The following is a 121,949-nucleotide window of genomic DNA, read 5'->3' as shown; positions in this document are numbered from 1 at the left end:
AGAAAGAAAACCACTGGGAATTTCTGTCACAGGTACTTTTTGGTATTCCTGTCTTATTGCTCCACACTGTATCTAAAACTTTTCTGTTTCATGACAGTTCTGTGAAGGCTGATCTGTTTATGCCGAATTATTCCAGTAAAAATATTTTGACCTGTTTGCACAGGAGACCTTTAAGTCACTTCTGCAGGGGCCATCCCAGACCATTTCCTGGGTGACATTCCCATTACACTCAGTCTCCAACTTTCCTGTCCAATAGAGCCTAAAAATCCTAAAACACACCTTTTTCTTTTCTTTTTTTTTGAGTAAAAATAAAAAGTTAACCAAAATTTTGGGAGGCTTGCATCAGTGTCATGCTGATGGTATTTGAAGATAAAGACTGTCCTGGAAATGCAGGGCTAAATACTTGGACTCATGGAGTGTAGGGGGAGAACATGTTTTATGAATTGTGGTTTGTAGCAGAGGCTGAAGGTTTACTATTCTCAAACTTAAACAAAAGGCTCAAAAATTTGGGAGGATCTTCCTCCCAACCCTGTGTAGGTCCACCCTTTTGTGGAATGTAGATTTGGGGTTGAGGGAGAAGCACAGGCTTCTTAAAATATGCATAAATCAAGTTGACCAGCAGTTTTTAATTTCTAGGGTAATCTACTTAGTTCTTCTGACTTTAGATTGTCTCTTTGCAGACTGTACATTTTCTTGCAGGCAAAACTGACCATTTGTAATAACTTTAATTTTTTACAGATTGTAATTTGTAATGTGTTGAATTGTTTTTCTCATGATCCAAAAGCTGTGCGTGTTGAGCATGAGCTTGCTTTGGTGATAGTGGTTTTTGGTAGTATTGTGATTGTGATCTCGGCTTGCTGATTTTTCTTCCTAAAGTCTCACCAACTCCTCAAATCAGTGTTTTAACCCCACTTGTATTCATGCGGCAAAGAAGCAAGTCTGTGGGAAGAAAAAGTACAGAAAGTATTTTCTTGTTCATACCAACATCTGCAGCACAATCATCCTAACTAACTGTAAACTAAAACAGCTGCTTGTGTCGTCTTCTATTCACGTCCATATTTATGCAAACCAAAGCAGCCTTTGTACCTCTGGAACTTTTATTTTCATGTTTTAAGCCTAAAATAATTTAAAACATATTTTCATACACATATACCACTTGGTGACAGTGTGCTGTAGTGGTTAGCACTGCTGTTTAATAGCAGGCCTGGGGCATTTACTGTGAAATCCGTATGTTCTCCATCTGCCTATGTGGGTTTCCTCCAGGTGCTTGTGTTTCCTCCCACAGGCCAAAGCCATGCATGTTAGGTTTATTGGTAATTCTAAATTGACTGTAGGCTTCGAATTGATAGTTTGTGGTTGTCTCTATCTTTATGTGATGGACTGCAGTTGCCAACCACTTACCCATTCAGTTTGACTTAGTATGGATGTGTGTTTCAGAAAATTGATGGCTGGGTATATATAGCCTTAAGATATTGTTAATGTGGTCTAATATGTAGTGACACAAATGGCTTCAGGAAGTTTTCTATAGCAAGTCCTCTATTTTTGACCAATTTTAAAGGAGCACTTACACTATGCATTACATTAATGTCAAATGACTATTGATAAACATGGATAACCTGGCGTCCCTTTAGATTTTAGTTTATTAAGTTCTCATTGATTTGTGCTACTTTCTCATATCTTATATATGATGCTGTGTGAATGTCAAAACACTTAGTTTAAGATTTTAACTAGACCTTGAGATCCATTGAATGACTTCCATCTTTTATATACAGTCTATGATATCTCAGTGTCTTTATGCCTCACATGAGCAAAACACGGAGTTGTATTCAACCAGCAGCCCATCACAATCTTCAATGAAAAACAAGACCAGCCCCCCCACCCCCCCAAAAAGGCAAAAGACTGCATTGACACCACACTGCCATTTAATTAGATCCCTGTGCAGTGTTTTATAGGTAAGCCATGCATTAGTGCATATCAGACACCTTGAAGGTTGCAGGATAATTATTTTTTTATGTTAGTAAAATGTTTTTTTGTAATCACTCTTAACCATTTTTTGCTTTAGTTATTGAGTTATAGTGCCCTTTTCTTACGTGGCATAAATCACTGTGGCACATATTCACCCCGCTTTATGCTGTGATAACCTCCAGCTTCATAATTACCAGACAAACTCAAGAGTAATGATTCGATCGTCTAACATTTGACAAGAAAGAGAATATGTGCATTTACCAAAATGTTGATCTGCTTCCAAAATATTTCTAATAAACATCAAAGCCTAATACTACAAATACAAAAATCTTCATGGTGAGATTCAAACCGCAGAGCCAGATTTGTTGAAAATCAGTTTTGTTGACCTGAGTCAAGATGCACGAGTGATTGCCAATGAATATCAGTGTCTGTTTGAAGCACATCCAAAGCCACACAGACCACCAACAACAGACAGAGTCATAAATTTACAACAGATAGCCCTGCAGTCCAGGCCAACTAACTAGGAAGCCTGCCGTAACCAAGCATCCTCTCAATTTATCTCTGTTGGTGTTTTCAGAGGATGACTGTTGCTTGTGTTTATGAAGATGGATAGAACAGGCAACATCTAAAGCACCTCCTTCCTCCCTCCTTCCCTCCTCTTCTCTTCTCCTCTGCACAGCGATGGGAGACACCATCTGGTGGTGAAACGTATCAGTGCGACTACAGTCCCCTCAAAAGCCTTCATGTCACATCCACAGGACAGAGAGCAACAACTAACTCGCTGCGGTTACAGCAGAAAATGTGGCAGCTGAACAAATGCACTTTGTGTAGCAGAGAACAGGGAAGATGCAATGCTATTTTTAAGGATTTAAAGGATAAAAATCTGCCCTGTGACCTGAAGGACTCACACCTGCAGTGCTTTGCTCAGTGATCCACTTGAGAGATCAGTGCAGGAATTACTGCAGCTGAACGATGGTTCGGTGTGTGTGCGCGCTGGTGTGTGTGTGGGGTGCAAACACAAAATAACACCAGAGACATGACAAAGTGCGTTCTGCATGGAGCCGACCACTGTTGCCACGGTGACAGTGTGACTCAGAGCAGTTTGATTTAGGTGCCCTGTTTTGTGTGTGTGTGTGTGTGTGTGTATAAGCATTTTCCTGCATATACAGTATGTAAATGTTTTCATATACGGTTGCAGTTTGTGTGCTTTGTGAAAGACGGGGGGGGAAAAAAACTGACAAAATTTCCTCTGTGCTGAGAGTAATTTCCACCTCTCTCATGTCTCCTTGGTCACAGTTAGAGTCTTTGTTAGCAGATTGGCTCTGCCTGAGTCTTATTAATGATGCCAACACTTAGGTAATGTGCCTTTTTGATGAGAATAGGCCACTTAATCTCACTATTTAGACTCCATCTCTCACACACACACGCCTCCCTCTCAATCCTCCTAATAAGCCTCCTCTTGTCTCCTGTAATTTGGCAGATGAGTCTATTATATGATACAGTCATATTTTATTAATGGACCCCCATAGTGAACACATACACCCCTTAGTGGATGAGATTATGTGGCGCACGGGGAGCGGTGTCTCAGTTTTAAAAAATGATTTCAACTCCTCTGCTAGTTTTCATCTGCGTCGCCCGTCTGCTGCGTTGTTAGTGTTGGGCTGGAAGGCAGAACCACAGGCATTTCTGCTGAAGCTGGCACTGTTCCTCCACACTTCATTACACTTCCATCAGCCCCGTGATAGCACGGAACAGCGCAAGCTTCAAAAGGCCGAAAACAGCAAAATAAAAGACAACATTCAATTATTAACTTTAACATTTCTGGGATTTAAAAAAAAGAGAAAGAAGATTTTTGTTCCATGTCTCTGTCTCTCGTTGTCTCTCCCACTTCTGCAGAGCTGTGCAGATAATTCATACCATATGTTTCAACAGTGCCAGGCAATTCGAGCAACAGTGGTGAAGCACGCTCATCCAAGACAAATTTTCTCCAATGCTATATTGCTTCAATGATATATTGTCTTACAAATTTGGGAGTGCATCAACTTTTCCTCTGTGTGACTAAGTTCATTTAGAGTCTATGGCCACACAGAAGGCCTCTGTGTAAGTGTGCTTTGCACCAATTTGTAGTGTCATCAACCAAAGTCATGAGAAAATATTTTCTTGATATTCTTGATATATCAAATTAAACATTTCTAGAATTCAGAATTTGTTTCAAATGCTATCAAATGTTGGTGATATTTTTAGTAGTTTATTATATACAGTTGCTAAAAAGCCAATACAGAAAGAAGTGAATCTGAGAGCATTTGCATTACAGCATGCATGCACGCAATCTGCACTCTGAACGGTTTATTCCTTCTTTCTCATTTTTTTGGGGTGGTTGTCTAGTCCTGTTGGAAGTTATGAATAGATTAAGGTCTTTATCAGGCACTCATTCCCTTCTTCTGAGATAAAGACAGGCCTGCAGTGGCTTGTCTTCTGCAAACAATGACAAGGATAAGCCATCTGATTGCTAAATTCCCAGGAAACGGTAAACCACATCTCAGCAACAATATCTGTTTGTATGTTTGTGCGTGTAATGTTATCTGACTAAACCGTCACTTTTGTGAATGCAGCCGTGCAGATTTGCATTTGGTGTCAGGAGTTACATGCTGAGAACAGGCATATGATTAAAGTCACTGGACTGGAACTGAGTGGCTGCTCATTAAATGCATGGGACAATGTTTGGTTACGTACCGACATATAGAAACATTTTCAGGCAGTCATTAGATAAAAACACCTGTGCAGACGCTTCAGTCTGTCAACACAAGAGTCTGTGACAGAGAAGGATAGTTGAAAACAAGAGCTCTACTCATTTTGATTTCTAGGCGAGATTTGGATATTATGTCCCCCTAACATTTGGATTTATAGTTCACAGGGTATCAGTATGACCACCGTGGGAATCCCCATTACTGTTGAGCTACTGACACACTAACTCATACAAATTCAGACTTGCACATACCAATATTATCCGCATTATAAGTTATCACAGAGTGGATTATATTACACTAATGCTAGTGGAGAACGTCAGAAACCTGGTTACTCATATGTTAATCCTCCTAGCAGTGTTAGCAACTGAACTGCAGATCAAAAAGCTTTAAATAACTCCAGGATATTTCAGAACCAGTTCCCCTCAGACACTTTTCCTTCAGTCTGTCTGCATTAGCAGGTTATTGTAGTGTAACAATGTGTGGTATGCACAGGATGTCAGCGGCAGACTTTCAAATGTCAGATTTATTAATCCCTAAGGAAATTACGTCTGTATGTATGATTAATGACAAAATACTTTCTCTCCCGTTTAATGCCCCTCCAGCTGGCGATGCCCTAGGTTGGCTGTCTAGTTAGCCTATAACAAAAAGTAGCCGCACAGGGCAACATTAATGTGCAAGCAATCACGCAACATGAAAGAAATCATCCAATGCATCCAATGTTTATGGCTATTTCTGCTCTTTTTCAGAGATTCTGGTTTTTAAGAAATGCATAGACTTTCCATAAACGGATGCACATGCACAGGATGATAGCATATGAATCAATGAAGGTAAAATACATTTCATAAATAAAATGAAAACATTTAACTCAGACAATCCGGAGCACACACTTCCTGGATAGGCTGTTGTTATGTTTAAACCACAAGGGCATGTGTCAGATAATTAGACTGAAAATAATCTTAAAGGAAGAGCATGGTTTAAAGCTCCAGACAAAAACCCACTAAACACTGAAGAACTGCCCAGACTTCTGCTCACCCCGCAGTCCAGAATGAATGGGCGCTTTAGTGGGTGGCTCTGAGTCAGAGGATAGAGTGATTTGTTTACCAATAAGAAGGTCGTGGTTCAATCCTCGGTTTCTCTAGTCTGCATGTAGAAGTGTCCTTGGGCGAAATAATGAACCCCAAGTTTCCCCCAATGCAATCATCTTAGTGTGAGTGCATGAAATGCTTCAAGACATAGAATAAACCACACTATGAATATATGTTTGGATTGGTGAATGTGGCTAGTGGTTAAAAAAAAAGCCCTCTGAGTGTTCAGTTAGAGTAGAAAACATCTGTATAAGTACCAGCTCACTTACCATTCAGACCCCAAATCAAAATTTCATGGTCCAAACATGTTTTTGAGACAAACGATGTTTTGATTTCAGGCATGAGGCCGTCACCTGATAGCAGTCACCTCTGACCACCACAACCAGCTGCTTCTTATACACATGTGTAGGTTTCATCTGTGGTTATCTAATGTTTCAAACATCCAGTTATCATCTGCAAACTGAAGCTATCGAGGGAATGTGTATAAATCATTAACCAAAAAATAAGCAGAATGTTGGTTTTCCTGTAAGAAAATCTCAAATGAAACTAAATATCAAATCAAAAAGCAGGTGTATATATTTATTGTATAGCTCCACTCACTCTCTTTCACTGATGACTCTCTGATGAAAGCGCTCTGCTGCAGTCCCAGCTGAATTGCAGCAAATTCTGCGACTGTGTTATTAATTAGGAAGTTGAACGACTCCTCTAGCCTGGCTCTGACGCAGTTCATTGAAAGCTAGTGGTAACAGCCACCTGTCAGTCAAAGCTGCAGATGACCTGATTAAGCACAAGTTTAAGTCTAAACTACATTTAAACAGTTGTTTTAATGGGGAAAATTAGCAGCAGAGACCCAGACCTGTTTTTTTTGGTTTTTTTTGCTGTAAACTTAACAGTGGAGTCTCACCTGTGGAGCCAGCCTCAAGTGGCCCCTCAAGGAAGTGCAGTTTCTGACAGTTTTGCACTACCTTGTTATTTTTCACCTTGGAAATTATCATGTGGGAATGAATTGTACAACTTTTGTTCCTCAATCCTGCAAAACTAGTTCTCACTGACTTTTTGGAGGATGGAAAGGAGGTCAAGGGGTTGGAAATATATGAGTGACACTGCTATAGAAAACAGTAGGTCCAGACTGACCTTTACTGCCCCAATCTGTGTAACCAGAGGTGTTTTTCCTCCCTCTTTGCCTGTTGCAGTTCCAGCCCTCCCGGGCACATTACATAACTACACTATTATTTTTCCATCCCCTGCCTCACTCTGTCTGACTGACATAGCGGGGGGAATACAGATCCAAACAAGGCAATGATAATGACTCGCTCCTTTCTTTTGATCACACTATTTGTCACATGTTCTACTTTCTGCTATACCAAACTTTCCTTGTCTTGGTCTCATCTCTCTCATCTGTCCCACCACAAGTTGGTATGCCTTTGCACCCAATGTGGTAACGTTGCTTTCCATTAGTTCATTTCCCTTGCTTTGAGAATGCACTTGCATGCTGTGTGTACGTGTGTGTATGGACTGTCTTTGTGCATGCATGCACACATGTGCGTGTGTCTCCAGAGTCTCAGAAAAGTATTATTGTAAACATATCATTTGATGGGGAGAGTGGTTCAGGTTGTTGGCCGGCTGCCCTGCTTTCATTTGGAACAGAGCTGCCAACATCTGGACTGTGTCAACACTCACTGACAGTGTTTGTGCATACGCAAGTGTGTGTGTGCGTCTGCGTGTGTACTGGGGTCCCTGCATCAGCCCCAGAGCTGTCAGGCATTGGATGGGGAACAGATTTGCTGAGATTAATCAAAGGTGTAGCATTAATAAAAGGAACCCTCTGTCTCCATGCGGCCATTTTAAGAGCCTGGGAGAGTAGCCTTACATCCTCCAGGATGAGCAGCAGACACAGGCAGCCTGTGCTTTTATCCCAAACAGGTAAAATATAAGATATAACTGTGAACACTCCGGAGGTGAATGCAATCTTCTGTTTATTTGTGGTTATTCTTTGGTGCTCCCTCTAGACAGTATGCTGTATTTCCTCCAGCCCCCCCCCCCCCCCCCCCCCCGCCCCACACACACACACAAAAATTCATCTGCAACACAAGTGTCATGTATTATTTGTTATTTATATGGCAAAAACATGCACAACCTCCTCCAATGATTTATTTAAATATAGGTCAGGATGTGCAGCCGATGCACACAGACTCATTTCTCCTCTCTGAACACTTGTGTTCATTGTGTTCATGCATGTGCTTCTATATGTGTCCCCTGAATATGTGTGCATATAGAGTGTGAGAAAAGCTGCTAATCTTCTCCACAGCTGAGGCGAAAATCTCTGTCCAGCCTTCAGTCTGGGCTGCTGGCTCTGGCTAGCCATCTGATCTGTCCTCACTGGGCTGAAGATATTTGGGTGAAGCGAGCACTGATGTTATTCCTGAGCTCTGGTTAGAGCTGGGCTGGGATGTATTTGGGTTGGCTGGCTGAGGGATGAAGCCTGTTTGCCTACCGGGGCCGAAGACTCTGCAGGGGGCCCTGCCTAATCTGCTGCACCATCCGACAGCTTAATTAGTGTTTCACTGCTGCACTCACTTACAGTCTGCACACACACATTTCCTCCTTTTCCACACGCACACACACACACACACTAGGGCATAGCTCATTAGTCTAATAAAGAGCCATTAGAAGGTTAAATGTGGGTCTCATTAAAGATTAGTCATTTACTACCATGCATAATAAGACTCTCTTGTGTGATTGTGTGATTCTGATAACTGCTCGTATTGCTGTGAAAGTGAAGACCACAGTCAATGTTAATTTACCATGCCATAGCCTGGGATTTGGCTCGTCTCCTGCTGAGAGTATAAACACCATGAGAAATGGATCCAGTCACTTCCAGTCAGTGTCTGAGGGCTTAAATGTCATTACATGATGGTGTCTTTATGTTGCGGCTATGCTCTACACACTGTAAATTGTTTGAGATGATTTTGACGAGCAGTGATCCAAGGAGCTTAAAGAGGAAGAAGCTTGAGAAGGATAAGCTGTATGAAGAGGGGTCTAGATTAGCTTGAATGGATTTGGAAGCCCTTGTGGTAGCTCGCACTAAAGGCTGTATTGAAATGTCAGAGATAATAATTTTAGTTCTCTTGTTCCTGAACATCCAAGTCCTAATACCGCTGCCATCTGTTTGAGAGCAGAGAAGAGGACATCCATCAGCGCAAGAGAGCGAGAAAAAGAAATGTAGAGAAAGCCGCACGGATTCATAGTTGCTCTTTCCAGCCCTCATCAAGCTTATCTGATCCAAATGGCGCTTTTGTCTTAACTCGGACTCTAATAACATTATAGTCTTGGTCACGGCCACATAAAAAACAGATGAGCATGAGGCATAAAGGGGAAAAATCAGTTTTCAAGAAGGAATTAAAATATTGGAGCTGCCAATGTTTAGACTTAGTGGATAAAGCCCCCAGGCAACTGGGGATGGAGGGGGAGAGAGCAAGAAGCTGTGAGAATGTCAAACAGCAGACGGCTTTACTGACTCAAGACTTGGATTAGCCATCCGAAGCCTTGTTTTAGGAGTTACAGTATCAGTGAACAGCCCGTGACTAACCTTCAGTGTAAGACAAAGTGTTAGCTGCATATCAATTAGAGAGATTTTCTTTGTAGACTCTAGAACTGAAAATGAGCTGTTAAACTGGCAGACAGATTTACTTTTCCACCTTTTATTTCTTCTTCTTTGCCTTCCAAGTAAGAAAAAAAAAGAAAGACATGTTCACACTTGTATGCTCCCTGTGACACTGACTTTGAAAATGCTTATGTCACACAGCAAAAGTAGAGAAGACGCGACTGTCGGCTGCTCCCGTATTCACAAGAGGTCACCACAGCGGTGGCAGTTTTTACACTGGATCCCCTTCGTGATGTGGCCCCAATGAGATTTGTGTCTCTTCCCAGGACTGAACCAGGGATCCTCTGCTTTTAAGGCAAATTTTGCTGTATTTGCTTTTATTTGTAGTTTCATTCGTTGATATACATTGCAAAGCTTTTCTATATGTCTTAACAATCAGCTCATGGATCACACCTGTCCAGTCCATCCCTTCAAAAAGGGAAAGTAAGGGACAAACAGCAGAGGGAACAGATGGGCAGGGTTGCAACCAAGGAAGGAAGGAAGGAAGGAAGGCAGGAAGGAACTAAAAAAATGATCCCAGGGCTCACAAGTCATGGAACCGCATCCTCTGGAATGAGCTACTGGCACAACAGAGAGGCTGGATCCAGGGTAGCTTGCACCTTGCAGCAACGAGAGCAACAACCAGTGATCAAAGTTTCTGCTGAGACTGTTGTAGCTGTTTATTTAGTTTTTGCCTGCCAGTTGTAGTTTAGCGCCTTTTAATTGAATACTTTTGATCCTACTGTATATTTTATTTGGAATAACTAGTTTATTTGGAATACTTGGTAACCATCCCCCTTTCTTGCTGTTCTTTACCCAATCAAAAAGGGACTGTCGCTTCTTTTTTACACCTACAAATAAAAAAAACCCAAAACCACAAACAAAGAAAAAAAAACCTGTCCTTTAACTGGAAATGCCAAAGTGTCATCCTGAGAGCAATAAGGGGGAGCTGTTCAAGGCTGTGATGTTCTGAGTAATACAGTATTCAGCGATTTAATATTAGTTTCATTTTGGCAACCCATCTGTCTGCGTGCATGACGAGCTAATTTAACACTGTCATAACTGTTTGGAAACAAGCCCACACAAAAGCAGGCTGATTTTTCCGTGTTTCTGTTTTTTTAAAATACAAATTGAAATGTCTGTCACCTCTTAATTAATCTTAATCGATTATTTGCAGCATTTTGGAGCAGTGCCATTGTTAACACGAATCTTCTTCGACTGTTCGCCATGTTTGTTTTCTTTATGTGAGTGTGATGTGTGGGGATAAATTATTTTGACTGACACGATTCACTTGCAGGCAAACTTGCTACTTTACTGTCTCTCAAACAGATGTCACATCACGCCTCCTGCAGTCAGATCGTCGCGAGCGTATATCACATCTGCCCATATGTGCTTACATCGACTGTCAGAGAGTCTTTGTCGCCGGGAGTTTGACGTCTCCAGCTGAGTTTCAACAACTCACAAGAGACTCATTACAACAGCATATAAAAAAGTTTTAATCATCAGCTAACTGTTTTCTGTCTCTATTAAACACAGACTATGTTCCTATTACTGAAGTGAGCTACTGGCCTAATATCATTCCCTTCATAATGCAGACGCTGGTTATCTGCACCTTAGGGGGAGATGAATTGCCTGGAAAGTCTCTGCTGCAAAGATACATCTCTAACAGAATTATTTTGGCCCCTCAATCCTGCAGGCGGTATGACTGCATTTTATTTATGTTGCACACCTTCAGCACTGAGCACAGGAAGGAATCTGCTCGTTACTGAGAGGAACAGGTCATTATTGCAATCTCACAAAGGATTTTTCACATTGAGCAACCGAGCATGTCACAGTTCCTAACATATATTGTCACAAACTACCGAGATCTAATGTTTATGGTGCACAACTCCCTCGAAAAGTGTGTGAATGTGTGTGTGTGTCTGTGTGTGTCTGAATAATATGAAAAGTTGGTTTGGCCAGGCGCCATGCAGCTGGAAGCCATCATAGAACCAATTACTTTCTGTCTTTTGCTCTCCTTTGCTCGGCCTCTTTCTCTTCTTTCCTTGCTTTGTCGTCCTCTTGATCTCTTCCTTCTGCTCCCATTTTCTCCGTCTGTCTGATTTTAATTCTTCTGCATAGTCTTAACTCTCATCCTCCTCGCCCCGACAGATTTAACCTCTCCAGCACCACCAAAGCATACTTCCACTCATGCTTTTGTTTTTCTTTTAATCCTTTCTTGCATGAAGACTACTTCACCTTCCTCACTGTTAGCTTAAATGCACTTTCCTTAGGTGTGATTCTCCTCCTGAAATGCGAAATGTTTGTGAGTCGCATGCTCCGCCAACACGGCAGACAAATTTACAGTAACATGTCGGAGCTGCAGCTCATGCCATGACGAAGGGCGTCAAGAGTGTAAACACTGATTACAGATTGTGGACTAAATGAATCGGAGGTGGGGGAGGGGGGCAGTGAAGGATGGAGGAAGTGAGAGACTTAACAGTGTAAACAAATGAGGAGTGTAATGAGGATAAAGTACCGCTGTGAACAAGCGAGCCTTTGTTTTCCCTTATACCTGCGGCTGTCACTCGCTCTCCGGCTGTTGAACACACACACACACACACACACACACACACACACACACACACACACACACACACACACACACACACACGAACAAATGGCTGGATCATGTCTGGGTTTCTGGGAACTGCAGTTTATTGAATGTTAAAGAAAGCGAACAGCATCCAGAATAATGTTTGTTTTGTTTTTGTTTAAATGGAAACACCAAAGTACTGGTCAGAGATTTTTGGAACAACAGATGAATTCATCCAGTCATCCAAAAGTCCTTTATAATTCATGTTGCACGGCTGTAGATACAGATATTTTGTGGCAGAATGCAGATTTAGTTTACTTTAACATGCTATTTTGTGTTTATTATTCACTTGACCAGTCTGAGCGCCCATAGCCTTTATTTTGTCTTGAATTTAATTGTTCTGCAGTGTTAAACAATATGCACACACTTACAGTACAACCTTGCACAAGCTTTCTCATAACTCCAGTGTGCACACAGCTTTGGGTTTAAAGTACACAAAATATCTGCATAAGTGTTTTTCAGACTTTTCTGGAGTGAAAACCCATTTCTATCAGAAGACAGAGTTATTGAGGTGTCCACCCACCCCCAAATTAAGTGTCTACAAATGCTCTCATAGCTTGTGCACTGTGCGGTGATACAACACTGAAGTTGTGTTCTTGACAAAGAAGGGCTGGAGGTTTTTTATACGAAGTGTTGTCAAGTTTATTGTGCTAACTGCTTCATTCATTGCTTGTTTGCGGTCAGGTATAATACTTTTAGCCTCAAGGCTTGTCTACAGGGAGTGCAGAATTATTAGGCAAATGAGTATTTTGTCCACATCATCCTCTTCATGCATGTTGTCTTACTCCAAGCTGTATAGGCTCGAAAGCCTACTACCAATTAAGCATATTAGGTGATGTGCATTTCTGTAATGAGAAGGGGTGTGGTCTAATGACATCAACACCCTATATCAGGTGTGCATAATTATTAGGCAACTTCCTTTCCTTTGGCAAAATGGGTCAGAAGAAGGACTTGACAGGCTCAGAAAAGTCAAAAATAGTGAGATATCTTGCAGAGGGATGCAGCAGTCTCAAAATTGCAAAGCTTCTGAAGCGTGATCATCGAACAATCAAGCGTTTCATTCAAAATAGTCAACAGGGTCGCAAGAAGCGTGTGGAAAAACCAAGGTGCAAAATAACTGCCCATGAACTGAGAAAAGTCAAGCGTGCAGCTGCCAAGATGCCACTTGCCACCAGTTTGACCATATTTCAGAGCTGCAACATCACTGGAGTGCCCAAAAGCACAAGGTGTGCAATACTCAGAGACATGGCCAAGGTAAGAAAGGCTGAAAGACGACCACCACTGAACAAGACACACAAGCTGAAACGTCAAGACTGGGCCAAGAAATATCTCAAGACTGATTTTTCTAAGGTTTTATGGACTGATGAAATGAGAGTGAGTCTTGATGGGCCAGATGGATGGGCCCGTGGCTGGATTGGTAAAGGGCAGAGAGCTCCAGTCCGACTCAGACGCCAGCAAGGTGGAGGTGGAGTACTGGTTTGGGCTGATATCATCAAAGATGAGCTTGTGGGGCCTTTTCGGGTTGAGGATGGAGTCAAGCTCAACTCCCAGTCCTACTGCCAGTTTCTGGAAGACACCTTCTTCAAGCAGTGGTACAGGAAGAAGTCTGCATCCTTCAAGAAAAACATGATTTTCATGCAGGACAATGCTCCATCACACGCGTCCAAGTACTCCACAGCGTGGCTGGCAAGAAAGGGTATAAAAGAAGAAAAACTAATGACATGGCCACCTTGTTCACCTGATCTGGACCCCATTGAGAACCTGTGGTCCATCATCAAATGTGAGATCTACAAGGAGGGAAAACAGTACACCTCTCTGAACAGTGTCTGGGAGGCTGTGGTTGCTGCTGCACGCAACGTTGATGGTGAACAGATCAAAACACTGACAGAATCCATGGATGGCAGGCTTTTGAGTGTCCTTGCAAAGAAAGGTGGCTATATTGGTCGCTGATTTGTTTTTGTTTTGTTTTTGAATGTCAGAAATGTATATTTGTGAATGTGGAGATGTTATATTGGTTTCACTGGTAAAAATAAATAATTGAAATGGGTATATATTTGTTTTTTGTTAAGTTGCCTAATAATTATGCACAGTAATAGTCACCTGCACACACAGATATCCCCCTAAAATAGCTAAAACTAAAAACAAACTAAAAACTACTTCCAAAAACATTCAGCTTTGATATTAATGAGTTTTTTGGGTTCATTGAGAACATGGTTGTTGTTCAATAATAAAATTATTCCTCAAAAATACAACTTGCCTAATAGGGGTGCAACGATATTCGTATCGATATTGAACCGTTCGATACAGTGCTTTCGGTTCGGTACGCATATGTATCGAACAATACAACATTTGTAATTTATTTTATCAACTTTCCTTCTGACGATGCTGTCTGTGTTGAGTGCTCAGTGAATCTGCGTTCGACTACTCCGCCTAGGCTGCACTGTCGAGCGCAGATCCACTGAGCGCTCAACACAGACAGCATAGTCAGAAGGAAGAGCGCAGGGCAAGCTAGCAAGACAGAAGTTAAGCTCTCCTTGCAACATGGACCTCCCCCACCCTCATTCAGATCTGGCGTTTGGAATTATTTTGGTTTTCATGTGACGTATGACCCTGAAGGTAAGCGCGTCATGGACTAAAGTAAAACAGTATGTTGGATGTGCCATGCAATGCTCAATTACATGGGTGGGAACTAGTGTGTTAGCGCAGTTAGCTCGTTAACGTGTTGGCCGTCTAGCCCCATGCACGGGGCGATCGGCGGTAGCTCGTTAACGGAGATTTGCCGTGTTGTGGCGTTAAGGTCATTTCAACGAGATTAACCTGAAAGCACTAGTGGGAACACAACGAATATGACTGCACATTTACGCCGACATCATCCTAGTGCAAAGACAAAAACAACAAGCATGCTACTAACTTTAGCCGAGTCATTTAGACAGCTGTTAGCACATGATTCTCCTTATGCTGCTGAGAATATAGCCCAGAAGAAGCGGATAGTATAGCTTTTATTTTGGAAAGAGACATTTCTCTGTAATAAACTCTCTTTTCCAAAGATGAGTGATTCCTCAATCAGATACAGGGCTCGCAATATCGCTAGCCCGACGTCCTGGGGCTAGCGATTTTTTCAGTCGGGCTACCAAAATCTATCTCTGCCCTGCCCATCTGGCTATTGTAGGAAGGAAAAATATATGTCAATGCTTTTGCATTCTTTCAGAAATGTAGCTGGGTAATTATGTCATTGGCATCGGTGAGCCACTGTCAATATGTGACATATTGAAATCGCGTTTGAATTTGCGCTTGTTTTTTTTGCTTTCACTTTGCAATCGTGCGAACTGTGTATAGAGAGCGACAGCACTGATCTGTGAGTGATGATAATTTGCGCACCAATTCCTCTGACATCGTCTTATTAATCGTTAGCTTACTATGCAAACATGACAAGTGAAATCTCCCGCAGCAAGCTTAAACATATGAGAGGTTGATCGCACAGAGAATCGCTGAGCGTTATGTGTGTGTGTGTATAAAAGCAGCACGATATATATTTCAGTTCTGCTGAGCCAAATAAGACAGGTCAGGGTGAAGAAGTGACAGCCAAAGAAAAGCTTACCACAAAACGGAAAAGTTATGACAAATCAGACTATAAGGCAAAAAGAAAGTGCAGCTTTATGGTTTCATGGACAAAATAATTTCTGTGGCTGCGATATGATGAGCTAAATAACCAGGGCTGCACATAAGTGGTCCGCAGGTGTGCATTCGCTGTCAAAATAAAAAACACGCACAAGGGTTAGGGTTAAATTTAAAAACTGTACTTTTGAGTTAAAATATATATTTATAATTTTAATAAATGACAAATTAAAAATGCATGAACATTTTTTTGTATCGAAAAAATATCGAACCGTGACACCAAAGTATCGAACCGAACCGAACCGTGAATTTTGTGTATCGTTGCACCCCTATTGCCTAATAATTCTGCACTCCCTGTATGCTTCTCAGACAATATCTGTGGTCACATCAAATTGTAGAGAAACACACCACACAGCAGTATCAGTGGTATCTGATCTGCTCTACCTTTCCCACATAGATAATAAACAAGCCTTGAATGATTTCTGCAGGACTCATATTTGACCAGACATTTTTCACAGTGTATGTTATGTTTTGCAAGATCCTCAATAACCTGAAGAGCAAAAATGTTTTTCTCTCTTAATCTATTTCCACATATTCTTTTTTTTTTTTGTATTTTACTGTCAGCATTTTAGGATTGTGAGGAGTCATTTTGGTCATTAACCATAAAACTATAAATCAAGTAATTTATGCCATCATTTTAAAAAAACTATTTTCTGCAATTAATTGCAAATTAACTTGCTTTAACACCCTTTCCTTGACCTTCTGGCTTTGTCTCAGACTCTCATGTTAACTCTCAACATCAAGCCACGGATCATTAGGACTATAATATAACAGCTTTCTTCAAGTAAGAACTCATTCCCTTGCAATTCCTCAAACTATTGAGTTAATCAATAAATACAACAGTCATGCACCTAAGGCTTACTGTCACATGATGGCGCTGAAGGTGTGTTACAGGTGTGTAGGGGAGCAGGTCTCTGATACTGGAGGGTTTTAGTGACAACAGCTCTAAAATTAAGATAGAGACTCTACACTCTATGAGAAGTTATAGCATGTTGTGTATATGTTAATAATGCACGCAATTAAAATGAGAAATATCTGTGCTGCAAGAGAAATCCAGTAACAATGCAGTTTTTAAAAACTGCAGTTTTTAAAAACAGTCCATGCACGAGGTATCAGAGCTGATTTTTGTGCAACATGACTTTATAAAAGAAAGGACGACTTACCTGCAACCAGTGGTGGTGATGACTTTTACAGAAATGCAGGTAGAGATAATAACTACTATAGCTGAATAAATATTTACTATATTACCAAAGAATAATTATTATTAGCTAAACATGACAAAGTAGGTGTTCTCCTAATGTCTTATTGCTTCTTTTTCTAAAGGAATGGTTTGAAAACATTTCTCCACTCACTACACATATAACTGAATTATGAAAAGTTAAAATAATTATAATCCAGAAAAATGTTCCCCATTAGTGTTAAATAGATTAATATTACTGCTGCATAACTTTAGGGTTGAGCTCATTTATTTAAATATAAATTTACTATATAATTTAATACTATAATTGAGATTTTGTTAAATGTCCAGCATTATATTCTATAAATCATATGCCTGTGCTGTCCAGTGAGGAACATATATCTAGTAAAAAATAGTTGTTTGTAAGTTTAGAAAGACAGACCTACATTTGATTTTTTAAGGTATATTAAAATGTGTTTATTTAAAAAAAAAACTGCTGGTTAAACTTATTACATTCAGACATTCTCACAGATGCTAATTTGAAACTGTTGGCTAAGCCTACACCTGCTCAACTTGCCTGTTTTATTAGATGGGACACGGTCAGAGCTGCTGTCCCCACGCTGTCATGGTTATAATTATCCTGGTTGATGGCCAAGCACGTTAGCAAAAGGAAAACTCATCTGTTATAATGTTAAATCACTGAAGCTTGTTTAGTTGCTAATGATAGCAGAGTTTCCATATTAGGCGCAGATTGTAACTGATCTCAGAGCAGCAAAAGCTGAGCCAGTGGCAGCTTGCCTCACCCTCCGGTTTTCCCTGGCTGTGTCCCAATTCAGGGTCTGCACGCTTGAAGTACGCATTTTAAGTGCGATTACGTCACCGCCAAGCGACGACGGCTGATTGAAAATGTGACGTCATTCAGGGGTAAAACCGCAAAGGATTCTGGGAACTCGTGTCAAGAGGTACTAGCGCACGCAGGCTTTTAATTGAAATCAGTTACACAGCGATAAAAAGAAACACAAAAATGGCAAGATGCTGTTGTATTATTAACTGCAATAGCCGGTCGCATGACAGCCACGGGAAGCCGACTGGTAAAGAGATCGGTTGTTATCGGATTACGTCGTTGAAGAGAAATTGTTCGAGCCGTGTTTCCGAAGTAACAAAGAGCCACGGATGGCCTGGATTGCAGCCATTCAAAGACCAAATATAACGTCCCAGACAGTGTTGCCAACTTAGCGACTTTGTCGCTATATTTAGCGAGTTTTCAGACCCCTTAGCGTCTAAAAAAAAAAGACGTGAAAGCGCTACTCTCAACAAGCAGCGGGTGCTGTAACGCGGTCAGTTCTTCTTTTACTCTTATGCTGTTTTGTGGATCACAAGGTTTAAAACTACTTATAAACACACACACACAAAGTAACTTCACCAGAGTGCCTATTTCGGGTCATTTTTGCCGGTCCAAGCCCGGGTAAAGAAGTAGGGTTGGAATTGTGACATTAAAAAAAAACAATAATTGCTGAAAGAAATTTAATTTGTATTTCTAAATAAACTCTAAATGCATTTAGGACGTTTTTTACTCACTTTATGTCTCTTCCACGATGTTATTTCTCTCTCCAACAACATAGATTACAATTAGATTAGCATGACCAATTATGCAAATAAGGCGATGACGTCATTTAGCGACTTCTAGCGACTTTTAGGACAACCAATAGCGATTTTCCTTACTGACGAGTTGGCAACACTGGTCCCAGAACACTCCAGCTCACATGTTAGTCTGCTCCAAGCATTTCCACAAAGGTCAGTGTTTTGTAGTAGTTAATACGTCATTTTTATAACATAATTGGTGATATAGGTTACAAGCAAGTCGCGCGCTGAACAGAAATTGTTGTGCTATGCTCCTTTGTTTATTGTGCATAAATAGTGAATTGTCCTGACAGAATATTGTGTTGCGCTTCTGTTATTACCATGGTACATTGACAAAAACATATACTTTTATTCACAGGACAAAACAGTTTTTTTGTATCACTAATTGCACAGTAGGATTACAGCATACAATATTATTGTCACTGCTACATTTCTGTAACGCGTACCAGTAATTATTTCCACTACTAATTAATTACCGTTGAGCTCAAAGGTCCTATTAATAAACGGTTAACTAATGTGTATTTATGAAGACGATTTGTGAGGTAAACTTACCTTTGTTCGTACGATGGTCTTTCGTTCTACACGGTGCATTTCAAGGTCCTGTACCCAACCGTCGATAAACTGTACCTGGGCTTGTTGCAGTGACCTGAAGTTACTAAACTTCATGAGTGTGTGCACTCACTCCAAGAACCGTATGATTATAAATATGAGCGTGGTGAAAGTTGGGCAGCACGCTAACGTATTTTGTCCACTCTGTGTGCTCGTAAGGGTCTAACCCTTTCACTCCTTTGATTTTTTCCTCGTATCTTTTCTTTGCCTTTTCATCAAGTCTGTCTTTGTACGGACCGGCATTGTTCTCCTTCGTTTTGTACATAGCTTTTTGGGGGGCAAAGAAAAAGCAAAAAGGGATTGGAACCGGAGAATGAACGTTTTGCGGTGCTGCAAATGCTTGCATTTGATGCGGTACTTGGATTGTTTTGCCACGAGTTCCCGGCATGCAATGCGCGAAAGTCACGTAGTCTGTCAATCTCTATTTGAAGTGTACTCCAAATGCGTTGTCGATTTCCCAAAATATCAAGCGTGGTCCAGTGCAAGCTTCGTGGTCCCATATATCCCACAATTCATAGCACGGCGGTCAGTGTGGATAATTTTGCCTCAAAATATGGCAGAAGGGAGCGGCTGAAGAGTGAACTATCAAAAGTAAGTACTGAATATGATATCACTTATTTATGTGCGAATGTTTAATAACGAAGAGCATTAAAACATTGCTGTTGGCCACATGTCGGCAAAGTTGTGTGACATTAGTGATGTTTGTACTTTCAGCGTTAAATTGGTTGTAAAGCCTTATACACACACACACACACACACACACACATATATATATCATAATAATCTGACAATACTATAATATTGGCCATATTATATTTACACTACCACAGTGAGATGATTTTAGTCTCATGAACAACATTAACTAATTGTTATTTACTAACTAATCTTGAAATGACTGTTCAGCACAGAAATGAAGCCCAACAATCATGTTTTACAGTCCCGTGGTCTCAGCCTCAGATACTCAACTAATCACAAAAATGAATGACCAACAAAACATTTTTCTCCTTCATTTCTGTCACACAAAGCTGTATGTAACGTTTCTCGCGGTTAATATCGTGGTTGCTTGGCAACCTGAACAGCGCGACGAAGGCTAGACCGTCCCATTTCACAAGCCTCTCACTTCCGCACTTTTCGTACTTATAGTACGCACCGTACGTAGTACGCGTAGTGTGCGTACTTCAAGCGTGCAGTCTCTTAATTGGGACACAGCCCCTGTTTCCTGTCAAAGATCTGTTTATCCATGATGCACAGGCAAACCACCAGAAACAAGATGCTGCTCAGTTTGCCTAGCTCCAATAATTGTTAACACGAGATGGACACAAGACCTCAGAGACAAAGACAACAACACTTTGCTATAAGATTGAAATAAGCACAGACGTCAGCAACAATATCCAAAAGCGGTTTAAAGATGGCAGTAATGTCAAGGACGGATGCACATATTCATTGACAGGTGAGGAGCTGTAAGACAGTGCTGTCTGAGATGAAAGGAGAGGGTTCACTTTACTTTAGTATGTTTTAATTGACGTGTATAAAACGTACCAAAGCACTGCTTGCCTTGCTTGTCCTCATGAAACGTCAATACAAAGAAGTAAGTAATAAATTGAATATAAATAATATTTTTACAGTCTGGTAATTGAGTATTTGACATCCTGAGGATGAAACTGATAACTGTATTGGTTTCACCTTGATAAAAACAGTCAGTATGAAACACAGGATTTTAAATGTTTTTTGTTTTTTTTTAAAAAAATCTGGCTTCACAATATGTCTTTTTTCCCCCCTGACTCTCCTGAGGAGGCAAAGGAGCTTAAATATTTGACCATTTTTGTCCTGTTGTGTCTTTTTAGCACAGCACAAATATGTCAGGAATGCAGAAAGTGCTGGGAAGTTGTTGTCATGAATAGGGATGGCACGATACCACTTTTTTATGTCCGATACCGATACCGATATCATAAATTTGGATATCTGCCGATACCGATATAAATCCGATATATCTATTTTTTAAACTGTTTTTGTATAAGTTCAAAGTCAAATTTAAAAAGACAAAACACTAAAGCTATTCTCTTATACTTGCATGCAAGAAAAAGACTGCACCCAAAATATTGCTCACTTCAACAATGCATATCTCTTTATTTAAACTTTAGCACTGTTTAGCTGTCACCACTATCAAAATATCCATCCTGAAAGTGCGCAACATAATGCAGAACCTTAAATGTCGAAGTATTTAAAGTAACATTCATCAAAATAAAAGTGCAACATTATGCAGAACTTTAAATCTTGAAGTATTTAAAGTAAAATTCAAGTAAATAAAAGTGCAACTTTATACAAATTTCAAAACCCCTTTGGTACTGAAAAAAGGTGCAATTTTAGCAGAGCAAACAACATTCTTGTAATAATGCAGTTGTAACTTTTTTTTTCACTTTAACATGAGAGGTAGGTTCTTCTTCAGAAAGATCAACATTTCAACCTTCTCAGCTGTCAGCCTGCTTCTCCTTTCATTAATGATAATGGAGGCTGTACTGAAGAGTCTCTCACTCTCAATACTTGTGGTAGGTGCACAGAGAAATTTAGCTGCTGTAGAAACCAGAGTGGGAAATCTAAGTTTGTTGGCTTGCCAGTACAGCAGTGGATTATCTGAGCGTTGAATGGTTGGCTCCCTAAGGTAAGTTTGCACTTCAATACGTGCACTTGTCGTGGCTAACTGCGGAACAGGATCTTGAGTGTTTTCCTTCAGGATTTCATCAAAAACACTTTCAAGTCTGCTTTGGCTGGAAGATTCCACCCGTGGAGTCTTCTTTGCTGGCTCCAAGACTGCTGATGTCCCCTCTGCTGGCTCTGAGGAGTTTAATGTAGTTCTCAAAAACTCCATCTTCCTCACCTCTGCCATCAAAGCATCCTTAGCTTGTTTTGAGGTTTCTACACTCGTGAAGTACCTGAAATGAAAAAAGTCCAAACTTGAATATTAAACAATCATTAAATTTATCATTAGTAGCATTCAGCAGTGTGATTAAACTATCATTCCTCATTCTTGCTATTTATTCCATGCCCATTATAAAGACCTCAACATACTTTGCTGTACTACTCTGAATCAGACAATACATGTTATAATGCGCAATGGTGGTGTCCTGACTGAATGACAAGTCTATCACAACTAATCTAGAATGTCCTCACCATTTTCTGACACACTCTCTCTAATGCACTATCACTTACACACACACACACACACACAAAACAAGTTGATCTGTTAAAATAACATGAGTGAAGCCTTACATACCTGTCTTTATATCTTGGATCCAGCAGTGTTGCAACTGTGTATAGTGGCTCGGATTCCATGTCTCTGAAGCGTCTGTTAACTGCTTCGAGAAGAGTGCCTTTCATTTTCTTTATTCCATCGTCGGCCTCGTTTTCTCGGGAGAGCACGCGCTTAAGGACGCAGACAATAGGGATGACATCAGATGCAGATGAGGATGATGCGCTTACCTCCTTTGTTAACTCCTCAAAGGGAGCTAGAGCTGTCAGGACCTTTTCCAGTAACCCCCACTGCTGTGCACTAAGTGTGGCAGGCAGATCATACTCTGCAGAATATGCACACAAGGCTCGCTTCTGTTCTGTGAGGGTCTTGATCATATAATATGTGCTATTCCATCTTGTTCGCACATCTTGTATCAGACGTTTGGGTGACATGTTCAGCTCCATTTGAATGTCCTCCAAACGCGAATATGCCTGTGGTGAGTGTTTGAAGTGACCCACTATTTTTCTGCCCACTGTCACAGCATCACATACACCACGTTGTGCAAGCAGTCCCTCATTCACCACAAGTTGCAAAGTGTGCGCGAAGCATCCCAAACTTGCAACACCTAGCCGGTCCATTGCCTTTTTTATATTGCTGGCATTGTCTCGCAAAACAACGTGGACTTTATTCTTCGGAATTTTCCACGCATTTAACATTTCCTCTATAGCTGCAGCGATGGACTCTCCTGTGTGTGAACCACGAAACTCTTTGGCCTGCAACACTGCTTTTTGCATTGTAAAACTCGAGTCTATCCAGTGTACAGTCAAGCTTAGCAGGGACAACGGACAAACGTCCGAGCTCCAGATATCAGTCGTCATGCTTAATGTGGGAATTATTTCCAAACTTTCGGAGATGAACTTGCGCACCTGTTTGTACTTGCCTGGGATAGCTTCCTCCGAGATGAAATGCCGGTTTGGCAGCATGTAGCGAGGCTCTAAATGCTCAATTAAGCGTCGAAAACCATCATTTTCCACAACGGAAAGGGGCTGGTCATCAAGCACAACAAATTCAACTATTTTCTCCGTTATCAGCTTTGCTCTATTGCTTTCCGGAGGGAATTTCTCACGTCTCTGAATATTTTCCAAAAGCGTTTGTTGATATGGTACACTTTTCTGCTTAGCTTTGGAGGCCAGGCTAAATTCCGCGTACTCGTTTGCGTGGTGTTTCTGTAAGTGTTTAATCATGTTTGTGGTGTTAAAATTCCCCACACTGCTACCACCCCGCGAAACACTTGCATCGCATAAGTTGCATTCGGCAGTCTTGCTTTTTTCGTCTTTTAGTTTGAAATAAATCCACACTGCTGACATGATGGCTCTGAGCTCTCCCACACGATAACCGCTCGATCACGTGACGCATACTGCTCTGACGTGCTAAGGTCATGACCTGGGTTATACCATGTTAGCGAGTTTTTGAGGTGCTTTTGTGATATTCACTGGATCGGATAAAAAATTTTAAATTTCTCTCCGATATCCGATCCAGTAATTTACGTCAATATCGGACCGATACCGATACTGAATATCGGATCGGTCCATCTCTAGTCATGAACACATACACACACATTTGCACATTTTTCAAGTGAGTGGTGCACCATAAGAATTAGAGGTGTCTTTCACTTTAGAGCACATTGTACAGACTTGCAATTATTCGTAGCAAAACTGTTTTCTTGGCTAGTTCGACTTGGAGAGAACTCATGCAGACATGGAGAGAACATGTAAAAACCCAGGACCTTCATGCTGTGAAGCAACAATGCTAACTACTGCAGCTGTCAGCATTGTTTCTGTTCATTGAAGTTTCTGGACATTCATTCGTCTTCTCTTAAAGTCCCACCACAGCATTTCAATCAGGTCACCCCTCCATCACTGTGTTTGACAGCTGGTATGAGGTGTTTGTGCTGATATGCTGTTTGGTTTTGCATACTGTGCCTCTCGGCATTATGGGCAAACGTTTTCACTCCAAATCTATATTGTACCAGAATTCTTGTGGTTTCCTCAGATGCTATTTTGCAAACCTAAGCCCTGCTGTCATCTTCCTTTTTAGAAAGAAGATGTCTTGTTTTTTTTAAATTGTACAGTCCTGAACTTTTAACATTTAAGATAAAAATCAGGGCCCATAGAGTCGAAAATGTGACTCCTGGATTTATTAAAATTTCTCTGAGCATTGTGCGATCTGACCTTGGGGTGAATTTGCTGTTCATTCTTGGGAAGATTATGGCAGAGTGAGCCAGAGGAGCAAAGTGCCAAAACGGTTTTTATAGATGTGCTCGCACTTGCTGTTGATCAGTTAATCAAGTTTGATTAGCAGCTCATGGCTGCTACTTACCCACTTAATTCTTATGGAAACAGCCAGGCTTTTTCAAATGATTGTGGATAACACCAAATAACAGTTAAAGTTAGGATGGGTGTGTGTAAGCGAGTGAGTGAGTGAGTGAATGGCCTGTGTGTGTGTGTGTGTGTGTGTGTGTGTGTGTGTGTGTGTGTGTGTGTGTGTGTGTGTGTGTGTGTGGGTGTGTTTGTCTGCGTGTATGAGAGAGTGTGTATGGCTGTTGGACGTGGTCATAGAGGGAGGGGTTCACCCTCCCCGCTGCTGCCCCCCCTGGGATGCAGGTGCTTGTTGGTTCCAGGGCGCATGGCTGTCGTGGTCATTGACCTGCTCCCTTGGTGGTCCAGGGTGGCTTGGATCTCTTCCATGTCAGGGGGGGGGTGGCTCTGCAGGGTACTGGGCTGCCTGACACCCCGGGACCCTGATCTCGAATTGCACTGGTATGGCCGGCCTCTAGTGGAGATTGCTACCCATGGCCGCTGGTCTTCTGGGAGTCCCACCCTTTGGTTGTGGCCGCACCATCTGGGGATTCCTTCCTTCTCCTGCTGGGATGGGCGCACAGATGACACCAAGATATGTGGCCGAAGGTCTTCGGTAGTCTTGGGTGCTGCGGATGACCCGGTTCTCCTGGATCCATGTCTGTCTGCATCTGCAGCTTCACAGCTTTTTTTTCAAATACATTTCATGACAAAGACACAAGCACACTCACACTCTACTCTCTCTCTGTCTCTCTCACTCACTCACACAGTAACTTTGTTGATTTATGTACATCTGCATTTTCAAATTGTTGTGTTCCAGGTGTTGTTTATTTTTCTTACAGGTACGGCAGATGGTGATATATTGTGCATTTCTATTTGTACTCCGTCCTTTTATTACATCTTCTCCTACCCCCTCCTTTCTTTTCTCCTTGCCTGTCTTGCCTTGGACATTGTCATACTGTATACTACATATAATGTAATAACTGAAACAACACAAAGAGAAATGAAGAAATACACAGATAAAAGAAACACCTGAACAAGAGAAGCCTATAGAGAATTAATAGAGCTGATCTTGGAAAAGCAAAATGTTTGGCACAACAGTGCATTCAGATCATAATTGTGATTGCAGAAGCTGCCAGACAGCACAGGATTTAAAAACAAAATTACAAAATAAATAGAAATAACCTTTAAGTTTGAAGTTGCATCACTTTATACAAGATGACAGAACCAATAGAGGCCTGCAATAATATTTTATAAAGTATGAATATGGCTGTTTATGTTAGTCCTCTGTGTAGTCATAATTTAAAAACTGCCATACCTCTCACCATGAAATAACACTTACATACCTTTTAAAGGGAATTCTTCTCAATTCTTCTCAGCCATCAAGAGTCTGTTTTGTCGCTACAACTCTACTATTTGGCTTAATTTCCTTCCAAAGCATTGCAAATAAAAGGGACAGTGTGTTAGCAAAAGACTGAGGCCCTGTTCATGCTTACTACTAAAATGCATTTTCAGTGATCTGATCAGGAGCGAACAGCTCTCACTAAACAAAAGAAAAACAAATCGAACAAGCATAACACAAAGAATGTCTCCCTGTGCTGAAGGGGCCACTCATGAAAAGGGGGCGAAATAGTAACAAGTAACACTCTCATGCACACACAAACACACACAGATGGAGATGTGGCCGGGCGTCGGGCCAGACGCTCCGAGAGAAGGAAACTCACATTCTTGTGATGAGGAGTCATCAAGTATCAGGTTCCATAGACTCTGGCTGAGGCTGGAGCCCCCTCACCACCTCAGTGCACACACACACACACACACACACACACACACACACACACACACACACACACACACACACACACAGAGCGGGACAGAGATAAGTCAAAGAAAATAATAAGAAGAGATAAACACGCGCAAACACAGCCCACACCATTGTGTGTAGATAAAAATGCGCAAAAATCATGAACTGCTGCTTCTTGTAACCTTTTAAGACCTGTCTGTAGAGACATTAGGATTAAATGGTAGATTTTGTTATAATAGAGAAATGTTTATTTTTCTCTTTGAGTGTTTATACAATAAAAAAAACCCCAAAAAAACAAAGTTAAACAGGTTGAATGAATGCAGAGGAATGTGCCGGGTTGTTGCAATGTGAAGCATCCAGGTCAAATAATCATAATGGAAGGAGGAGGTAGAGTAATGAAGGACTGATGTGTAATTCAACTTGGTTCCACTAGATGTCAATGTCACTCTGTCTTTTGCTTTAATCAGTCACCAGGTTGAATTCTTTAAGTGTGTAGTGTGAGTGTTTCTCATTAAATGAGTCCTTTTATAAAAGATTTTGTACACAGTTAGGTAAAAAGTAAAAGATTTGGGGGATAGTTTGGTACTGTGCATGGATTTGGATGATGTCTAACATGTGCTATTTAGTTGTATTTTAATCTCAGAAACAGCTAATTTTGACACTTTTTTTTTTAAATAATTCAAGTATTTATTAGATTTTGCATTTTATAACAGCAAATACAAAGATGCAGCAACCAAAAGTAAGAAGCAAACAAACAAAAAACACAAAACAAAACAAACAAACAAAACTTCCCTAATGTATAATCCATTGTTCGACAATGTAGAATCCCATGTACCTTCATCCATTGTACGCCCTAGATCCCTTTCCCATGCTTTTTTCAGGCTCTTATTTATATTATTTTTAATTCATGGGCAAATATCATACCATTTCGCAGCTGTGCACAGCTCATTGCTCATTGGGTTCAATTCAATTCCAAGATATTTCATTTCCTTGTCCACCCACTTAAAGTTAAAGCCCGATATTAAGTTATGACTGCAAGCCCGGGAAACTGGCATCGCCTCTGATTTATGCTAATTAATTTTGTACCCCGAAAACATTGAGTGTGTATTAATCACCTCTAATAGTTTTGTGATAGAATTAGTTGGGTCTTGGTTTAATACCAGCACATCATCTGCATAAAGGAATAATTTGTGTTCTCTGTCTCCCCCAAATACACCTTTAATCTCTGCATTTTCTCTGATTTGAATAGCTAATGGCTCTAAAATATTATAAATAGCAATGGGCTTAAATTGCATCCTTGGCGTGTTGATCTGGAAATACTAAAAAAAGGAGAAAGTACCCCATTTGTAAATACAGCTGCTTCTGGACCAGAGTACATGGTTCTAATTCATCTGCAAAAGTTGTCACCTATTCCAAACTTTTCCGGGGCTGTGAACAGAAAGTTCCACTCCACCCTATCAAAAGCTTTCTGTGCATCTAAAGATATAGCCAATACAGGATTTGTGTTATTCAGCCACAGCAGGAGTAGTAATCTCCTCATATTATCAGAAGCAGATCTATTCTTGATAAACCCTACTTGATCTTGATGAATAATTTGTGGTATTACAACCTCCAACCTTGTTGCTAAAACTTTGGATAGAATTTTGCAATCCACATTGATTAAACTTATCGGTCTGTAATTACCTGGATCAGTTAAATCCTTGTTGCCTTTTGGAATTAGTGATATTACTGCCTGATTAAAACTTGCAGGGAGTCGTCCAAATTCAAAGGCTTCATGTAATACTTCAGTTAGAAAAGGACATAGCAAATCTATAAATTTATGGTAAAATTCTGCTGGGAATCCATCTATTCCTGGTGACTTCCCAGCTTTCATTGCACGAATAGCTTCTTTTATTTCTACCTCAGTTAGGGGAGTTTCCAATTTGTTCCTACCCTCTTGTGAGATTTTTGGTATTTTCATTTTATCAAAGTATGTACTCAGCAGATCCATACTTACTTTGTTATCGGACGTGTATAAATCTTGATAAAATATTTTAAAAATTGTGTTGATCTCTGAAGAGGATGTAACTAATTTATCATCCTTTTTAACTGCCGTAATAACATTCTGATTGTCCATTTGCTTAAGTTGTCTGGCTAATAGCCTGCCTGTCTTCTCACCATTCTCATAGAAATTAGTTTTAAGACGAAAGAGGGCATACTCTGCTTTTTTGTTATAAATTTCATGAAGATCATATTTAAGCTGACAAATCTCTTTAAATTTATTATCATCAAATTTTCCTGCTAATTGTTTTTCCAATTTACTTATATTTTAAGTTTTTATCTTTTCCTTATTTTTTCCATTTTTCTTAGAACTATAGCCTATGCACTTTCCACGAATAAATGCCTTCAAAGCATCCCATACAATGGCCAGCCTGTCCGTAGATCCAACATTCACCTCTAAAAAATATCTTATATCCTCTTTTAGGGTTGATACAAATTTTTCGTCCTGGAGTTTAGTCTCCACCTACCCGTTCTGTTCTTTTCAACATTTAGATTTATGTGCAATTCTACTGGTGCGTGATCTGTTAAAGCAATCACACCTATGTCACAGTTTACTACTAAATGGACACATGATTTAGAAATCAAAAAATAATCTATTCGGGAATATGTCTTATGCGAATGAGAGTAAAAGGTGTATTCTCTTTGCATAGGGTGAAACAGCCTCCAAATATCTACCACACTGAGATCTTCTTTTAAAGCATCTATCGCTGTCCCAGTTCTAGTACTTGAAGTTGCATTAATGGCACTTCTATCAATATATTCGTCCATCACATTATTAAAGTCTCCACCTAATAAGATCTGGCCCTTCATGTTCCCTAGCATCTTGTTAACCTCATCCATAAAATTAGGTTCATCCCTGTTTGGGGCATAAATATTGCACAGAACAACCTGAACTCCATTAATGAGAGCCTGCAGAGCTAACACTCGCCCATCTTCATCCCGGCTTTCCTTCAATAATACAAAGTTTAGTCTTTTATTAATAAGTATCATGACACCACGACTCTTGCTTGATATTGAGTTATGAAATACTTTCCCAACCCAATCCCTTTTTCATTTCAATGCTTCATTTTCATTCGCAAAATGCGTCTCCTGGATGTATGCAATATCAGCATTGTCACGTACTGGTGACAAAGGAGAACGGTTGAGTTTCATCTCATAAAACTGATACCGCTTCACTTTTAGAGTGAAGTCGAAGGCCGTATCAGTAAACCACTCTGAAGTCAAGCGTGCAAGTGACGGTCCAGCAAAATCTTTGAAAATGGGGAATAAACAAGTAAAATTAACACCTGATGAGGAATGGTTAGAAAACAACAAACCGGAGCAGGTAAAATAAGTGCAAATAGGTGGAGAAATCCTTGAAAAGCTAAAAACTGAAGTGGGAAGGGAAATGCAATCCCTCAGCTGTTACCCAGCTGAGAGCTGCCCTGATCAACAACAGCCTGTGCTACAGATCATTAATTTAACCAGTTGTTAACAGTAATCTGCATTAAGCTTACAGTTACTCAAATTCAGTACAATGACATATGAGATGAAGTAAAGTAGGCAAATATTTAAACTATCCATCCATCCATCCATCCATCCATCTTCATCCTCTTTATCCGAGGCCGGGTCGCGGGGGCAGCAGCCTAAGCAAAGAGGCCCAGACCTCCCTCTCCCCAGCCACCTCCTCCAGCTTATCCGGGGGAACACCAAGGTGTTCCCAGGCCAGCCAAGAGATATAATCTCTCCAGCGTGTCCTGGGTCTGCCCCGGGGCCTCCTCCCAGTGGGACATGCCTGGAACACCTCACCCAGGAGGCGCCCAGGGGGCATCCTTGTCAGATGCCCGAACCACCTCAGCTGGCTCCTTTCGATGTGGAGCAGCAGCGGCTCTACTCTGAGCCCCTCCCGGATGGGCGAACTTCTCACCCTATCTCTAAGGGAGAGGCCAACCACCCTTCGGAGGAAGCTCATTCCTGCCGCTTGTATCCGCGATCTCGTTCTTTCGGTCACTACCCACAGCTCGTGGCCATAGGTGAGGGTAGGGACGTAGATCGACCGGTAAATTGAGAGCTTCGCTTTTACACTCAGCTCCCTCTTCACCACGACGGACCGGTACAGTGTCCGCATTACTGCAGCTGCAGCCCCAATCCGTCTGTCGATCTCCGGCTCCCTTCTCCCATCACTCGCGAACAAGACCCCGAGATACTTGAACTCCTCCACTTGGAGTATCCTCGAAAGGATAAAGAGCTGGTCCAGTGTTCCGCGACCAGGACGAAAACCGCATTGTTCCTCCTGTATCCGAGGTTCGACTAGCGGACGAACTCTCCTTTCCAGCACCCTGGCATAGACTTTCCCAGGGAGGCTGAGGAGTGTGATCCCCCTGTAGTTGGAACACACCCTCCGGTCTCCCCTCTTAAAGATGGGGACCACCACCCCGGTCTGCCAGTCCACGGGTACTGCCCCTGATCTCCACGCAACATTGCAGAGGCGTGTCAACCAGGACAGCCTTACATTGTCCAGAGCCTTCAGGAACTCGGGGCGGACCTCATCAACACCAGGGGCTCTGCCACCAAGGAGTTGTTTAACTGCCTCAGTGACCTCGCCCCCGGAAATTGGCGGGTCATTCCCCTCATCCCCAGACTCTTCTTCCTCCTCGGAAGACGTGTCAGTGGGGTTAAGGAGGTCCTCGAAGTATTCCTTCCACCGCATGACAATTTTCTCAGTCGACGTCAGCAGCGCTCCGCCAGCACTATACACAGTGCAGGTAGAGCACCGCTTTCCCCTCCTGAGACGCCTGACGGTTTGCCAGAATCTCTTCGAGGCAGTCTGAAAGTCTTATTCCATGGCCTCTCCGAACTCCTCCCACACCCGAGTTTTTGCTTCAGCCACTGCCCGAGCCGCATTCCGCTTGGCCTGTCGATACCTGTCGGCTGCCTCCGGACTCCCACAGGCTAACCAAGCCCAATAGGACTCCTTCTTCAGCCTGGTGGCTCCCTTCACCTCTGGTGTCCAGGCACCAACCACCTTGCGGCCGCAGCTCAGTGCAGCAGCTTCAGCAATGGAGACGCTGAACATGGTCCATTCAGACTCAATGTCCCCAGTCTCCCTCGGAATGCTGTTGAAGCTCTGCCGGAGGTGTGCGTTGAAGATCTCGCGGACTGGGGCCTCTGCTAGACGTTCTCAGCACACCCTCACTACGCGTTTAGGTGCACCAGGTCTGTCCAGCGTCCTTCCCTGCCACCTGATCCAACTCACCACCAGGTGGTGATCAGTTGACAGCTCAGCCCCTCTCTTTACCCGAGTGTCCAGAACATATGGTCGCAGGTCTGGTGATACGATTACAAAATCGATCATCGACCTACGGCCTAGAGCATCCTGGTGCCACGTGCACTTATGGACACTCTTATGTTCAAACAAGGTGTTCGTTATGGCCAAACTGTGATTAGCACAGAAGTCCAATAACAAAGCACCGCTCAGGTTCAGATCAGGGAAGCCGTTCCTCCCAATCACGCCCCTCCAGGTCTCGCTGTCGTTACCCATGTGAGCATTGAAGTCTCCCAGCAGGACAACAGAGTCTCCAGGTGGAGCACCTTCCAGCACCCCCCCAGGGACTCTAAGAAGGCTGGGTACTCCAAATTGCCACTCGGCGCATAAGCGCAGATGACAGTCAGGACTCGTTCCCCGACCCTAAGGCGCAGGGAACAAACCCTCTCATCCACCGGGAAAAACCCCAACGTACCGGCAGCAAGCCGAGGGGATATTAGAATACCCACCCCAGCCCGCCGCCTCTCACCAGGGGCAACTCCAGACTGAGACAGAGTCCAGCCCCTCTCCAGGAGACTGGTTCCAGAGCCCAAGCCATGCGTAGAGGTGAGCCCGACTATATCTAGCCGGTACCTCTCAACCTCGCGCACTAACTCAGGCTCCTTCCCCACCAGAGAGGTGACATTCCATGTCCCAATTGCCAGTCTTGGCAGCCGGGGGTCAGTCCGCCAGGGCCTCCGCTCCTGGCCGCCACCCGGCACACAATGCACCCGACCCCTATGGCGCCTCCTGCGGGTGGTGGGCCTGCGGGAGGATGGGCCTATGTCTCCTCTTCGGGCTGTGCCCGGCCGGGCCCCATGGACTAAGGCCCGGCCACCAGACGCTCGCCCTCGGGCACCCTCCCCGGGCCTGGCTCCAGGGCGGGGCCCCGGTAACCCTGTCCCGGGCAGGGTAAACTGGTCCCTCGATTTTCTTTTCATATTTAAACTAATGAAGTGCATAGAGGCACTTGACCTGTTTGAAAGACTGTTATCCTAATATGAGCCATTGTTGAGATATAGAGCACACCTACAAAACAACTAATATGCTGAACCCTGTATAAAACGGCTAAAACTACATGATGGAGAAGCTGAATTGAATATGAAAGTGCAAGTCTTTGCCACTGTGGGCAAAGCACGCAACCACTGTGTGAGGTTGCGTTGCGGTCTCTTCTGAGCTGATGAGCAAGCTACACATTATCAGATCGAGAGCTGGCTGAGAACTCATAAAAGAGAGGGAAAAAAAACCCCATGATAACTATGATAACTGGAGTGTGCAGCATTTCTGTGAGCAGTTTTCCTGTATCTTGACTCATATGTGTGGAGTGTTCACAGCATCAGCATCATGTTCTTGCTTATTTGTTTCGTTGGGTTGAAAAATAATTAAATAAACTTGTGATCATACTTATGGATCACCATGGCACATATCATCAGCCATGTGATTTATTTATGCAGATGAAAAAGTGAGTGTGAATGTGCCTGACGTCGCAGTGTGTGTGTGCGCTGTGTAAAAGTAATGGTCTCCAATTGTGAGAGCGGTGATTCTGCAGGTCACCATGCAAAAAAAAAAAAAAAGAAAGAAAGAAAAAAAAGGAGGAAAAAAAAGAGGAAAAAAATTTACATTGTGGATGAAAAATAATAGGAAAAAGGTTTTGTGTTTATCAGCCAAGAACAACTACAATCTCATTTTCTGCTTTTAAGAAAGAAAGAGAGAGATGTGTGTGGTTAAGCAGTGATAATAATAATGAAAATGTCTTAGTTTGTCATTTTCAGGTGAAAAGCAGACCTGAATCAATTTTCCACATGCAGCGGTCGGAAGAAAGTTATAGTTTAACATCAATGAAAACGTTCAGTCCGAGTTTCTGGCTGAATTATTTACAGCACCATGTGTCCCTCAACCTCACAAGCGAGCTCTCACTCCTCCCTGAAGACAAGGAATGCAGTTCCAAAGAGCAATAACATGGCGGATAAAGAGACAGCAGCAAAGTACTGAGCAAAGAGTCCCAGCAAGCAGCAGCAGTGTGGACAAACAGCATCAGAGAAGAAGAGCAAACCCATCATCCTGACTGATTGGATGAATGGCACTGTGTTTCCAACAAGCTGCAAATTCACTGTACATGTGAAAAGAACTGTTGAGGAGAACTGAGGAGACTGTTTGGAGTTTGACATTTGCCACTTTTGGAGTAAAATGGCAAGAAGAGACAGTGGAACACAGGACAAAGCTGAAGGAGAACTGCCTGCTATTGGACTGTTGAAGTGGGAGAGGACAACAGAGTGAGAGTAAGTAGAACACAGAGGAGTGTTGTTATTAAATGTGGGAAATCAAAATTTGGGTTAGCAAACCTGGGAAAAACAAAACTGACTGATTAAGTGGGAAATTGTGAAGGAGTCTGAAACACTGCAAAAAGAAACATACAAAATCACACACACAAGCAGAACATGCATTAATCCTACTAATACAAACACAAGAGAGCTCATGAAGATTAGACAGCATCTTAAGCATGTGAGTCTGTTTATCATCTTGTCCAAGTCACTTAGTGTGATGAAAAGTGATGCAAAGACCAGTGGACTCATAGCACATTAGTTAAGAAATGATCAAATAATAGCAGAGAATTGTGTAGGAAAGGCAGCTTTAAGAACATGCCCTGCTGGACATGCAGCTCCACAGACATCCATTAAACTGTGACAAAGTGTGTATGTAGGTCGCCGGTTCGATCCCTGGGCTCTCTGTCCTGGTCGTTGTGTCCTTGGGCAAGACACTTTACCCTACTTGCCTACTGGTGTTGGCCAGAGGGGCCGATGGCGCGATATGGCAGCCTCGCTTCTGTCAGTCTGCCCCAGGGCAGCTGTGGCTACAACTGTAGCTGCCTCCACCAGTGTATGAATGTGAGAGTGAATGAATAGTGGCATTGTAAAGCGCTTTGGGTGCCTTGAAAAGCGCTATATAAATCCAATCCATTATTATTATTATTATTATACATCTGCGCAGCACTAACATTTGCATTTTCTTTTCTACAGCATTACAGTTCTTCATGTGATTTTATGATGTGATTTATAACAGGAAAATTGGTTAATGTTTTTTCTACTACAGGATTACTGGGTTTATGTGTGAAGAAAACTGTGTTTACAGGTTATGAGTTGGTGATGCTGTTTCACTGTGTTGTTGGGAGAATGTGAAGGTTACTTTGACGATGTGAATAACATGTGAGACATTCCCTGTGTTGAAACTAGTGTCACTTCTTTCCACAGTTATGGATGGTTAACTTTATGGCCTTTTTATAGCACCTCTGGAACCTGTCAATATGTTCCTGATCACCAGGATTGTCCATGTGTGTTGCTAATGTTTGTTTTTTCTAAGAATGCATGTAGAGGATTCAGCAGAAGTGGACAAGTGACATGAGAAAAACAAATAAGAGATGCAGTGTTTATGGAATAGTTTAATATGGAGCTCATTAGCTGGCCACTATTGAGCTCCTAGTGATTGATGAGTTGAGTGACTTTTCTTAAGGGGAGTCACCGATTACATTAATGTTGACTGAGTACATGGGATGATCCATGTCTGAGGCAAATTATGGAAATAATTGTAGTTTACTGATTTGAGAAAACCTGCACATGACACTTGTCTTGCTGGTGCTGAATACTTTATTACTCTTATGATACATTTGTTTATAAGCATGAAGTTCACTTCCAAATCTTGTTTTCCAGGCCATGATGGTGTGTATGCAGGCTCCTGGCGGAGCCAGTTTTTAAGAAAACTTAATATGCAAAACACACTAACATCTCTTATTGCAGGATTGTAGGTCCGGGGTGGTGCTGCTCCGGAGGAGGAGACTCCCTGATGTTGCCTGGGACGTGATCTAGCTAACCTTTTTCTTTCAGACAGGAATCTGGTTTTGATGAGTTGACTCATGGGAGTGTCCATGCATCAAGAGGAGGGGTCCAGAATTACATGAATTACATGAAACTATGTTTTCTAAACTATGTTTTTATGGTTGTTGCAGTGATTTGTGTGATTAACAGTTCATTAACGGGTATTAAACCTATACGAGTGGTGCATCCATGTTTTGATAAGGCTTTGATGGCCTATAAGTGAAGTTCACTGAACTAAAGAATATGGTTTCATGATTGTTGACATGCTTTCCAAATAGAAGTTTTTCCTCCTAGCAAGAAAATACAGGTGCAGCAGTCAGAATATTGCTGAAAGGAATCTCCTGAGAAATCTTCAGAGGCCCAATGAGAAGCGAGAATCATTCCAGGCATAGCTGACAGCCCAGGCAGTGGTTGAGGATCAAAGGTCAAGCTGTTTGGGGCTCATCGTGAGATCAGATTTCGGAGTCACAGCAAGGACCATGAAGCTGCGTTAGAATGAGAGCTGTGCCAGGGAGCTTTCCAGAGGCCAACAGAGGAAATTGTGGACGACAGACGGGCACCTGGAGGATGAGGGGAGCGTGCCAAGCTCCATCGACAGCGCAGGGGGAGCTCGAGGACGAACAAAAAGCAGCACCATCAAAAGAACAAAAGCAATGGCTAAAACACGGAGCAGTACTAGACACTGATGATATAATGAAAATAGCAGGAAAACCCATTCTTCCCAAATCATTACACAAAACAGCCGCTCTAGTGAGCCATGGTTTAAGCCATGTCTCAACCGGAGGGATGATCTCCATAATAAATCAACAATTTTATTTTGAAACTTCAGCAAAAGAATATGTGAGAACATGTATGACCTGCCAAAAATATAATACCCAAGGTTAAAGCCAGGTGATTGGATCCTTGTCCGAGTACTCCAAAGGAAAATTGGAGCTCGCCACGGTGCCAGGGGCCATACCAAGTGCTTCTGACCACTCCAACTGCCTGCAAAATAGCGGAGAGACCCTCCTGGATACATCAGAGCCACTGCAAAAAGGTTGAGGTCCCAGAGGATTCCACTTCCTCCACAGAAATCAACTAGTAGGGGAAGGTTTCACCCTCACTTGGTTGCTTCAGTGGTGAGGGGGAAGTGCTGATTGAGCATTGCTTGCACTTCAACCTCCAGCCATTGGCCAACTCTAGAGTAACCAAGTAGTAGGGTGTGACGGACCTGTACGTAGCCATGGGAAGGTGGACCCTCCTGGTTACCTTGACTACGACGCTCACCCTTACAGGACCCCAGCTGATGCCAGAAACCGTTGAACCACGAGGCAGACAGAAAAGATGGACACACGACAACTCCCACCTAAGAGACATGACACAAGACCACATCCATCCGTGGATGAACAATGCCTGGTACCGTTATATCCACGACAGGACAGAGGCAGAATCGGCAAATACAGACTGTTATGTCTGTTCTCATATGCCCAGCACGTCAACACACCCCACACTATATGTGTTCCTGGACCAACTCCCAGGGAAGAACCACTCCATGATACTAGCAGAGAAAGGGGGACTTTGTGTCCTCTTCGACAACACCTGCTGCACTTACATACCAGACAATGTGCACTCATCAAACATGACTGACGCCCTGAATGCCTTGAGAGAGATCCAGCAGGCCCAAAATCAGGACTAAGTAAGTGATACAAGTGACTGGTTTTCTTGGCTTTACACTGGCTCCTGGCTACAGGTGCTAAAAAGACTACTCATTGGAGTTGGAACATTTTTACTTTTATTTTGTGTCTTTGTAACATGTATCCTGCCATGTCTAAAACTCATGATTAACTGCATAATATTTTCCACTGTTGCTGCATACATAGCCGTGACAAATGATGATGACTCCGACCTGTTGAAACATGAAGACTTTGTGTGATTAATGACGATGTGACAGAAAATGTACAAGGTGTTACATACTGATATCTCACTAAAAGTTATAGTGACAACAGGAGGGAATGTCAATAGAAAATTGTACTTAGTAGTCAGTATAATCTTTTAATAATATAAGTTTGCATATGGTAGTGATAGGATGTGCGATACTTAACAGTCTGCAAAGGCTTTGTGTGCATTCCAGAGTGCTCTGGCATTCACACCCACATCCTGGGAGCATGGGAAAGGTTGTACCTTCTTTTATTGTTTTACGGTAGGATTAACGTATCTATGTCAGTTTTAGTCTAAGTGCCTTTTTTACATATAGATGAACTGTTGGATTTTCCAGACCAGCAGGTTTAGGGAAGTCGTTTATGGGGTCACACTCTGACACACACACACACACACACATTCCAATGTAAGGAACAAACACCCACTGATGTATAAATAAAGACCAGGGCAGTCTCAGGGCCGCGAGTCTCTGAGCCCTCACTCTCTCGTGCGAGCGCTCGCTCTGGTGACTGCCCTTGCTAGCAAGAAAACCTGTGTGTTTCTCCTCTCTGATTCTCTGCTGAAGAAGTGTTTTAGAATATATCTCTTAACAAGCATTATGAGACTTGAGGTAGCTAAGCACTTTTTTTCTTTTGACTGGTGTGCCACAGCCATTTATATTTCATGACACAATATTAACGTCCACATTCCCCATGACTATGCGGTTTCTGTTTTCCTGGTCGTCTACTTGGGCCCAAAGTTGTTCAAGCTTTTTAGCGTTTTTGCCATTATCTTCTGTTATGCTCCTCATTTTCTCTTCCACATCTGAAATGCGGCCCTCATCTTCGGTCATCCGTATTTGGATTGCACTCATAGCGTTTTTAAATTCGACCATGTCTGACTTGATGTGAGATACATCGGCCGCAACACTAGTTAGGATAGTTCCAAGCTTAGTCATTTCGGCAAACAGGCCGCTTATATCCATCTTTGGCCCTTCTTCTTGGCTAGCAGGGCTAACCTTGGCACTGCTAGCATTACTTTCCCCCGTTGCCACCGTGGAGATTCGGGTTTGCACGCTCTTCTTCTTAGTTCCTGTGGCCATGTCTCTCAATAAATTCGAGGACACTGATCTAGCAAGTCACCGCAGTGAGGAAATATATTATTTGGGAGCGTTTACTTCGTTTTAAAACTAATGTAGGGTCGACGGGGGTCAGAGACTCTCTATGGCGCGGCCATTCCCAAACGCTCCATCCGCAAATTTTGACACTTTAATATCTTTCGAGTTCAGTTTTAGTTTCTATTATCGATTGACAAAGACAGATTACCATTACATTTTGAATTGGCGTCTGGTCCCTAAGTTGCGCGTTTTTTTTTCCTATACATAAAGACGTGTACCACAAGTCGACTGTCCTGTAAATCTGAAATCATGCTGACCTGCCTGTCACAGCCCACTGAAGCCGTTACAGTACATTCAATAACACGGAAAGGTCCTGAAACGACAGATGAGATACTGATGGAGAACAGGGTGATCTGTCTACTGCTGACACAGATTCCTGTAATGTCACCTTACTCATTCAATATGAACATTTAGTCTGAGTAAACTCAATGAGCTCAGAGCTGGAAAAACATTGAGCTACTTTAACATGGTGGGAAATAGTAGAAGCAGCTGTGGGTGGACTGGCCAGAGTTTCACAGTTTTTTTTGTTGTTGTTGTTTTTTTGGCATTAGATTAGAAGATTAGCCTATATCAGAAAAAAGTACCAAACGAGCATTTGAATAACCATTCCTGGAAAGTTCTAGTGTGTTCTGTTTTGACCAAAATATTTTGCCAAACCTGTTTGTTGTTCATTCACGCCCTCATCTTCAAACTCATCTTTCATCTCCAGCAACGCGGCAATCAGGGCTGCTAATCATCGCTGCAATTACATCATAATTGTGTTTAATGACAAAATAAATGTTGAAGGAACAAACAAACCAATCTTCAGTTCCATCATTCATCTTTAAGTGTATGTGTGTCAGCTGGTTGTGGTAATGCTACTTGGATACGTGGTGACGGCGCTAAAGTGTAGCAGATTAAACTTAATCAATTCAAGCACAGTGGAAGTCGTGCTGTGCTTATCCTTAAATTACTTTACAAACTCTGTTTTTTAACTTAACTTTTAACAGAATGATCTCCTATGTGTGTTATGGCCCATTGCCAGTCATTCAGGAAGGTGGAGTACTGTGACTTAAAACAGTTTTGTTTTTGTTTTGTTTTTTTATTGTGGAAATGTTACAGAGTTTTTCTTCCTTTGGAATTGAGGACTGTTTCTAAGCATGTCCAGGAAGATATGAGTGAGGCGGCGACTATCACTGCTGAATTCCAATGATTCCTGCAGAGGATGCACGTGAAATGAAGAGGTGGATGTGAGGGAGAGATGAGGTGGAGTTTTCTTTAGAGCCTGTAACTACAGTATAAAAGCCTTCAGCTGAAGGATCTCTAGAGCAGCTCTAGAGAAGCTGGGAGCCGTCTCTGCCTCTGCCTTTTCTGGGACAAATGCCTGGACCGAACTGCACAAAGGTAGGGGCACTGGTGTTTAGCAAAGCCTCTGGAAGTCCAGCAGGGCAGTTAATGATTTTTCTTTATGAGATTAACAAATATCTGTGGAAGATTAGAGGTCTAGTGTTAGCTCAGTCTATTTCATTAATTATAACACAAAATTGATCACAAACTCTTGAACAGAATGTGAAATATAGCAATGTAAAGGCACTTTTATTGCCAAAAGAGCAACGAATCATGTGATAAAAAGTAACAAAATGTCACGGCTGCCGAGGCGAGCCGTGTGGTGTTGGAGGAAAGGAGAACCCAAAATGCAGGCGATGACTGATGATTCGAGTGATGTTTATTTACAGGGTGGTGTAGTGGCAAACAGGCAGTGAGGGATGACAAGGAACTAAACAAACCTAAACTGGAAAAACTAAATAAACCTGAGAACACACGAAACAGGGAGAGAGGCAGACGCGGAACAGGACACCGTGGAACACAGACGAACCGGCAACAGGCAGGAGAACACACAGGGCTTAAATACACATAGCCGTAATCAGGGGATGAGAGACAGGAGGGCAACACACCTGGAAGAAGTCAGAGGTGACGGGACAGGGGAAACGTAACTGAACACACACTCACACGAGACAGGGACCTTCAGAATAAAACAGGAAACTCAGACACAGAACCAGACAAGACACTGAACTAACTAAACAGACAGATTCACAAACAGACAGTGTGACACCATAAACAGACAGAACACAGAAGTGGGACCAGGGTAAGCACAGAACAGAAACCTAACAAACGGTAAATCATAACAGAATACATACTCAGGATAAACAAAAGCATAAAGAAACACAAAACACTGAGTCGGCAGACTCAGGACCATGACAGTCAGCAGGAGGCTGGACGGGCTCCTCGGGTCCCCTGGCAGGAACAGATCAGAACCAGCAGACACGCGGGCCTCTGGCAAACACATAGCAGACTGCAGCTGCGCAGAGCATTGACTCTGCTCAGGCAGCGACAGCCGGGTGCAGTCCTCAGCTGGCTTCTTAACTTCCAGGGGTCCAGAGTCAGCTGGGGGCTGAAACCCAGCCTCTGGGGAGGCCCTGGAGTGCATCACAGTCTCAGAACTGGCCTGTAGTGGTGTGTGATACTGCATATTTTGGTATCAATCCGATACCAAGTAAATTCGGGCCAGTATCGCCCATACCAATACCGATACTTTTCAATAAATAAAGTGGATGCCTCATTGAATTGCTAAATCGCAATTAATTGTCATGACCTTAAGTGTTTTTTGTGATTTTTCCTTTTGTATTATTAATTACTTAAAACCCAGGACATAATTAGGAGAAATAATTTATTTATAATTAAATAAAAAATGCTTTATTATTGTGGCGGGCCGTGGTCTGTGATGCTGCTGCAGATGAGATGGACTCACCTTCACTGCATCTACAATCATGCCTCACCGGCTTAAAACCTGTGCACTGCTTGTGCTGTTGTTGTTGTTTTTGGTGTTGATGTGTACAGCTGGCAGCAGGAGGGCTGCAGCCGTTGAATGTAGGCTACTGTTACAGCAACCGGGTGATCACTGTAAGGGTGGACAGCGCGCGGCTCGGGGTGAGCCGGAGGCTGGCGTGCCAGCGGGACCTGCCAAGCTGGAGATGGAGGTCAAGGTGCGCGGGGGTCCTGCCTGAGGGCGGCATGCTGTCCGCTTCGGCACGCAGGCTGCATGGTCCTGCGTGCCGGCCGTTTGCCCAGCTGCCTCTTAGCCCCGGCTCACTTCCACTCCTGCTGCGCTGCTGCTGCTTGCCATATGGGTGGCCATCAGGCCAGCTCCCGGGCTTCCGGTGGAGGCGCGGGCGACAGCCAGAGTGGACACTTCCCCGTCACTGGGCCGGGGCACCGATGGTCCGGGCCGATTCCCTCGCCTGCTCGTGGGGTGAAGCGGGCGATGGGGGTGTGGTGGTGATGTGTATGGCTGCCAGCGGGAGAGCTGCAGCCATTGAATGTACTGTTACAGCAACCAGGTGATTATTGTAAGAATAAATGATGCGGCGAAGCATGAAAATGCCATGGGGTCTGCCGTGGTGGCGCTCTTTTTTTTTTCCCCCCTCTTTTTTGTTAATCTTAAGTGCAGGCAAACCAGTAAACAAATTAAAACAAATACTGTTGATAAACTATAATACAAAAATTACAATTAAAATTCTCAACAACAAAAACAATTGGTAAAAATATATTTAATATGTAAACTTAATAACCCCCAAAGTGTCTAAGTCACGTGACGTGTCAGCGCAACACCGAAACATAAGGGGGAGGGGAAGCAAAGTGTGCCTGCTCTCTGCTGACACACGAGCGGCGAGTCCAGCGACCTGGCTGTTTCGTTTTTGCCGAAAGCACAGCATAGCAAACAAGCAGAACTCCAAGTAAAGAATCAATCTAACCAGGCTAGTATCGATCCGATACCGATCCCGACTTGGGATCGATACTATCGATCTTCTGTCAACTGAGCTACAGACTGGGCTATGGACTGTAGCATAGTCTGTAGTAAGTCTGGCTGTGACTGTAACTGAGCTATGGGTAGTGAGGCTGAATGTGGTGGAGGTGGCGACTGGGCTTCAGGCCGGGCGGCTAACAGAGCTTCAGGCCGGGCGGCTAACAGAGCTTCAGGCCGGGCGGCTAACAGAATAAACAGCCCCAGAATTAACAGTCCCAAAGTCTGGTGAAACAGAAAGAGTGTCTTTCTCACTCACCACAGCCGGCAGTTCTGAAGTCCCACCATCCGGCTGTGGGGTGAGGCGTCTACGACTAGGGATGGGTATCGTTTAGGTTTTATCCGATACCAGTACCAAACGAAGGGTACTTTTGAAACGGTGCTTAAAGAATGGAGAACACAAAATTGGTCCAAAAACCTCTTATGTTTAGCTGTTTTTTGTAAAAAGATAACAATGTTAGCCTTTTCTGCAGCTATAGGGGATTTATGGCATCACTCTTGGCTGGAAGCAGTGCTTAAACAATGGAAAAAAAAAAAAAAAAAAAAACTTTATCCAAAAACCTCTCATGTTTAACTGTTTTCCACTTTTTCTTTGGTCATTTTAGCCTTTTTGGCCAGGGTGAAGGGAGTATCTGCCATCAAACAAGAAGTCAGCAGCATGTAACTATGACTGTTTGCTAGTTCACCTTACATGCATTAATGTAATAACGTGGTTAGCCTACTCAACGTAAATTACACACGAACAACATTAAGCTACTCACGCAGAGAAGAACGGCTGCTGCTGCCATCATCATCGGTCATCATTTGTGCTAGACTGGCAGGGCTAGGGGCCAGGACTCTACTCTTCGGGTTTTTGGGGGATGTTGCTAACTCCGGGTCAGATAACAGGCAACCCACGCGCAGTAGACGTGCGCGGTGTGAGGTCTCGCAACAAGCTATCAAATAGGGTGCATTTCTCGGCTTTTAACAAAATGCTATGCGTCGCCAGGTGTTTCATCAGATTCGAGGAGTTACCTCCTTTGCACAGTATCACCTTAAAGCACTTGTTGCAGGCTGCTGAGTTTGAATCTTTTGCTGTGAAGTACAGCCAGACTTTGACCGCTTCATCTTGGGCATTTTTAATCTTTAGCTCTGCTCTAAAAGAACGTACGTACCTGGGCCCGCCTACTACGCTCGCAAAGGTAAAATGATTGGCTGGAATCCAAAGTGTATGACATCTCAGGAAAAAAAAAAAAAAAAAAAAAAAAGCACCGAAATGTGCGTTGCTTTTCGGTCTGATTACTACCGTTTATGTCAGAACCGGTACCCATCCCTACCTACGACGCGAACGTTGCTTCCTCCTCGGAGATCGCTCCAACGGGCCGGGTAACTCCACATCCGGCAATCCGGACCGCATATCCTCAGTTGGGCTGAGCAGACGAGCGGTAGGGGGGTGAAGGTGCAGCTCGTTCAGAAAGAAATTCTGAACAAGTGGGGGGAGTGAGCTGAACAGCCAGGGAAGACCGGAAACCAGTCGCTGCAATCAATTAGTTATGGCTTGGCGGAATCCCTTCTCCTCATGCTCCAGCCATAAATTAATTAAACTGTCCACAGAATAAATAATATCCTCCCGGAGCTCCTTGGGCGGGTTGAATGCTGCTGGGTCCATTATGCCAGGTGTTCTGGGAATCCATCCTACCTGGCAAACCATCCTACCCGTTGTTTCTGCGCATGCGCACAACACAAAATTCAGTGGCAAATCATCCTACCTTTTTTAATAACAGCTACACACATACTCTGACGGGCAAAATGAAGTGGCAAACCATTCTGGCTGTATGCATATGAGCTACAAGCATACTCTGATGGGCAAAGTTAAGTGGCAACCCATCATACCTACTTAAATTGGTGCTAGAATTACTCTGTGACAGCAGAAATGTGCATAAACTACTTACGGTAGGACGTTTTGCCAAAGTAGGATGGTTTGTCAGAACAGGTGTTCTTACTGTCACGGCTGCTGAGGCGGGCTGTGTGGTGTTGGAGGAAAGGAGGACCCAAAATGCAGGCGATGACTGATGATTCGAGTGATGTTTATTTACAGGGTGGTGTAGTGGCAAACAGGCAGTGAGGGATGACAAGGAACTAAACAAACCTAAACTGGAAAAACCAAATAAACCTGAGAACACACAAAACGGGGGGGAGAGAGGCAGATGCGGAACAGGACACCGTGGAACACAGACGAACCGGCAACAGGCAGGAGAACACACAGGGCTTAAATACACACAGCAGTAATCAGGGGATGAGAGACAGGAGGGCAACACACCTGGAAGAAGTCAGAGGTGACGGGACAGGGGAAACGTAACTGAACACACACTCACACGAGACAGGGACCTTCAGAATAAAACAGGAAACTCAGACACAGAACCAGACAAGACACTGAACTAACTAAACAGACAGATTCACAAACAGACAGTGTGACACCATAAACAGACAGAACACAGAAGTGGGACCAGGGTAAGCACAGAACAGAAACCTAACAAACGGTAAATCATAACAGAATACATACTCAGGATAAACAAAAGCATAAAGAAACACAAAACACTGAGTCGTCAGACTCAGGACCATGACACAAAAGTAAAGACACTGCAAAAAAAAAGTATTGTAATCCCCTCCAGTAACACTCAAGTTTAAATACAAATTTAAAATAAAGGGTTAAAAGGGCTGCATTTAATCGAGCATGTAAGGAAAGAAGGCATTGATATATATTAAAATTTCCTAAGATATGAGATTGCATTTTTTTTTTTACATGTTTTGATAGAACAAAGGTACAGACACAGTAATGAATAATCTATTGTCCCTCAGGGGATATTTCAAAGGCCACACTTAATAATGATGTAGAATGACTTTGAAGCACAGAAACGTGACCGCCACCAATATAACAGTAATCATACTGAAAAACAAAACACATTCACGTGGGGTCAGTATGTATACCTATGGTGTACCTTGTTATATATAAATTGAGTAACAGCTACATCTCTGCACTGTCAGGAAGTTCAGAAGATTACCAGCAGCTCCAGTTCTGACGTGCTGTCCTCCAGTGTTTCTGCCACCACCTTCACTGTTAGTCAATATTCATATTTCACCTCAACTTATCATGACTCAAACTGTAATTCTGAAATTAATTACTGAACATGCTGCTGACTTCAGGAGCTCCAGCCCCTGATGGCACACCCTGACTTACCGTCTCAGAATGGGAACTCCCAGATGGACAGGCAAGAGGACCGAGTGCAACCTGCAGGAGAAACAGCCCTGCAGAAAGCCAGGGCCCGTTTCCTCAAAGGAGTGTCCTACTTCTCTGGAGACATGGAGGTGTTTGGAAAATGGATGGAAAGTAGGTTAACATCAGCAGCTTACTTCAAATTTAAAGTTTGGAACTAAATAGAAAGTAGTTTTGCCAACAGTGCAGGTGGTATAACAACCTGGGACATAAGATAGTTGTGTTAAGTTAAAAAAAATTTGGTCATGCTATTTTGTAGAAAACTTTCTCACTGCTAATGCCGCCTTTTCATAGGAGCGTGCATGAGTCAGTTAATCAGCGTGTGGGTGTTGAAACTGGTAGGATTACCCAGTTAGCTTCTAAAATAGTGAAAAATACCAACTGGCATAACTGAAGTACTTAAATCAGAAAACATCAATAAAGCACTACCATGAAATTCCATGTATGACAGTATTCCCCAGCAGTGACAAAAATCATGACGGGAACTTGAAAATGTGCCCTTGAGACAAGCAGCACTATCGAGTTTAATGTGTAACTACAGACAATGTGTAACTATTTCCCTCCATACATGTGAGAGTTTGCATAGAAGAAGATGATTATGTTAGTAACCCTTTCACCGCCTTTGAAGATGTGAAGTGTTTGCTGGCAGTCAAATATCTCTCACTGTCGCATCTTTCAGAGCAGTTCTTCCTGCTGCGGCTGCTGGATTGGGTTTTGCGCGGCGCGGCCCAGGTGATGTTTGTCAACAACCCCCTGAGTGGCCTCGTCATTTTTGCCGGCCTCATCCTGCAGAACTACTGGTGGGCCCTAAATGGCTTTGTGGGCACGCTCTTTGCAACCATTTCCGCTCTCCTATTGCAACAGAACAGGTGTGAGCACTCAGGTGTTTTTTTTCCCCCCTAACTGATGCTATCTTTAAATACTGTCAGTCTTAATGCCAGAAGGCGGACCGAGAAGTCATTCTTGATGATTATCTGCTTGGCAGTAAAAGAAAATTTATCATTTGGCTTGAGCTAGAAAAAAAAAATGATTCAAAAAACTTTCCTTCAGGGGTGCAATAGCTGCAGGGCTGTACGGCTACAACGGGATACTGGTGGGTCTGCTGATGGCCGTGTTCTCTAACGCAGGAAACTGGTACTGGTGGCTTCTTCTGCCGAACATCTTTATGTCCATGATGTGGTAAGACCGAGAAATGGTGAAACTGTGCACTAGGTTTGCATCATAAAAAGTGAAAGGTAGATAAAGAAAAGTAGATAAGCCAGTCACGAATCATGAATGCCATCAGTTGTCATTTTCTGTGTCATAATAGGTTACGTATTGTTCTGAGACATTGTAATAAAAGCAAACAAATGAATGAATAAATAAATAATACAAATTATTTGCTGTAGTTAATTAGACTAAAGAGACCATATCAGTCATATACAAATCTGTCATCTCTGCTCCTAAAAGCTGGAAATGTGTAAAAAGAATGATTGATCTACACCGATGAGTCATAACAATAAAAGCACAGGATGTCTGGGTGCCTCCTGTAGTATTTAGCACTGGGATATTAAGAGCACTCCCTGGTATTATGGATCGGGCTTGTTCCAGGGCATCACGTTTGATCAGAGTGCAAAATCTTTGTCAAACTCTTCAAAGCATTCCTGAGTAGTTTCTATAATGCAGTGGGGTGCATTGTTCTGCAGTGAGAGGGTGTTCCTGTCAGGGTGTGCTCCATCTACAACAATATTTTGGTGGGCGGTATGAAGGCCAGGACCCAAGGTTTTTCCAGAAGAACAATACAGGTGTTATTTACGCTGCCTTTCCGTGATTTTAACATTAGCGCAGACCGGTGTGATTGAACATAGATGTACTTGGGTCATTTTGTAAATGTGAGTTAAATGTGGAGCAGATTTCTGATGTGATGCCTTTTCATGTCCAGCCCCATTGTGTCCAGCGCCCTGGCATCTATCAACAGTCGTTGGGATCTTCCTGTTTTCACCCTGCCCTTTAACATCCTGGTGTGTCTCCACATGGTCGCCACCGGCCACTACAACAACTACTTCCCTCAAGTCCTCATTCAGCCACGCTTGGAGCTGCCCAACATCACGTGGGCTGAGCTTGACGTAGCAAAGGTAGCTGAAAGGAAATGATGACATGCAGATTTCGCAGCCTTTTTAACTTCAGAAGTCATGGTCTTGTAGCCGAGGTTTTAGCACATGCTTTCAGCTAACAGGTTAAAATAATGTGGACCTATGTTGTTAACTATATATGCAACTTTAAGTTGTTCACAAGTTAAATACAGCTGCACATCCAATAACCCGGGCTTTACATTTCTGCCTGTACACTTTCAGCTCTTCATGTCAGTGCCAGTAGGAATAGGCCAGGTCTATGGCTGTGACAACCCTTGGACTGGAGGCATCTTCATCATCTCCCTCTTTATCTCCTCCCCCATCACCTGTGCTCATGCTGTCCTGGGATCTGCAGTGGGAATGGTTTCAGGTGAGAGGATGTCACAGTGTCTAACCAGGCAGCCGATATTGTAAAAAAAAAAAAAAAAAGGACATGCCATGTAAAACTTGTTGGGTTTCACTCTATTAAGGCATAATTTTTTGGGTTTTTTTTACATATTGAAGGAATGAAATCTAGACACTATCAGTATATAGTAACTCCAAGATGCTGGTGCAAAATGATCAGGAGGGTTTTAATTTACTAAGATAAACCAATCTTTGGGTGAACTCTTCTCTGGTAACAGTAACTAAATATTTTGCAGGTCTGGCCCTGGCGGCTCCGTTTGGAGACATTTACTTTGGCCTCTGGGGGTACAACTGTGTGTTAGCCTGCATCGCTATTGGAGGAATGTTTTATGCTCTCACCTGGCAAGTCCATCTGCTTGCTATCACATGTGGTGAGTAAAAAAAATTACAAAAATGCATTCTCTTATCTGCAAAATAAGGCCAAATGACAAGCAACCATGTGCAACCTTACCAAACAAAGGCTGTTATTTGTAATCACACTTTATCATTTACATCAAACAATTTTTCCCTCCTCCTCTGCAGCTTTTTTCTGTGCATACCTTGGCTCAGCCATCGCCAACATCATGTCCAGGGTAAGTACATTTTATTCTCACTCCTATTTTTATACAAACTGTTAAAAAAAACATTAAAATATGTTTCACAACTGTTTTTTTTTTTTTAATCCACAGTTTGGTCTTCCAGCCTGCACCTGGCCTTTCTGCCTGTCTGCCCTGACTTTCCTTCTCTTAACCACGGGGACCGAAAGAATCTTTAAGCTGCCACTGGCCAAAGTGACGTACCCTGAGAAAAACCTGAGATTCTTCTGGAAGCTGAAGAAGCAGGAGAAGATGGAAAAGGCTGAAAAAGAGAGGAAAGAGAGAGAGGAGCAGCAGAGAGCTGTTGAGGAAGAAGTGATAATAAACGAGAAAGAGCAACTTAAGATAGAGCTAGAAAGAATGGAGCAAGGGAAAACAGAAAATGAGGCTCAAGAGGTTAAAAATGACTCGACGGAAGTTGAAGTACCTTAGACAGCCGAGGGACCTGGAGATGAAAGAAACACGGAAAATGATTTGATTGAGGTCACGCTCACTGATTATCTTTAAAGCTAGATTTATGTATGAGTAATGTATGAGTAAATATGCGGTAAATTTCATTCAGAGAAAATGTATGTTTGAATATTCTGGTGGTTCTTTGCAAAGTGTATACAAATATGTGTGGTTTTATATATTTAAAAGACCTTTTTTTAAACTAAAAATCTGGTGTGTGTGTGTGTGTGTGTGTGTGTTTCATTCAGTGCTTAATAAAAACAGAAAAAAACGCCCTAAAGTCACATCAAATATACTCAGGTTTTGCATCGCTCAATCCCCAACTGGCGAAATACATTGGTCAAGTAACGAAGCTGTTAAAAAGAAGGACTTCTTAGTTATTTTTCTCCTTTTTTAATATAATGTAAAGAAGTTCACCCACCTTCATTTCAAGCTGTTAAGACTACAATGATCTAGATGACTGAAAATCTATGCAGACATAAAAAAGCAGTTTTTCATACAACAGTTTTTGGAGTTCAGCTTTTTAGAGTAGTGTGTTTGATCAGTTTGAGCTGTACTCCAGCGTTTCGTGATAAGAACTACTCTCTTATCACAAAGCAATTCCTCTGCTCTCTTAAAGTTTAATGGAGTTATCTAGGTTTAAGTTAAATATCCACATTAATGTTAGTTTCAGAGCAAGTAAAGGCTACGCTGATCTCCAGGGTTCACGGCAGATTTGTGGATTTGCTGTTATCTCGTGTCTGCTTATGTAATTGGGTTACATAATGAGCTTTAAGCATTCCAGAGCTTAATGAAGCTTGCAGTTCCTGCGTTGGACTGTTGTACTTGGACAGCAAAATCTCCATTGATCTGAGGACGCAGCATGTTGCACTTAAACCTGATTTAAATGACAGAGGTACTGGTGCAACTGGTTATAACCCTGGTAAAATGTCTGTTAATGCAAAACCCATGTAGGATTGCTGGTTGGGCCAGTCAAAGCAATAAATAAGTAAATTATTAATTTCCTGACACTATTAAGACTAGACTAATTGAAGGTGGTTTATTAATGTCCTTATGAGGGGAAAAAAAGGGAGGGGAAAAGTCAGCTGCAAAATATAACAGAAAAAGGTGGACACACTCATAAAAAGTGTCGTAAAACTGATCCATGGTGGTAAATAACTTCCTCATTGGAAGTTATTTATAATAACTCATTGGAAGTTATTTACCACCATGGATCAGTTTTACGACACTTTTTATGAGTAAGGTCGCAAAATTTAAGTAGTATTTCAAACTACAGTCAAGGTAAAGAGAAGTGTGCCTTCAGTTATTTCTAAAGTTTTACATATCAGAATATGAGAAAAATAACCTGGTCCTTGGCAAGTCTTAAGCTTCAACTGTCAGACAAATGACCTTGCATGTGACTCTGGATTACTTTGATAGGAAGAGGAGCTCATGGTCAACTCCAAGGTGACCATGTCCAAGGTCTCCAGATCCATGCTTGATAGTTGCAGATATGGTGTGTTTTGTCTTCACCAAACACGGTCTCATCTGTCCAAAGGACATTGTTCTGTGATGATGAGATTTCTTTTTAGAGAGAAAATGCATTCTCATGGCAACCCTTCCAAAACAGCCTTTTTCTAAAAGAATAAACTGTCTGCTACTTAACCTTCTTAATTCCTATGGAAGTAGTAAGGCTATACCACTCCTGTGTTTTCACTTGCTTGAGATTGTATTTACCTAATTACATTTTTTTTTTAATTTAATTGTACTTTTGTAGTATTATTTTTGTTTTGATAGTAAAACCCTGCAATTTATTGAGGGTGTACTTTCGTTTAACCTGAGATTCTGTAACTTTAACCTTTCTAGAAGCTTCTGGTGTGTTCTTCCTCGAGCCAAGAATGTGAGATCAAAAATAAAGATCGTTCTTAAAAAAACATCAGATAGCTGTAGGTATGTATGCCTACTCGGATCCTTTCAGCAGTCGGTCCAGAACACTGATAACAAAAGTGCCAAGTCCCTTATCTCAAATTCAGTGGAGCTAAATATGAGACGAACAAAACCATCTCAGGAAGATTTGACTGGATTGTTTTCTGTTAAATATTTGTGATTTCAAAGTAATGTTTTACATCATGGCGTGATTGCACTGTCACTTTAAAAAAAATCTTGTGCAGTCTCAATCGGCTTAGTATTTTAACAGTTGTTTGTTTGTCATTTCTTTTCTTCGCTTTTGTCTAAAGATTTTGCAAAAGTAACTACTACTGGAATGAGTTACTCTACATAAAGTGAAACTATCTAGAGGTGACTGAGCATGTTTGTGATGCGGGTTTTGAAAAACAGCCCTCGTGACTTTGTAATTACATAATTTTATCTGATGTGGAACATGATTACTGTGATCTGAAATGACTGCTCTTGCTCATCTGATCTACTGAATATTTCCACAACATTTCCGGGTGTCTTTTAGATGACAAATGAGTGTTTGTCAATGTAATTGCACGGCATGATCTGAACATTAAAATCTTTTTATTTTAATGCACCGTTAACATGGCATGCACAAAAATGTATTTGCTTACCAAAACAGAATCTTTACACCACATTATTAGGTACGCCTGTTCAGCTGCAATTTGAAGAAAATATCTAGTCACCCGATTATATAGCAGCATCTGCATGCAGGCATTTAGACATGGTCAAGATGATCTTCTGATGTTCAAAATAAGAAACAAAAAGAAGAAAGGTGATTTAAGTGACTTTGAACATGGCATAGTTGTTGCTGCTAGACTGTAATTCAGTAATTCAGAAACTGCTGATCTACCCAGCCACCTGTGGGTTTTACAGAGAATGGCCTAAAAAAGAGAAAATATACACTGAGTGGCAGTTCTCTGCATAAAAATATTTTTATGCCAGAGGTCAGAGATGAATGGCAAGACTGGTTTGAGCTGATCAGAAGGAAAAAGTAAGTCAGATAAAACCAAGTATGCAGAAGAGCATCTCTAAATGTCAAACTCTGAAGCAGATGGGCTAGAGCAGCAGAAGACCACACCAGGTGTTGCTGCTGCAACATTCAGCTGGCAGGGTCACAATTTAGTGTAAACAACATGAAAGCATGAATCCATACTGCTTTGTATCAACAGTTCAGGCTGCTGATGGTGGTGCGATGGTGTGGGGGATCGTTTCTTGGCACAAATTGGATCCCTTTTGGATACCAAACGAGGATCGTTTTTAAACCCATAGCCCTACAGTTCACCAATCTTCTGATGGCTGATTATATCACTCCAACTGAGCACCTTAGGGATGTGGTGGAACAGGATATTCCCATTATGAATGTGCAGCTGACCAATCTGCAGCAACTATGTGATGGTATCATCTTAATATGGGCCAAAGTCTCAAAAGGAATGCTTCCCTGTTGAATCTATGCTATCTTTGATTAAAGCAGTTCTGTCATTTTTATTGTTCAGTTTATTGAAAGGCTTTTAACATTTTATTTCATCTGCCTGTTCAGGGTAAAACCTCCCACAGCATCTGCTAACACCTTCTCATAAAAACACATTATTATTGCACCCTGACCATGTGTGTCATCTGAGTTCAGGAAGCTGCTCTCAGATCACTGCTTCCTTGTACTCTAGTGTAGAACAAAGAAATGCTAAAAATCCTTCATTCCCCCGGCTATAACACCTTCTTTGTTCAATTTTTAGTTCTTGTTATTCTATTTAATTATTGTTTTGTTAATTTTTATTCTTTTTTAAACATTATTGTTTGTTGAGCTTTGCCTTGACATGCTACAGTAGTTATTGCTTGGTGTTTAAGGACTCTAAATTGTGTGAGTAAGTTGTGCAGGTAACCTCCAAGCAAATTGCCTTTCTTTGGGATTAATAAAGTTATCTGAATCTGAAAATGGGGTTCAATCCAGTACTAGCAAGCTCTACCTAGTGACTGAGTGAAATATAAAATAGTTTTGTCTGTTACTCTACCTTATTAAATGTGCTAATTTGCCATTTAGAAATACATCAATTTAGACTGATATGAAGAGCGGCAGTTTGGCAGGACTGCAGAACCCCCTGTGTTTTTAGTGTCATCTGAGACAGGTCTGCACAGAAACTACACAGTGTTCTGTCAATTATGTAATGTGAGGCATGTTCACTATCTAACATCTGTGTAGCACAAAAGTTATCAAAAGATCTGAAGCAACCGTGGAAAAATAGCTACATAATTGTCAATGAAAGTCCCCAGATACCAACATAAAGCTTCACATGTACAGTTCTTCATGAAAAACAACATATCGCCATTATTCAGCAGTGATCTGACACCAAAAATGGCAGTTTAGACAAACACCCACATTAGATGACGAGTCTTTGCCATTGTCTCACTGAATGAGGACCTGCAGCACCTGCATCCCCGGTCGGTGACATTTTACATTCTCAAAAGCTTTCAGCAACTTTCAGCATCTCTGCTGCTTTGATTTCCTCACCAACTGTCACTCAGCACTGGATCCTCACAGGGCTGCATTCTCAGCCCCCTGCAGTTTGCCCTGCACACATATGACTGTACACCAATCCAACCAACCAACACCACCTTCAAGTATGCCGATGACACCATCGTAGTTGGGCCCATCTCTGATGGAGATGAGACAGCATACAAGGTGGAGGTAGAGAATTTGTCCTGCTGGTGCTCAGAAAATGGCCTGAAGCTAAACGTCCGCAAAATGAAAGAACTCCTCATGGCATCATGGCAACACCGTGGCCCTGGTAAAGAAGGCACAGCAGCACCTGCACCACCTGCACGTGTCCATTCAGATCAAGTCATTTCTTCGCACTAATTCCAAGCACTTCGCAACCCTTTCCTTTTAATGTGTGCCTTTTCTATTGTTTTGTGTATATTCCTATTGTTTTGTACATATACATATAATTTTGTATATATTCCTGTGGTTTGCTATTTATTCCTTCTGTATTACTATTTATATTTTATTCCTGCACAGTTGCTGTGGAACACTCACAAATTCATTGCACATATACAATGACAATAAAGAGATATTTGTGAGAGGATAAGGCTCACTTGTTAAACATAAAAACAGTAGCAGTCACAAATTCTTCAGAAAAGAGCAACTGAGAAGAAAAACAAATAGATGCAGGTATTAAAGAACAGAAGTTTGGATAATTAGCAATAGTTTGAACGTGTCTGCTTGACAGACTTCTGATCAGTTCGTTGTGTTGCACACGTCACTCACATTTCCGCATTCATAGATCATACAAGAGATCAGAGTTTATCTAATGTTTTCTCGTGAGTTATGTAATGTTTCGAAGTGCTGACTGAACTTGTGTAACGCTGATCTGGTGACTGCGTCAGCCTCTCCTTGTCCTCAGTTGGGCGTCATTGGTCACAAGGTTGCTGTGCTTTTGAAAGATCAGATAACCTTTTAAATAAATGAAACATATGTGGTCACGTGACCTGATAGTCATCTTTGGTCTGCATCTGTGCATATGTTGAGTAAACAGAATGAGATGCTTTGATTGCACTTTATGTATCAAAACATCAACAAAAAAAAAAGTCACCTGGCCCACCTGGGTCTTAAATTTTTACATTATTTAATAAGCCAAAATGCAAAAGCAGTGTGTGAAACAAATAAGTGCAACCTCAGTGCTTCCATAGACATCGGGAGGGTAAAAAGCATCTAGGTTGAGCGTATCAACTGCCTCTATAAAAGCTTTTTCAGATGTGTGTTAACACAACGCCCAGAAAGAGATCAGAAGTGAACTTAGTGAAACAATTGTTGCTGCCCATCAATCTGAGGAGGGTTACAAGGCCATTTCCAAATATATATATATATATATAAGAAAGATTTTTCACAAGTGAAAAACATTCAAGACAATTTGCAGCCTTCCCAGCAGTGGTGTTCCAGCAAATTCACCCTAACGTCAGGCCTTACAATGCTCAGAGCAACTACATCTCACATTCTACAGGCCTTACTTAGTATGTTAAATGTTAAAGTTCATGACTGTGCAATTAGAAAAAGACTGAACGAGTCTGACTTGTTTAAAAGGGTTGTCATGACAAAGCTTCTTTTGTCTAAAAAAGGACATGACAGCATGACCTAGGTTCACAGAGTTGCATAAGAAAAAAACAACGAGACTTCTGGAACAATTTCCCTCCTATAGAGGTGACCAACTTGGAGAGGTTTTTCCTACATGCACCGCAGCAATGTTGGTGAACCCAAACACAGCGTGTCAGCACAAAAACCTCATACTAAGTATCAGCACGGTGGTGGAGGAATGATGATTTGGGCTTATTCTCCAGCCTCAGGATCTAGGCACTTTGCAGTTGACCATAAACTCCTCAGTATACAAAAATATTCTAGAGTCAAATGTTTGGTCATGTGTCTGACAGCTCAATTCCAACAACACCATGAGCCAGTCAAAGCTTGCAAACCTCAATGAATGAAGCAACGTTGTGTAGAAGAGTGGGCCAAAAGTCCTCCACAATAATGTGAGACACTGACAAAGTCATACAGAAAACAATTACTACATGTAATCGCTGCCAAAAATGGTTTTACAAGCCACTAAACAACTGGGTGCACTTAGTTTTTGTGTCTTTGGGCTTGTTGGCTGGATGGAAATAATGACACAGTGTGTGACATGTGTTCACCTGAAGTTGCATTTGTCTAATTGTTAGACCTGGTAATGGATGGATCATTTTTCATTATGTTCTGATATATAAAACCACAAAAATGACAGAAGCTGCATTTTATTTTTAACCATGACTGTATAACACAGAAATACTTCAAATCTAAAACTTTGCAGTAATAGCTGTTTTGTTTAAAACACTTAAGCTTCTTTTCATTTGTGGTATGAGTACTGCTGTATAGAGAACAAACTGGAACACTAGTAGCTTCAACACAAGCACTGTAGGTATGCAGATTTTACAGTCATATGACCTGATTAACCTCAATCCTATCAAACTGGGTACACTGTCAAACCCGCATTTCACGTGTTCTTTATACTACCCTAAAATCAAAAAAATACCTATAATTTGCGAGTTTGGGACCTATCCAGTTCAATCGGTATCACACAGTATATCGATATGCAAAGTACACCAAGTTCTCGAAGAATGCTTGATTTAAAATAAAAATGACAACTGAAGATTGAATGGCTGGATTTATGCCAGTTATTTTATATATGGAGCCAAACAACCAAACAGTCCTGTTTTACCTTCCCACTGTAAGGATCGGGCATCTGGGTTTTACATGAATGCATCCAAACATAGTCAGTACCAGTATCACTCAATCTCGGACTGTAAGAGCATGAATTAAGGCAGGTAGAAACATTTACAGCAGAGCTATGATGGCCTCTGGTGGTGCAGCGGAGAAGTATCATTGGTGACTTCCGGTTGTTTAAAGCTTCCAGGTTTCCCGGCTGCTCTAGCGCCTGCTGTTTTCATACTGCCATTCGTCTGCACATCAGAGAACATGCACTGACTCAGAAACCAATTAGATCAATGTTCTGCTCATCCACAAACCCTTCCTGGTCGCCGGGCAGACTTTAAGTTTGACTGTAAACAGATCTTATACTTTTCTTAATACTGAGCGAGCTTTAGTGTGATTTTATATTCTATTTGGATCTGTTCCTACATAACCCTAAACTGAGAGATTCTCTTTTACCTAAGCCATGTACGTAAGACTCAATGGTGCAAGCTTATTTCATAGAGTTACTTTAATTAAATTCACTACGGCTGTCAGTGATGGTCTGAAGAGGCGTATTCACAGAAGGATGCACAGACCTCTGCAGGCTAGGCACCTGTCTGCCATTAGGTTTCAGGATGAAATCCTTTGATTGTCATAAAAACTTCTGAGTATCATTTGGTTTTGGTTGTTTGACTTTATGTAATGATTTGGTATCCTTTCATTACTAACACATTACCCGGTCCATATCTGCATAGATATCCAGCATGCTTTTCTTTTTAACCACTGAGATCTGATGGGTTTTCAAAGTGTTTCTTAAACGTTTTTAAGCAGTATATAAACTATACAAACCTTTTGGAGGAAGAAAAAAAAAACCTTTATTATTTATATTTTTATTCAAATGAAGAGCAACAAAATGATAAAAGCATCTACAGCATTTCATTAATGTGCAACAAAAACAAAGACAGTCTGACTGGCTTTACTGCACATGTGGTCCTCTACCGTAGCCCTATCATCACATACTATGATTGCCAGGACTCTGACAGAAAATGAGACATGAAAATCAAACTCTCCGGCTGATGTAACAAGACAGTAAGGCCTTTCTAAGGAAAATGAGCCAAAATCATCAGGAGGATAAAAATGCAAGGATTCCAAAATATTTCTGTAAAGTCATAGATATAATGGAATAAATAAAGGGGGAAACTTTACTGGTAAAGTGTAACCAAATCGGTACCATCTCAGTTCTTCACAGTGCTCCGTACACCATCGTTCTCACCTGTTCACAGGAATAGTTGCATTGTCCGAAATAAAAAAAAAGACCACCATTACCAGCAACTGTGCACAGATGCCTTTGTAACAACAGTCTGTACTACTGTTTTGGACATTGTTTTTTTTTTTTTTGTGTTTTTTTTTTTTGTTTTTTTTTTTTTTTTACATCAATGGAACAAACAACATTATGACCACCAAAAAAGAGATGCAGGCCTCCTGAATGTAATGGTGATCACATTTCACCTGCCAATCATGGCAAGCAATAGAGTGAATAAGTACCGCTTTGGCTGAGGGTACAGCTGTACTTAAATAACATCTTGTTGCAAAACTGGAGGAGCTATCTCAAGACAATAAATAGTGAACATACAGAGGTGGTTAACACTGGACCAACTTTAAACATTCCTATTTTTGGCTGACAAGTAACAGCTTACTGAGCAAACTATCAACATGGATTGTTCTTCTGTATACTTTGGATACTTAAATATGCACATTAGCCCTTAAAACACAACATTCATGAGCAAATGACCTCCAGGTGTTGTCTGAAATCAAGAGATGCAGTAAAACACTTTAACCAAGACTCCTGATCAGGTAGATGTGTACAGTTCCTCTTTACACTCTCTCTCTCTCTCTCTCTCACACACTCACACACACACACACACACACACACACACACACACACACACACACTCTTAAAATGTTTAAAGTTTAGATGTTTAAAACGATACATCCAAAACGGCAAGGGAAAAGGCTTTGGGGTTGAGCATATTTACACTATAATTACAACTTTACAAGCGCATAGAGCCAAAGAGTGAGTCTGTAAAGTGACTTCATTGCAGGCAAGTGATCCAAATTTAAAAAGAAAAAAAAAAAAGCTTGTTGATTAAAGCTTGGCTGGGATTAAAGTTTGGGGGAGAGAAAGAAAGGAAGGAAGAAATGAATGTTTAGCTCCAGTGTGCACTGCCTGCTCTCACCTAAGACACAATGGCTATTATTTTAAACCTGCACTATTTTTTGTACATCATCTACAGTACACAGTGGGATATTTTTTTTCAGTACATTCATTCAATACCAACACACTGGCATCTACTCATCAACGAACAAATCTTGTAGCCCAACCATGACTAGTATAGCAAACACTTGGGATCGCATGAATAATTAGTACAGGCTGACAGGTAGATATTCTTCCAACAAAAAGACACGTGGTTACTTTAACTCTAAGGATAATCCTATCTATCAAGTAACATTAATTTAAATTCATCATTGCTGAGAAATCCCTGACAGCTGCATCTTCACATACACAGTAATATTGACATTAATCATACTATTGAGTTTATTTTAAAGTGGCCGTTTTACAGCTCACGATGAAAGGTGCCTGAGAGGTGGTTGGGCCAAAGGAGTGTGGGTGAAAGCATGATTGTCTGCTCAGGCGTGAGGTTTAGATGAGAACTGCGGAAGAGGTTTGGTCAACAGCATAAAACATGAGGAGTGTGTATTGCATCTGACGACCCCCTGTCACAATCACACACACACAATCAGATCCACCCTGAGCTATCATGTACAACTTACAGGACCAATCTCAAAAATTAAAACAACCTGTCCAACCAGCTAGAGCACAACCACTGATTAGCGCTCTGGTCTGGATGAGGGGAGGTAAAGGACACAGTCCTAAGATAGTGCAAATACTGTTGTTGTCTCAAAGAAACAGCCCAGTTGCTTGTTACTGGGGTGGAGACTTGTTGGAGCATCCGTGTTACAGCCATTTTTGGAGTGTAGGCAGGTTCCTGTCCATCCAGCGCTGATTCAGCTTTATGGTTTCCAAAGCTTCCTGCACGCTCCTCATCTGAGAGCCACGCTCCTTCAGACCAGAGAAGAAAGCCTGCACCTATAAGACATCAAAACACACAAGCTCAGCTCACGAAACAAGTACACTGAGAGTCAAACAAATGCATTCTCATAAGAAATGACTTAAGGACATACTTTATTAAGTTGTGCCTGTGTGGAGGACTGGGAGGTAACAGATTTGATGATTGTCTGGATGGCAAAGGAGCCAATAGGGAACCTGCAGCCCAAAAGACAAAATCGTTGAATTTTCAGGTGAAATTATCTCAAAATGCTTTACAAAGGGAAACTCTGAGACTAACTTACTTCTCTATGAGGCGGTCCCAGTTCTCTTGTATGAAGTCCCAGGCAAACAAACAACCAGCAAAGCTCTGACACATAGTGCTGATAACCAAAGGCAACTCCTGAGTCTGAATGAGACTTCCCCTCAGACCAAACGACAGAATCCTAGAAAGAAACCAAACGTGTCAAAAGGACCCTGATTGTAACCACACAGCGTGGGGATCAAACAATCTTTAGTATAAAGAAGTACATTTTGAAAGCTTTAAGTTGAGATAGAGGAGAATTTTAAAAAACTGAAGCCATAAACCAAAGTGTAATGCTCTTTGCCGCTCTCCCTTAAAAATGTGCCAGAAAACAGAACATAGTATTACTTCAAAATAACTGGGAAGTCTGTGGTAATTACAATTCCCAGATCAAAGTGAAAATGCACAAAATCTTCATTTGCTGACTTCTTGTTGAAATCTAGAAACATTTTTTATACTTTCACTCCTGTATACTAATGCTGGTATTATCACAAAAGGCTTAACAATACATCCTATTGAAAATTCAGGGGAGTTAATGACTTTACTGTAAAGCCATCCAGTGGGTCGAATTGGACCCTTTGGTGTTTGACACACGTTTGACACCACTGCCGTACATCTCAAAGGTTTATAACTATTATATTAACAGGTTTTAAAACAAATAACTTCTAATATACAAATCTCAACCTTTTACTAACAACATTTTCACGACTTGTTAAATATCCATGATAAATAAATGCAGATGTACAGAGAGACAGGGCAGTGTCTAGCAGATGCTGCGATTCACCAGTCACATCAATCTATGATCTATGTCCCTGCTCTCATTTATGATCACAAGCTCTGAGTAGTGACCAAAAGAATAAGACCGATGCAAGCAGCAGAAATGATCTTTCTTTGAAGGCTGTCTGGGCTCTTCCATGGAGACAGGACTCAGTGTAGAGCTGCTACTCCTCTGTTTTGAAAGATCCCAGCAGAGGTGACTAGGATCCCTTCTGGGCCCCTTTTGGATGAGATGTTTTGTGCCTGTCCTACCAGTAAGAGCCCCTGGGGCAGACCAAGGACATGCTGGAGAGATTACATCTGGGAGCAACTGAGTTTACACCAGAAGAGCTGGTGGAGCAAGGTCTGTGCTTCTCTGCGTAGGCTGCTGTTTATTCACACCCGCATGGATGGAAATAAATGGATGGACTTACTGAAAAAGACATCAGCTACATTCTAACATAATCTAGCATCCCCAAAATACAGTCTAATCAACTTATTGAAGATCAGTTTGTTTAGATGTGTGGGGCACCATTATACATTACAGTATAATGATGCCCCAAACGCAGAAGAAGTTTGAAGTAATTTAATAACAGTTTTCCACCTGCTGAGTCAGTAAACATCAAGACTGCTTATGCCAGAAACAAAAAACAAACTATAAATACTTCGCAGGGTCAGTAACAATTTTTACATGTAAACTACAGTAATATAACTACAGCACTGACAAGGTGAGTAACTGTGAGACCTTGAGTATGTCAAACTTTTGCTCTGGTGGAATCAAGTGAAGTCATTTTAATGGCATCGCAGGACTTTGAGTTGCAGATGAAATTAATGGGCGGGGAAACGGACTTTGTTAAAATAGCGCATAATTAACAAATGCAAAAACAAAAACAAAAAAACTTACTGTACTAAACGTTGTGGGTTCTGAGTGGATGCTAGGCCCTTTAGCATTTTCCGCTTCTCTGAATCGTACGTGGCATGCACATATATGTTGAAAAGAGCGTCCCAGGTTTCATCAGACTGGCCAGCCACTGTAAATACAGTCTGCTGCAGATCACCGGGAATCCTATGACAATAAATACAAAAGAAACAGACTTTTACTTTTGCTACTCAATTCTAATTTTCTGATTCCATTAGGTCCCATCACCTTCCATAGAGATTGAAAATGTGGCGTAAAACCGCAAAGGATTCTGGGTACAAGTGGCAAGCGGTACTAGCACACGCAGGCTTTCACATGAAAACAGTCACACAGTGATAAAAAGAAACAGAAAGAATGGCAAGATGTTGTTGTATTATTAACTGCAATAGCCGGTTGCATAACAGCCACGGGAAGCCGACGGGTAAAGAGATCAGTTGTTATCGGATTACGTTGTGGAAGAGAAATTGTTTAAGCCATGTTTCCGAAGTAACAAAGAGCCGACGGATGACCTGGATTGCAGCCATTCGAAGACCAAATATAATAACACTCCAGTTCACATGTTAGTCTGCTCCAAGCATTTCCATAAAGGTAAGTCTTCTGTTTAACATGATTGTTGATGTAGGTTACAAATAAGTCTTATATTGATTTGAAATGAATTCGTTGCGCTATGCTGCTTTGTTCACTGTGGCTTTGCGGGCTAATATTTGTTGTGTTTTGTAGGAAAACCAGCCTACAAAATGCTGGAATGCAGACTGGGCACCCTCTATCAACCTGGGTCATACTGAGTTTAAAGCTGCTACCACAGCGGGATTTGATCGGTTAAGAGAGAGAGAGCTCAAAACAGCCATGAAAAGTCCCACATATATGTGCCCAAGTGTTGTATTGAAGCAATCAAGTGATGAATAACTGTTTTCCAATATGTTGTTTTAATATGGTTTTTTGGCATTGTTGATTTGTTTTTCACCGAAGCAGCTAATAAAGCATGATGGAATACAATGTTGCGTCTTTCCTGTAAGATTCTATAATAGAATGAAACAATAATGCCAGTTATAAATAGAGACAATGAATTGAATGAATTCTTATTTTATTTCTATTAGATCTGAAAATGTTGTGTAATACTACAACCTGAAATGACAAATAGATTGCGTTGGCCAGGAGATAAAGAAAAAAATGTAATAACAGCTGTGAAATGGAATAGTCCAAATCACCAAAGTAAACTGGACCTGGGCTTGTTGTAGGGATCTGAAGTTTTTAAACATTTTGTGTGCATACACTCACCGTCGTTTTGTACACAACAGTTTTGGGGGCAAATAAAATGCAAGTAGGGATTAAAACCGCAGAATTAATGATTACCGGTGCTGGAAATACTAGCTCTTGATGCAGTGTTTTGATTTTGTTGCCACTCCTACCCACAATACAATGCGCAAAAGTCACGTGGTCTATCAATCTCTATTTCTAAAATGATGTTTGACTAATACTGTTCACCGTGTTACCAGCTTGAAACGAAGCAGAGTAAGACAATGAAATGTTTGTTGTGCTCTGGACGTACCTGAGGGTACCATTTGACTCCATGTACTTTTTGAACAGGGACGTGGCCTGCTGGGTGCAGTTTTCATCATTCAGACTACAGGCCATCTCCAGCAGAGCAGAGCGCAGCTCCTGTTTGGACACATTCTCTTCTTCTTCCCATGTTTGTTTGGCCGTCAGATTACGAAATTTTCTCATAATAAAATTCTGTCAAAAAACAAACAAACAAAACACATTCATTAGCATGATAAAGCCAAAACGCAGATGAACTATCAAAGATACGTTATGTGTTAAGTGTCAAATCAAAGTCTGATTTTTTTTTTAGCAAATTAAAGTTTTATCACGTAATATGACGTAAAAAAAAAAAAAAAAAAAAAAAAAAAAAAGAAGTAATGTTAAAAGATGTAGATTAATAGTGAAATTAAAGAACGTCATACTGTCCGTTTTGTGAAATGTAACAATTGTGTCAATCGTGTTTACTGTTGAAGTCACTGCTGCTAGAAGAAGCAGGAGGAATTGTAAAGTGTACAGGGCTATACTCTGCTCAGATCCAGAGAAATGCGGCAAAACTGATCAGAAAACTCTTAACAGTATAAATGGATGACAAACCAAAGTACATTGCAAAATCAGTCCAAGAAAAACGAGACATTCTTCAATGGCCAAGACATTCACCTGATCTCAATCAAATAGAGCAACTTTTCAGTCAAACTGAAAAAGAAGACAGAGAGACCCACAAATAAGCAGCAGCTGAAGGTGGCTGCAGTAAAGGCTTAGCAGAACATCTTAAGGGAGAAAACACACCAACTGGGGATACCTGTGAGTCCTAGACTTCAGGCAGGACTGCAAAGGACTTTTAGCCAGGTATTGAAAACTACCCTAGATACAGCTAATGTAAAGTTTTTTATTAAACCCCCTGAATTAAAGATTCAAGTCTGCACTTCAATCACATCTTGGCAGTTTGATTTAAAATCCATTGTTTGGGAGTCAGAAGCAAAACTTTAAAAATTCTGTCTTTACTGAAAATCTAATTTCTTGGGTGTGAGTTCAATACCTTCATGCGGGCTGCAAGATTAGACTCCTGTCTTTTTTCAAGCTGTCGGTAGATATTATTGAGCTGTAAAAGGGCCTCTGTCACAGGAGAAGTCTCAGTGTCCGCTGAGACATATTTCAGTAGATTTATGACCTGCAGGAAGGACACACGTCCCAATCTAGTGACGACACGGGACAAACGAGGAACAGCGGCGCATCAAAATGAAGCAGAAGAAATTTAAAAAAAGACTTTCATCACTAAATACAATTAAAAGACTTTGATACCTGGAGAGAGCAAAGATGTTATGTATAAGTGAAGCACGGTCCTCGTGTGTAAGAACACTGACATTTGAGATCAAAGCTTGAGCAAGAGCAGACCAGCCATCCTTTCCGTAGTCCACTATGTAGAAGCCTGTATTTTTGTAGTTCAACTTCAGCCAAGTTACATTTTTTGACAGCTTAAATGTGTCTGAAAATACAAAAAAAACAAACAAACCCCAAAACAAAACAAATAAACACATGAATACACTTAAAACTTTTCATTCGAGAGCAGCTCAGCCAAGGACAATTAGAATAGGTTTCTATTTTAGTCTTTTACCTGATTTATTTTTCAGAGTGAAAACCTGTCTGCACTCAGGGGTCAAACTACAGCTGTCGTTCACATACGTCACTGGAATATGCCACAAGCTAAACAGAGTGCACACTACAGTTAGCATGGTGGTGTCCTTATGATTTATGTGTGTCTGTCTGTCTGTGTGGTAATGTGTAACCCACCTTGACGTATGCGTGGTATTGTCAGATGTGAGCAAGAAGTGCTCCTGTGCGAGTGTCACCTGGTTTCCCATGAGGTTCACAGTGACCAGTGGGAAGCCTTTCTGTGATGTCCACGATGTCATCATCTGCGATACATTCATGTGGTGCGTGGACTTATCGGTCTGAGGATAGGAAGGGGAATATTTGATCTGTGTGTGCAGCCAAATGTCACGCTTTCATTTTTTCTCCACACATGAGAATTAGTGTAGAAGGGGACTCATATTTTGCAGCTATATTCTCAAAATTTGTGCAAACAATTACAATTTCTAGTATCCAAGTGGCAACATCTCTTTGATGAACAGATCAAAGATAAACTCTAAACTATGAGAGACTTGTTGATCAAGTTGTTAGCATTGTGGCAGACAATAAGATGACTAAGCAAATGAAAGCATCAACTTTAACTGAGGTCATTAGGTTGAAACACTCTTGTCACAATTATATAGTCTTTGCATCTGTCTTGTGCTCTGCCATCAAAAGGGAATAAGCAAGAGAACAAGCAAGGGAACCATTCTATGTAGAGCATATTAGCTACATTTGAATTATAGGTTGACTGCAATACCTCAGCAAAGAGTAAACAGAATAAAAATATCTATTAAAAAAAAAAAGAAGTTCTAAATAATCTCCATTATGAGACTATTTACCAAGTTAGAAAACAAGGTAATATAACATATCTATATTTAACAGGGCTATTTTCAAAAGGCCTTATAAGAGCCTACTCAGGACTCATATGTAATCATCTGTATCTTGCATAGTTGCAATGCTATCCACTAACAAAATCTTTCCTTATATGCAAAGACGTAAACAGTGTAAGTACAGATAAAGCACTTGTAGTTGCTGCTACAGTAGATTAGAGCCCAGCAGGCATTATCTATTTACTATTTTGATATCAGCAAGTATAATGTTGATAGATGACAAGTAAAAAAAAAAGTAAAGCAGGGACAGGAGAAACACTCTTTAACCAGGTTATGAGTGTTGGTGTTACATAGTTTGTTCACCAGAGGGCACTATGCATCTTCCTTTTGGTAACATGGGTGTTTGGAACTAGGATACATCCTGGTGACTAATTTTCTAGCCGTTTAAATGAGAGAGAAAAACTTTGTTTACTCAACGAGCCCAAAGGTCAGAACCTTCTTACAAATATTTCATTTGTATTTTAAGGGCAGAATGAACCCATTAATCATATTTCTTATTAGACAATCATGTTTTAAATGTTGCTTAAAGGTGCGGCACTTTACATTCTGTATAATGTTGTAAATATGCACAATATCAGATTAACTTACAGCCTTTGGCTAGCCATAGCAGAACTAGCAGCAGTAGCCTCAGTTTCTTCCTGTCTAGCTTCTACACTCCAGTTTACTCCAGTTTATTCTGGCAAAGCCAACCTACAGCTGCTCATGCTTTACTATAAAGTACTACAGATAAGCGCAGGCAGCACTCTGGCAGCCATCTGTTTTACTTTCCCCTCGTTCATTTACAATTTCCTTTCACGGACACACAGAGAGGTGTGTGCAGCCAACTGTAAAGGCTGCAGTCTGACAGTGCCCAGTGGTTGTGTAACATCTTTGACAATATCTTACGTTTAAAAAAATAAGAATGCTACATATAACCAACTCCTATTTCTAGCAGCAACGTTTGAACTTCTAGTCAATTAGTCATGCACATCTCTTAACACAACAACCAGCTGATCCAAGCAGATTTAGGGAGAGTGTAAATGAGTAAATAAATAGGCGTTGTGTGACAGAAAGAAAAAAAATTTGATTTTTAAATCAACAAATATTGGTATTGGTCTTAAAAATACTGTATTGGTCAAGCTCTATGGTAAATTTTACCAAGGCTACATTTTGCCACAATCACACTTCACAAAGGGGAAAAAAATAACCAGCCACTGTGTCAGTAAAAACACACATATGCATGAACATAAAAAACACACCACTAATACCTGTGTGAGGCTGTTCCAGAGGTCATCAGTGTCTGTATTTAATCCACTGAACTGTTTGAGATATTCAATGATACCCTTTCTGAACTGTTGATCTCCGGGGAAGGAAGCATTCAGCATTAGAAGAATGGATGCACCCTGGAAGACAAAGAATAATAAACTAGCAATAAACTATCAAGAATTCATGTGAGGGTCACTATTTCCTTAACTAAACAGCTAGAAATCAAAGTTAAGTGAATTAATGAAAAGCATGTGATGTACTTATAAGTCAGAGTTTACCTTTTCATAAGAGACAGAGTCAAACATCTCCTCTACTTGTTCTGTTGTATTAACGTCTGTCGACACAGGGTGCGAGGAGTTTAGTGCATCTTTGTCTAGGGCTCTGAACCGCACTGAGAGGAATAAATTACCCTGCAAACAAACAGGACATACTGCATATGTAGGAGCACATAACATTATCTGATTTAAAACTATGACAAATAATTTGGCAAGCTATACGGCAGAACGTACAGTTTCCAGGTCGGGCGACACTTCCTGCAGTGACATGTACTCCATGTAAGTGGCAAAGCCTTCATTGAGCCACAGGTCATTCCACCATCTCATAGTCACCAGGTTTCCAAACCACTGTAAAACAAAACAAAACAAAAAAAACATTGGACATGTGAACATATTCACTGTTTCTTTTCACAGATACAAACACAAACAAAAGTACCTGATGAGCAAGCTCATGTGCTATGACAGAAGCCACCACTTGTTTTTCCAGGAGAGAAGACTCTTTGCCCACTAACAAAGTGGTTTCCCGAAAAGTGATTAGCCCCCAGTTCTCCATGGCTCCTGCCAGGAAGTCAGGAATAGCTACCAAGTCTGACACCAGAGAAAGACAGCATATGGGGTTGTGTAAAAACGGGACAGGGGGAGAACAGTTACACAAGGATAAAGCACAGAGTGTGTATAATTAAATATCCATTGGTTTACTCACCTAGTTTTTTGAGAGGGTAATTAATGTCAAAGAAGTTATTGTAAAACTCCAGCAGTTTAGAGGTTATGGTCAGAGCATACTCAGTGTGCCCATTTTTCTCTGGTACAGAGTAGACTGACACCTAACACAAACAATAAAATGTATTTATATGTATACACATATATATAGTTTATCAACAACAGCACAGCCTCACTGAAAAATACATTTAAAAAAAAATATTTGCAGAGGCTGAACTGAAACAGAAAAATATTTCTCTGCTAGAACTACCTGGGTTTCTGAAACATTTTTGGTGTTAGGGGTGAAGTCAGCAACGATGAAGGCCACCAGGTAAGTGCTCATGTTAACACTGGTCTTTTCAAACTCATCCTGCACAAGGCCATTGGAGAGGTTTGTGGATTTTGCCTGAAATACACAAAACAAGGATGTATTGAAGTCCTCTGCAATAAATCAGTATTGTTGACTTATTGTGGATGAATACAGCAGTGCAGCACACCATCTGGTAGTATTGACTGTACCCCCACCGTGACCTGAGAAGCCATAGTGGTTACAAGAATTACAAAGTCTTCAGGACAGGATATTATTATAATTATGCTTTGTAAACTGTGGTTACATAGTGACAAAGCACAATTGTAAGTTTACTGCAACTGACAGTATCTTAAAAAAAAATCGAAACTCCGTGAACTCTATAATACAGTGGACAAACCCATCATGTAAGCCTCCTCAGAAGAAAGCATATTTCATTTTCTACATCCAAGCGGGTATGTAACAGCTGGCATTAATTTAAAATTGTCACCATTCAGCATCTGTACAAAAAAAGAAGAATCACTTCTTCAAAAGCCAAACCTCTATTAGGATGTTAAACTCTCATGCTACTGTAACCAAATGTAATTCAAACCTTGTGTCAGTTTTCACACATTTAAATCTAGTCAGATACTGCCAAAAATAACAAATGAACAAGTGAATAAAAATAATTCAACCACATATGAATGAAGCCTTATAAAACACTGAGTAGAATGTTTCAACCATTAGTATCATAATGAAAAACTCATTCATTTTAAATTACCTTGGGCATGTTTGAAAGAGTCATGTAGGTTTTTTTTCTGCTGATTTTAATCAGGAATGTCGCTTTGAAAGCTGGTTCATCAAAACAAGGGAAGGCCTTCCTGGCCGACAGTGGCTCAAACTGTGTTGCTGCTAGGACCCTGGGGAAAAGAGGGGGTGAACATGACCATGCTGGAAATGTTTAAACTCCATAAAACATTTTCTTTCTGTATTTGTTATTTTTAAAGCACTCATTTGTTAGACTGTGGCGATGAGATGAGCTGACTCCATAGTCTGTACTTATGGCAGAACCAATTCAATTGTTCCTATATAGCACCAATTCACAACAATAGTCGCCTTAATGTGAAGTATATTTTAACTGTAAGACCCTACAGTATTAGAAAAAAACTCCAACAAGACATCCCCGTGTGAGCAAACACTTGACAACAGTAGGAAAGAAAAAACCCTTTTAATAGGAAGAAACCTCCAGCAGAACCAGGCTCGGGAAATGTCAACTATCTGCCAGTTGAGAGTGAAGGGAAAGGGTAGACAGCAGAAAGAAACAGGTCAAAAGGAAAACTATAAGAGAAAAGGCAGGAGTTTTATAAGTACTAATGATTAAATGCACTAGTAGTGTATAAACACACAGGGAGTGAAAAGAAATGAGTGAAGATGAACTTGTCAGTGCATCATGGGAAGCCCCCAGTAGCCTACGCTTAGTACAGTATGAGTCAGGGTCATTTGACCCAGGCTTGACTGTAATCTTTATCAAAAAAGAAAGCTTTGAACCTAATCTTAAAACGTAAAAGAGTGGGAGAAGCCGTCTCTCTCTTCAAGTCCAAACTGGGTGCTGGTTCCAAAATACACGGACCTGATCGATGAAGCCTCCGATTCTACTTTTAAAAACTGTAGGAACCAAAATTAAACCTTGAATCTGAGAGCAAAGTGCTCTAATGAGGTGATATGGTCCTAAGAGGTCTTAAAGATAAGGTGGGACCTGATTATTCAAGGTTTTGTATATAAGGAGAAAAATTTAAAATTAAATTCTTGTGCCAATAAGAGAAATATGGTCTTTCTTTCTAGTCTCACAGCAGCATTTAGAATCAAATGAAGGCTTTTCGTGGACTTTTAAGGACAGCATTACAACAGTCCAGCCAGAAGTAATAAATGCATAAACTAGTTTTTCAGCATCATTCTGACAGGATGATTCTAATTTTAAAGATCTTGTGCACATGAATGAAGGCAGTCCTATATATTTGCTTGATGTGCACACTGAAGGACAAATCCTGGTCAAAATGACTCCAAGATGACTCACAGTGTTACTAAAGGTAACACTATGAGGCCATCTGAAGTAAATATCCTGTTAGATTTTTAGGGCTGAGTACAATAACCTCAGTTACATCTGAATTTAGAAGTAATTTAGGCCTTTATGTGTTTATGACATCCCTGTAATTTAACTAGTTGATTTGCATGACCTGGCTTCATGGATAAATAACGCTGTGCATCATCTGCATAGCAATAAAACTGTATGCAGTGTTTTGTTATAAGGTTGCCTAAATGAAGCAAGTATAAAGTAAAAAGTATTGGTCCCAGCACAGAACTCCACGACTAACTAATTGGAAATCTATCCAACAGATATGACTCAGACCACTGCAGCACAGTTCCTCTAATACAAACAATATGTTCTAATATCTGTAGTAAAATCTTGTGGTCAGTGGTAGCAAACACTGTACTGAGGTCTAACAGGACAAACGCAGATATGAGTTCATTGGTTCATTGCCAAAGGCCATTAGAAGATGTTTCATAACCTTCACTAATACTGTTTCAGTGCTATGATGCACTCTCAATCTTGACTGATTAACTAGTCTAGTTAACTAGTCTTTCAAGATTCTTTGAACTAAAAGGAAGATTAAAAACAGTCTATAATTAGTTACAACAGCTGGAACAAATAAGAACTTTTTAAGTAATGCCTTAATTACCGCCACCTTAAAAGCTTGTGGTAAGTAGCCTGCTAATAAACAGCCAATGAGCAAGGGGTACCTTTTGTTTCCATCCTTATCAGTGTAGAAGCTCTTGTAGAAACCATCATATGCGTTTGAGAAGTTGGCAGAATATTCCATTGTCAAAACACAGTACTGGCCTGCTTTCAGCTCCTCTGAGAAATTAACAGCTAACTGCTGTCTGGGTTTGTATTCCAGTACAGTCACATCACTGGCCTGCCCATCACCCAACTGGAAGAGAGAAAGTGTTAGTCACAGACTAGCAGACAAAAAAAAAAAAAAAAGTAAATAATTTATTCATCAGAACACAAAAAATTCTCTTCAAACCCACTTTGAAGGTTGCTTTGGTAATGTTGAGATTAGCACCATGGAATACAATGCGGTTTGTGCTGTGAAGTATAGACATGTTGATAACAGTTCTGCCCGTGAAGGTCATTTTGTCGAGGTCGGGGTTCAGGGTGAGGTCATAGCTGAGAGGTTTTATGCTTTGAGGGAGTCGGAGCTGTGCCCATGGAAACAATTCACCATTTGTGGAGATGGGGTAGACTGGCTCAATGGGATTGGTCTTGTTTGGCTTATGACAACCTGCCTGCAGAGGATAGAGAGTTGGAGTGAGCAATGAATGTGTGACTGAGCATGGAGAAAAATAAAATGTTTTTGCTCTGAAATTGATATTCTTGAAGACTAATTAATATTTTCCTTACTTTAGTAAAGGTGCAGCCAGGTAGGAAGTAGAATACCATGGTCACTGAGGCCACTATCACGAGGAATAACACACATACAACTATGGTACGTGATGAGGGTCGTGAACATGACCTGAAATCAAAGCGAGATTAACATTACTTACACTAACTCATTTTAAATATGAAGAGGATTTCTCTGCTAACTCGATTGTCAAGTTTTGGTTAATGCGAGCTTTCATAACCGGCATTTAGACAGCGAGTATAAAAATGATCATCTTTCAGTATGAGACAGTTTGCCGGTGAAAGTTGAAGCCTTCACATGCGAAAGTTTTTTATTATGTGACAGGATGTGGTATCTGAATACAGCTTTTTTTTAACATTTACCTTATGTAGTCAATAACAGTACTTTGAGGTTAACCTGCACAATTATTTTAACTATGACTTTGCTATATTTAATGGTTACTTTTTTGATCCGGAAGCACAACTCAAACCATCTTAGACCATCTTAGCCTGTGTTGTCATTGCTGTCATTTCATTCTTGGCACAATGACATAATATAGTTTTAAAACAAAATGGAATTGTAGCCACAAGGTTTCTGACAGGACTCCTAACAACAGTAGTGTCAGAGTATGTCTCTTCATAAATATATATTTGTTTTTCAACAGTACTAACAACTCTGCTGGGCAAACAGGGACTACCAATGTTGTTGTACATGTTGTACTTTTATCTTCCGACTCACTAAGTCAAAATTTGTTTTCCAAAAATACTCAGATCATATAATAATACTAAAGTATTTATGAAGCCCTATATGCCACAGAGAAAAAAAAAATTTTTTAAGTAAACTTGCTGCACATTATCCCATATGATGAACCCTACTTTACCTTGGTGGTGCCTGTCTGGTGTAAGGAGAAGAGTTGGATCTGTGAGCAGAGCTTCGGTTCATAAAAGACATGCCCAACAAACGTGCTGAAGACTCGCAGTCCTCCTCATCGTCATCCATGTCGTTTTCCCCCAGGCCTCGCACAAGTAACCGTGAACTACGGGGTTCATATGTCACTTCATCTGGATCAAGAGCAGGAAACGTCTGGAGAGAGCATATCCAGTAGGTTCTATTATCCTCTGGTTAAATCATGCAGATTCCTATTCATTGTATAGACTTTCCATGTAAGTTAGTTAGCACGGGGTAAAATGTCATATGTAGAGGGGGTGACGAGACTGAGTGCAGAGGAATGAATGATAAAAACAATAATCAGGTAAGAGAAGAGTCCAGATAACAGGTAATGAAAGAAGATGTGTTTTAATAATGATTGTAGCTGTCCTTTCTGCAGCTGCAAAAGGATCGAGGAGCTTTAAGAGAGGATTTGGTGACTATTAGAGAATGAGAAAGTGTAAAGACTTTATCTATAAGGCTGTATGATGCAGCATCACTGCGGTGACTGAAAACTAAAACTGCATATGAAGTATTACCATGATGAAGAGATAGCATTGTCAGACAGAAGCAGCTTACAAATATTTGCCCCAATTCGCTCACATTATCAACCCTGACATACTGGCATACCGGAAAGGCTGTGGAGTCTTTGGCTAAATCCACAACATCGGGCTCTTCTTCAAACATGCTGTTCTCAATCATGTTCCTCGGCAGGCTGGCACGCTCTGTAGCACAAAGAGGAAGAGAAATCAGACAGATGCTGCTAAAAAAAAGGGAAATGATTGAAAGGAGAGAGATGTAACAGAATAAAGATGTAGAATTACAGAGTAGCAGAAGAGACTATCTGGCACAAAGAGCAATGTTGTCACTGAATGCGCTTTCAACACAAAGCCACGTTTCATAAAGTGCTCACAGAGTTTTTGCAATTTCCCGTTAGAACACCTTCTTCAGTATTTCCTGCTTCTTTTATCTACACAGAACAGGTTTATCAGGTTGTTGAAAGACTAAACTGCAGACATTACAAACCTGGAATAACTTCTTCTTCACGGGGAAAAGAAGTGAAAAAAGTCCCCAAATAGGAAAACGCTAAAGCAAAGACTACTCATCACTAGACCATGTCACATGCAGTTTTTAAAGGCACGCATTTCCTCAAACTAACCTGCATATGCAGCTTTATGACAAGAGAAGGCCTTGTTTTACAAACTTTAAGTCACTGCCTGGAAGCCAGACTCTCCCCACAGTAATTCCTGAAACAATCAGAGGCATGTTCAACTTCCTAATTCAATAACTAAAGTATTAAAATGCTGAACTGTGCAACTCTGCAGTTTCAGCCCCACAGTCCATTCATGGTTTTACAGCCTAAACAGTTTTCACTTTCCATTTCATGGCTGTAAGTGGAAAGCACAGAAAGACACTGAATACCTAAAGTGTTTACTCAAAAACAACTACAGCAAACAAAGATGAGATTTAACTCCCAAAGAAAGTCAGCAGACCAGAAATGTCACAGGTGAATTATTTTGCTCCTTGTGTGCTACAGTGTTTCTGATATGACAGCGTGGGCCGACACAGTCTCTCTGTCTGGACCACACTGCTGCATGATGAATATCTATAAATAGGTTAGGAGCTAAGCAATGGGCAAAGTGGAAGGTCTACAAGGGTTTATAAGAATAGCAGCGACTAAACACGTTAAACAGATATTTCATATGAGCAAAATGACATTCTCAGAAGAGAGAAGTGGTTATGGTGATGGTTATGATTAAGCAGGATAAATGTAAAACACCCACAGGTCTGTGTGTAAATACACTAAAGCAGTTTATCGGCAAACTGGGGTTTTCCTGTTTATGCAAAACAAGTACAAACCCAACAGCAGACTCACAGAACTACAACTAAATACGTGCCTGCGTTTGGCAGGTGTGTCCCCAAGTAATAAAACACAGAAAACACACTGCAAAATGGCTCACTGTTTAAAGTTTATACGAAGGGAGAATATGTAAACGTTTTAACATCATTATCTGATGAAAATGTGATTGCGAAATACAAGTTTGGTCTCAGAAAATCACAAAGTCACAATCAAACCTCCTTACATGCACGCAAAGATACACAAAAACAGGAAGTCAAACTACAGTGATTTTGCTGCTGCTGCTACTTTCCTCTGAGCTGTTATAGTGTGTACACAGCCCTCTCTTTTGTTTGCTCTAATAAAACAATGCACGTCCTGGGACCATAACAGAGGTTATAAACAACATGAGCGGCTGGGAGCGTGACTTATCGGCGCTCCACGTCAGGAGAAAACACAGCAGCTATCAAACCAAGCACACTTAAATCGAGCGAACAGTGCTGCTATGCTGTTACAGATAACTTGAAACGTAACAGGGTGCTGTGTTAACACAACCTCTGTTCTTAAGCTGTTAGAAATGTGTTTCACTATCTTTATTTCAGTTAAAATATTTAAGCAGCCCACTGATTGATGCTTATGGGGAAATGAAACTCGTATGCAAATGTAAGTGTCATGTCACGGTAGGACTATCAACAATCAACAAGATCGATTCTGAGAGTAAAATTAAGGAAATTACGCAGCAAAGACAAAGCTGCTTTAATACAGTTTTTAAAAAGTCAATCGCAGCATGTGTCCTCGGGTAAATGTCACTCCCAGCCAAATGTCCCGACAGTTATTAGCTGGCCTGCTGCTGCTAGCTTGCTCTTTTACTGTACCTTCTGCCCGTGTCTACTTACCTGAACTGTTACTGTCAAACAAATCCATGGTAAGATATCTCAAAAGATCTTGTCCCGTCCAAAACAAAAAAATTGGGAAACCTCTGCACTCTCAAAGACGCTAGACAGCCGAGATGATTTTATCGCTGGCAACAACCTACCGCAGGCTCCCTGACACTACACTAGCGGTAGCTAACTACGTAGTAGCTAGCCTGAAACTAGCCAACTTCTGACAATTGTAACCGACTGAAATACATTCAGTTAGCTAACGTTAGCCGCTTTCCATAACTTTATCGCCCATAGCTGTTTATTCAAGTTAAAAAGCGAGTAAGGGGCGGTTGTCCTTAACTAATACACCTTGAGCTAAAAACACATGAACTACTCTTGCTCGCTAAAACGCTCGGCAAACAACAAACACACGACCAAATGACACTTTTCCTCCTCTCCGATCAGTTGTTGACGACCTCCCGTCAAATTACAATACTCACATCTGATTGGATGTTCCCACCGGGAGGTGGGGCCACGTGCACGACGGATGCATGCGCCCCAACAAAAATAGTTTTTTTGGTTCTCCTGAGAGAACGACGTTCGTGTATATGGTAAATACAGCGTTTTTATATTCTATTTTGGATGTGTATGCATGTTTGAGTAAAGTGGGGGAAATAATTATTCCATTCCCTGTTGACTTCCAAAGAGATGACCAGTGCCTAAATTTTATGATAGTTTCATTTTAATCGCGAGAGACATAATATCAAACTATAATCAAGAAAAACCGATAAAAGTTATACGTTGATTTTCATGTCATTGAGGGGACTATTTGATCCCAAGCAAAACAAACCCTTCTTGACAAGCACAGCAGTAAGATGTTTTTTGGAGTTGGTCAGCAGGTTTGTTCTCTCTCCTTTAGGGTTCTTGGTTGCTGTTTTTCAGCTCCCTCCACAGATTTTCTGTAGGACTGAGGTCTAGAGACTGTCTAGGCAACAGCATGATCATAATTTGCTTCTTCTTTAGCCACTCCTTTGTGGACTTGGTGGTATGTTTTGTTTTGGTTTTATCATCCACAACCCATCTTTAGTATTCTGGCTTAGGGAAGGAGGTTTTCATCCAGATTTTACAGTACATGGTGCCATCCATCAACCCTTCATTGTAGTTAAGTTGTCCTGTACCCTTAGCAGAAATGACCCCAAATCTTCTCTGGATCATTTAGATGTTCACTGGCAAACTTAAGACGGCCTGTACTGTGCCCTCTTGAGCAGGGAGACCTTGCAGGCACTGCAAGATTTCAGTCCATTACAGTGTAGTGTGCTACAGACAGTGTTCTCTGTGACTGTGGTCCCAACTGCCTTCAGATCATTAACAAGCTCCACGTTTTGGACTATGTGTGTTTTTTTGTTGTTTTAGTATAATAACAACAAATAAAGATTTATGATAGGACAGAACTTAAATAGGAAGTTACGATGATGATTATACTAAACAGTGGCGATGTGGTGGGAATAATAAGCTTATATTTCTTCCTACTCCTTTATTCTCTCCCTTGTTTTTGTCGTCATGCTATTTAAATTGTTTTACTTTCATTTACAGCCTAAACCCTAATGAAAGGCATTAAGTATTTATACCAAGACCCTAACATAATATAGGCGTACACAATCTACACTCAAGACATAAAGGATATGTTTCAGTTTATGCAACAAAAACGCAGATACAGGAGGTACAACAAACTCTTTTATTGTCCATGTAGTGAACCGTGTTGGAATCTGGCCATTTGTATAGATGTGGTCAGGATGAAACTATTACTTACACTGTGGTGGCACTGTTGTGCATTCTTTTTCTCATGTGTGAAAATGTGGGGAAAACAATCTTCATTTAATTGCTTTTTCATGACATGGCTGTAATGTTTTCTTTCCACATGAGGGCATAATAAAAAATCTTGAAAATTTACAAAGTTTATTTCTTTTTATGTTGTTGATATATATAAAAAATTACAGCTTAAAGCAAACAAGTCATTGCATTTGATTTGAATACTGAGGAGCATAGCTGTGCATTAACTGTTGTGTTTAATAATTTGATTTTTGTAAGTACTCATTTAACTGTTTGTGTTTAACTTCAAACCCGTTTGTTTTGATTCTGATGTTTGTGAATGTGTAACAAGGCTTCTGTTTCATTATATGACTCCTTTAGATAACTGGCTTCTGCTCATTGTTCTTGTTCAGGCACATAAAGAATATGGTAAAGCCAGGAACTGTGCAGTGCATTGGGGGGTCAGGAAGAACTCCATTCCTTAAAACATAATTTAACTACTGTTTGCTTTTAATAAGATCTTAGCTATATTTTTCCAGTTTATTTATGTATTTACTAAATTTGACAAACTTGTTTAACTCTTTTCCTCTTTTGGTTTACTGTAATGTGACCTATCTTTCTCAAATTCTGCAGACTTGCCCCTTCTGATGCTGACATTGCTTTTTTCCTTGTTTGTTTTTTACCAGCTTCTCAAATTTTACTTGCGTGTGGCTGATGTCAAAGTCTGTTTGTGTGAGAACAGCTGTAGTGAAAAACTAAAAAAATATATAGTCCCAACTCAGTGTGAATTCTGATTATATTTGTGGCTCCCTAATGACTTCATCACTGGTTGCAGTGAGTAGTCAGACTTTTGTCTGTTGTAGCCGTTGCCACCCCTGGCCACCCATGGGCTCCGCCCCTGATGGTGAAGCATCCATTTATGCTGTGTTTCTTGCCTCTTTGGAATGAATCTCTTTGTTTCACACACACTAAAAATAACACAAAACTTATTCTTATACAAACCATTACCACTTAGCTGCCAGTAATTTTTAGTTCTTGTTTTAATCAACAAATTCCCTGAAATTCACATGTTTTGTATTTACAAGTCTGTCAACCCTTTAGTGATTTCAAGCATATACATTTCTGAATAAAAAACAAATAAAAAAAAACTGTGAGATAGTCCCTCTGTGGTATGTTAAAGCCACCACCTTTGTCCCTGCTGTCTTTCACTGCATCTGCTCATTCAGCCATTTTCTCAGCGTCTCCAGGTTCCTCTGAACCCAGCGGACATTTTTCAGTACATTGTCCAGGGCAATCTGAGTAGCTCTCAGCTGAGAAGCCTGTTCTTTGATGGACTCAAAGAATGACTGCACCTGGGGGCAAAAACACAACTATTTAAGTGAAAACAGACAAAAAGTTCAAAGAAATCTACTCGTTCAGTTATAACTGCAACAAGGCTAGCACATATTAGTTATTTGATCTCTCAGAATATCAATATATCTAAACTTCTTTGTGGAATATAAACCATGTTATTTACCTCAGTGAGTTCTTCTGGAGAGGAAAACTGACTTGTGGTGCCAATGATGATGTTTCTAATGCAAAATGAGCCCAGCTGGAACCTGGAGACCAGAAAGACAACAGACAAGAAGGTCAAGACAAATATATCTGAATATCCAGACTGTGGTGCTTGTATGATATGGTACTTTTAAACACTACAAAGCAAATCTAGATCACAAGGCCAGTTTGAGGGGGGAAAAAGATTATGAATATGCTATAGTTAAAAATAGCATTAAAAACTGCATTTATATGGCACGCTTTTAGGACAGTCTCTGTTATACTGACTTCTGAACTAGTGTGTCCCAGTTCTTTTTCACAAAGTCCCATGCAAGGTAATGTCCTTTCGGATTTCTGGCTACCATCAGTATGAGAGTGGACAGATCCTGGGATCGAATCACCTTTCCCTCCAAACCCAGCTCCAGCAGGCTGTAACAAAAACACAAACATGAACACAAAGACTACTGACTAAAATTCAATTTCAGCTTACCATACACTTCAATAAGTAGGCTCAGACTTTGAGGTTACTAATCCATACATGCCTCCATGTTTACCACAAGGTGGCAGCATTTCTGCTATATTTTCCAACAACAGCATGAAGACAACATACCCTTCAAGTTTGCTGGTGTCTTTGCTGCTGGTCAAAGCATACAGGATCTTGTGCTTTTGTGCCTCAGAGAGGGAAATCTTGTATGTGTGTAAGAGCGAGGCCCAGCCGTGGTCATCCTGAGCTCCAACTGAATACACAGTCTCTGCCACATCAGTGGGCAGGCTGAAGTAAACACAAACACAGACGTGCATATTAGGGATATGGTGACATATCAGATTATATGAGCTCTCTTAGCACAGGAAAGAGCAGTTGTTTATGTGAATCATATATGTGGTTGCTGACTGTGAATGAGTGTTGAAGTGTAGTTTAGATATACTTGAGGGTTCCGTTGGATTGGAGCCAGTCGCTGAAGTGCTGACGTGCCCGCTTCACACAGGGAGGGTCATCCAGGTGACAAGCCAGTGACAGGACCTCAGTCCTAAGACGGCGCTCTGATACAGTGCCGCTGTCACTCCACGTCTGCTGGTCGATGACGGCACGGAAAAATCGCAAGATGTATGCCTGTAGAAACACAGGACAACAGAAACAACAACTCACATTAAACTAATGCCATAATGACATAAAAAAAAATCAAACTGTGTCCTGCGTTCTTACCCCCAGGTTATGTGTTAAAACTGACTCATCTCTTTTCTCAACCAGATGGTAAAAAGCTTCTAGATATCCCAGTCCTTGGAGGAGAGGCACTGTGTGCGTTTCCAGTAGCAGATAACCGATTAAGTCTAAGGCTTTATTGAGCGGCAGATGACCAGCGCTTCAGAAGAAATAAATATAAAGAGAAGATTATTGTTTTCTATTTTACTTTTAGTAATCAAAGCTGTTTTCTTATACAGAAACCTCTTGCTAGCTCACATAAACCACAAACAGTTACACACACAAACATATACTTACGTGACCAACTGAAAGGCGTTGTGTATCAAATGAGTTCTGTCTTTGTAGCTCAGAGCAGTGTGGTTTTCCCTCAGCAGTTTAGTCATCACATCCCAGCCACCATCCTCATAATGAACCATGTAATAGCCCGTCATATCGGAGTTTACCTTAACCCAGCTGGCTTCCTCTCCTATATGTATACTATCTGAATAAAACATATACAGTAAAAGATGGAGCAAAGACCAAGATAATGGCAAAGAAAAGTGAAAACTTTTATTCAGCTTTATTCAATTTTATATTCCCCTCTTACCTGTAGGTGATGTCATCAGGTGTCTGTGGATGGTGCTGGAACTGTCTGTCTTATATGTCAGAGGAATATGCCAAAGGAAACTATACAAAAAAGAAATTTATACTCACAAAAGATACAAATCCTTCATCTTAAACAGAAGACATGGTAGTAATACATAGAGGAGTTACATGTAGAGTAACATAACAATGTGTTAAATAGTAGAAAAGTTTAGAAAGGCATGTGCATATTTACCCCTTCTGCAAAGTGGACCACTGAGGGTCAGAGGGCAGCACTGTCTTCAGGAATCTATCCTGTCTAAGCAGCAGACGAGCCCCCTTCCTCGTCACAGTTACCAGAGGGATACCTTTCTGCAGAGTCCACGTGTTCATCATGGCTGTTAGGTTCAAATGTTCCCCAGCAAACAGGTACTGTAGGAGACAGTCCACTGAAATTAACATGCAACCACAATCTTATAAACTATGTGACATTTATATGAGGTAAGCAGCGAAGACGACCCAGTGAGTTTATTTTTAAATGTTTGCTCACTGCATTTTTGGAGGCCTGGCTACTGCTGTAACAGTGTTTCCCTGAGATGAAGTCCTCCTCTGAGCAGGTCTGAAAAACAGAATGAAAGGGATGATTTTATGCTGCCTTTTCTTATAAAAGTCACATTAAATTGATGTTATAATCAGTGTTGGGCATTTTAAAGTAACAAACTACTGTAATCACATTACCTTAATCAGCAACGCAGTAATGTAACACATTACTGTACTAAATTCAGCAGTTGCATTATAGTTATAATTATTTTGTTACTTGCGCTACACAGATTCTTCACTTTTCTGCATGCTGGGCAAATAGAAAGGAAAAGACAAAGAGATGTGTGTGTTTTCTTCCTGAATTTTTCTACAATCAGCTGATTTAAATTTGTGTGCAGGATGAGGAACATTTTGGAGTAGGTCTACGGCTTTTGAGCGAGGAGAAATTGACATTACTTTTATTTTTATTCAAAGAAAGGACAAGAGTGCAATGGTGAAATACCAACTGCGTCCAAGACAGAAAGAACTGCTTTATAGTGCTAACAGACCTTCGGCTCTTTGGAACCCAGAGCGATGTTAAAGCCGAATGCATGCTGACCCCAGTGCAGCAGCCAGAGCCGGAATTTCCACAGGTAACAGAAACAGTAATGAACAGAAAGGCTTGTAATATTGTAACCTCTGTTGCTACTTGTAAATGTCGCTACAGTAAATTCATCTTGGCATTCGCTTTAAGAACTCTTTCGGCTGGTTTTCAGCTTTGCTTTGGGTTGTCGTTTTTTTGTGCTCATTCAGGAAAACTAAAAGAAAGCTCTTGTGTGTATACTCATTAGGATAGGGATTTGTCTTGGTGTGTGGGACTGTAGCCTAAGAATTATATTGCTAACCAGTAATTATGTGACAATGCATTTCAGGTCATTTTACAGAGAAACATGAAAGTAATGTAACGAGTAGTGTAACAAATTACTTCCTTCTGTGAGTAATTAAATAAAGTAACAAAGTAACAAGCAATGTTTATTAAATTACTTTTTTGAGTAACAATCCCAACACGGGTTATAATACACTACAGTCATGGTTCTTGTTATATATATATGGGTTTTGTTGTCTCTGTAGGTGCTCAGTCATCCAATGCTTGATAGTCTTTAAGATGAAAGCAATTAGACTTAATTTTCACAAACAGTTGCCTTTATTTCAACTGCTTAAGACTGTGGGTTTTGTTGTCCCTGATCTTGTTCCAGACTCTGTGTGAGTGTTCATGTTTAGTTAGTTTTCATGTTTCATTAGTTATTAGCCTTCTTGGTTAACAACTGTTTTATTCTGGAAGTTTCACATTTTCTGGATTTACTTCCTATTATTTTTCTGCCATGCCAGACTGTTTCGACCTATTTAGTTGTGTTTAATATCATCACCTGTCAGATTGTTTGTCCTTAATTTTTCTACCTCTTGTTTCTGGTCTTTCTTGAGCTGCTTTTTGATTCCTACCTTGTTTTTTTTCTAGCCAATTAGACTTTCTGTATCTCAGCTTTTTTTGTTTATTTTGCCTTCCTTGTAAATTTGGGACCTCTCTCTAGCATATCCTGACGTGTATTTCATTTAATTTTTGGATGTGATTGTTATAATGGGATTTTAAATTTGCTTGACATTGATAATCCATTACAGTGTACACTGTGATTGCTTTTTTTTTTGTCTCTTGTTATTTTTGCCTGGAAAGGCAATGCATTCTTTTTTTTTCAGTCAGTCTGCACTCATTACAGCTTTACCAGGCACAGACAAAACACTGACTGCAGTAAAACAGATTTAATGTTCACTTTGTTTATTACTTTAGCTACTCTAAGCAACTTTAAAGTCTGGGCTAATCGATTTTTGCACCATGAAATAGAAAACCTTAGCTATTTGGAACGAAAACAAATAACAACAGATCTATAACACTGCTGTTACCAGAAGTTTAAAATGCTTATTTGTAAAACCTACATTTTTATGGGCTACATTAAAAAAAACAACTAAAGACTATCATCTGATGGAGTCCCAGCTGTTACAGAAACCATTATAAGGGTAGTGTATTATTAGTCAACAAAAATCTGAGACAGAGTCACGTACTCTGGGTCCCAGTATTCCCTCCTCTCCTCTACTTCATCCTGCCTCTTCTCAGCGATTATGGTTAAGACTACAAATCTTTTTATACTGAAACCTTTAAGCTTGTCTCTGCAACTAGAAAAAAAAAATCCTTTCATATATTGAAATTCTGGATTCTCATCCCAAAATTTCAAGTCAGTAACCCAAAGTTTAAAGTTATTTTCTCAATTCAATTTGGAGTTACTTTCTTAAAAGTTAGTGTTTGTATGTCAAGTGTTGTGTTAACATAACATAACTGTGGATCTGTCACGATCTGCTCTTTCATGATAACGTCAAGATGACAAACTATCATAAAAAGGTGAGTACTTCAGAAATAAAAGGACAAACAGAAGCTTTCGATGAATATCTGTTCTATCTACCTGTAATCAAACTCTTATGTCGTCTTTTTAGTTTCATGATCTACTAAAATAGTTTGGACCACATATGGGGAAAAAAAGCCAAATAATGTAAAATATATCTCTGTCAGGCTGCGTGTTACTTTGACCATCTCTCATAATTTACACAAAAGAAAACGGTGCCTTTTGACACAGTTAGTGTAATTTGGGTTCTTACGTTGGCCAGACTGTCCCACAGATCCTGATTGTGTGCATTTTTGTAGCTGTACTTGCGGAGGTATCGCACGATCCCTCTCTGAAACACTTCATCTGTCAGAAAGTGTCGCAGCATGTGCAGGACACAAGCGCCCTGGTAAGAAAGAGAGAAAAGGTCGGAACAAGTCCTGGAGGCTCAAAGGAGTGTTTACATCAAGCAAATGGAAAAAAAAGGTTTTGAAAAGATTTTCTGTCAAAGAAACATTTTGAAACATGCAAAGACAAAGACATACTTTGTCATAAGAGACTGTGTCAAACATCTCTTTGATCTGAGTGGGGTTCTCTGCTGGGCTAGATATTGGCCGAGAGGAGTTCAATGAATCGTGACCCACAGCTGCAAAGCAGGTGTGCAGCAGATATTCCTCCTGCAAGAGTGAGCACACAATATGAATATTAATCTTCTTTCTCAGGTTTAATATTAATCTGTCAATCAATGATTAAAGCACATACCACTTTGAGGTCCGGGTAAGTGGCTTCCACAGAAATGTACTCCATGTATCTGGCAAATCCTTCATTCAGCCAGATATCGTTCCACCACTCCATGGTCACCAGGTTGCCAAACCACTGCCAGCAAGAATTATAATTTTGACTCTTTCTGTAATAGAGTGATTGCCTGACACCATTTAAACCTGCATGTCATTACTGTATGCATACACTGTCATACTCCCACCTGATGGGCGAGCTCATGGCCAATGACCATTGTAACCCAGAGTTTATCAGAAACAGAGGATGTGAGGGGGTCGTAGAGAAGACTGGTCTCTCTGTAGGTGGTCAGACCCCAGTTTTCCATAGCACCAGACTGGAAGTCTGGAATGGCTATCAGATCTGAAAGAAGAGTACATGGATCAGGATACTTATAGTTTATATTTCTGGCTTTGTTCTCAAAGCAAAAAATAAATAAAAAATTTACCTTGTTTGGGTAAAGGATAGCGGATGTTGAAAAACTCCTCATAGAAGTCTAGCATTTTAACAGCAACCTCCAGGGCATAGTGGGTTTGTTGCCACTTCTCTGGGACTGCATAGATGGAAACCTGCAGTGAAAACACAAGAAACAGGCACTTAGACTGAGAAAGTAAGGAAGAAATGAAGGCATTTCATACGAGACATTATCATGTAGACCACACCTGCACCCCAGAGGATGTTGTTCCAGTGACAGACTTAAAGTCACAAATGACAAACGCCACGAGGTAAGTACTCATCTGTACACTTGGAGCAAACTGGTCCTCAAGCAAGTCACCACTGACTTCAACTGTTTTGATCTGAAAACCACAAAAACTCAAATGAAGTGCTTTTGTTTTGTTTTGTTTTCATTTGAACATTTGTGACAACTGGCACATATGCAACACTTACTACTGGCATGTTGGACAGAGAAATGTACTCAGGACGTCTCCTAATTCGTACAGAGAAATTGGCTTTGAAGCTTGGCTCATCGAAACAAGGGAATGCCATTCGAGCACTCGTAGGCTCAAAGTGAGTTGAAGCCAAGGTTCTAAGAATAGATATTATCAGATTTTTAGTAAAGACACTTGTAGGTATGTAGCTTACAGTCCATGCTGTGGAATAGTACACCTGGTCTCACCTGGTCTCTCCTGTACTGGTTCTGTAGGTGCTCTTATAGAAGCCATAGAAACCTTCTGCAAGTTCTGCTCCAAACTCAATATACAGGAAATACTTCTGCCCACTGCTGAGCACTCTGGGAGAAAAAATGCCTATCTGCTCATGGGAAGGGTTATGAAGAACTGGGAGGACCTGGAACAGAAGGAGATTGATGGGTCTGATGTAGGCCACAATGACAAAAGAGCTGATGTGCATTCACAACTACCTGTTCTGATAGATGAGCGAGGTTCTGGTCTAATATGGTGGCTTTGGAGATCTGAAGACCCTTGCTGTGTAATACGACCCAGTTTGTATTGTTCTGCACATCAATCTGAATCTGCACTGAGCCAGTGAAACTTAGACTTGTGAGGTTGGGGTGCAGGAGGAGGTGATAGTGAAGAGGAATGATGTACCTGAGATAAATTAAGACATTGACAAATATCCATCAGCTTTCTTGTTATTGATTGATTTATTTTAATACAATATTTAAAAGCGAGTGCAGAACTTACTTTGGTAGGCGAAGGCGACTCCAGGGGAAGGACAGGTTATCGATACTCAGAGATGGTTCCCCTGCAGGATGAGCAGGAGGGCTTGAAACCTGTTGTGAACTCTCGGTGGGCTGAGACCCAACCAGAGACGCGCTAAAGAGGGACAGCACCAACAGCCTGGCAGAGACCATTGCAGACTAAATGAATTTCTACAACCGATTAGAAAGATGCCAAACTCTGACGTGACAGGCTGACAGATAGTGTTAATATCACTCTATCATATCCTGAACACAGGGAAAAAATAAGAGGGAGCTGAAGTGACTGTCAGACGATGATATTGAGGAAGCAAAAGCAAGAACAGCAAGCTCTTGGAACTTCTTTCCTTAAACCTGAAAGACACAAATGAAAGATCATGAACACATGAGTCTCTCGGACGAACCCTTTATTCTTCTTCTTATCTGTAGAGGTCTAAGAAAGTCCTCCTTCCAAATATGGCAAATGGTTTCAAAGGTGCATGCTGTAAAATTTGGACAAACTTTAATTGATGAATTCTGTGGTTTTTACCTATTTCTACTTCCAAAAAAAGATTTTTCAACACTGCAGGACTTAAAGTGACTTCACTTGGAACCCCTGGTCTGATGTTAATTTCTCTTCCTCGCACAGCGAAGCAGCAATTAGAGAAAGGGCTTACAGTAATGGTGTTATACTGAACCACGCTGCTGGATGTTAGGCTACAACATGTCTCGTCCTGAAGGAGAATCCAACATGTGACAAAAAAGCCACATGACTTTCCATGTGGACAAAACAAAATAAGGACACAGCTATAACTGTAAGGTGACAACAGCTGCAGGAGCTGCAGTTCAAATCGGGTTACCGAGACATTAGTTGTGCTGTACCATAGTGAAAAGATAAGGCTGCTTGCTGCAACCTCTGAGCTCACCAAAAATGCACCAGACGGTGGAAGAGTGTTTAAATGTTGGAGTGTGCTAAAAAAGCCCCGTCTAAAGTCTGCTTCAGATGTAAAGTTTTAAAGAAATGTCAAAATGCGTTACCTCAGTCATTTTAGCTTCATCATGCTTCCTTTAAGGCCCTGCTGTAACTTTCACTTTCCCTTTTAAGTTTCCTCCCACTAGTGATGACACAAAACTCTTTGTGTGCGTGTGTGCATGCATATGTGTGTGTGCGTGCTTATCATATGTGTGTGTGTGTGTGTGTGTGTGTGTGTGTGTGTGTGTGTGTGTGTGTGTGTGTGTGTGTGTGTGTGTGTGTGTGTGCAGGTGTAACCTACAAGAGTTTTGTCTAATGTTCTGGGTTTGGTGATATTATCAGTTTCTCACCTCAGATCTAACAGCTGCGAGCAGGTGTGTCTCTCCAGTTACTGCAGCTACTCTCTGCTGCTGTCCGAAATACTCTGTCCCGTTCTCTGTCCTGTCCTCCGTTTTGTCCTCTGTTTTGTTCTTTCTCTGTAAATGCAGATAGTGCTTTACATATCCAAAGCTCACACAGTCCTCCTGTCTCTTTCTCTCTGTCCCTGTGTCTGTGTGTGCATGTGTTTGGGTTTTGTGCAGGCATTTGGGTGGGGGCAAGGGGGTTCCATTGTTAGTATAAGGTCACAACAATGAGACGTGAGTCCCCCACAATGCAATGCTCCTGCCAAAGCCAAATGGCATGCCCCCATTTAGCACACACATACACAAGCCACACAAACACATACACTAACGCACAGAACGATCAGTAATCATAAAAGTCACTCTAACTGAAGCTGACATGACTGAGCCATCCAGGGGTCTCTTTTACCTTCCTATCATCTATTTGTGGACAGGTAAGAAGTTTAAATATATTTTAAAATATATCTTTTGAATCAATATGAAAGAATAATTAGTCTTAAATGATCACATGAATCATAAATGTCCACAACACTGACTTTAAAGAAGGATTTCTAGGAGTTTGGTTTTAAGAGCTCTCCTCTGTAACTGTTGCAAGTCAATAAAAGTTAGTTTAATTATTCACACAGAAAATAGCCGGTAGGAAATATCCTTCATCTCTGGTGGCATACATTAATATTAGCTCCTGGAGTTACTACATCAAATTCAGAAATACATGTAGTACATATAAACATATCACCACTTTGATTATAAAACATATATGTGTGATAAGAGCTCAGCAACGAGAATAATTCATCACTGCAAAGATTCGCACACAACTTACCTCTGTTTTTGATTTTTTTTTTTTTTTTGATCTTCTGTGCTCCACCTGAATCAGGAGGGGTAGAGGGCGATGTGCTGGCTTCACTGGCACCTCCAGTTCACCTGTCAGGGGAGAGGCTTGGTTGGACCCTGCTGGTGTGCATTGTGAATGACTTCAGGAGAGGGCACTTGGAGGTCAGCTGGAGCTCAGCGTCAGAGGGTCACATGCCCACCACGCCATACAGCATCGCTTTAACCAGGAAGCACCATGTCCCCAATGTGGTGGCTGTTATCACTGTGACAACCAGAGACTGGCCATCATACAGTTGCTCAGTAAGTCGCAAGAGACACTCAAAAAGCAAGAGGAGACGCCGCATCACCTCATCAGGTAAAGATGAGTTCATGTGACCATATCTGTAAATTTGGAGCTGGAATTTCACATTTTATCTTTTCAGATCATCAAGACAAACTGTGCCATGAAGAAGAAAAAATTAAAGGTAATTTGTTGTTGCTCAAAAATGAAAAAAAAAAAAAAATTCAATAAATTGACACACGAGGATATCTTATACTGGTCTGCATGGTTTGCTCTCAGGCATTGATGTGTGGACAAACACAGTGGTTATCCTGGTTATGAGGCTGCTTCTCATGAAGATCCTCGCCTTTGACACTCTGATGACCATTTACGTTGTTATTAAGTGGTAAGTACCATCATGCAGTACACAGATGTACCTTCGCATGCAGGCATGTCATTGATTATTATAAGTCTGTAAATCTTCTTGTATTTCTATGAGTGTAATTCATTTGATTTTATTTAATTATGTAAGTCTGAACGGAGTATTTGACTTTTCAGATCGATGGAAATGGGTTTCTCATGCAACATATGACCTTGACAAGGAAACTAACCTAGAGAGGATAACTGTTTCTGGTCTGAAGTCTTCATAGAGGAGTTTTCTTCACTGGAAGATAATGAGTATGTTCCCACTCATGTGGTTGATTTTAAGGACATGGTTTGACGGATTAAACGGGAAATGATCCATCGCCAGGATGACAGGAGTATGCTGTAACGCTTAAAGACGCGCCTTTTTCAGCCTTTTCACAGAGACATCCAGGTGTCGCTGCCTTTGGCAGTTGAAAACAGATCGTGTTTGTGAGGCCAAACCTGTTATCTGATCAAAAGCTAACCACAGACAGATGGCTTAATGCTTCTGTGGGAAGGTGTGTGTGTACAGTCTCGCTCTTATTTAACTCTAAACTTCTGTGGGTGAATTTCAGCTCAAAGTTTGTTCTTTTTTTTTTTGTTTGTTTGTTTACTCATTAATACTGTTTTACTTTATTAGTATGTTCATTTTTCTTTTTATATTCCTGTGAATGTAAAATTAATAGACAGTAAAATCGAACTGTGTTGACTTTCATGTTTGTTCGCTTTTTTAAATAAAACACTCACACAGTTTATTTCCTTTTTTTTCCTTTTTTTGAGAGCCTTGAGTAACACACTGACATATCAACAGATTACCACTAGGTGGCAGTACAATCACATCTGACATTTTTTAAATTATTATTTAACAGCAAGAATATGGAGCTTAACTTCCTCTACGGGGCACTACATTCATAAATAAGTTAAGTATTTCAACATTGATCAGTCACTCTTCACTCACACATGTTGTAAGAGACCACAATGCCAAAAAAACAACAAAAAAAACTGAGATGAACCAATATCGTCAAACAAACTTGGCGTAATTACAGAGAATGTTACATGTTCAAAAGGCTCACAGGCTTTTTTTAAAGGTAGAAACTTCTACCAGGTATCAAATTCTTAAAACACAATGCTGATGCAGAAAACACAGCCTAGCGTGATAAGGTTTCTTCAGTAATTTGCACTGTTTTCTCTCCAGTATTTTACATGTATCCCAACAAGGAGCAGCTTGTCAGTTCCAACAAAACCAATCTACAGTAGTAAGTTTAAAAACTAGGGAGAAAAAGACTCCGAGAGGGTGGAGGGTGCTGGTTTGGTGTTGAGTTTTGATTTTCGCTGCACAAGAAACAAAAAACAAAACAAAAAAAATCTGTCTTTGGCTCAAATTATACAAATAATAAAAAAAAGTAGACCGAGTAAAAAACACGAGCCTGTAAAGTCACAGCGTCTTAGCAAAAAGGCGGGACTTCTTCTAACGGGAATCAGCTGAAATGAAAACACTTTGACACATTAAAAGAAAAACACTGAAGCACCCACAAACACACAGACTCACACAAGCAGTCAAAGTCAGGCATGAGAAAAACAAAGTAGTACTGATGGCATTCGCTGTGACGAGTTTCAAAATACATTCAACAGAACAGCTCACATTACTTAAAATAAAATGCTGAAGCAAATCAGCTAGTACTTGTTGCACTTAAAAATAAATGACATCTCCTATTGTTCTACTTACTTTTACTGTGAAAGGATCCAAAACCAAATCACAGAGCTCCAAAGTTTGAGCTAGTTTTAATGGAGGACATGAAGTGAAAGAAAACAAAAAAACACTGATGTGGATTTGTGGAAAAAATTAAAATAAAGTGCATTTGTTAAAACAAACCTCCTCATCTGAGGTATTCAAAAAAAATCACATCAAATGGCACAAAAACAAACTTGACTCCATTACACAGTGCACTGAAGACAAAATGAACTATTTACAGTCAATTTAAACACACAGAGACATTTGTGTCATTGTCAGGTGCGTTCTATCCAAAGTTGAAGACAGATTGTAGAAGCCGTCGTGACGTCTTGTTTATTTTATTTTGCATTTTTTACCTCCAGAGAGCTGATTCTCTTATAGTTAGTGACACCAGCATGTCCTGCGTCCACTGGGAGGTCTTTCACCTTTAAAGAAAATTAAAGTCCTAATAACTGCTCAGGCTGCTGGTTCCTCACTGCAAGAAACAGGTGCCAGTGTTAAGTATCAGTGCTCAGCAAAAAACTTCCAAACCATTTATTTGTAGTGCACACACATACCCAGACCTACACACATGCAGGCGCACACAAAGACTCCTGCTATTACATCAACACAGTGCTCAGAAAACATGGCAGGAGCAGGGCAAGCCGTTTGAAATTTTGAGAATCAAAGTGTAAAGAGGAGGTGGCAAAACTACGGGGGTAGATCCTCCAGCTGTCCCGGTGTGGATGGAGACTCTCCATATCCTTCTGCGCACTGTATGCTGCCACTGTGAAGTTAGCATCCCCGGTGGTCAGGAGGTCAAACACACAGGAGTGGAAGTAAATGTCCTCTACCTCCAGTTGCTCCCTGCACCGCTCCCTCGCCCCCTCCACACCAAAGACCTGCGTGGAGCCGTAGGCGGATGTTTGTGTCTGTGAGGAGTAGCTTGGCCGACGTAGCTGCTGAAGCTGCAGGCCAAGCGCAGGAGGGGAGACGGGCAGGGGAAGATGCCCCGCCTGGTCGATGCGCTCTGCGCTGGGGCAGCCGTTCAGGCAGAGCTGCAGGTCCTGGGTGGCATCGTAGGCCTGAGCCAGCTCCTCTGGGATCCGCACCGCCAGGGTCAAGTAGCGCCCCAGTTGGCGAACAATTACAGTCACGCCGATGTAGCCAGCGTGCAGCTCCACGTGGTGCCCTGGGCTGCGCTCGGAGATCCACAGGGCCCGGACCTTCCTGCTTGCTCCGTCTGCACCAGCAGAATTGTGCATGGGGTCGCCACTGCTCACGGTTCCATCATCAAAGGCAGCCGGAAGGTTGTCCGTGACGGCCTGGTAGACCCTCTGGTCCGTACAGCCCTCGTAGGGTTTGAAGATGATGGTGATCTATAAAGCAGCAGAGCATCAGGTAACTTAGAGGAACCCTTCAAATGTGTTCAGTTTACAGTTATTGAGACATTTCATTCATTTCATTTTACATGATAGACACAATTGTAATCAAAAAGATGAATAGAGCAAGTAAATTGAAAGTAAATTAATCACCAACTAATTTAATAATTTCCTAATGAATTTCAGTGGCTTTTGGAGCCTGTCAATGAAATATCTTTAGCAAGCAGACTGCTAGTTGAACAAAACAGAAAATATGAATATAGCTGCACTTTGGTTGATCAGGAAGACAGAAAATCCTAATAAATCATAAAATAATAATAAGCTGCAATTCCAACTATCTGGTTAGTTTAAACCTTTTAAACAAATGTTTGATACATTTCCCTTTTTTGTGTTGTAACTGAGCATCCTGGGGTTCCTAAAATTAAAGAGTCAGTTTATTCAGTTTAGTTCATTTTATGCACTAAACTGTTAATAATTGAATCAAGAAAAAAGAATCTCATGACAAGCAGAAGAAATTTCCATCTGTCTGTTTTTCACAAATATCAACACTCACCCACTGCACAGGTCACCAACTCTCATCAGGCTACATTTGAGAAATGACTTAATGACTTTTTAACAAGTTGTAATTTGACACAGCTATGCAAACATGCTGACACATGCACGCACACGAACACACAGGCTGGCAGAAACACACACAAATACACACACACACACACACACACACACACACACACACACACACACACACACACACACATAGGGATCCAGTGGTGAGTGGAAGCTGGAAGTGGTAGATGCAGGGTGTGGTGTGAGCATTACGGTTAGCACTAGCATCATAGTTCCGGTGAATGGCTGCTTTGTTCATATGACAGCCGTGAGGAATGAGACCTGGCAGGCCATTAAGCCTGGAGGGCTGTTAATGTGTGTGAAAGAGTGTGTATGTGTGCGTGTCTGTGTCCTTAATAATCGTGACTAATAACTTGCCCCACCTCTGACACAAGGTCAAACCTACAGCTCCAAAGTGTAGCAGCTGTACTATTTGCTTAATGTGTGTGTGTTTCTGCGAGTGTGTGCGTGACTAAGTGTATGCACGGGTGTGTATGTCCTTTAATAATTAAAGCTATCGACTGTGCTAGAAAGTGCAGATGATCGCGGGGAAACAACATTGCTTCTTTAACACCACAAAGATCACCTTGTGTGGTTCGTCATCCATTTAGTGGTGTGTGCCTGCGTGTGTACTTGTGAGTGAGCGTCTTCTGCACTGTGTGTCCTCTAAGACACACAGTGCCGTAAGCAGAGCGCAAGGAGTGCCACTCGTGAACTTATGAGACACACGCACAAGTGCTTGCAGACACACACATAAGTAAACAGTGGGTCCTTTCACACATCTCATTCCATGTTATTAAAGGTCAGGCTGTACGCAGCCATTAACCAAGTTAGGTTTCTAACACTGCTTCAGTCACAAGAGTTAAGAGTCACAAGATCGAGGCTGTTTGCCTTACACCTGTGAGTCTATGGGAGCGAGAAACACTCAGCATGAGAGTCAAGGAGAGCATGTTTTCCAGTTTGACTTTGATAAGATTTCTTATTCTGACGTGCATAAAAGTAGCTTGGACGTCATTATGGAAACCCAAACAAGAGATATATAACTAGACTGTTAACCCTGCTTGCACTTGTAAGAGTGTTTTAGCTTCAAAAATGGAAAAATAAGAGCCCAAAAGCCAGTTTCCGGTTCCTCACCTTATTGGTTGCTGTTGCACTGGAGCCAGGAACCACAGGAACATTAGTGACCTGCACTGAAAGGTAGTCGTTATCAATAAGAGGCCATGCTCCCTCCACTTTACAAGTCTGGAAGCTGTCCTTGAATGTCCTCAGGTGGGGGTCACCAAAGAGCCCACAAAACAGGTACTCAGCCCGAGAGTGGCTGTGGCTGTGGCTGTGAGTGTGTGAGTGTGAGTGAGCGTGTGCATGGGATTGCGTGTGGGCGTGCTGAGTGCGGCTGTGATAGTTGCATGGCTCAAAGGGAATCTCGGGGTGTGTGGGAGAAGTGGGGCCGTCTCTGGAGCAGTTTCTCTGGCTCATTAGGTCTGAGATGCCCAGAACAGCCGAGTGGAAGACCAGGTTTCCACGGCAGGCCTTTGCTGTCCTCTGAGTGCAGGCCGAGTACGCACGCAAAGCCTTGCAAAATTCAGTGTGAAAGCCATCCACCGCAGGGTTCAGGTGGGAGGTCAGGGAGACAAAGTCGGTGGTGCACTTCTGGATACGACACTGAGGTGTGGCCACCTGGCACTGACCTGAAGAGGACACACAGATAGAGTCTGGAATACTAATATATAATACACACATGTCTGATAATTTAGGCATGAACTAGACACAGTTATGTCTCAGTGGAAGTGAAAAGGTTGTGCAATCACACAAGACTACCAAGGTTACGTGTGAAGAAAGCTTTGATTTTAAGCACGCAGTGATATGAGTCTTTTTACAGTCTAATAAAAACCTAATAAAACTAGAAAAAGAACCAGCTGTTGATTGAAAGTCTGGATCAATCATCAGTGCCGCTCTGTGAGCGTAATAAACCTGAAGTGTAATAAACCAAAGAGCAACCGGAGAGAGGGAAGACGAAGCATGTTTTACCACAAGCAGTGAGATAAAAGTGCCCATACAGCCAAGGAGCACACAGCATATAGAGCATTATAGACAAAGGGAACAGGGCAAAGCAGCTGTGCTGTGAATACAAACACAACACAGTGACTTTTTGAAGCTAATAATCTTCGTCAGCAAGGTGCTGAATAATTGTGTTAGTGATCCTGGGTGGCTTCTGCAGAGGAAAAACATAATCAAAAATGCACCTCGTGTAGCCATCAGAAACAGATTTCCCTGATGTTTTATCTTTTTCTGCGTTTCTAAATGTAACGAGGGTCAAAGTCGCCTTTTATATCATAGATCATCGGAGAGAGAGAGAGAAAGATAGAGCGAGAAAGAGATTAGAGACCAGACCTAATGCATTAGTCACAACGTGCTCCAATTAGATTAGGCCAGAGAGAGAGAGGCTCTGCAGTGTATGAGCAGCTACACACACACACACACACACACACACACAGCAATAGCTATCTTAGAAAGAATGCTGCTTGTACTTCCGTTAACCACACGCAGTCGGTGATCTTTAGATGATGGTCTCTTAATGGCCAAGAAAAGGCCGAAAGTGCAAGAGTTTTTACAGAAACGATCACTCAAACGTTACTCCATCACTTAACCAGCTGGCAGCACACGTCCGCTATTCTCTGTCGATTTATCTGATTTTAGAGCATGAAGGAGTGTGATGCCACCAAATGGGGGCAGTAATGCTCTGAATTTTGCTATTCGGGGTGCAGGTACGGACCCTCACTCACACCGCGCTTTAGAATCTTTCTCCTAACTGTTAAATACTGACACCAACCCACAGACACACACACACACAGGCTGCCTCCTATGCCAACCACCGCTGCACAGACAGGTCTGAGTACTGAGGACACATTGTGTCTTTGACTGGTGCACCAACAGCCTCCTTCTTTCCCTCCAATCTAGCCTGCAGTACCCAAATGCGACTCCCAATCTAATCAGAGCAGTTTGTTCTCTTTCAGAAGTTATCAGGATCATGAGCTGCTGCACAAAAAGCACTTATTCACTAATATTTTCTCCGAAGGATAACTTAGCGAGAAGCAAGCTGACCCTCTGACTGCAGGGCTCTGGCATTAAACCATCGATCTGCAAAACCTTACTGACGGAAAGCTTCTGTTGAAGTTTACACCACTGTGTCGCTCCCATGCTGACCCTGCACTCTGACCTCTCGGAAATAAAAACTAGGATTTCCATATGATGCTTAATAATGTCTGTAATATTTACACGTTACATGTTAAAGCACAATTTTCTTATTTGCTTCTGAAAACATTCATGTGATCTCCTTTGTAAACAGTTTCTCTAAATTAGCATATTTTTTGCCAAGTAAAGCCGAGGTGATGAATACTGCGGTGGCTGGCAAATACTATTAAGAGGAGAATACACAACTCCTCGTGTGTTTAAAATTGCTCCTTATCCTCTGTCTTCCTCACATTCAATATAATCCCACAGGACTCGAATCTTCTTCTCTCTCATATCTTCAGTTTTCTCTCTTTTTTTTCCTTTGTAGCTTCAATCACTTGCCTCCTTCAGCACTATTCTGCTTTCAGCCCCCTCAGCCTCATTCCCTGGCCAGCCTCACCTCCTTACTGCCTCTCTTCCTGAGGCACCTTCTCTACCATCAGACAGAGGTCATAAGATCAACCAGCTGAATCTCAATGGCTCGGTTTAGCATTTATTTTTTTTGCCTCCCAATCTCGCTGCCTTCAACTCCTTTGATCTCTGGAGATCAGGAAAGGATCTACTGGGATCATTTCTCAACCAAGGGAATAGCTCCAGAAGTGCTTATTGATCACCTTGTTGTGTGCACTCTCTCACACGCTGAGCTCAAATCACACAAACACCCTTTCCATAGCTTTAAGCTGCAAAGCTTTACAGGAGCTCACTCTCTCTGTCGTCGGCCAGACACTGTGAACAATAGTGAACAATTCAGACCCTCCTTCCTCCCTGCCTAAACAGACACATGGGGCTTACAACAAAGAAATGTATCTAAATACCCCAAAACATGTACAAGTTTTAACAAATAAAACATTCTGTTTGGCTGGACAAACTAAAAAAAGAACAAACAAAAAAACACATTCTTTCCAGGTGACGCACGTGCAACATAGGTGCCAAGAGGGTCTTTAATGTGAAGTGGGTCTCTCTCTGTGTTCCCATTTTGTCCGACTGCCTGCGCTGTGTTAAACTAATTACTGGAGGTGTGACTGCTCTACAGACAGCCGACCCCCTGCACAGACAAAAACACTCAGACTCAGCCAGATTTGATTTTTTTTTTTTTTTTTTGCTGCCTTTTTGCACCAAATGTAAAATGCTTCTGTATCTTTACGAGACAGAAAACCAGACCAGCAAACAGTTTCACAAAAAAGTAAAGAGCTCTGCAAAGCCACAGAAAACAGAAGTATGTCAAAACTGTCACATTTGAGTTTAGTGTCAGAAATCCTTGCAGACACCTTGTTAACGTCCAGTTAACAGGCTCTTCATTTATTAAATTCATTGGGTTTTTTTGTTGTTGTTGTTTTTCTAACAAGCCTTGAATGATTGTAGGGGTTTTAAAAGATAAACATCCACAAATATAAAGAGAAATATGTTGAACATTCAAGAATATGTTCTTAAATTAGATTATCTGATCCCGTTTCTTACAATAGACATTATTAATCAGCATCAGCTCAACATTACATGTTTATTTAGGTTTGGCCAGATTTAAATCACAGCACAACTTCCTTTTACATTTTATGATGTGCAGCGATGGAATAGATTGTTTTGTTTTGTGTGTTTGTTTTTTCTGTAAATGAGTGCACTAAAAGAATTGGTTTATATGGACAAGAGGAGAGGTAGCTCGCTCCTGCCTTCTCTCCCCCTCCTCCATGAGCCATTAAGAGGCAGACAGGAGAATGACGGCCCAGGAGAGAGGAGAAACTCGATCCGTGCTCAGACTGCTGCACTGCCGCTTTAGAGAGAGCCATTGTCAGGCAGCACTGGGCCCAACACAAGGATCAACCGCACAGTGATTACAAATGCTTAATAACTAACAAAGTGTTTCAATCACCATCAAGTGACGGCGACTGAAAAGAAATGTTGTTACTATGGTTATAGCTGATGGAGTCCGCAGTAATTAGTTCATCACTGAATATGAAAGTAGATAAATTACAGATCAGTCGCTACTGTGACCCAAAGAGATTCTGGGTGTTGCAGTGTTGCAAGTGTGATTAGTTACCTATGTGAGCACCGCAGCACAGAGCGATGATCAGCAGTAGAAGCGGCCGGAAGCGGCGCACCATAGACGGGGAGGTGAGGCGCTCAGCCCCGCGGCAACAGCATCCGGCTCTCCCCATCCCCGTCCATGCAGGGCCAGGAGGGGAGAGTGGACAGACCTCCAGAGGGCGAGGACGGGTGGTGTCCAGGCCTTCTCACTACTTCTTCTGCCCCTTCTTCTTCACTCTTCTCTCCTTCCTCTCCTCCACGGGTGCGCAGGGGCATTAAAACACAGCTGCTCCGCGGAATGCAGGGCGGAGGGGGAGGTGGAAAGGCACAGAGAGGAAAGAAAATACAAAGTACAACCAGAAGTCACTTCGTCGACACTTTTACTTTTTTCTCTCCTTTACAAATCCAAACCCCACGTGATTGGAGTGCGCTCCCGCTGCAAGCCGGACTTTTGCCTTGATTACGATTACTCTCCTCTCTCGTCCAGAACACGCACAATCATATCCCTCACCGGCCAGGCGGAGGTTTCTCCTGCTCTCCTCCCATTTCACTTTCTCCTCCTCCTCCTCTCCCACCCCAGCAAATCAATAGAGAATCAACCAAACCCTGCTGGCGGAAAACCCGCCTATACCACATTGATAGAGAGAGAGAGAGAGAGAGAGAGAGAGAGAGAGAGTATATAAAATAGGACAAAAACAAATAAATAAAAATCTGATAAAAGTTATGAAGTCTAGGTAAAGCAGCACTATATAAACTAAAAATAATAATGAGCTTATTGATTTATTCAATTCACTATTTAATTGCGCACGAACAGCAAGAACATTAGAACAAAATACAAAAGGAAGTCGAACATTTGACAATGAACAAAAATGTTATTCAGAAAAAAATCTTAACTCATGTTTAAAATGTAAAAGGAATAGAAATACTAATGCAAACATGTTGCAAAAATAAGGGAGGCTATTCAGTAGCTGTGGAAATGTTAAATGATTTTACAAGGTGTAATTAGAATGGCATTCATTCACAGGTAAATAAGCCTCTTAAGAGCAACAATAAAATCACATTTTATATTTTAGTACTGATAGGATTTATATCATTATTAGTACTTCTAGTTTGCACAAATACAGGTAAGTGCAAACAATTTCCCTTTTATTTTGTATGTCTGTTGTTTCTGAAATCCCACATCAAATAAGTGTTTAAAAATGAACCATATTACACTCGAAATACTCCAAAAGGACACCTCTTAATCTCATAAGTCATATCCAGCCTACTCCATGTGTTCCCCATGGCTATAATAGAAATCATAAATCGGATATACAGTATTGGGCAAAAGTCTGTCTTTATATTTTTCCAGGCTTTTTTGTGATTTTTTATAAAGTGGTCTTGAGCAATGCTTCTCCAGGCTTTCTAAAGATCTTTCACAGTTTTGATTTGTTTTGGACATTTTCTGCTTTTTTACTTATTTTCACTTATTTTCAGGTATAGTCCTTATACCTGATCATTTGTTTGTTTGTTTGTTAAGCAACTTAACACTGACCTATGAATCATTCAAGCACAAACTGGTATCTAACACCAGTGTAGTGTCTACACTTAAACTGTAACTTTAGCCACTTGGAAACTAGCAGTTTGATTCAAAAACACAGCATTTGTTTTAATTTCTTTAGTTGACATGATGTGCTGTGTGTCCTTAAATTTGGGGGGGGGGTTAATGAAACTGCACAAGTGAAAGACCTTAAAAATGATCTTCAGCAGACGAAAAGTATCTAAAGTCATGTCTTTAAGAAACAGGAACAAATCCAGCAAAGACCTGATACAAGACCTGACAGATGCATCTGACCCTGCACTCCATCCATCTACTGTTTGCTTAAGTCTCATCAGAAATGGTTTCAGTGGAAGGGTGGCTGTCAAGAAGCTATTCTTAAGAAAGGGAAACTGAGAGAAAAGGCTGAGGTATGCCAAATTATACAAAAACTAAAGACTCAAGGCCTTTGCACAGTATTGTAATTAATAATTAATTAATCAGTGAAATTAGCTGGATGTTTTGTGTGCTGTTATTCAGTGAAACAGTAGCTTAGTCCATGCTTGAGTTTTTATTTTGTGCTTCCTAAGAATTAAACAAACTGAATGGAAAAACATGTAGTGTACATTAAACTTGATTTAATAAGTTTGTATCCTTCTTTACCTTATTGGAAAAAAAAAAATGTTGACAGACACAGAACTAAACACAATGCCCAGATGATGTCTGTAACACACTGTCCAAACATGTTCACACCGAAACCATCGTAATGCTGTAAAGTAAAAAGAACAAAACTGCCGAAAGTTCAGGAGGGAGTGTAAACAGAGATAATGACAGCCACTAAATACATGCAAAGTAACTTGTGCCTTGCTATCTTTATTGTTCCAGCTGTAATTCATAAATGAATAACTTTCTGAAGGTTGTGGATTTAAGATCTTTAATAGCAACAAAAAAAGAAAAAAAAAATTGAAACTGAGCCAAGCCTGCTTTTTCACGTAAAGTTTACAATTGGGTAAATTTCAAAGCAAGCACCGAAGCATCTACAGTTAGATAATTTTTTACTAAGTCTGCAAATCTACCCTGTGTTTGTTCTCTGTCCGTACGTGCAGGGCTTCCTGGTGTAATCTTCTATTATCTATTACGTTCTGCCAAACTCGACAACCCTGGCTTTAACCTGTTTATATGGATGCGAGTATAAGCAAGCACTCATCAAATAACCCTGCTCTGTGGCTACTTTATGTGCTGTGTGTCAGAGCAGCTGTAGCATGACTCGGATTCAGTCACGGCCACTCTGAATGCGTCTCTAAACTAAACACAGAACTCTTGAAGATTTTACAGTGAGTGTGGTCAGAGCAGATAATGTGTGTCTGATTTTTATAACGTGCACACTGCTGGTGAGGAAGGCTGTCTGAGATGACCGAGGAGATCTTGTAACATATTGCTTTGCAGTATGTGTATGCTCATACTTTTTAACTAATTTTGGCATACTACACAATAGCATATGCATCTATGTGTAGTATGTGCATGCATATTTAAAGAAAAAATTAAAGGGGAAAAAACAATGTAAAGTGTAAGAAGAAAAGCTTGAATTCACCTTGGAGTTGAGTCCAGAAGTCATACATTTCTGAGTCTCTGATCTTCCAAAATATATTTTCTCATTTGATGTTTTGATGATGGTGGTTGAGAGAGCTAGTTTAAAATATCCCATAGATGCTCATTTCGACTGAGATGTGATGAGTGTGATACATAAACAGCATTTAATTGACTTGATTTCCATCATCATCAAATCGTTTAGTGACCCCCCTCATGTCTGGTGGATGGGGTTATTGTCACTATGAAAGAGACCACTCTTACCAGGAGAGACATATTACATCATAAGATAAGACTGTTATGATCACTCATAACAGCCTTGCACTGATTTGTATCGAACCTTAACTCTTAGGGGACAAGTGGACGCCGATCAGCAGTGAACTTTAGCAGTACCACAAGATCCCTGTGATATAGAAGCCTCAAACAGAGACTTTTGAGCAGGAGGTGTTATCACATGGTTTCATGATCACTGACATTGACATTTATTAGTGGTAGTGTTTTAAGGTACTTTATGGTAATTCAAGTATTGCTGTTGTGATGCTATTTTATACCTCTACTCCACTATATTTAGAAGCAAACAGCACTTTTCCACCATTCACCCACTTTCTTCTGCTTATCCGTTTCAGGGTTGCAGTTGCCCTCATCAAAACTGTCATAGCGTGAGGTGATAGTCTGTCACATGTGACCTGCAGGGCTAACGGAGAAACACTAGTTAAGCAGACATACATCTTTTATCAGAAGCTAGAGTATTCAGGGAGAATCCACTCAGGCATGGGAAGAACATGTAAACTTCCTACAGATGGACCCCAGGCTGCAGATTTGAACCAAGGATCTTAACTACTGTGAGGCAACTGCCCTAACCACTTTCAAGAATAAAAATGACTCACAAAATATAACACATTAGATTTAGATTGAACTGCCCAAGAACATAAGCAACTTAAAAGAGAAGGAAAAATGTTGGCTAATCTATTTAAGTTAGCTGTTAAGTTGCTGGCTATAATATATAAATAAATAATTCCATCAAATTATTTTAAAACTTAAAAACATCTATAGTCCATATATACCTTGGTACATTAGACAGCGCTCCTCGTTACCATCAAAACACCAAATGAGGTGAATTCTTTTGGAAGACTGGTGTTCATCCTGCCAGCAGAGCCTGGCTAAAACTGTTTTAGGGCTCCTACTGGTCCAACATCCTGCTAAGACCCATAATGTTATTTAACTGTAATTTCCCACCCAGCTGTACATCCTGGATACCTATTATGACAGAAATTAAACAAGCAGTGTTTTTGACAGTAGAACAGCCTCCCGACTGGCCGGTCCGTCTGTGATGCACCTCTCAGCAGGATGAAGCACGCAAGGTAAACATTTCATTTATGCTGACACACGGAGCACAGACTGGTTAATTCAATTACATGTGCGCATATCTGGTGCTTTTCATCAAGACTAATTTCATATTTCATTCTAATAACCCATCTGACACACACACACACACACACACACACACACACACACACACACACACACAAACATTCATGAACATTAATTCTATATTCTGTACTAATTTATTTAATCAATTACACCACAGCTGAGACCAGAGATCTGAGCACACCGAAATTAACTCACCCCCCTCCAAACACACACACACACACACACACACACACACACACACACACACACACACACACACACACTTTGTCCAGTAACACATGCATTCACACACCCGTCCATGAATGCATGTGTTACATACAAAGGCCATCTGTTTCCAAACTTCCAGCTTGTCTTCACCTCCACACCTCTGCCTCCCATCTCCACTTCTGCCTTTCTCCACCTCTGCCTATACCTCCCCTAAACCTCTCTACTGCAAACAGCCTATCATTCAACAGCTCGCACCACTCACCATAATACACCTGTGTATTCATGTGTGAGTGTGCCAGAGTGTGTAAGTCTTGACAGCTCGCATTGTTGCAAACGCATCAAAGGCACAATATCAAATTACTCCCACACTTGTGCTTTTTTTTAAAGCCATCAGTGTAAAATTAAACCCTTATTTTCAAAAGCTCAACAGTTTAAAGTGAAAATCTCATGTTTTCAGCACACACACACACACACACACACAAAAATACAGCTGTATATTATAAATATATTATCGATTATTTTTATGTGCTTTACCTGCAGGGTGTTGCTGTGCACTTTATCTTGAAACACATACATTACATGGCAGCATCAGAAAGATGAAACTCAAAGTGCTTGCATGCATAAATTCACCCATTTACACAAACATATCATCTACATATGATTTAAATTTGAATCTTACATTCAAACATGAGATCATAGGTTGATCTGCTCTACAGCCTGAGCCAGTTTAGAAAAACTGAATAGCATTTTAAATGAGTTGGAATATTTACATGTTTTGAAGGGGTTAGGAGGATATTATAAAGTCAAATGTGGAAGCGGAATCAAGTGTATTATAATTTGTGTGAGGGCATCACGCTCTTTTATTAAAAACAACAACAGTGTCACACAGTGAAATGATCAAATGATGCCATGAAAACACTGTGAAACACAATCAGACAGCATTATGTAAAAACAAAAAAATGAACAAGTAGCCCAAAATTGGACTTAATCACATTCCACCACTTCACCGTACGCAGCATTGTAATAAACTGTGCCCTTCTCATTCTCTGTGCCAGCCACCAAAGCACACGCACAAAAGCTCCACACACCTGATTCCTGACTCATAGATGTGTGGTAAAGGTAAGAGGAGCGCACAGGTGTGTGTGTGTGTTTGTATTCCTGATGTGAGACGATAACAAAGCAGATAAAATCCAGCTATCAAAGCCTCTCGTAACGCAAGTGGAAACCAAATCCTTTAATAGCCTTTTTGATAGCTGTTTCTCTCCCAGGCCGAACTCATGTTGTGTTTTACCTGAGTTGGCCTTATCAGACCATCCTGTGTCTGCCCACTCACAAAAAAAGAAAAGGCAAATGAGGCTGAGGGTGGTTTCAGGTGCCTCAATGCAGAAAGTGTCAGAGTGGAGAAAAGCAAGAACTGTTATCGTGGGGTAAGTTTATCTTTTTAAAATGCTGAAGAGAAATGTAACGTCATCAGAGAACTCAGATCAGCGGGAGGGAATTCCTTTAATGGAGGCCAGAGTGGGAGATTATCACATTGATGCTTCTCTCCTTACACTCTCAGCCCCGGCCTCTTTATCCCCGCACAGTCCGTTGATGTGTATTGACTGAGTGGCATTAGCATAAAACCAAAATAAAAAACCTGCCTTCCCTTCTCTCGCTCTCTCTTCGTGCTTTCTCTGTGCTTTCTCTTTTGGGAGAGTTACCCTACCTGCATAAGTACAGCTTTAAGATACATTTACTTTATTAGCATTTTTTTAAACTTCCTTATTTTGTATATATAAAATATTACGCCATTGTGGCATTGATCAATCTATTAAAAATGTGAAGTAAAGATAAGATAGCTTATCTTTAAACGCCTTCACTATTGAAATGTGGTTTAGATTTGAAGCATGCCTCACCTCCCCACACCCCTTTTGTTTTGCAACTGTTCATACTCATAATGGAAGTGGTGATGATGGTAGTAATCATGGACATATGATTATTTATCATTTATAAACGAATAAATCCATTCTGCCTTATATCGATGGCTTAGACTGCTGGTGGTGGTGTCATTTTCTTGGCACGCTTCGGCCCCCTTACTACAAACCAAGTATTGCTTCAATGCAGCAGCCTATCCAGGTATTGCTGCTGACCAAGTTAATCTCTTTATGACCACAGTGTATCAATCTTTGGATGGCTGCTTTTAGCAGGAAAACGGACCATGTCAAAAAGGTCCAATCATTTCAACCCGATTTCTTAAAGTTGACAGTGAGTTAACTGAACTCAAACAGCCTACACAGTTCCTGGATCTCTATGCAATAGAGCACTTTTTGAATGTGGTGTAATGAGAAATGAATCTGCAGCAACTGTGTGACTCTATCGTGTAAATATGGACCAAAATCTCTGAGGGATGTTTCGAGCACCTTTTTGTATCTTCCAACCCCCTACTGTAACTAATACTGTAACTAATAAAATTACTGGTGGGAATATAATATGTGGAATGAAATAATGTCCTAAAATGCATAAGCACGCTAATAGATAGCATGGATTTCATATTACAAGTCTGTGGATGCCACTCTTAGATGGCAAAGATATTTTTAGACCAAGTTATAAGTTCTTAGGGATGTAAATATTTCCTCAACTACTGCTGCTGCTTAGTTTGTGTTCATTAAAGCTCAAATCAATATATCAGCATTTTAGCCCAGATTAATTTTAGATCAAAACAAACACTGGCGTTCGAAATATGGACTTTCTAAACATTCGTGTTATCAAATGTTTTCCTGCTCCGCTGGGACACGAGCCTGTTCTACTGATTTTTCATTTTTTTTCTTGCCACAAATGGAGTAAGAAAGATGTCATGGATAAACCTCAGATAAACAAACAAGAGAGTTTTGTCAAATTCACACATTCTTTTTTCTGTTTTCTTCATCATTTCTCTCTTCCTTTCACTCATCTATCATTTCATCCTTTGTGTAAAAACATCTGAAGCCACACAGCTGCATCAGACGACGCGGTGACAATGAAGCCTCTGTTTTCTCTGGGCAAAAACACGCACATTTGCACACGCAGAGCAGTGAAGAGGAAACAGCTGAGGGATGTAATAGGGCAGATGAGGATCATGGGGTTGCAGTTTGGTTTGGGTCAGGGTGAATGTTTGGCAGCTGCGAGACAAAGACGCGCTATTTAAACTGCCTCTCTCTCACCTCCCGCTCGCTCTGCAGCTAAACTTGTTTTGTCAGTCGGTTTGCCAGCTCGCATTGACTTAAAAAAGCAGAGGCCTTGTGATTCTTGAGCAATCATTTCAGGATAAAGAGACACGCTTTTGTGCACACCAGCGCAGCGCTTCCAAAAACTGGGAAATTTTAAAGCCTGTGAATCTAATCATAGTGATAATTGTTCTACTACTTTGATCCCGTTACACACACATACACACAAGCATATCACTCATCTATCTCCCTGTCTCACACACACACACGCATCCAAGTTTCTTTGATGGGTTTCCACACATGAATATAAATGTGTAACACTGAAGCTTCTCAGATATGTTGAGTCTTGTGGTTACAGATGGTCAGCTTACACATACTGCTGGGCTGTGCACATCATCGAGTGGTAGACACTAACCTCCATCAACACACACACGTACAGAGAGAAAAGACATGGGCATCTATAAATCACTCACACACCCGAGCCATATGCTCATACCTGTCTGTAGCCCAAACACAGGTGAGCCCCTCACATTCCAGCAGCTCATATCCTGACGGAGATATAAGAGAGAGGGTGAGAGGGTGGAAAAGCCCGGTCTCTTTCCTCTATCCAGCTGTGAGTGCCTCCCTCTCTTCTCCTCCCATCTCTTCCCCTTGGGATAGAGTGCTCACAAAGTGGCAGATGGGTGGGATGCATAATGCATAGACTATTTGGGGGTTGGAAGGGTTCTGTGTGTGTGTGTGTGTGTCTGTGTGTGTGTGTCTGCGCGAGTAGTCAGTCCATGGGGAGTAGGCTGCGGAGTCATTATAGATCTAATGGTTGTGTTTTAGATGCTGCACTGTGCCAATCTCATTTGAAGTGCAAAAGCCAAATGAGTGTGAAGCGTTTCATTACTCATGCTCTGTGTGCGCTCACTTCCCCTCAGTTTGAGTGAGACAACAGATCAGCAACGCTGTCACAACTTCCTGACTGACATTTTGGAGCAGTCTATGTAAATATACATGTGTGCACATTCGTGTTTGTGCTTTAAGGGACATTTAAGGTGGATGTTGGAGCAACTGGATTGGGTTCTTTTGTTCTCCACAGTCATGGATCTTCTGCCTCCTTGCCCATGTAGACCTCATGTAGACATTATTTCCCTAATTACTGTGATTACCACACGATGAGGCCAATGTATCATAATGCTGTGTAATTATGCAATCAATTGTGAACTAACGAGGCCTCCTCAGGCATAGGTAATGGATTTTAGGCAGACAAGCTGAGCTGAGGCATGACTAATAAACCACTGGTACTTATAATTAAAAGCTTTTCTAGAAGGAGGTTCCCTCTCACACATGGCAGAAGTTTGAATCACATTCGGCAATGACGAGAGAGAAATTCAGCAATTTGTCACACCCCCATCAACATCAAGGTCTCTCTTGGGCCATTTACTTCTGTGGGAGTCAATGAGGAGAGTATAAGGTGGACACTCAGAAGAGAAGAAGGGAGCTTGTTAGCTGATGGAGGCAGAACCGGCTGCAGCAAGAGAGGCAGCGCCAGTTTAAGCAGACAAACAGCAAGAGGAAGGAGGGGTGGGGGGTGCAAGAAGGTAGAAAACTGAGCGAGAGAACAATGGAGACAAGACAGAACAAGAGAGAGCTAGCAGGTAGTGGGTCTCTGGAGATTCATTAGGCTTGTCAGAAATTCTGGCTGTGAATATGCTTGCACAGCAAGCTCCTCGGTGGGTACACACAAACATACAAAAATACACACACCGGGTGAGTTGCTAGAGGTGTACGAAGCTCTCATCTGCTGACAGTCAGGGATGAAAGCTGGATTGGGATGGTGGGATTTGGATTCACACTGTGAAGACAGCAGGCTGCGTGTCTCCAAATGGCTGCAGCGGGAATTAACATATTCCAACTGGTATTAAGTTTTGTGCTTTGTGGCATCTCAAATGACGAGTGAAATATTTATTTTGTTTAAATGTGACCTGTTATCAGAGGTGTCTTCTTTTTTGGGGGGAGGGGGTAATGGTGAACACAACATTAGCTTATGCATCAGCTAAAGTAAATTGTCTGTGTTATTTAGGAAAGCTGTCACACCCTCTCTTTGTGCTTCAGTATCCTCTAATACTGCACGCTTGTTTGAGGACGGTTTGAGTATGACTTGTTAAAATGCTGCTGAGTGAAACAGAAACAGATTGAAACAGCAGGTAACAAAAGCTGCTCGAACAGAAACCAATTTCTACACGAGAGACAGTGCTCCTCACTTTTTCCTTTTTCTGAAATCAACGTGTGTATTATGGTTGTTTGTTTAAGGTGAAAAGCTTAGGATAAAAAATGACTAACAGATGATGAAATCACCTGAAATGTGTGATGCAAGCTTTGGAAGTTGGCGAGTCCTTTGTGTGAATATGTGCTTATGATTGCATGCATATGCATGTTCTTCTTGGCACAAGAGTGCTGTGTGTCTGGGCTTTGGGCAGAGTGTAAATCCCAGCATTTACTGTAGGAGGAAGACAGAATCAGTGTCTGAATCCCCAGCTGTTCTCTGAGCAATTTCTCAGCCTAACCGAACACAAAGAAATATTTACTGTACACACACAAAAGCACTTTTAGACTTTTAGGCGCGAAGACACATGCAGAGCTTGCTGACAATTATTACAATTTCTTCCTCGCTGAGAAATGTCCAGTGCACGAAGTGCCAGCTGCCAGATGCAGCAGAGACAGAGAGGATCCTAGCGAGAGGTTGAGAAAAGCTCCACACCAGCAGCTGGAAACTAGATGACTGTTCCATGTGTTCATGTCTCGCTGGAGATCCATAAAGTTTGACCAGTGCAGCCTGGGACCCATCCTGTGTGTTGTGTGCTCTAAATGAGAGAGACTGAAGGAGGAAAAAAGCCAGCGGCAGAGACGCACCTGCATGTATTCATCAGTTTCAGGCAGGTATTGTGTTTCCTCTACATGTGGCTCACGCTATACACCACATAATATTTTATACCATTTTCTGTCAGCCTTACTAGCACTGTGCTGCCAGTGGGCACATATAAATAGTCTTTTACTCTCTAGAAAAGACATTTTTTTTCATATGGGCACTGACACCATAGTTACACTATTTGTTTTCTTCTCGGTTTCTGTTGAAATGATGAGACTGCTACAGGGCATCTCTTTCTCTCCCCTCCTCCAGAGGGGACTCAGCTGTGGGCTCGGGATCATGGGACTATGTTTCCGTGACAACGAGACATCATCATTGAATGCTGATGCTAAAATAACAGACTGAATAATTTAGACTGATCCATTTTTAAACAGCATGTCAATTCACATCACTGGCCACAGACACCACTTTTGGCACCCCGCAGTCAGACCCACCCAGGCCGAGCGAAGGGTGGGGAGCGAAGGGTGTCCGAAACACATTTAAATGCCCCACTGTCCTTAAAAACGGTCAACAAGGTCAGTGCTGACTGTTGATTTTTTTATGTTTAATTAATATTTGAATAAAAAAATGAACATTCTGATACAGTAAAGCTGGGTTTAGACAATACTGAGATTCTGGCTGGATACTTGACTTGCTTTAAGAGCTATGGGGAACGCCTGTCATGAAAACCGAAGCAGAAACAAATGTGTCCTTTCTTCTAGTCGTTAAGATTGTTGTTCAATCTAAAATTCTGTCTGCCCATGATTATGTTGATATTGTCTGAACAATGAAACTGGAAAAACTGGATTTAACTGCTTTAAATTGAATGAGCTACATAAGGCTATAAAGCTAACACCTCCTGTTTCACTGGGACATTTTAAGGTTAAATTTGTATCAGCAATCAAATTAACATGTATAATGTCTCTTACCGCCTTTAAAGTATTTAGAAATAATAATAACTTTTTTTTTTCTAATTAATGGCCTCTATAAACAATGTGTGACTTCCACATCATTAATCTGACTTGAGGTCTCATTTTTCAGAACTTGTTTAGTTGTTTGGTGTTTATGTCAAGACAGATGAAAGCAGGCCAGTTTAATGAAAGGAGCAAATGGCTCCATGATCAAAGCTCAAAAGACGTCATCCATCAGGGATAATTTTCATGTCTGATTTCCTCATTTAAATCCATCTTTAAAAAAAGACACATAAATTAGCATTGAGGACTGACCATTTATCAGGATGAAGCATTGGGGCAAAATGATAATAAGCCGGTTTAATTAATTGAGACAGATTTGAAACGCATGTTATATCACAAAGTAAAATCTGGACTAAATGAGAGCTTACTGCCTGGGGAGGGCAGCGGATTTTTTGAAATAAAAGCTGAAGTTTCAGTTCATGTATTTTTATAAAATCATACATCATTTTGAATATTTGGCCCACAGTTTCATGTTGCATTTTATTACGCTACTTATTATCATGTATTTGGGCAGAAATGACACCAACCACAAGCGCTCAGACTTTTTCTTGAGAAAAAACACATGGTTAGCCTTTCAGTTCATAAATTTCCACAAATATAACTGAAGCCAAAACAAAAACGGACACATGCATGTTCACACGTCACCCACAGCTTTCGCTGATTGCTTATTCAGATGGAACCTCGGCCTGAGACCCAAATATCTGCACACATGATTTATCCTGCTGTCCTCAAGGCCCGAGTGTTGAGAAATATTCAGACACCATTGTGTCTGCACATGGTTGCGAGAGTGTATGTTTTTGTAAAGCTGCAGGATGCACGTGCGTGTGTGTGCGCATGTGTGTTCTCCCGTTATTTTACAAGCTCATTCACAACCACACACACGCCCAGTCACCAGGGGGCTAAACAGAATAATGGAGCAGGGCAGGCAATCGGCCTTGCAGGTGTCTCCCTTCTCTCTGTATCTTTATGTTTGTGCAGCATCTCATTATCTTCGCTTTTCAAAACCATAAATGTAGTCCACATCTTGAAAACAATGGAAAAACCCACGACTGTGGGTTTAAGAAGAGTGAAACTGACACAGAAATGACAGCATGAGAAGCTTATGACCATGTGAATTAGAAAAACTAAAACAAAGAAACATACTGATTATATGTTTTTGTTCTCTCCCTGCAATATTCAGTACAGATTATTCTTTCTAGTGATTGAACAAATTTTGGTAAAATTTCCAGTGTCAGTTCTACTGATCAGTATTTGCATAAAAATGCCCCCAGTCTGCATTTTTTTTTTTATTCTTTCTTTGTTTTCTTTTTCTTCGTTTTTTTCCTTCTCACTCTGTATTTTGAATTTGACCTCCTTCTTCTGGGGTTTTGGGAAAAAATCCCCCTGATGTACCCTGTCATCTTTTCAGACACACTGAGACACAAGGATACACAAATTCTCTGCTCACCCCACCAACCTTCAGGCGGTGCACCTGGGTACAGCTCTCACACTCACACATGCAAACACACACCGATGTAACACACATTCACATTCCCCCGCGTACGAATCCATGGTGCACACAATAAAAAAAAACTAAAAACTGCTTGGGCAGTATGCAGACCCTAAGCTTTGTTGTCAGGTGGTCTCTCATTAGGTCTTATAACAGCTACAACACCATGACCACCTGCAAAATTACACACACAAATACACGCAGCATGAAAACCACTCAGAGATACACAGCGGGATTGATCTCCTTCGGTGGTATTGATTAGCCTACCCCCAACTCAGACCAGAAGATACCAGCTGTGTCAAGCCATTTACTTCCTGAAGCTCTCTGTCTCCTGCGTGGAACATGAAAATAATGGTGCTGTGAGTTTCTTCTCTCAGAGAAATTGTGCTGGCTGCAAAAGGGCAAGAAGTCCACAGGGAAACGGTTACCTCAGATGAAAGTCGCTCTGAGCCATTTTTAACCCCTGCCCTGGTCCTACTGGATGTCTGTGTGTGCGCACTGATGTGTGCGCACATTACACCGTACACAACTTGAACTGTGGTTGGTTTGCAAGTGCATAGTAGGAATTGTATACACTCATGCATGGAGACACTGGGAGCAGCATGAAGGGAACTCTATATTTATTTTATAGTTTTGCAGTATTTTATTGTGGATGATGGAAAAGTTATGTTACATTATTGATAAAAACATGAATTTGTCTCTTTTGCAAAGCTACAAGCTGAAGTCTTGGTTGTATTATTACCACGCAAGGCTTTTTAATCTTGAATATGTTTTGTTTTTTTCTGTCTTTGTCTGTTTCAGCAACTTATCTTCTGAAATCATTTGTTCTCTCTATGATCAGATTATGGCACTGCAGCTAAAATCGGGACAATGAAAAAAACGACAAAAGATTAAAAACTGGATTGACAAAGGGAAAGATGAAAATTGGATTTTATCAAATTCAAATTCAAAACAAACAAAAAAATTCTTTGAAAAACAAACTTTTAGAAATTATTTATGCACCTTGGAGAAAATTCGGATGTATAAAGGAAGCCTGCATTATGAAAGCGATGAATCATCTATGTGTCAAATTTGAAGCTGAGTAATTGTTAGATTTTAAAGTGATGATTCCAATCGTAAGACTCATATTTCAAAATAGGATATTATTTCCTGTAATTTCGAGCAGTGCAGTGTGCTTTCCTCCGTATCCCTGCAAATAAATTATTCATTTTACTGAACTACTTTAAATAACCATGTGAAAAAAATACAAAAAGCCAATACCGAAGTCCACAAATTGCCCAATAGATTTCCTGCTGTGCAGTAAGAACTCTACTGGAGTAAACGCTGCTCCAACCCAGCTTCAGTTTGGAAGAAAATGCACATAAATGCATGCATTTCATCAGGGAACATGTACTGTAAATCAAATGAGGTCACCTGTGGCCCTGCAAGAATTTGTGTGTATTAGGGGAGCATTCAGAGCTATCAACAAACCCATTTATCACGCCATGCCTTGAAGCCAGTGCTGTGCATTGAACTCATTCATGTTTTCAGAGAAAGGTTAACTGAACAAACAGAGTCTGCAACTGAAGAATATGACGTGAGTCTTGTTCGCTCAAGCAGCGCTGAATGGGTGCCATGAAGTGTGTGCTTTGAATGCAGTGCACTGAAAGCAACATTACAGCTTGTTTGCTCGGCTGCTGCCAGTAGCTGTCCACATCATGCACCCACCAGCAGTACTGCTGAAGGGAGTCCACATGTACAGTCATGAAAAAGAAAGCTAAGTACACCTTAACTGCTTCCACAGGAATTAAGATGGTAAGTAGCAGCCAGGCCCCGCTAATCACATGGAGTCGATTTAATGATCATCAGCAAGTGTGACCACCTCAAAAAAGCAGAGGTTTTGGGAAGCTGCTGCTCTGGAGCATTCAGGTCTGTGTTAACATAATGTCAGAGGTGAGAATTAATGAAGTACAAAAACTTTGTTTCTGTGCTCAAGTATAACTTTCAGGTATCTATTCTTTATTTGAGTATTTTTTTTCCTGACAACTTTTTTTTTTCACTCCCTACATATTCTGGACAAATATCTGTACTTTCTACTCATTATACTTTCAATACAGGCTCATTAGCAGTATAATTTATAGCGTTTATACTCGGGGATCAGAGTGTGCTGGAATGAGTGCAGGTGTCTGTAAGTTGTGGTCTCGATACTTTAGCATTTAGCTAGCCCTGCCCAAGAGGAGTGAACGTTAAGGAAATACGTTTTTTTTTTTTTTCCGATGCAACATTTTTATCAGCTCAACAAACATCAGCAAACACAGAAACTGTTTATGTGCAGTCTGTTGCAAAGTGTTCTGGTAACTAAAGGGCCAGCTGCCGTATTTAACAGGGAGAGAACAAAGTGCAAGTTAAGTTCAGCATTTGTGAACAGCAGTTTTTCAGAATTTTGATCCCCATTTTTCTTCCTTTCATCTGATTGGTCAATGTCATGTCAATCACAAATTTAGCTATCCAATCAGAGAACAGATGGATTTGGCTGTTGGAGGGGCGCTTTTTTGAACTGCAGGTCCTTGAAGGGTAATACAGTTTGAAGCTGGAGGATCTCTATATAAATATCTAGAAGCTATGTCCCCTAACTTTCAGCAGCTGTTGAAAGGATGAAGTTGTGGTATATCAGTGGTTAGAAATACCATTATTACTTTAGGATTAGTTTAACACAAAGTCAGGGCTGACCCGGGACCATTGCTGTGAGTCACAGTGCTCAGCATAAAGGTCCTTTCACATCGGACGCAGGATGTGCTGCTAATGCTAACTAAAAGCAAAGGATCCAGAATTTGTTGCGCTGGCTGCTGAGCTCTGTGTAGTGATGGTAAATTCGATTCTTTTTACTGAATCGAGTTTTAATGAGTCACTCACCAAAGTGAATCGAGTGTCTTGAGTCATTTGAGTCATTGAGTCAGTTGAGAGTGCAAAAATGTATATATTTCACTCAAACTTAATTTGTTTCTCTTTTCATGTAAATCCTACTGCTAAGATGAATGATTGTAAAAGAAAACAATTATTTTATAGAGCAAAAAGGAAAAGCAAAAGGGAACATTTATTAATTTTTATTTTATTTTATTAGTATTTTCTTTAAATGTGTCAAATATATATTTTCTCATCTAAATGTCCACTGAGCTGTGAGCCAGGGGACGGTAATGCGCCTTAACATTGGTTGTCAACCAAGAAGAAAAAGCTGTGAGCCAGGAGGGAGGGGGTGAGTGAGTGATTCGTCTGTGCCAGGGCTCGGCAACCTGCAGCTCCGGAGCCACATGCGGCTCTTTAGTCCTTATAGTGCGGCTCCGCGTGGTTTGGGAAAATAAATTAGAAGTATTTAGCTGAAGTGTAATTTATTTATGTTAGTTCTTTTTTAACTTGTAGTTCTAAATTGGAAGATTATTGTGATACTGAAATATAAAAATACAATTATATTCTATTATTTTTTCATCGCTCAAAATAAGCGTCACACTCGCGGAAGCCGGTATACCTGCCGAAACGCCGTGCATTTATCGAGACTTTCAACCCCAGGTAGGCCAATTATGGATCTTCGGATCCACACTATGTCAGCAGCTGTTCTCCACCGTGAACTATGTTAAAAACAAACACCGCTCACGCCTCACAGATGACAGCTTACAGGTTCAGGAGCAGAAGTTCCATTGTAAACATACTACGGCAGACCCGACGCTGTTTGCATGAACACGCTTTTCAGCATCTCTTTATTGACCACTTTTCACACACAGTTGCTGTAGGCTGTAGCTTTTCAGCTCACAGCCCGACACATACCAACACAACAGCATAGATAGCACAGACGTTAAGGCGGCGAGGCGTGATTGCGGGTGCCGCTCAGGTGCGTCGCCTCCCCTGCAGCGGCGCTGCAGACCACGCCCCGCCACACACATTAACCAGGTAAAATACATATTTAGGCAGAATTTTGCAAATATCAATTTTTCATCTTTTAGCAGCATAGTGCTTCAGGTCAAGGCTCCAAAAGCCCAAAGGCTATATGAGGGGGGCGGCTCACAACAGTTTTTGTTTGCTGGATCATTTTAGTTCAGCTGGGTGTCTTTCCTTTTGTTATATTTTTTTTAAGAGTTCAAAATGTGTTAATTACGTAAATAAAATGTAATTTTCTCTGTAGCACTTCAAGGATTTTATAAGCAACACACCTTAGTTGTTCACACAAAGCATAAAGGTAAAAAACAATATATACAGTGTTATCTTCATTTTAGATGTCAAAAAGTATTTGCGGCTCCCAGTGTTTTCGTTTGCGTGGAAACCGGGTCCAAATGGCTCTTTGGATGTGAAAGGTTGCTGACCCCTGGTCTATGCTACGATTCAGTACTTGTTTGAGCTGTGAGCCAGGAGGGAGGGGGTGAGTGAGTCCTGAGTGATTCGCTTACTCTATGATTCAGCACAGCAAGGGAGGGAGGGAGTAACTCAAATGTGCTGTTAGCATGTTAGCTCAGCGATGCTACTGTGAACCGAGGAGCTATTGTCTTGATGTGAGCCAAGGTTATTATCGTTAACGAAAACTAACGAAATAACGAAAACTAGAAGTGAAAAAACATTTTCGTTAACGGAAATAAAAATAAAAACAAAAAAAGGAAAACTAACAAAAACTGTAATGAGTGTTCACAAAACTAACTAAAATTAACTGAATTTATAGCAAAAATGTGTTTAGTTTTCATTGATGTGTGCGTGTCATACAATAGTCAAGGGTGAAAATGAAGTTTAGTTTCCAGATTTTTTTCTAGCTGTCTCATTATGCCAGCAGGTGGCAGTACGTTAGTTGAGTCGTCTGTGTTGCTGCTCCGTCCACGCGCAGAATCATGTCAGGAAAAGTCGGGAGAAAGCGCCAGAGTCCAATTTGGGATTACTTTGAATATGTCTGTGTTTTGGATAAAGCAAGTGTCTTGTAGTGGAAAGAGACAAATTATGAGGGACATTTCTAAAGGGAAAAAAATCCCACAAACCTTAAAGTGCACTTGAAAAGCTCACACAAGAAGGCTAACCTAGCTTACCTTGAGAAGGTAAGGGAGCACACTCAACCCTCATCCCCAGAAAACAGAAGCTAACCCCAGGCAAGGCAGCGTGATGCATCCCGAGACAACAGGACGGGGATATCTACATAACTGTGTGAGTCAATTGCCTTCAAAAAGTTTATCAATTCACTTGAACCAAAATTACGAACACCCGGTGCTGCAAGAGTTAATAGTCTCATTGAGGCCAAGATATACATTTTATAGTTGCCTGGTATCAATGGTTGTTCATCTGCCTTTATTTATTTATTTATGTATTTATTTATTTATTTAAGGAACCCATAGGTGGAAATGTGAGTTGTCTGTCTCTGCGTGTTAGCCCTGCGACAGACAGGCGACCTGTCCAGGGTGCAGGGTATGGTAGCTGGAATAGCAACATACCCAAGGATAAGCAGAAGAGCATGACTGATATGATGAAACTGGGATTTTGTTACACTTAATTTTTGCAAACACAACTAAAACTATAACTGAAACTAATCAAAACTAAACTGAAACTAAGGATTTTCAAAAAAATAAAAACTAAACTAGCAAACAATTTGTAAAAACTAATTAAAGTTGATATATAATTTAAATTCTGAAGTCAAAACTAAATAAAAATAAAAACTAATGAAAATTGCAAAACTATTAAAACCCTGATGTGAGCTTCTACTCAGGGTTTTTTCTTCCAGTTCAGAGCAGAAATGTTTTTGTTAAGAAACTGGCTGTTGTTTTTTCCCCCACAATTTTAATTATAAGCTAGATGTATTTCTACTAATGGAATTAGTTTGCTAACAGCAACAGGGATGAGTCAGTGAGTCAGTTGCGCTTGTGAATCATGATTCACGAGTCAGTAAAGTGATTCTCGAGCATTGAACGTTTCGTTCACAAATCGAACATCACTAGCTCTGTGAGTTTTTGCAGCAGCTCTACCTGTACTAGATGCACCTGCTCCTTGTCGTTTCTATCTCGGACTTTATGTCCTCTAGAAGAGTTTGGTTTTTTTGCTAGTTCTTCAAATGTTCATTAAAAACATGTATGCTAATTCATAACGAAGAAAGCTTTGTAACTATCCCCACTAGTGAAGACTGTCATTTCCAAAACACTGCCCCCTCCGCGCTCCGCAGCGCTGTTGAAAAGGCTGTGGAAGTCCCTGTATTAGGCACGTAAACCAAAGGTGATGGTGATGAAGGAAAACGCTGGGCTGGCATGTAAAAGGGCATTTATTCCCTTCAAGGACCTGAAGCTCCATTGACATGACATTGGCCAATCAGATGAAAGGAAGAAAAGTAGGGTCAAAATTCGTACTTGCAACTTGCAGAGTTTCACACGTATTTTTTTTGGCTAAGTCCACATACAAATCTTTTTTACGCACACACAAATTCTTTTTACACATACAAATCCTGATTTACAAGTACAAAATATTTATGACCACAATTTGAGCCCATAGGTTTATTATCGTGTGATCCTTCGAGCACAATTCAGTTCTTCTTGCTTTGTAAGTGCAGATTGCTGTTCGAGCTGCACCTGTATATAAGCATTTTAAACATCCCTCTGATCTGACAGACTGCTGTTTGGTTTGAGACAGAGGTCCAGCTCTTTTCCCTCCAACTCAATATGTTTGTGAGCTGCTCTGCAGTCTCTGCCTTCCTCTATGCTCTGCCCCCATCCCCCCCCCTCGGCCTTTCAGTATTTTTGACAAGCTGGCATACTCAAAGGGCATTGTCAAACCATAAGTTATGAAATATAGATATGGAAAAAGATGTACAGAGACTGAGGAAAAGTGGTAAAGATGATGAATAGAAGGAATGTGAGAGAAGTGTGAAAAAGAAGGAAGATGGAGTGAGAGTGTGAGAAAAGAGATATGAGCTCTCTGTGGTAAAAGACAATAAAGTGTGAAAGGTTCTCCCTTTGTTGGATGTCCTACCCTCAGGGGCTCTATGACAGAGAATGCTGCAGAGCTCCAGTTAAAAGAGGAAAAATGTCAGGAGCCATTTCTCTCCTTTTCTCTCTATGGTCTGTCATGATGGTTGTCTGTGTGTCTGTATATGTGAGTGTGTGTCAGAGAGGGAGAAAGAAGAAGAATATGAGACAGACAGAAAGCAAGCAGGAGGAAGCCCTTGGGGTCTAATAAATCAGGCCTGCATTGGACAGGAGAGTCCTGGAGAATCTTGCGTGGGAAGACAGGTGTCCATAGCATTCTGGGGCAAAGGTTAGGATCAGACACATCACTCATTTTATACAACACGCACACACACACACACACACACACATACAGACAAGACTGAACTCACTCAGAGTCAAACTCATTTCCTCCTCATGTACCTCATTACCATGTCAAGGCACTCGCTTCATATTTGGTTCAGTTTAAAATGTGAAATACTCCTGTGATCAAATACTGAACAAAAAGCAATGAAAGACACTAGCGTTTATTGTCTTTCACAGTGTTCCTCATTCGCTTTGTGAAGAGACAGAGTCTGACACCTTAGCACACAGCTGTGGTGATTTTCTCGACATTAGCATAAAAACAATTCACAGACTGAAGTTAGGAATAAAATAGATATTTTTAAAATGGCCTTTTATTCTGCAGCAGAATTACAATAAGTTATCTGCATGTAACAAATAGGAATTAAAGTTTTAGCTGGAATTAAAGTATTTGAGTGTCCAAAAGAATTCCACCTTCACAATGCTGCCTCTGCGCTGTTTGTGTCTGCATGCCATGTGTTTGTGAACACATGTTCATATGTGAGAAATATGTGGGTAAATTGTGCAACCCTGGATTGATATTTTTGTTGCTGTTATATATACAGGAGGTCCTGGCAAAATGGAAGTCCATACTTGCTTCTGGGATAAAGCCAGAGAAGCCATTTCTGCGTGCATGCGCGTGTTGCATGAGCACGCCTCGGGGTTACGGATAGGGGAACGTTGCGTGCCTCTCTTCTCTGTCCTCCTTTTCACCCTCACAGATGTGGAGAAATGAAACTGCTACATGCCACAAATACGCACAAACACAAATTGTGCACGCGTGCACACGCACACCCAGGCCCAAGTACACACATGTGCACACGTGCAGACAGTCAAAGAGTGAAGGGTCCTGCAGAGTTCATGAGCTAGTGAATAATAAAAGCTCCACACTGACTTGGGCTGTCTGTCTGCTGTAAAAATGGCCTGTCTATGACATGAATATGATTTTTGAGTTTTGTGTGTGTGTGTGTGTGTGTGTGTGTGCGTGCGTGCGTGCGTGCATATGTGTAACTAGATGAATTATTCACTGTTTACTGAAGAAGAAGCATTTATGTTCCCAGGAGTGGTGTTCAGAGGCAGGCCTCACCTCTCTCATCTGGCCCTCTCCATTCCTATCATTGCCTTCTCTTCCTTCTTTCCTACACAACCCCATCACACTTTCATCAACAATTTCCTTTATTCGAGGGCTTGTTTCTGGCATGCTGCTTCTGTGGGATAACAGCACTGCTGCAGTTCTTCCTTTAAGTCCTTCTATGCCTTTAGCTCCATATCTATGCCTGTCTGATTCCACTGACCTAGTTGAGAAACAATGTTCTGATAGTGAAATCTCTGAATGAGGAATCCATTTGCATGCATTAAGTAGAGGGATGGGTTTCATCGCCTCCTCTTTGGGGCTACGTTAGCTGAATTAGCATCACTTCACTGACTAGAATCGGGCGCAAAGATTTAGCCTCAAAAGTAAGCACAAATTGCTGAAAGCCAACTTTAATCTCTCTCCTATACACACACACAGAAGAGGGTGCGAGCAAATTCACACACCCACAGCCACATTGGTTAAAACACAGTTAATACACCCACTAATCAAGCTCCCAAATTACCAGGAAGAGGCTTTCACACCTGGGGACCAAACTCCTTGCATCTAATTGGTCCGCTGAGAAAATTGCTAAGCTTCGCACATCTGCAGGGATACATACGCACAAAAATGCACACGTACATACACACATACACATGAATACACACAGAGGCGGTCACTCTGAGCCAATCAGCAAAAAGCTCCTTGGGCAATGTGCACAGTTCCATCCTTTCCTTTATCCATCCTTTATCCCCTGGTTCATCCCTTGCTTTCAGCTCCATCGGTCCCAATTACCACAGCCAGGCACCCCAATCCCTGGAACAGAACCTCAACACACTAAAACACACACAGACACACACACCATCACATGCACACATAAATACAGTGCACTGACCATAACCCAGATTCCACCATAAGAAACCAGTGGTCCAAATTTTTTTTAGCCTATATTCATATCTTTACTATGTGGGTGTAGTGTTCTGCATGGGTGTGTGTGTGCATATGTGTGTATATGTGTGTGTGTACGGGAGTAGGTGGTTTCCCATCCGGAGCAGCCGTTGTGCTGCTTATTAAACAAAGCCTGTTTAAAGCTGTCCTAATCCTTTCCCATAGCTATCCCTGACTACACATATAGACACACACAGATTTCTGCACAGATGTTGAAGTCCGGTGCTCAGCAACACATTTTGTCCTCTGCAACCCCAGACGACAGAGAAAGAAAGAGGGAGAGACGGAGAGAAAGAAAGGGTTAGCTGTGCACACAAGCTCATATAAACACACACATATACACACATACACTCCACACTGCTACACCAGTGGGTACCGGAGGGTTATCTTCAGTCCCAGATGGGCGACTAGCCGCCAGACCCTTAACAAAATATTGTGTGTGTGTGTGTGTGTGTGTGTGTGTGTGTGTGTGTGTGTGTGTTTAATATTGTTAAATATGCTTTAGAAGCCCTTGTACAACCTAAACCGGCACACCCAATGCAACACAACTCCAACAAAAGTCTGCATCATCTTTTAAGTAGTACTTATCAAGATAATTTCATTGCATAATTAATTGCGCACACAGTGAAATTATCATGACAAAAGAAGCATGAGCAATAAAGTATATTGCTTAACAGTAAAGCTAGATTCTAGCCTATGAAGCCAACTTGTTTGGTTTGATTAAACTGTGAAATATACGGTATGCCTTGTAACAAGTAGGAAATCCCTGATTCTATTTTTTTGGCAATCGAATGTTAAAAATATTTTACATTTTTACATTTGGTAAATTTGCAACATTGCAAAACAACATCTATGGATGCCCTGGTCATTTAAAACATATCACTGCATGGCATTGACCCTTAAATTTGCCAAATGCAGTTCTGATTCTGTGATCATAGTCCCCTCCTATCAAAAGTGATGATTTCAGTTTGTTACAGTTCTTACTATTTGCTTAGATCATCTTATAAAACTGCCATCGAACCAGTCAAATCTTCTACAGGTGCTCAAACTGTAAAGCCACCTCCTACATTTCTCCTGTATTAGATGTGGGTGATAGCAGACTGTGTGTGGCTATGTAATCAACATAAATAAAAAATAAATTATTACAGAGCAATGTTACATGCCATCAATCATAATAAACTTATGTGGTGGTACATTCTAAACTAATAGCTCAATAAACTAAATTATTCAAATTAATATTCAATTACAAATCCTTGCATTTAACAAACATTAAATGGTCCTGTTGAATGAGCTTGATTTGAGTTTTACAAACTGCTGTTAGGTGATTGCTAGGCAACGTGGTGATATCATAATATAATCATGCATAATGAAGGTTTTGTGGCTACAAATGAGATGTCGCTGTTGGGAAATTAAAATGACACAATGCTTTTCTCAGGTGTTGTAGGTGCAAAAACATTACAAAGCTTGTGAGTAGGTTACTATGTGGTTGCTAGGCAACATGATAACATCTTAATATCTGACATAAAGAAAAACCTCCAGGAGCCTAAGATGCTTCTGTGAGCTCAGTTTGATTAATTAATTTATTTTTTTATTTAGCAGAAATCACAGCAACAGTCACATCAAGGTTCTTTTTATTGTAAGGTAAAGACCCTGCAATACTAAAGCCCAACAATGAGACAACCTTCTATAACCAAGCACTTGGTGATAGTGGGAAGGAAAAACACCCTTTTAACAGGAAGAAACCTGGGGGGGGGGGAA

General features: G+C 41.1%; 4 protein-coding genes across 8 annotated transcripts; 1 reads left to right on the top strand and 3 right to left on the bottom strand.

Annotated features, from left to right (window-relative positions):
• Positions 1-40,086: 40,086 nt before the first annotated feature.
• slc14a2 (solute carrier family 14 member 2) lies at positions 40,087-49,862 on the top strand. Of its 4 annotated transcripts, XM_040019051.1 has the most exons (11): positions 40,087-40,215; positions 45,698-45,769; positions 45,857-46,040; positions 46,606-46,795; positions 46,977-47,105; positions 47,848-48,040; positions 48,260-48,407; positions 48,679-48,813; positions 48,965-49,014; positions 49,111-49,306; positions 49,356-49,862. In XM_040019051.1, exons 1-11 carry the CDS (start codon positions 40,192-40,194, stop codon positions 49,364-49,366), a joined length of 1,332 nt encoding a protein of 443 aa, XP_039874985.1. In that variant the 5' UTR covers positions 40,087-40,191; the 3' UTR covers positions 49,367-49,862. The 4 variants fall into 4 exon arrangements, with proteins under 4 accessions (XP_039874985.1, XP_039874982.1, XP_039874983.1 ...); XM_040019048.1 differs by having other exon boundaries at positions 49,111-49,482; XM_040019050.1 differs by lacking the exon at positions 40,087-40,215 and adding an exon at positions 43,971-44,902 and having other exon boundaries at positions 49,111-49,482.
• Positions 49,863-57,488: 7,626 nt separating this feature from the next.
• LOC120725935 (leucyl/cystinyl aminopeptidase) lies at positions 57,489-75,798 on the bottom strand. 2 transcript variants are annotated; one of them, XM_040019044.1, is made up of 22 exons: positions 75,369-75,798; positions 73,266-73,360; positions 72,589-72,791; positions 71,729-71,840; positions 71,356-71,613; positions 71,065-71,255; positions 69,047-69,185; positions 68,251-68,385; positions 67,984-68,104; positions 67,717-67,868; positions 67,515-67,628; positions 67,284-67,415; positions 67,008-67,142; positions 65,030-65,190; positions 64,854-64,942; positions 64,541-64,724; positions 64,278-64,434; positions 63,249-63,433; positions 61,685-61,846; positions 60,026-60,166; positions 59,858-59,939; positions 57,489-59,762 (listed from the first exon to the last, which is right to left on the bottom strand). In XM_040019044.1, the coding sequence occupies exons 1-22, from the start codon at positions 75,394-75,396 to the stop codon at positions 59,631-59,633; spliced, it is 3,108 nt and encodes a 1,035-aa protein (XP_039874978.1). In that variant the 5' UTR covers positions 75,397-75,798; the 3' UTR covers positions 57,489-59,630. The 2 variants fall into 2 exon arrangements, with proteins under 2 accessions (XP_039874978.1, XP_039874979.1); XM_040019045.1 differs by lacking the exon at positions 75,369-75,798 and adding an exon at positions 73,795-75,325.
• A 1,258-nt stretch (positions 75,799-77,056) lies between these two features.
• On the bottom strand, positions 77,057-86,906 carry erap2 (endoplasmic reticulum aminopeptidase 2). The gene is made up of 21 exons (XM_040019046.1): positions 86,836-86,906; positions 85,805-86,172; positions 85,522-85,708; positions 85,279-85,448; positions 85,050-85,188; positions 84,824-84,958; positions 84,610-84,730; positions 84,370-84,524; positions 84,150-84,263; positions 83,933-84,064; positions 83,662-83,793; positions 80,990-81,058; positions 80,696-80,871; positions 80,465-80,544; positions 80,176-80,359; positions 79,882-80,038; positions 79,604-79,788; positions 79,288-79,449; positions 78,966-79,106; positions 78,661-78,742; positions 77,057-78,496 (listed from the first exon to the last, which is right to left on the bottom strand). The coding sequence occupies exons 2-21, from the start codon at positions 85,972-85,974 to the stop codon at positions 78,350-78,352; spliced, it is 2,838 nt and encodes a 945-aa protein (XP_039874980.1). The 5' UTR covers positions 85,975-86,172; positions 86,836-86,906; the 3' UTR covers positions 77,057-78,349.
• A 2,529-nt stretch (positions 86,907-89,435) lies between these two features.
• rgmb (repulsive guidance molecule BMP co-receptor b) lies at positions 89,436-98,167 on the bottom strand. Its single transcript, XM_040019052.1, has 3 exons — positions 97,629-98,167; positions 93,500-94,053; positions 89,436-91,756 (listed from the first exon to the last, which is right to left on the bottom strand). Exons 1-3 carry the CDS (start codon positions 97,744-97,746, stop codon positions 90,998-91,000), a joined length of 1,431 nt encoding a protein of 476 aa, XP_039874986.1. The 5' UTR covers positions 97,747-98,167; the 3' UTR covers positions 89,436-90,997.
• Positions 98,168-121,949: the final 23,782 nt, after the last annotated feature.

Source organism: Simochromis diagramma, unplaced genomic scaffold (genome assembly GCF_900408965.1).
Source record: "Simochromis diagramma unplaced genomic scaffold, fSimDia1.1 OVJJ01000822.1, whole genome shotgun sequence".
Lineage (NCBI taxonomy): Eukaryota > Metazoa > Chordata > Actinopteri > Cichliformes > Cichlidae > Simochromis > Simochromis diagramma.
Note: the sequence above shows the minus strand (reverse complement) of the source record. Positions and strands in the feature narration are given on the sequence as shown.

Bases quoted from the DNA above. Each gene is read 5' to 3' on its own strand.
- slc14a2 (XM_040019048.1), top strand. From the start codon at position 40,192: ATGCCTGGACCGAACTGCACAAAG. The intron at 40,216-45,697 runs GTAGGGGCACTG...CTGCACTGTCAG, and splicing joins CTGGACCGAACTGCACAAAG to GAAGTTCAGAAGATTACCAG. The intron at 48,814-48,964 runs GTGAGTAAAAAA...CCTCCTCTGCAG, and splicing joins TCTGCTTGCTATCACATGTG to CTTTTTTCTGTGCATACCTT.
- LOC120725935 (XM_040019044.1), bottom strand. From the start codon at position 75,396: ATGGATTTGTTTGACAGTAACAGTTCAG. The intron at 68,386-69,046 runs GTAATTTAAAAT...TGTGTATTTCAG, and splicing joins CTCTTTCAAACATGCCCAAG to GCAAAATCCACAAACCTCTC. The intron at 64,435-64,540 runs GTATCAAAGTCT...TGTCGTCACTAG, and splicing joins AACATCTTTGCTCTCTCCAG to ATTGGGACGTGTGTCCTTCC.
- erap2 (XM_040019046.1), bottom strand. From the start codon at position 85,974: ATGGTCTCTGCCAGGCTGTTGGTGCTGTCCCTCTTTAGCGCGTCTCTG. The intron at 83,794-83,932 runs GTATGTCTTTGT...CTTTCTTACCAG, and splicing joins ACACAGTCTCTTATGACAAA to GGCGCTTGTGTCCTGCACAT. The intron at 80,039-80,175 runs GTAAGTATATGT...TTTCTTCTGAAG, and splicing joins AACGCCTTTCAGTTGGTCAC to CGCTGGTCATCTGCCGCTCA.
- rgmb (XM_040019052.1), bottom strand. From the start codon at position 97,746: ATGGGGAGAGCCGGATGCTGTTGCCGCGGGGCTGAGCGCCTCACCTCC. The intron at 94,054-97,628 runs GTAACTAATCAC...TGTCCTCTTCAG, and splicing joins GTGCTGCGGTGCTCACATAG to GTCAGTGCCAGGTGGCCACA. The intron at 91,757-93,499 runs GTGAGGAACCGG...GCTGCTTTATAG, and splicing joins GTGCAACAGCAACCAATAAG to ATCACCATCATCTTCAAACC.